Consider the following 106,949-nt stretch of genomic DNA (forward strand, 5'->3'; position numbering starts at 1 on the left):
ATATGCAGAGCGGTGGTATGCAAGGACTAGAATTGAGAACCACTGTTCTAGATCTTTTACTTGGTTCAAATAATTGAAACAGTGTTTTTGAAGAGTGTGCATGTGCATAACTAGTACCATGAGGAACCCCAGAGTAACATAAGGAAACCTACAAAATAAAAAAGAACAAAAAAAAACAGACAGTCTTCAAATGTTTGTTGTCTACAGTAATAATCTAATATCTAATAATCTACAATAATAATTAATTTGATCTCAAACCATATAACAGAAGATATTGCTCCACCACCTGCCTGATGTTATTAGCTCCCACTTGTTTGGGAAATAGCGACTAGTTAGTTCCATTAATGCATCGTACTACAGTAGTTAAAGGGATAGTTCACCCAAAAATTATGTAATTAATGACTCACCCTCATGTCGTTCCAAACCTGTAAGACCTCCGTTCATCTTCTGAACACAGTTAAGATATTTTAGATTTAGTCTGAGAGCTCTCAGTCCCTCCATTGAAACTGTGTGTACGGTATACTGTCCATGTCCAGAAAAGTAAGAAAATCATCATCAAAGTAGTCCATGTGACATCAGAGGGTCAGTTAGAATTTACTGAAGCATCGAAAATACATTTTGGTCCAAAAATGACGACTTTATTCAGCATTGTGTTCTCTTCCGTGTCTGTTGTGAGCGAGTTCAAAAGACAACAGTTCAATGATATCCGGTTCGAGAGCGAATCATTTGATTTAACCGGATCTTCTTGAACTGGTTTAAGTGTTTAAGTGGCAAGTGTTTTTTTTTTTTTTTTTTTTTTACTGACCCTTTAAAACCCTTTTAAGTTAAACCAGAGACCACATTTCAAGTGTGTTGTTTAATATGGGTACATGGTAAATGTGTTGTAAAAGACACCATCAAGTTTCCTTGACAACACTACAATGATGCATAGTTGACATGATGGCATTATTAACAGCATTCAAATAAATGTTAAGATTATATTTGTCAAATACAAAGCAGACCAGAATTTTAAAAAATTATGAAAATTAAGTTAAGACATTTAAGATAGGTAGAGTGAGTATTTTAAATGCTAAAATATGCTTCATTTTTTTTTCATTCTTTTTTTTTTAAGAAATTTTATTCAGTAAGAACACATTAATTTAATCAAAAGTGACTAAAGATGATTTTTTTTTACTCATTATTCATCAAAGAATCCTAAAAAAAAAAGAAAAAAAAAAAAAACATGTTAAAGTTTACAAAATAATTATTGGCCAAAAAATCTGCATATTAGAATCATTTGTGATCATTATGATCATTTAACACTGAAAATTCAGCTTTGCATGATGGCATAGTGGTGCAGAAATAACATTTCAGTGATAATAATAAAAATCTATTACACTGTAATTTTACTATTACTTATTATAAAGGTCTGTAGATGTTTAGTTATTCTGTTTATTACAGCCATGCATGATATTGTTACTGCTCCTTGTGTATGTTTTGACTTACCATATTCATTTACTGCAAATGGTCACACTCAAATTTGATAATATCCGTTTTTGCAACTGCAGATGTTGTAAAGTGATCTGTCAGGTTGAAAACACTTTCTTTGAGCAGAGAGTGTGTGATTAGTGAATGTAGCCCTGAGAGAACATCTCCGCTGAGCTCTGTTGAGTGCAGCAGACTAGAAGACAGTGAGGTTAATGGTTATCTCATACATATTTCATGACCATATGAACTCCAGCTCAGTGGATGTGCAGTGCTGTTCTCTTTTACTCACTCTTTCTTTGTGCTTAGCATTCGTTATCATGTTTGATGTATAGTAGAGTAATGTATGTAAAGTAGTGAATTATCGGGTTTGGGCTCTGTTCTTAAAACCATTAAGACCGTACACAACAAGGATGATAACTATAATGATAATGTGCAAAAGTCTTAGGCCACTATTATTTTCACCAACAAAAATGGTTTTAAGTCTGTTATTTCTATCTTTTGCTAAAAATTAATTGCCTAAAACTATAAAAATACAGCTGAGCAATAATTGCCCCACCCCAAGTGATTTTGGCCTCTGCCCCTCAAAATGTCTGTGCATGGCCCTGCGTCCTGGTTTGTCTTGGCCTTTAGTCATACAAATGTAAAGAAAGTTTGAGATTTTGCACTCGTACATACATAGGCCCTCCTGCATCGAGCTTTGTAATTGTTCCTGTCCTTGCTAAATATATTATGCCAGTTATAAATTACTCACTACCTAAAATTGTTCTTTGCTATTTTAAAATGTTTCCTGTCTGGCTGCAAATGAAGTGTCCCTATAGCACACAACTCGTCAGTCATTTGGAGGTTGTCAGAGGAGAAGGCACTGCAGTTCTTTAACTGACCCAGGCAAAATGAGAAATGACATGGTGCTTATTAAAAACATGCTCTGCTTGCAACCACTGGTTGTTGTAGTGAGGAAAGAGCTTCACAGAGAGATGTGCTCTCTTGGGTGTTTCATCATTCAGCGTTTTTAGCTTTCAGTTCTATGGGCTTCGTGAGGCAACACCGCATTGATGTTGTTCCTCAAACATTCTGCTCAGGGTTTGTACTAAACCTCTGACAAGTATTAAACCTTGGCAAATAATTAAGCCTGAACAAGTCAACAAACAGACTGAACCTCACTGATTTGCATTTATCAACATTCCAAATATTCATGACAAGCTAAAAAATTGAATATATAAGTGTGTTTGGACTTTGCACAATATCTATTGCACAATATCTAATATAGGGGGAGTCGTGGCCTAGTGGTTGGAGAGTTTGAGTCCTAACCCTAGGGTTGTGGGTGCGAATCTCGGGCCAGCAATACCATGACCTAGATGCCCCCAACTGCTCCCTGGGCGCCGCAGCATAAATGATTGTAAGGGAAACAGGTCAATTTAGCTCAAAGGGAATCATTTAAGATTTTAAAGGGAATTTGAACAGAATCACTGTTTCACGGCTGATCACTGAGACGCCCTGCGATTCACTGAACGAGCCGTTTAACATCAAATCTGCGCTGGATACTAATATCCAAACTATAGTGAAACACTATCAATTAGCACAGTAACAAGATCGGGAGTTTAAGACATTAACTTGTAAGCACAAAACACAAGATACTTCTCTTTTCAATATGAATAAGGCTTTATTAGATAAACCTAAGACATATAAACTAATCTAACACATTAGCACACACATTTACACAAGTTGCAGGAAGATAGAAAGTTAGGGAAGAACAAGTTTAAGAGAATGGAAATATGGAATCCCAAGTTTACAGCAATACGTGAAATTGCATAGACATGAATAGCCATCAATCACTTAATTAACCCTCATGTTGAGTTCGTCAATGAGGTTAAAATGATATTAGATACACCAGTACAATGTCTACTATTTGCGTCTCCTGTGTAAAGTTGTCGTTGGAAGGGGGTTTTCCGATGTCGCTGATTGGCTGGAAGTTCAGCAGTCGCTGAAGTGACGTCTTGGGAAGCCCATGGTTTGGCGTTGCCTGAAGACGCAGAGTTGTGTGGCTGGTTGAAGTTGAACGGGCACTCGAGGTCAGACTCGGAGACATGGCATTACAAAACTTAACTCAGAACAGGAAACTCTCAAACAGAAAAGAATAGAAATTAAGTTTGACGAGCTCCAAATTTTCCCGCTCTTGCAGGGTCTAATTTTGGACATGATTCATATAAAAAGAATATGATACATTTGACATATAACTGATGGTCATGACTGTTTCAAGCTAACAGATTCAAACACGTACACACTAAACATGAATATGTATCCTTAAGCGATCCAATAATTATTAAAAGACATACACAATAAGTGATTTTACATGATAGTCAAATGTGTGGGTTACATATAAGTGAATATGGAGTGAAGCGATGGACTGATATTCATTTATAAGTCTTTTTGAGTTCATTTTGGTCCATATATATGTAGAAAAGACAGTTTCTGTGCCATTCTCTCAACAGAGATTTCTGTGGAGACCAGAGGTTAAAAGCCCCCCCTTAGGAATTTCAGTCTGGTTCTGCTAGGTGGGGGGTGTTTATTACTCTCATGGGTTTACATGTGATGCCCGGCGTTGCAGCTCAATTACTTGCCCCAAATTTGACAATCTCTTCTCCGAATTGAAATTGTCAATAATTGTTCTAGTGGTGTTAACGTTGAAAGCTGTTCTGTGAAAGAGTTGGTGGGTTGGTTATCTTGATTCTGACTTGTGGCACTAGGACTGATTTATGACCTCCTGTTGCCTTCCTGCGGAATTTGGCTCATGTTTCAACCACAGTCCTGATCGGCTCTTTAATTTGTCTGGTTCGGGTCAGATACGCTACATGATGAACACTGCTCCGGGTGTGTGTTCACAGTGTGTGTGTGTGTGTGTGTTCACTGCTCTTTGGATGGGTTAAATGCAGAGCACGAAATGCACCATACTTGGCTGAATGTCACGTCACTTTCCTTTAATACATTCTTTAAACCTGCACTGATGAAGACTGGCTGTATTTCTGTGTGTGTAACCATAGCCTGTTGTAGATAATTACCTCATAAATGCTTACCAGCCACTCAAAACAGATGTGTGCGGTGGCTCCTTAACACAGGGGCAGGGGTGGGAGAAACATGAAAAAAAAGTCAAAATAGAAATACTGAGGTTATCTCAGGCCAGTTTCAGTGGAAGTGCTGTATGAAGGGAAATATGCAGAAAATACCTCAACGCTTCCCTGCGTGATGCACAAAATGAGCATTAACAAAGCAGGCTACAAGTCTGAGAGTGTCCAGGTTGCCATTCCATGCAGTTCATGTCATGCTGGATGAATCTATATGCCAAGATGAGTGTTTGGGACCATGTGGCACAAATTTCAGATTGCAGGATTATTCACTTCCCCTTCCTCCAATTCCACTCAAGGCATGACTTTCATGTTGGACCAACACACATAATGCACACAGTCATGTCCGTCACTGCATTTGTTGCCATGGTAACAACCTAGTTCCCGCCAGTTAAGGGGAGAGAGTGCGAGCTTGACTCATCTAATCACTGAGAAAACAGACAGTCAAAAGAGTCTAAGGATGGGAGGTGTTACACTAGAACATTTCCCACCTCCTCTAACTACTTACAGTAGCAGCCTATATGGATAAACTAATCAGGAGCTAAAGTTACTAATTTATGAAAGGCAAATCATCCTGATAAACTTTTTTTCTGCTTCCACAAACATGCTGAGGAGCTTTGCATACTGTATAACAGAAATGATCCACTAGAGATATGAAAGAAAAAAAAAACTGTTGGAAAAACTGCAAACAGATGTGAGCTGGGTAAAAATACCAGAAGGCATTAGCATGATGTTAACACTGAAGATAAGATTTCTTTCAAAGCCCATTAGTTAGGAGTAGTTAATCTGGCAGTGCTGATTTGATAATGAACACATTATCATAGACCAAGCTGATAAGTAAATGAGCCCGATATGAAACACTGGGCATTCAGAAAGAGAGAGATGCTGAGACAAGAAGATCGTGAGGGAGCTGTGTATCAACATGATTATAATGATCTGATAAGATAAAACATTATCTCCTAGACATTAGGATCAAACTGCATTACGTCTCTCTTAAGAATCTCCACTAAATATTTTGGCGGGGATTCCTTCAGCCTATTTCAGGCTATTTCAATTCCATCTAAATTATGACATCAGAGTAAATGTGCTGTGATGTAAATACCCAGTGAAATGCAAATGAAGGAACATTTAAGGACAGTTCAAAGTTGTTTTGTTATTAGGTACAGTATGACATAAAAGAATCATATTGGTATCGGATACGGCTGGTACAGAGAATTTACTGTCGAATATGCCCTTGCATTTGGTTACATACTAGGTTTTTGAATGTGACAGAGCTACCTGAGTTAATAAAATATATTTTTTAATTATATATAAAAAATAAAATAAAAAATGGAATAGGATTTTGATGTCAGATATGTATCAATTATTAGTCATTACATACAAATAATTACTGACTATATAGTGACCAGGATTTTTATATTGTCGCATCCCTATTTATTATTATTATGCCCCATATTTTTTGATAATAGTAAGCATTAAATCTCTGAAATGGATGTATTAAAACTGAACAGAAATGATGGTTTATTGTCTGGATTATGGACCTGTCTGTGCATGTTTTTATTGACCCAGTTTCTGTCTCCTGTTAATTTGATTCCAGGTGTGTTTCCTTCGTTACTCGTCATCCTGTGTTTAAAACCCCAAGTCTGTTCAGTCTTCGGGTCTACCAGTGTTAACCCTCTCACCCGAGTCCTCATTGAGGCTCCTTGAACTCGCTCCGAGCGGGGCTCGAACCCGGGTCTTCGGCATGGGAGGCGGACGCACTAACAAGGAGGCTAAATGGCTATAGCCACTAGCGTCTGTCGCTAGTGCGTCTCTTGAGATCGGGGAGTGAGGTTTACCTGCACAGCACTACTCGCTGGCCTCCGTTACACTCACCCCCCTAAACCTCACTCCCATCCGGGTCACGGCACCAATGTAACCCCTCTCACCTGGGTCCTCTCTGACGCTCCTCGCACTCGCTCAGAGCGGGGCTCGAACCCGGGTCTTCGGCATGGGAGGCAGACGCACTAACAAGGAGGCTAAATGGCTACTGCCACTAGCGTCTGTCGCTAGTGCGTCTCTTGAGATCGGGAAGTGAGGTTTACCTGCACAGCACTACTCGCTGGCCTCCGTTACACCAGCTCAGTTTGTGTGTCATTCCGTGGCCCCTGTGTGGATGTACCCTGTCTGTTGGATTCATTAAAGACTATTTTGTGTTATCCTTAGCTCTGTGTTCCTTATATTTTTACATAATGACTTAAGATTAAATATACTGTGATGTGTAAATGAAGGAATAATTAAGGTAAGCTTAAATTTGCTTTATTATTAGGGATGCATGACATGTCATTATTATATCAGTAATGGATATAAATCTATCAATAAAGGATTTATCGGTAGCAGTTGATATTGGAAGTTACATGACTCTGTGGAATACTGGATTCTGATTGGTCAGTAACGACATTCCGAGGTATGTTATCTGTGGAAAACAACAACCGGTAAAAGCCAATAACACAGAATCATCCGGTAACTTTGAATCTTGATTCATTATTATGTGTACAAGCCTGGTATTGTGGAATCGGTCTCTCGTTTCAAACAAATGCAGCACGGAGCACAGGAGGTAAAACACACACAAAGGGCAAGGGCATGAGAGAGGAAAGTAGCCATGTAATAAGTGGGATAATGTATATCCAGCCAGTTGTTATAACAGAATTAGCCCCGACAGGGTGATCAGGGACCTAACATCTATGATATTTTTACATTTATATTAAGTTTTTAAAAAAATGCTAATATTGAACAATTTCATATTTCAATATGTATTTTTACTGAGTATTCCTTCCATTTAAAATAAAAATAAAAATGTAAACGCATGCTATGATGAACTGTCAAGAGCATGCCAAACCAACAGGTGGCGATATAATCTCAACCGTAAAGACATGTTAGCCAATCAGAAGCCTTAAAAAGTTTAAAGTAGGTGGAGATAACCGCACAGGCTCAGACGTCAAATGCCAAAAACTCTGGTTTTGCTTTCTACATAAAAACACTGCAACCGGAATTTTTGAAAATCCTCAGCCTGGCAGGAGTTTTCATGTTTGGTTTCAGTGAGGCGCTGCATTTACATGTGGACAAACGGACAAACGGTGTCGAAAAAGTTGTTTTTTTCTCAACCCGATATGTCCAGCCTATCAAACATGAGCTAGTCTAATCACAGACTGTCTGAATTTTAGAGGAACTATGAATGGAATGTTCAGCTCACTTTTGCAGGTCCACCGTCTTAGCAGCAATGCCCTCTTTAATAAAGTAGCAAGAGGGTAGTTCAGTCTCAATATCACTATTAGTACACACCTCTGAAATCATTACTTCTTTGTCATACAAGACAGAATCCTCAGAAAAAAATGACAGATGATTCAAAAATGTCATGATTCATGTCATACCATGTGGGTCACCTTCAGTTTCCCCACCATCAGACTGATGCAATGGAACACAACCACTCTCATTCACATTCTCAGAAGGAAAGGGTAATATTTTACCCATGATGACCTCACCATCAGAATGTATCAAAACTTCAGACTGTCTGTCAGCTTTGAGTGGTTTTTGGGTCGGGTAACAGCAAGGAAAATCATGGTAAAGTTTTCTTGGCACTCTGTAAGGCTATTGTTGTCTGTTTTCACTGATGCTGCCTTTTTCTCATTCAGTTAAGTAGACACTGTTCTGGGTACACAGTTTCTGAGTCTTACACCACCTTGTAAACATAATCTCTTTTTCCTGAGCAAACTCCATACAAGTTTGTTTTTCAGATTTTTAGTAACCTTGGAATCGTTGGTGATAAGCATCAGGTACAGGCTTATACACTCGTAAAATAGTGTTCTTATAAATAAATAGATAATGAAATATTTTTATCGTGTTAATTAGGAGTGTTGCAACATATATTGGCGATATTTAAAAATTAATAGTGCACATACAATAATATCATCATCATAACCCAGCATCATTAATCCATTATGAAGTGTTAAAATCTCACGTGTTATTTGATTCATTCATTCTTGACAATGGAGGGCACCCTTGAGCAGAAAGTCCACAAGCAAGACTCAAAGGAGTAATAAAACAAATTACCTTCCTGGAAATCCCTTATATGGCAAAGGCATCCAACTGTTGCTGAATAAAATGCAGTCATAAGAGTTTTATATGATGAAATATGACCCAAGAAGCAATGTTTTAAGTTGCTTAATTATGCCTTAATGATGGTCTTATGATATGCTCTTGTAAACACATATTTTTGCTTCACAAGATGTTAATTGATGGACTGGAGTCTGGTCTATTACTTGAGTATTATTGTGATGTTTTTATCACCACTCATTCTGACGGCACCCAGTCACTGCAGTGGATCCTTTGTTGAGCAAGTTATGTAATGCTAAATTTGTTCAAATCACTTCTGCTGGAGAAGCAAACTCACTTACATCTTGGATGGCCTAAGGTAGAATTAATTTTCAACAATTCAAATTTTGGGTTGTACTATGTATATTACTTTAAAAACATAAAAAGTCAACCTACTTTGTGAGATGCATTCACATATACAAAATTCACACAGTTTAAAAATGATCATATGACTGTAAAAAAAATTTTTTTTTGTAAATTAATGTAAAATGTTGCCACCATTTCATAAAAGCTGCTGTTATTTTACGTTTTCCTTTTTTTTTTTTTTTTTTTTTTTTTTTAACAGTCCAAATAACTGTCAAGCCATGAAACACAAGCCTTTTGATTAGATACATATTTTTTAAGATTATAATTATTTGAAATGCCATCAGTTGTGTCCTGACAGAGCACAAGGTAGTTCAGTTTAAATTATCGTGTTTTTTTTTTTTTTTCAAGTTATTCTCATCCAATCCCTTCACATCCCATCGGACCATGTGTTGGATGAAGAAACAAATGATTGTGTAAGCACTTTGTAGGCTGACAAAGCCACACCACATAAAAAGCAGTTATTCAGCACTGAGAACTCCTATCAGTGGCATGTGTAACACTTCCTGTTCCCGGCATTGTGTGTTTACGTTAGGAGAGCTGTCTGCACCAGTTTGTGCTGGTTCTGCCAAATCGCTTCATCTTAAGACAGCAGGAAGAGGCTGTAAAGGATGGGTGAGCTCAGCTAGGGTACTGCTAACTGTAGGAGAACTTTCTACGGTAATGCACAGCACCATAAACACAATTTGGCTCAGTATGAACCACCTTTACAGCCTATAGTAATAAGGGACAAAAAATAGACTAAAAGCAAGAGGTTTCCATCTCTTGGAAGCTACAATAACCTTTGTAAGCTGCCTTTAAATTCACATACTGTATATGCTTCAGTGACTGGAACACAGTTTGAGAAATAAACCATTTCATTCAGCTTTTCAGATTCCACACAAGAGGAAGGCTTGAAAGTGCATGTTAAGAGGACTGAAGAAGGGGTTAAAATGGGCCTCTTAGAAATTAACTGACCCACATTACATTCAATCAGAAGTCTCTGATTAGAGCAGATGGGTCTCAATGGCTAAATTATCTTTTTTTGTGTGTCTTGCCAAAAAAGCCTGAATGAGAATCTTTCTGTCCCTACGGTTACAACAAACAGAAATAAATCAGGGCACCAGGCAAATATTAGGAAAACATTAGATAAAAATCTGATTACTTTTCTTCCTGTGAGTCACTGGAATGAATGGAAATATTAAACAGATGCAGAGAATACTATTTGTGGATGATGATTATAAAGCTGATCGGAGGATTGCTGGTGGTTGAGATGATAATGAAGTGATTTTGATCACAAGAATGCTGGTATTCATAAGAAGGAACATGAGAAAGTATTCCTGCTTGATGTTTAATCTTTGATTCAATTTGGAGTCTAACCATACAGTAAGCCATTAGACTACAGGACCACTTACCACAGCAGTGAACAGATGGCTTGTGTTGATAAATCACTGTTGGTCATCCAGTGGAAAAGTCTCATTACTGTAGGTCCTCACTACATAATGTGCTGTCTCTAAAAGTGCTGAGACTTCAAAGCGCCTCATCTTTGATGAGAGCACAGAGTAAGAAAATAGCTAGAGCAGTAACATTTCAAAGCTACAGGATGCAGGAGCTTAATAGATTCTAAAGGTAATGAAGTGGAAAATACAGAGATAGCAGATATTCTGCTACCAACAAGTTGGTCCAGTGAGAGGCAAGGAAAGTGTGAGCTAATGAGGGATTACCAGGGTGGGATAAAAGGTGGAGAGATGCCTTTTAAGGGGGCTGAAAGTTCAGCCTGAGAGTCTTGACCTGGTTTTAATCCAGAAAACTGAAACTTAACATATTGAACCTGAGGGTTTGATGTGTAAACAGGTATAGTTCTGACAAAAATTATTCAAATTTGAAGGATCACAAAAGAAAATATTTTGAAGAATGTTTCAGATGTTTTTTGACCATACAATGGATGCCATTGGTTCAAAAATGTTAAGCAACAAGAAAAAACATAAAGAACATTTTACATAATGATCTGTCACATCAGGTGAGGCAAAATCAGAGGACAAGGAGAAGTGAATCTATAACAGCTGTTTACAAAACTGAAAACAAAAGTAATCTTTGACAGAAGCAACAAATGCTACAACCTTGCAGCTAACACAAGGACATCACTGGACAATAAACACAACCAAACTCAGGGCTTAAATACACATTAGACGAGGAACTAAACAAGACACAGCCAGGGCCGCTGAAGCCCTGGGGCCAGAGCAATTGGGGGCCTGTGACTGGATGTTCGGTTAGAGATACCATTAGAGATTGAAATGTAGTTTATATTTGGTTAACCAATCAAATGCTTTTATTTTGAATTTCCTTTGCACGTTGATGTCTGCATTCATCTCCACTCTTCAATCTTCAATAAGTAAAAATGTCAGCTATTCTAATTGAAAATGTGAGAGAGGGGCTCAAAAAATGAAAAACTTCAAAGACAAACAGCAGAGAAAACATGAGTTCGTCAGAAAAATCACCAGCTGTCAGGTTATTTTAGGCTGATGATGGAGAGGATGTTGTGGAACAGCAAGTGCACACCGAGCAGACAAAAACACCGCATCATCGTACCTTTCAGATTTTAGGTTAGTTTGATTATTAACTTAGTGAATGTATTTTGATTATTTGTGTTTGAACGAATTGGCTTAAGGTTTGGGAGATAACCTTGTAGAAATAGGCCTATGTCAATCATTTTGCGTGCCATTGTGTAAGGTTATCATTTAAAGGAGTTTTAAGCATAAAAGAAGATATTCTGAAGAATAAGTTTTTCAAGTACTGTAGGTTGGTTTCTTATGTGTCTTTGTTTATTTGTCTTCACTAAGCTTGTTTTTACTTAAGCTAGTATTTGTGTGTGTGAGAGAATGTGTGTGTGTGTGTGTGCGTGTGTGTGTGCGTGTGTGACTGACAACAAGAATTATACAATTTCAGTGCATTAAAAATTTTGATAGCACAAAAATCCTATTTAAAGCTACATATATTATTATTGTAATGGGGACCATGCAGTAAGTTATAACCCCAGATCTTAATGTGGTCCTGGACACATGCAAGAACAATAGGTAATCATGACAACAAACTTTTTTGTCATTCATTTTTATGTAAGCTATAGTTAAAAAGCTTTTAGCTGTGCTTATTTAAGCAAAAACATTTTTGTATATGTATAAACATTTTTGGCCCGAGTTATACTTTAAATATGACATTTGAAGAATTTGATTAACATGCAACTCCACATGCATCAAATGCACCTGGTTTCTTTCTTTCTTTCTTTCTTTCTTTCTTTCTTTCTTTCTTTGTTCTTTTTTTAAAACAGATGTTCAATGACAATGTCAAACACATGGATCAATTTTCTCATCACCCTGGAGGAGCAATTGTACACTCTCTCGCCTCATCATCAGCACTACCAACATGGTGAGCATTGCCATCTAGGTCTCTCTCCGCCGATGACCTTTCCAATGAAACAACACATGCAGTCATAGCTGGAATTTCACTGCATCAATGTAATTGTGCTGCCAACCAAGCAATCACTTGTAATGGCACACAAATGACTGAATAACCACAGACTGGCAAGACATTTACTTATTGACATTTAATAATGAAACAATTAAGAGGCAGACTGTTTTCACTATAGGGGAGGTCAGAATGCGCTCCACCATAGCATATAATATACTACAGCAGAAGCGTCTTTCCATGTCATACTCAGCATTTTTTTTCTTTATATATACATATGTATATATATATATATATATATATATATATATATATATATATATATATATATATATATATATATATATATATATATATTTAAGTTCAGATGACACAGCGATTTTTGAACACATGCAATGCATGATTGCAGAATATTGCAAATTTCAAGGCTTTGCAAAAGGGTATGGCCTAATAAAAAAAGATTGAAGCTATGAAGTATAATATGAAAAAGCAGTACACTTTAGAATATATTTAAAAAGTGTCGTTACTGTTACGGTATTAATTATGTTCTGGTTGGGTGGTATTGTTGGAAGTTTTAGACAGTTAGTTGAACTTTAGAGTGCTTCTCTGAGCTGCTTATTACATCTTCATATTTGCAGAATTACTTTTATTGTCTTTTAAATATGGTTTAAGTATTCTTCATAGTCGCTCTTTTGAAATGTGTATGTCAATTTGAATATATCTGTAATTGTATACTTCTAATGAAAGAGTTGCAGTTTAGCACATTTAAAATATTTACTTTAAATTATATCAAAATGTCAATATATTAAATGATGAATAAAAGCACCTTGTGCTTTAGGTTAGTAAACACATCAAATTAAGTATTTAAAGCATTAAAACAGTATTAAAACATAATTCTTTTGAAATGTTTAGCCCACTATAAGACTCTCTTCAAGTACACATAAGTGGCCTTTTATTTCAATATCATTTGCAAGGGGATTATATACATACATATATATATATATATATATATATATATATATATATATATATATATATATATATATATATATATATATATATACATACATAAATATATACATATGATTTAAAATATTTTAAAAAACCTGCTCATAGATTAAAAACCTGCTATTAGTTATGGCAGCTCTAGATCAATCATAGAGCCCTCTATGCGTTTGCAAGATTGTTCTGTATATCATCCTGAATCCTAGCTAATCCAATAGAGAAGGCTGAGATGGTTAGAGCGCCGCTAACTGTCAATCAAGAGCTCTGTTTAAAGAAGCAAATCCGAGGCTCCTCCCCCTCCACAAAACTCATCTGATGAAACACAACACACCGAGAGCCGGGGAATCAAAGACATCGACCACACTGGAGTAACACCACCAATCCCTCAGCACACCTCCAGCTCGCTCTTTTTCAAAGCACGCAAACAACAGCGACTGGAGCGGATCGAGAGGAATATATTACCCTCGCCACAGAACAATGAACGCGGGCTGATTTCTCAGGTAAGCCGTGCTCCCCACTCCGTGATGTTAGGAAGAATTTGTGATTCCAAGAGATCATGAGCCTGAAATCACTGCGGTTAGTAGGTATATTATGGACGTGTTATTAGGATGTTTATTTATTTACATGATTGTTTTAATTAAGCTATATTCAGTCTCGCCGTAATTTACTCCACGTTGTTCTGTCGCCTCTGTGGACACGATGTATCTATCCTAAAGAAAGAGACGAGATCTGTAATGATTTGAGCGTGTGATTTTGCAGCGATGGCTGCACAACACCTGGATGCTTTTGCTTGTAAACCCTTTGCTAGGGTTCAAAACTCAGACAGTGTTGAGTTCAGTGTACTTCAAAACCCTTTTCCTCTGTGTTCACTGGCACTTCGTTTGCAAATGCATGCTGAAGTTCAGTTCAATCCCTCACACAGCAGACCTGAAGTCCAGTCTGATGGTATCTACAGGATATGCAGGACCCGTTTATCTGCCAGGTGAGCAGACTGGGGAGAACATGTGCTGTTTGGGTGGTAGGGGTGGAAGTTTTAAATGAATGGATTTTTCCGTGCTTTTTTTCTTCTTCTTTTTTTTTTTTCTAAATGACTTCCAGATTTCAGATGTTGTTAGGTGCACACATGGATGCTTGTGTTTGTGTGTAGGTGCTTGCTGAAAATGTCCTTTATTGGGATTACCATATTTGGGGCCCTTATTAAAATCTTTAAAGGAGTGTATTTAGAAGGTCTTCTGAAATAGACATAATGTCAGGTGTTTGATGTTTCTTAGTTCAGTAGAAATTGGCTACATGAAGACTTCAAATGCTAAAGCTGCTATATGTGCCTTCTGAAATTTCTTCTAAAATTAGGATTTCTATTAGACTCATATGGTTGGGTTCAGTGATTTCACTTTATTGTCAGTGAATAGGTCCTTTTCGTTGCTATTGAAGTGAAACAACTGAACATAAACATTGGAGCCTGACAAAAATGCTAATTTTAGAAGAACATTTCAGACGGCACTTTGAGGCTTTTACATTTGAAGTCTTCACAGAATTTCTTTGTGAAGAGATCAAATCAATATCAGTCTGTCTGTCTATAGATATATTTATATGTTGATTTAAATAATAGTAATAAAAGCCAAAAATTCCTTGATGAAATTGCTTTTTAAAATTTTATATAAAGTGTGTGCGTTTAAATTATATAATTGTCCCTTTTGTGGATTATTATTTAAAACACAGATATTATGTCTTTATGTTTGTACCAAGAGCTCAGCAGCAAATTCCTTGTTGTTTGCACACACTTACTGAATAAAAGCACATTATGATTCTGTTCTGCACATCATAGGTTGGCGATAAGATGTGCTTATCTTTTGATGATAACTGTTTTTAATAAATTACATCAAGAACAGGAGAATACTATGTAAGGTTTCTGCAAGTAGGTGTCTAATTTTGTGTGTACATCTGCTGAATCTAGACATGGCAAGGACAAGCAGTGTGGCAGACTCAATTCAGATGAAGTCACAAGAACAATGGGACATTTTTGGAGCAGGAAAAAATGCCTATAATGGGAAATGGTGTCTAGAGACTATGGATGCTGGTTTTAAACTAGCTGTAACAGAGCAACAAGACCAGATACAAAGCCTACATTGTGCTCAAAACACAATCACTTTTACACACTGCAGAACTATAAGAGACTAAATGAGGTGATGTATTTAAAATAAATCTATCCGAGGGTTGTCTCCCCTAAAAATATGATTTAAAAAACAGTCATGTGTTGGGTAGAGTTGCATGTTAATATTTAATACGCATGTTGTAAATCACCTGCACGCTTTCACATGGAGCAGCATTTACTACACAGAGCCGCTGTTCACTGCCAAGCTGCGCAAAATATGATCGTGGTTTATGTAGTTAATGTGTGTAAAAGCGTGCAGGGGATGCTGATTACAGAACCGGCTTTAGTGGCAAGATGCGCATTAAATATTGCATGCAATTTATTGTGCAGCCCTAGTATATTGTAGATAACTGCATATAACTTTAGATTAATAATTGTGTAAGTAGTCAAACAACTCAAACGGGGCCCCTAAGCATTGGAAAAGCTTGCCTTTAAACCTCAGACTATTACCAAAAAAAAAAAAAAGTAAGGCTGTCAAGGCTATTTTATTCACTTAAACATTGGATGGAGTGGTTTTCTCTTTAAGAACAGATGATGGCAATTTTCGATGAGTCTGCTATGTTAGCAATAATGACATGACCTATTTTTTTTTTTTTAAACAACAAAACACTCCCAATTGTTACCCAAAACTTTGCCAAACTAACCGTGTTTGGAGGGGTCCCCCGTTAAAAATTGGGTTAAGGGTGCAAAATTACATGTTATTGGGGTTGCTTCGACACACGGCAACAGTGATAAAGTAGCCCAATTCCACGGGGAAAACACTGTGACCGATAGTAATGTCTACAATGGACACGAGCGCTGTCACGGCACAACCACAAGCTTGAAGTTTTCTAATTTGGTATGATCTTTCTAATTTGGCCGTTCCTCTGTATACCTACATATCCTTACAACTACTATTTAAGCTGTATTATTTGTGTCCCCTTTAAAAATCTGTCTTGAGAAATGTTGTTTATTCCACCACCCCCAATGAAATGTACACCCCAGAATACTGTAGTTAAAATCACCAGTGATCTGTTAAAAGTAGTTAACTGTGATGATCCATTTTAAAATACCATTTTCAAAACTACAAAACCACACTTGCATTAACGTTGCTCCTGAGATATCCCGATTCTGGACCGGCTCTCAGAGGAGAGACCGTATGATCTGGATATGAAAACAGTGGCTGGAGATGCTGTAGGATTGCTGTTGGAGTTCATTCTTCAAAAGAAATATGAACCATGCAGGCTGTATCGTCTACCATGTCAGATGACCGTTTCAGACGTGTGGCTGCATCTTGCACTTCCTGATCAATGATCATGTGGGTTTTATGTTGTATAGATTGTAAGTGGAACACTGTTGTCTTTTAATAGTTTTCAGGTCGGAGCTCTTTGCTTCCCTATATGTTCAATATGCATTTGCACCCAGTCATGTTACATGTTATATCATATAGGATTCTACAAAAAGTTTTCTTTTGGTCATTTAATAGATGTAAAGTACCCATTTTAACTGATATTTCCAAAATAATCCACATCCAAATTTTGCAGGTCCAACGAAGACCTATGATGGCTAGCTGTAGTTAACAGTACATTGGTAATATATTGGTGGTGACTGTTTCTTCAATTAGACTGAAACTATATTACATTCCATTGTGTTGTATCATATTTTGGTGACAATTTCTTTAGTTGGACTTAAAATTATTGTATTATATTGACTTATATTATATTGAATTATGTATTAGTGTGTTGAATGAAAACTATGCTTTGACCCCCTCTCCCCCATCCTAAACACCTCTTACTCATCGTTTTCCCCCTCTTTAACCTTTGCTGTTTTCATATGGCCATAGGGGTATTGTTTTGCATGTTGAATGTGACATTGCCACATGGCAGACTTGCATTTAAAAAAATAAATAAATAAATGTTTGAAGCAGTGGAGCAGCCTATGTAGGTGTTTTTCACAATCCAAAAAGGAGAACTGTGGAGCTGCAAGGTAATCCGAAGAGGCAGCAGGGTGAGGAACCTCAGCACAGCTAATTTGCAGATTTAATCAGTCATAACTCATTACATCCCAATGTACACAAAGAATATCAGGCAAATGTAATTACCACACAACAACTGCTGTAACCTTAACCCATCAGACAGTAAAATCACTTAAATGGTACAAGGTCATTTCAGAAGGACAGCGCAAACAGACAGTTTAATGGATGTTATTACACCCTAGCCAAAAACTCAGTTCTTAAGTGTTAAGGTGCCAAAGATTTTTTTTTTTGTCCTTCCATTTAGTGAAATAGCCAGCGTTAACCGCTAGGCTAGGCGGGGCTGAAGCCCCAAGGCCCGAGTAAGGAGGGGGCCTGTGATTGGCTTGAAGGACACCGGTATTGCCGAAGCCCCACCACGCCCCTCAATTTTAGTGCTATTATTTATCAGTAAATTAACTTGATAGATGCCATTTGCTTTTTGGTTTGAAAAAACTCTATATGACTAGTAGCATATTTGCTTATGGGTTGAAAAATGCATTTTTTCACGTCATGTAAGCTTTTCATTTAAACACATTTTGGTAAAAAAACAAAAACAAATTAACTGTTCAGGGACATTTAAGAACTGGGGCAGAATTAATTTTGGCAAATGTGCACGTTAAGATGGTTTCTGATACACGTGGAGCTCACTTGTTCGTACAACGCCTGACTAAATTTTCGCGCCTTGTGCGTTTGAATACACATAGTTATGTGTCAAAATGCCTGTCTCCTCATCAACACAATCATTTTTGTCCTAAATGAACAGTTAAAGCATGCGCACTAATTGGCTATTATGAGATCCTGGCATTATATGATGAGATTTTAAAGAGACATAGTTCAACTAAAAATTTTGGGGGCCTATGGGGGCACAGAAACTGTTTGTTTATCAGTATTGTTCCAAATATATACATCTGCATTCAACAGCAGAAGGAACAACAGAGTGGTCTTGCGCAGTCTGATGCTCACTGATGACAGTTTTATGTTTTTGACTGACTGGGTGTTTTAAAAAGGATAGTTCACCCAAAAATGAAAATTGTCATTTGCTCACCCTTGTGTCTTTCCAAACTCATAAGATGTCTGGGTTTTTTTTTTGGAACACAAATGAAGATTTTTAATATTCTTTCATCATCCCACACAACCAAAACTTTAATGGATCAAAAAGTACAAGACATTATAAAAGAAATCCATATGAATCTGGTCATTTATTGGTTTCATGGACTTTAAATTGAGAAAAGGAAATCTAGGTTCTTTAAAAAATATCTTCATTTGTGTTTCAAAGAGGAATGGAAATCATATATCTTTGGAATGAGACAAGGACAAGAAACTGATGTTTGGAAGAAGGCTGTTAAAATGAAAATGCCTGTGATTTGTTTTTGTGAGCTTCATGGCATTTTATCTTAAAAGAACATTTAAAGTACCGCACATGTTCGTACTGGTGTCTTATATTTTGCCAACAAATTCCTCAAACGCAACTATAGCTTTGTTTTTTGCTTTAGTTTTTTTGTCTCTGAAATATTCAGTGCTTATTCATTATGCATGAAGAAGAAGCAAAAGTCAAAACATTTTTCCCTAGTTGTGTGCAGAGGAAAACACTGAGATTTAATTACAAACCTTCCCTTTACTGCAAAATAAGCTACAGGCATCTAGCTGGGGTAAAAAGATGCACATGAAACAATTCAAAATTATAATACATATTTTAATATTAATATAATGTCTTTTGGTAATTTGTAGGCTTTGTAGGACATGCCTTTTTAAATGGGATTCTGATACCCCTTGTTGTGTATATCCCTTTAGGTGTCTGCTTCAGCTCCCTCTGTATGGTATTGTACTGATTTCACAGCCTGTATTATATAACGTGGCAGCCACATTTATCAACATACGTTTATGTCTTCTGATAAATGGAGTGTCAATGTTTGTCTGGCCTGTTGAGTTTGAGTCTGGCAGCTCAGTTGATGAAAATTGAGTTTTATGCTCCGCAGCTCTGCCATTGTAGTCTTTGTTTATTAAGACTCGTGTTTTAGTTCTCTTTGTTGTCTTGGTCAGGACCAAAAGAGAAATTGCTAAATTTGGTCCTGGCTTGCTTAGCATTAACACTAAAGCTGCATGATTAATCATTAAAAACTTCTGCATTTCTATGATTTGGCAATTAACATTTCGGCGAGAGTAGCGTAACTCGCATCTGATCTCTGGATAGCAGGTTCAATGCCGCCTTGATGTCACATCAGATATTGTGAAAGAAATATGTGCCAGTTGCATAGCAAGCACAGTGCACATGACAGTCGAGAAACGTGAAATTTGAACAGAAAAGAGGCAGAACAGAAGAATGAGTGAGCAGATCATAATCCAATGTGGAGGCTGTGTTTATTGGTCATTTCTGCACCAAACATTAACACCACCAATCTGTTCAATCACCTGAAACATCATCGCATATTACATTGAGACCGTGGCTTATAAACAAAACCTCTCAATCATATACCAGTGGTAAGACCACACAATCATCAATCAAAGCAACACTATGCAATGCAACACCATTCCCATCAAACTCCCACTAGCAGAAAGAAAGAACTGATGCAATTGCATTTCACCTGGCCAAAAATGTGGCTCCAGTGATCAAATATGGATCCAAACCTTGATAAGCACTATTGCATGGCATGCCCTCTCGTAATTATTTTTCACATGCATTACTTGCTATGTACAATACATGTCATGGAACAATCTTGAAGTTCCGCTTCAATGTACAGAATTTCACAGCAACTTAAAAGTTATGGTCCAGCAGAGCAATGGAAGCGTACGTGAGCATCCATGTCATTAATGGGGATTTTTTGAGTTTTCTGTCTCTGAGGACCACACTGTTGAACCATTAGCACACGGATTAAGGGGTGCTCTTATAAATTTGAAACTGGAAAATCGTCTGTGCATAATGATGATAATGGAGCCAACATTGTAAAGGCCACATCCGTAAATGACTCCACACGATTGCAGTGTTTTGGCCACAGACTTCTTCTCACAACAAGTTTTTAACAAAATAAATATGGTCCTGTGTGTTCACTTTAAAAACTGCTGGGTAAAATATGGGTTGTTTTAACTCAGTGGTTGGGTTAAACATTTTACCCAACCATTGGGTCAAAACAACCCAATTGCTGAGTTTGTCCATATTTTACCCAGCAATGGTTTGTATTTAACCAAGCAATGAGTGTTATTGTTTTGAATAAGTTGTTGAAACATTATTACAGCATTACTGCTTTAACAGTCAGAGAACAATGGACTTTAAGCACATGATTCTGAACTTTTGATTCCTTTGTAGTTTGCTTGCGGCTGGTGAGGCATTATGTTTGTATGAGCATGTCTGAACAATTTTAGGAGCTGAGCCATCTAAAATCCCAGAAAGGAAATGACAAGTTCCTGCTGTTCACTCGAGAAAGACTTCTAAGGACTTCTAAGAACTGAAAAAGAATAATTCTATGTTAACAAAGTTTTCTTTCTCTTGGGGTTGTGTGCTATAGTTTTATTAGAATGGGATTGATTCATTGACAACCTTATTCAAGTCTCACACTTGGAATTATGATAAAGGAGTCTCTGTTTGAACTCAACGTCGTGCTGTTTGTGTGGCAGTGAGTCATAGTCTCGCTGGTCTTAATGCAGGACATGTGAGTGGAAATCATTTCCGAGCTTTATGACATCTCCATCTGTTCTTGGAGATTATCTCTATTCTATGCCTTGTATTAATTCATAACACAGTTTAGTCAAATTTATTGATTCTCTAAAGCCAAGCATATTACTTTTGGAATGAGGCCAAAATATCAGTTCTAAGTAAGTGTCATCATAAGTGTCATCATGTGTTTAGCCAAACTTTTTTTTTTTCTTTAAATGAATAAGCTCTTTGCACTACAATCACTATATCTGCACTGTTTGTTTACTTCACTGGTTTGCACCCTATCTGCCATGTGCCTTGTGCTGCTTTACTTATCTTTCCTTTTATATGACCTGTTTGTATAGTTGTACTTTATATTTTTATCTGTGTTTAATGTTCTACTGTAAGTGTTATCTGTATGCACCAAGGGTCTGAGAGTAAAGCAATTTCAATTCTCTGAATGTATGTACTGTACTGTGGAAGAATAGACAATAAAGCAGGCTTGACTACTGTACATTCAGCAGTTTTTCGTGCAACACTTCCAAAATAATAGAAGCCTCAATTAAATTAAAGTTTGTTGTGTTGAGAATAAGAGTGAAAGGCATGATTTAGTGTAATATTCGCAGTGTGAGTGGAAAGTGGGTAAAAAAAAGTGCCGTTATTTTATGTCCATTTAAATATTTTCCTTAACATTATATTCTTGTGCAATGCATCATACAGCATACATTTCTAAAGCTTAAAAGGAACACTCCACTATTTTTGAAAATGGTTTCATTTTCCAACTCCCCTAAAGTTTTACAGTTTTTGAATCCATTCACCCGATCTCCAGGTCTGGCCGTAGCACTTTAGCTGTAGCTTAGCATAGATCATTGAATCTAATTAAACTGTTAGCATCTCAATCATCAATCTTCTGCACAATCTGACTTTGCTGCAGCCTGGAATTGAACTACTGGTTTCGTCTGGTCAGAGGAGAACTGGCCCCCCAACTGAGCCTGGTTTCTCCCAAGGTTTTTTTCTCCATTCTGTCACCGATGGAGTTTCGGTTCCTTGCCGCTGTCGCCTCTGGCTTGCTTAGTTGGGGTCACTTCATCTACAGCGATATCATTGACTTGATTGCAAATTAAAACAGACACTATTTCAACTGAACAGAGATGACATAACTGAATTCAATGATGAACTGCCTTTAACTATCATTTTGCATTATTGAGACACTGTTTTCCAAATGAATGTTGTTCAGTGCTTTGGCGCAATGTATTTTGTTTAAAGCACTATATAAATAAAGGTGATTGATTGATTGATTGAAAAATGACCAAAGGGTTTCTATATTTTTCGTATTTAAAACTTGACTCTTCTGTAGTTACATCATGTACTAAGACTGATGGAAAATGAAAAGTTGTGATTTTCTAAGCTAAAATGACTAGGAACTATACTCTCATTCTGGCGTAATAATCAAGGAACTTTGCTCCCATACCATCATGTGCTGCGTAATATCACCCATGGTACGGCAGAAAAGTTCCTTGATAATTACGCTGGAATGAGAGTATCTTTTTGGCTGGTACTCACCTATTATCGCTCCCGTTTTGATTTCAGCAAATCAGTTCAAGCGAACGCACAAAACCTGATTAATATTCATGAATCCAGCAGCTCATTAATCCTTAGTAATGCTGCTTAGTGAGTTTTATAGTTCTTATTATTGACTAATGACTTATATGCATTCAAACATGGTTATCAAATTTACTTCTAATTACTTAAGTTATATTAAATAATACTTGATTATTATAAAGCTTGAATGACTGATGTTAAAAGCTTACTGATGTGTATTTTAAAAATCTGCAAATAATATTTTACTATCTATCTATCTCTCAAGCAGTCTGGCAAGTAAACTAAAATATTTACTAGCCAATGGCGATTCATTTGCCAAAGTGTCCGTAGAGGGTTGGTGTTGTTATCAATGTTTTTTTTTATTTGTTGATTTTAGTTTTGCTTTATTGAAGTATAGGCTTGTTGTGATAGTCGGTGTTACCGGTGATACACGGTGTTTAACCCACCTACCGGTCATAGCACTTGACCACCGGCACCGTCCCCATCGTGTTGAAGTTTTAACCTATAGCAATAAAGCACTTAATTCAGTTAGTGACTACGTGCCTTCGTAATTTAGCGTGAGCGGAACGAGCGCCGCAGTAAAGCAGCAGGTGTCCGATTTCATTTATCATTTGAGGAGAGTGAGGCGAGCTAAAGGATGGCGGAAGATATGGTTTCAAAGCGAAATGCAAAAGCACCTATTTGGAAATATTTTGGATTCAAACCAAATGCCAACAGGAATGTGTTTGATTTTCGTTCGTTGCATATTCGATGGTTGTGCGTTTTTTTTCTTTTTTTTTTTTTTTGCTGAAAAAGCCAAGGCAGGCACTTTATTTAACGAATAGTGAATTTTATATAATTTATATAATATAGTAATATTTTATATAATTTCTTGTTTGATACTTCCACGATGTGTGCAGTTTATTTTGTTAATAAATGCACTTTAAAGGCGTTTCATAAGTGCTTTTGTTTAGTTTTTGCACGGTGTGTTAAGTTATTATTCATTTTGCAATATGTAATACAAGCGAGTGTCTTATTGTTTTGTGTATTTTTATTAAGAAAAAAATAAATTAACCCATGGTTAATTCAAACAAATGCTACTGAATTGCAGCTAATTAAAGTTAAAGTAAATTGAGACGTGTGCACGTCTGCACGACCGCATTTTCGGCCACCCGAAATCCCCGACACGCAACCCCGGTGACACCGGGATCACCGGTTTTTTCACAAGTCGATTAACCGGTGGAAAAAATCTGTCACCGCAACATCCCTATTGAAGTATTGGCACTTGTAACATCCCTACAAATTGTACTTGTTTTGGTGTAGTTCATATTTCTTGTTTCGGTGGCTGGTTGAGTGTAAAGCCACCATGAAGACGTCGATTACGGTGACCGAGAGATGGATTGCTTGCCCACAGGCCTGTGTGTCGCTGCTTTACACTGCTCTCTGGGGAGCTGTCTAATGGGCTGTCAGGTGTCAGGGCAAGCCACTGCATAACACCAGCCAGACTCTGGCCCAGGGGAGACAGGGGTGTAATTTCAGATGACAGGCAAACGCTGAGGTTCTTGGCAAGTCCTCCAAGCGCCAAGATGGTAAATTTATCTGGGGTGGGCTGTAGACCTCAATGAAATTGAATGAACTTTAATTAGAAGTACACACAGCAAGTGTAATGGAGTCTAAAGGAAAGCTTGTAAACCTCTGAGCTCGATGTGAGCAGGTCACTGTGGTGACAGGTTCAGGTAATTGCTAATTCTGCAGTGTAGAAAATACTATACGCAGATGACTTATCCTGCAGACGTAGCAATTTTGTTATCAAAGACATAATACCTATACTGCTTGTAGACTGTAGTGTGTGTGAAGTATGTTTTTATGACTGTTTACATTCAGGCTCTCATTTCAGCATAGCAATTTAATGACTGATCTTTTGCTTTTTTTAAAATAGTGCTTTATTTTGACCATTTTATACATGCCTTTAATATGCATAAATACATGAATGAGTAAAAGACGAATTTAGGTTTCTGCATTAAATTAAATTTACAAAAGTATTTTTTTTTTAAATACATGGAATGCTCATTAAATGCAAGTAAATCATCTACTTTAACATTACTAATAGTCTTTACTATAGCCACTTGTTCACAAAGTGTTTTGCCTCTGAGAAAATCTGGATTCAAGTATTTGTAAATGTTCTAGTTCTACACCACTCCCTCCAATCCGATTGAAATTTTATTTGGATCGCGCCTAGTCAAATTGATTGAGGTCCTTACATGAAGGCTTTATATTGATTGAGCCATCAGTCCAGTTCGAAACAATTATTTGGGTGCATGCAAACATATATTATTATTCTTATGAACCGTAGTTCTCGCATAGCCGCACAACCACACTACAGTATAGAAGAATCTATTTTTAAAAAATAGGTTGTGATGTTTCTACATTTGCACAGTAGCTTTGCATGTTTTGTGGCCCAGGAGCTATCAGAGCAGTTGGTTTTCAGCTTGCTGCTTCCAAATGCCCTTTCAGAGAGGATGTTTTGTTAAAGCATTTTTTCCCATGTATCTGCTGTGAGTCTTATGTAATTTTTCTTGCACATTAGTCACTTTCATGAAGTGTTATATATTTGATATGGCAACCCTGTTTGATTGAAGCTGATATTTGAAATCCAATAGGCTTTATTTATTGTGCCTGTGCCAACCAACCTGTTGTTAAGATGGGAATGTTGATGGATTTTTCCGATTACAGTAGAAGGAATGTTAGATATTTCACTTAGAAATATCTTGGGGAACTTGTCGTATGTCGGCTGGTTGACAGTCTGTGCTGTGTGAAGACCTTTGATGCTTCCAGGAATCTATTGAGAAGCGATCATCCTGCTGTTAGCAGAGGTAGAACGCTGTCTTTGTGATGCAGAGCTCTCAGTAATTTGTCAAAGATGACTGCTGGGAAGTGCAGTTTGTACTGTACCTCCTGGGAACTTTTCTTCAGCTCTGTGTTTTTGGCAATTATTTCATTTAGCGCTTTTGCTTCTGGAAATACCCATCTTCTCCAGTTCCCAGTTTGTCACACCTAAATATCGTAAACTGAGATGGTGTCATTTACCACTGTGTTAAGGTGTTTTTTTTTTTCTTGTGGTCTGGGTAAATTCATTTGTTTTAAAGCATTTTGTTAAAATGTATTATTTAATTTTTTTTATTATAAAATGTATTTCCGTGAAGCCATAATTATTAAAATGTGTCTGCAGCTGTCTTAACACTGTTGCAGTATACTTTATATACCTTGAAAATGTTTTACAGCACAAGTACATGGTAGGTATTCATTAAGGATGCATTAAATTAATTAAAATCGAGAGAAAAGACACTTCATGTTGTAAAAGCTTTCTTTGTCAAATGCTCTTCTCTTGAATCCTGGAAAAAAGGAAATGGATCACTGTTTTCAAATAAATAAAACAAGCAGCTGTTTTCATGATTTAATAGTAATAAGAAATGTTTCTTGAGCAGCATAGAGCATATTATGATTTCTGAAGCATCTAACTGATGGACTAGTCTGTTGTAGCTGGTGCCATCATCTTTTCCATGGTATGTTTGATCAGCATCATGAAAGAGTCCTAAAACTTTAACAGAGTCCACAGGAAGCTTGGCTCAGTTATCAGACACTGCCTTCGCACGGTGAAGTGATTGCTGAAGGAGAGCTCTCACTGTACTCCATTGTGTAGCATGAATATCACCATTAGCCTGGCACACAGCTGAGACAAAAGAGCACATTCAGCAACAAACTGATTGCACCATGATGCATGAAAAGAGACCAGTATTTTTTTGTTTTTGTTTTTTTGCAAGAAGTCTCTTAACGGACTGTCACACTACACATTTTGTTCCATTGACTTCCTTTCACAATCATGTTAATATGTTTTAAAATAATCAAATAATAATAAAATATATATATTTTTTTTCATTAAGTCTCACCCTCGTGTTGCTAGACTATATTAATTTCTTTTGTGGGAGACAAAATAACACATTTTGAAGAACTTTGGAGTCTAAATGACATTGAACAACATTGGCTTGCACTGCCTGAAAAAAAAGAAAAACACATTTCAAAATATATTTTGTGTCCTGCAGAAGTCAGTCAGTCATACAGGTCTGGAAAGTCATGAGGGTGAGTAAATTTATAATTTTTGGGTGAACTATCCGTTTAGTTATATCAGGTGGCGGCTATAATAAGCCTCCAATCTGCCCTACATGTGGATTCATGTTAGTGTGTATTCATATACACTTCCTGTTTCATGGTAGTGGACTCTTGTGTATTTGTGTGTGGCAATTTGTGTGTGATTGCCAATAGTCATGTATGTGAGAATTGGCTTCAGTTCATCAGAACAGTTGGGAGACTGTCTGCCTCCTCCCAGCTGAATACGAGACGTCATCCTGTGCCCAGGTACACAACATCTTTCTAATCTGCCGCTTTCAGGGTCGGAGTTCATCCGCGTTTCCTGTGGAACAGATGGAGCCTGGTGTGCAGACCTTGTGATTCTTCTCTTCACCTGAACAACCTTTACTTTAGAAACAGTTTTTCTCTCTTATTTGTACTATATAGATTGTATTGTCATACAAGTTGTAACATTTAACACTCTGTAGGTCAGTATTTGGGGTCACAGAAATGATAAATGTCCAGCTATATTGCCAAAACAAGGCTGTATTGGAGACACTGTAGCACTATATATATTTTTCTGAGATCCCAGAAGTCCCAAAGAGGGAGACATTTTTTTTCTTTTTCTCAGCTCTGACATGATCAAAAGATGTTTGCTTTCTTTCCTCTGAGATAGTTGCTGTGCTTGTGCATGACTCTTAGGAGAGCCCTTATGGAGGACTTGGTTTAAAACCAGGCAGGGAGCTTGCCGTGTGTGTGTGTGTGCGTTTGTGTGTGTGTGCGTGCGTTTGTGTGTGTGTGTGAGTGTGTGTGTGTGTGTGTGTGTGTTTGACTGACAGTCTGCAAGATGCCTGGAATGAGGGCCGAAACGGTTGCCTGCAGGGTGAGTGCAATACCTCATGTTGAGCGCCAGCTTGGCGCACACACAGATACTAGCTCTGTTCCAAAACCTAATGGGCTGCCTATATGGTTAGCTACCTTCAAAGGCACCATCTTATTTCTAACTGAAAGATCTGCATCAGGGCTCATCATCTCCAGTCTATAGGCGGCCGGTGTCCTTTGGACTTTCAATCTAACTTTAATTAAATAAAACTGTCTGCAACGTGAAAGTAATTCTGAACACCTGATTACCTTGTTCAGGGGATTCATGCTAGACAGAGCAGGACACTGGAACTCCAGATCTGAATTATTTTCAGTGTGGAGTGAACTTATCAACATTTCACTCAAAATGTTTCTGTATAATAGGTATAACAATGTTTTACCTGTATATCGTGCATCCCTGTGTTTCTGTGTTGCCCAGGTGGGTAAATTTTTTATTTGTTCGTTTGTTTCCAGGAAAATCACAATTCAAAGTTTTATAAAAAATTTTGTCATGTTGGTTTTATTATTTTTGGAAGTTGTCTGAGCAGTGTAGCCAAACGAATTCCCCTATTTTAAAACTAAAGCCTTTCAAGGTAACAAAATTTAAAGGTCCTGTTCTTCGTGATTCCAGGTTTTAAACATTAGTTAATGTATAATGTAGTTGTTAGAGTATAAATAATATCTGTAGAAATTCTAAAGCTCAAAGTTCAATGCCAAGCAAGATATTTTATTTAACAGAATTCGCCTACATCTAATGACCAGTTTTGACTACACCCCTCTAGTTCCTGCAGTAATGACGTCACTAAAAAAGCGGGCGTGGCCTTGTTGCCCTCACACGGAGGATGAGGAAGAGTTGCGTTTGAAGAGTGTGTTTGTCGCCATGTTGTCGAAACGCTGTTATTTTCATCTCTGAGTCCAATCATCTTTGTTTGGGCTTCCCAGGGACGCTGTACTTAGAGATCAATGGTTACAATTTGTTTAACTCTGTGCCCGAAAATTATAATCCACATGTGAAACTATGTGCAGCACATTTAGCTGAGGACAGCTTCGTCAATCTCAATCAGTTTAATGCCGGATTCGCACAAAGATTATTCTTGAAAGATGGAGCAGTTCCCTTTTTGTCTGGAGAAGGCATTGTTTATGGTCCACAACCAGTAAGTAGACTTGTGCCGGTACTCGGTAATGCGATATATTGCGGTGATTAGTATGCACAATATTGTTATCGTGGGCACTTCTAAATACCGTGAATAAATATACATTACAAATTATTCAGAATTTGGAATGCATTTTAAGAATAGTATTCCCATCAGTTGCTTAAAATGCACAACACCACTGTGTGCTGCTTGAAAGAGCGCATGCGCTCTGATGTGAACAAGCACGCATGAGAAGCACATTGTTAGTTCATGGTAATTCACAGTGCATTAACTAATGTTAACAAGCACAACTTTTGATTTAAATAATACATTAGTAAATGTTGAAATTAACATGAACTAAGACTTATAAATGCTGTAGAAGGATCTTTCTTGCTTAGTTCATGTTAACGAAAGTAGTTAACTAACATTAACTAATGAAACCTTATTCTAAAGTGTTACCAAATAATCTTAAATAACCATTCAGATTAGTGTTTTCCCTATGGTGTTTACTACAGAACCAACTACTGAAATATTTAGACTTAATAGGTTATTTATCTTCAAACATTCATTTTTTATTTTATCTGGACTACAAATGCCCTAGATGTGTTTTGGTCTTTTATTGTTCATTGACACTTTACATTATGGCTTCATTGATTAACATAGACTGCCAATGAAAAAAATATTCTGAACATTCATTCATATTAGGTATTCCAATATTTAATAACACATTGTTAAAATTGAAAGTTGCAACTGTGTTATTTAATGAGCTAACATGAAGTAAGACTTGTATTTTTTTAACAAAGATTAATAACTTCTATAGTAAATGTAGCTATTGCACATTGTTTAGCTGTGCATTTATTGAATGGGCACTATGCGATGTCCGTATTGTTTACACTGTATTACACTGTATTTCATGTAAAACAATTTTCTATTTTTTATAAATAAACTTGCCTTGCCTTGAATGCATTAACTAAGGTTAACTAATGAGGTCTTACTGTAAAGTGATAACTATTGGTTTTATAGTTCTTTTGCACTTTAATGTGTAAAACATTTAACTTTGATATATTTTTCTGTATTGCTTTGTTTTAAATGAAAAAGATTTTTAATTTTTAAAAGAAAAAAAGTTATTTAACCTGTCATACTGTATTATGACCACTTTTTTAAAAACATACCGTGATAATACCATATACCGTGATAAAAGCATTATCAATTAAACACAACACAAAAAATTTGAAACTGGCATATCCCTACCGGTAAGTGTATTTTATAATTTAAAGTTGGTACACTTATTACACAAAGGGCAACGCTGTTTAGCTTTGTTAACTAGATGGTAGCTCTCTGCAAAAAAAATCAAATGCGATTTTCATGAGCATCTAGTCAGTAAAAGTGTTCTGTGATTAGAAGTATATCTCCAGCACGTGCGTTCAGATCAGGATTGCCAGATTTTCAAAACAAATCCTGCCCACTTGCTTCTCAAAACTAGCCCAATCATGTTTCCAGGAGGGCAGCGTGCGCTAAGTTGGTGTCGAATCGCAACACAGGAACCGCTGGCACAACCAGAACTCGTCACGTTTTTCTGAAGGAGGGACTTCATAGAACAAGGAAGTCATCAGCCCGTTTTTATGACCGTGAAAACAGCGGTATACAGATAAGTGAATTGTGTGAAAAATGCTGTGGTTTTTTTTTACACGCGAAACATGAAAATGAATTGTTTAAGTTATTCAGTGAAGAGCAGTGAGAGATTTTTCTGCGTTTTGCTGTTCTATTAATATTTAAAGCAATAGTTCACCAGAAATATTTAAATATGTCATTTACGCTCTCTTAAAGGGGACCTATTATGCAATATTCACTTTTGTATGGTGTTTGGACATAAATGTGTGTTGGAAGTTTGTGTTACTGATACCACCCTGTAATGATAAAAATCCACCCACTCCTTTAAAAAAAAAAAATCCCCTTAGATAACAAGCAGTGTCTCCTCCCAACTTGCACGCAACTGTTTACTTTCACTTTATAAATAACAAACTGTATTTACAGGTGCTGGTCATATAATTAGAATATCATCAAAAAGTTGATTTCAGAAATTCCATTCAATAAAAAGTGAAACTTGTATATAACATTCATCCATTACACACAGACTGATATATTTCAAATGTTTATTTCTTTTAATTTTAAAGATTATAACTGACAACTAAGGAACATCCCAAATTCAGTATCTCAGAAAATTTGTATATTACTTAAGACCAATACAAAAAGGATTTTTAGAAATCTTGGCCAACTGAAAAGTATGAGCCTCTACAGCACTCAGTACTTAGTTGGGACTACTTTATCCTGAATGACTGCAGCAATGTGGCATGGCATGGAGTCGATCAGTCTGTGGCACTGCTCAGGTGTTATGAGAGACCAGGTTGCTCTGATAGTGGCCTTCAGCTCTTCTGCATTGCTGGGTCTGGCATATCACATCTTCCTCTTCACAATACCCCATAGATTTTCTGTGGGGTTAAGGTCAGGCGAGTTTGCTGGCCAATTAAGAACAGGGATACCACGGTCCTTAAACCAGGTACTGGTAACTTTGGCGCTGTGTGCAGGTGCAGAGTCCTGTTGGAAAATGAAATCTGCATCTCCATAAAGTTGGTCAGCAGCAGGAAGCATGAAGTGCTCTAAGACTTCCTGGTATACGGCTGTGTTGACCTTGGACCTCAGAAACACAGTGAAACAACACCAGCAGATGACATGGAACCCAAAACCATCACTGACTGTGTAAACTGTTCAAACTTTCAAGCAACGTGGATTGTGTGCCTCTCCTGTCTTCCTCTAGACTCTGGGACCCTGATTTCCAAAGGAAATGCTAAATTTACTTTCATCAGAGAACTTAACTGTGGAGCACTCAGCAGCAGTCCAGTCCTTTCTGAAGCGAGACGCTTCTGGTTCTGTCTGTTGTTCAAGAGTGGCTTGACACAAGGAATGCGAAGCTGAAACCCATGCCTTGCATACGTCTGCGTGTAGTGGTTCTTGAAGCACTGGCTCCAGCTGCAGTCCACTCTTTGTGAATCTCCCCCACATTTTTGAATGGGTTTGGTTTTGCAATCCTCTCCAGTGTGCGGTTATCCCTATTGCTTGTACACTTTTTCCTACCACATCTTTTCCTTCCCTTTTCCTCTCTATTAATGTGCTTGGACACAGAGCTCTGTGAACAGCCAGCCTCTTTTGCAATGACCTTTTGTGTCTTGTCCTCCTTGTGCAAGGTGTCAATGTTCGTCTTTTGGACAACTGTCGAGTCAGCAGTCTTCCCCATGATTGTGTGTCCTACAGAACTAGACTGAGAGACCATTTAAAGGCCTTTGCAGGTGTTTTGAGTTAATTAACTGATTATAGTGTGGCACCCGGTGTCTTCAATATTGAACCTCTTCACAATATTCAAATTTTCTGAGATACTGAATTTGGGACTTTCCTTAGTTGTCAGTTATAATCATCAAAATTAAAAGAAATAAACATTTGAAATATATCAGTCTCTGTGTGATGAATGAATATAATATACAAGTTTCACTTTTTGAATGGAATTAGTGAAATTAACTTTTTGGTGATATTCTTATTAAATAATAAGCACCTGTATATGTAAACCTTGTGTTTTTGACTGTATTGGTGCACTCAGATAGTATTAGCACAAACAAACATGAAAGATAACAATAATCAGGTGCGGTTTAACATGCTTTTTAGTGTGCGCACGCTTCAGGTGTACGAGCTCAGAGAAGGCACATGTCAGCACGCAAAATAAATGTTTAACCAGCATGGAGCACACAAATAATATATTTTTGTGATTGTGAAGTGCAGTGTCCTATGAGTGTAGCTGTACCACAGTTCAAGTTCAATATGAGGATTAGAAGCAAAGAGCTGAGCCAGACTTATTTAAATGCAATAATTTAGTCTAGCACTAAGAGTGGGAGTGGACCTCTTCACAGCTGTGCTTCCATGTGCAGTGTTTAAAGCCCCTTTGACTCCACTTCGTAGGGGTCCTGTCCTGCCCTCTTTTCCCAGGGCCTTTAAGAAGAGGTTAGGAGCAGTGTGCATGTATAAGCAAATTTGTTGGGAGGCATTAGTGGTATGGCAACTTAAATGTTCCACTCCATGGCACTAACATAACTGCAAGACGCACATTGAAAACCATTACCGGTGTTGAGTGGTGCTTTTTGTTATCAAGTTGTTGGTTTTTTCCCTTTCTCTTTTTATGGTGTTAAATTACGCATGAACATGAATCTTGCCTCATTCGAGGGTTCTTGAGTGACACTGGGTGCAATTATGAGTTGGCTCTCATGTTCCACAGGGCCTCGGGAAAGAGGAGAGCATGTGGTGGGAAATTCAATGGCAGTGTTATTGTGCTCCTCCTCCTCCACAAAAGAAAAGATGAACTCTTTTCTTGCCTCATAGGAGTATTTGACCTAAAATCCTCTCTGCATGACTATCAAGCAGTGTGGCAACCAGTATTAGGTCTTTCCTTCCATGGAACAATCTTTTCCATGTAATGAAAGCGAATGGTGACATGGGTAATAAATCTTGCTTAAGAGCTCTGGTTCCCATTCAGATTCATTATATGAAAAAGCAACAAGAAGTCTTGCAGGTTTTGAAAGACATGAGTTGGGAGTACATTATGATACTTTTTGTTTGTGGCTGAACTTTTTTTTTTTTTTTTAACTAGGCATTTATTTCTGGATTGAGTTTCTTTTCACTTCTTCCTCTATTCCCTTTTTCCGCTGAGGTATTGAATCACTCATTTTGACTCTGATTTGAAGGCGCTTATGTTTCCGTCATCAGACTGCAGACGGATCAATATGGTGTACAACATGTCAAGCCAAGACCTCTGCATTGATGTCCTGAAAAATACATTTTCCCTCGTAACAGTGACTAGGGCTTTTGAGATTTTGATTTATTAAATGTCAGTTTACATAATTAACTTTTTTTTTTTTCTTTCTTTCTTCTAAGTAAATATTTGTAAACCAATATTGCAAAGGTTCAAATGACAAGTGGTAATTGTAAACATTATTTACATTTCTATTCACAGCTAAACTGAAAATAATTATAATTATAAGTAGTTCAAAGATGATTTATTTAATTCCTTTTGAATGTGGCACATACACTCTTATTTTGAAATGTCTTGCTGGCAGCTCTTTCAAACAGGTAAGGCATAGAAGAGATAAAATATGTACTCTTAACAACCTATACAACATATTAAAATTAAAAACACAAAGCAAACATCCATAATGCATTAACCGTAGAGCACAGTAACGACAGTAAGCCATAGCTTATCATAAATGAATGTTATTCATTGTTTGCAAACTTCTTTGAAACCACAAGCCTGCACATTTTTCATATTTATCTAATGAAACCATAGCTTTTGAAGTTTAACATCATTAGACGCTTCCCGCTCCCAAATTTTAGGTCCCCAAAATTAAGATGACCTCTAACACAAGACATCTGTTATTCAAAATGCATTAAATGTCATAATGACTTATTTGCACCTTTGCTCAAATAAATTTTACATTTCACATACAATCTTTTTTTCTTCTTTTTTTCGGGGAAATGCAGGTGAAATGCTTCCCAAGATAGATTTGAGGAAAAAAAGAAATGGATCAGTGCCTTCAAAGTTGTTACTATGACAACTAAAGTTTTTCTTAACCATTTGAAAGTGCAAATGTTGCTTTTGGGTTTCACAATATGAAAGTCAGCTGTATTTTATCAGACATCTGCACAAACAGTCACACTGTAAAAAAAAAATGCAACTGCACATTTTCCAGTTAACGAAACCTTTTGAGTCTCAAATGAAAAAAAATATATATTTTAAATAAATTCTTGAAACTACATAAAAACCCTTGTCAGACCAACAGAATTACCCCAAATGTTGCCCCAACTAGTCAAGCACGGCTGTCTGAACAAAGAAATTCATATTGTTTATTGGCTTTGTGAGTTTCCAGCATACATTGCAGCATGAATAAATTATGCAGTTACTGTTATAGGATTATTGTTTTGCTGTTTGCTGACTTAATAATAATTTTGTTGTTTTATCATTAATGTTAGTTATTTGTTGTACTTTGACGTAAAGAGCTAATCTTTTTAACATTTGTTGGTTGTCACCATTCTTGAGGTTAGTGCATCTAGTTTTGAAGCATGTTCAACCACTCATGTTTATTTCTGGATATCTTAGTCATGTTAGTTGTTTTACAGGCAAAGACAATGTGTTTACTTATTTTCTTAAGTTATACATTAACATTTTCCATTTGTAAACCGACATAAATTTGATAATGTGAAGTGATAATGCATGCACAGTTGGTGTGTTTGGAAACATCAGATTTGACTTTCTTTGGTTTTCTGAAGTTAACGTTTCATTTCCACAAGGACATCCGCAAAATAAATGTCAATCATGTTATAAATGCTGCTTTTGAAACAGTGTTTTCACAAAGTCTAGATTGATCAGACTCAGACACAAGTATGCATTAAAAAGCATTTTCTTTATCATAGAACCAAGTTGTTTTGTGCTTGTGCAGGAAGGATTGCCTCTCCGTAAATAAGTTTTCCATCTCATAAAGTGGTGCCGTCCAAATGAGCTCCATTACATAATAAATAAGCAAGGCATCTTGAAAAGATCCAAATGAGATCCAATACATTTCATCTTGATGTTCATTTCTCAAGGTCGACATCTTTCAAACCAAACATCCAGGTTTTGCTGTTATATAATCAGATTGCTTGTGGCCTCATACCTTCAGAGAGCGCTTTCTAATTACCTTATAATAGCAAATAGGATGTTTATGCCCCTGGCAGCCTATATCCTCCATCTCCTTCACTGATTCCATCTCTGAAGTGTCCTGTGATGTATACCAGCTCGGCTTGAACATTAGCTATTTAAATGGATGCTTCACAATCCTGTGACAAAATGGATGAAGGGGAATTTTCTCCTGAGCGTCCTCCAGCACGCAGCCTTTAAGCAGACATGTGAAGAAATTATTCTTTGTCTTACTTTAAAGTGCATGACAGGGTCTAAATTAAAGCATTTACAAAAGCCTACAAACAGCCCAGAAATGTATCTCCCCTTCAGAGTTTATAATATTCTGTTAGATTACTGTAGATTTTTCAGTTGAAGTGGCATCAGACCAAAATCTATGAATAATGGATGTGTGGGGACGAGGCTTGTTGCTAAGGGAGGTGTGAATTCAAGCAGAACTTTTACAAGCTGGTCTTTTCCCATTCACTTTTCCCATTTCCCATTTTCCTTTTCTACTTATGCTTTCAGTTTTGAGCCACCAGCGACTGTTTTTATGTGCGCCCACGATCTGAGCTGCAGCAAACAACTCTTTTAACAGTCCATTAATGTGCCTAATTAATGCATCTAGTTGAGTTTTTCTTCCTTTTTGTATATTATTGAAATAAATTCCAAACAGACAGAGTGTGTGTGTGTGTATCAGGGTTATTATATTTTAGTAAAAGAAAAAAAAAACTTTATTTGGTTGTCCCTTTTGGTCATTTTTTATTAAAATATCGCAAATGTATACAGCAGATATAATAAAAATATACAAAAAATATTTGTGAAAATTATTAAATAACACTGGTATGTTAATACTCTTCAGCAAGGATGCAGTAAATTGATAAAGTAACATTAAAAACGCTCGTAATGTTGCAATAGATTTCAGTTGAGTTTATGCTGGCCTTTGGAAAATAATGCAAATATGAACTGTTTTCCGCATTGATCATAACAAATGTTTCTTGAGCAGTAAATCAGCATGGTTTCTGAAGGATCTGGAGACTGTAATAAAGACTGGAGTAATGATGCTGAAAATTCAGTTTTACAATCAAAGAAATACACTTTTTTGACCATTTTTTTTTCTATGTTTGATCAAATATTACCAACTTCAAACATTTCAAAAGTCGTGCATGTGAATTTATAACTTAAAATAATGATAGAAATAAATGTATATGAAATCTTAATTCAAATCAATGTGGTAGTGGTGGTGGTGGTTTTGTTTTGCAGATTCACACTTCTCAAAGATTCCCTCCTTTCAACACGTGCTGCCGTCATTCATTTACTCTCATGGCATCCAACGACAAATATTTGATCAAAATCAATACTTTGTTGGAAATGGTCGTCCTGCTGACTCTGTCATTAGATCCTGTCTGTTGCGCTCAGTCTGCTGGATGTGCATGAACGCTTGCTCGCTCTGTCAAGACTGGTGTTTTTCTGTGACTTATGAGCTGCAGTTATGTGCTGAGGAAAATCATTTTTTACTCGAACGGTCTTGTCAATGCACCTGACAAAGGCAGCCCCCATGAAACTCTGCTTACGAGGGGCTTTGAAGCGTTTAATGCAAAATACTCTCTGTTTGTGCCATTTTTCTTTTATTATATAGTTTGTCTGATTATTTATTTCAATTAGTTGCCCACACAGCAGAGATTCAGAGGAACCTCTCTTCGTCTTTGTCCTTTCCTCTGCCCGTCTCTGTTTTTCTCAGGGACATGGTCCAGATGGTGGCTTTCCTTCTGGTTGCTGGTAAGATCTGTGTTGGATTATTCAAGACATTTTTCCAGCTGGGTGAAGGCAGCACATTTGTACAGCTCATGTAGCCTAGTCCTTTAACATAAACATTTATTAACTATACATTTAGCTTACAATGCTTAATAAATGACTAGATTAATATATTGATTAATTAATAGATTCATATATATCAATATATAAAATTTAATTAAACATGACCTAAATAAATAAAACTTTCATCCTGTAATAAAGTTTGTTTTAGTTAATGTATAACGAAATATTTCATTTCTGTGCTATTTGTGCTTAATTGACCCGCTGCTGTCATTTAAATTAAATTTATGCATTTAGCAGACGCTTTTATCCAAAACGACTTGCAGTGCATCCAGGCTATCAATTTTTACCCATCATGTGTTCCCGGGGAATCGAACCCCCAACCTTGCGCTTGTTGAGCAAAGCTCTACCACTTGAGCTACAGGAACATTTAATGCTAATGAAACAATATTGACCACAGCTCAGATTATTATTATTTTTTTCACCAGCATATTTAATAGAGCTTTGTGCAAACATACTCTGACATGCCCTTCTTTGAAATGTGTGTTTTTTGGCTTTAAAGTGCAAGTAAAAGCCTGTATTCCAGTGATGATGTGTTTAGTCCGACACCCATTTTCAAAGCTGTGAAATGAAACCTCTCTCACATATGAAATTTTGCAAAAGTGATTTTTTTTTTCTTCTGGCTAAAGTGCAGTGCAGGTCCTTGATGAGTGTTGTACTACTTCTACACATGATATTAATTTGTCTGAAGCCATTGCAGATGTTTCGAGGGAATGGGGTGTGTGTGAGTGTTCGTTGTTGTGTGTGTGTGTGTGTGTGTGTGTGTGTGTGTGTGTGTGTGTGTGTGTGAGAGTAACTTGCATAATGACCTGAAAGAGCTCTGGGAAGTCACCCGGTTTGATGGGTCTTGCGAGTCTAATGAATAATGTAACTGATGTGCCGTGTTACTCCCACGCTTCTCTGTTCTTTCACTGCCGTGGCCCCTTTTTATGTCTTTCTCTCTATTTCTGTCTATTTGCTTATTTTATCGTGTCCTGGCTCAGTCGTATCGACCTGCACTTGGGGTTTTATGCAGGTTTCTGCTGTTACAGTATATTTGTGTATGTCAGTTTCAACTAAGCTCAGGTTAAGACAAAAGGAAATGTGGTTAGTTTTTTTTTTCTCTCTATCAAAGGTCACATCAACCCAAACCATATCCTGTGCGCTATGGCTCTGAGAGAAGTGTTGTAATATGTCATGTAGTTCATTTAACAGCAGTGTTCTGCAGTGTGAAATGTTAAAGCATCTCAAAGCTGAAGCTGAAGGCCTAGAATTGCATATTTGCATTTTGCTGGAGTCCCACCATTTTTATTTTCATGTCTGTCCCTCTGTCATTAATTTTGCCCCCTACACTTCAACATTGAACTCTTAATGTATTTCCGCTTTTGTTTTTATCTCTTAGTACTTTTGCCACTTCACACTTTCACTGTTCACCGATGTGAAAATCCTTCCTGCCACTCTCTGTGCTCACCACACACACACACACACACACACACACACACACACATACACACACACACGCACACACACAAACACACACACACATTCTAAGAGGTTCATAAGAATTTTCCTAAGTGCAGTTCTTAAAAAAAAAAAATTCCTAATAAAAATAAGGTTCTTCAGAAAATATTGAGAACTTCAGACAGGCTTTGACGTTATCTGAAGAATTGTAGAGAGTATCTCAATCTGCATGTGAAATAAAGAGCAGCTTCATCCCTGACAAATGATAGATTTGTCAATACTGTCAATGAAAATGATTCTCCAGTCTGTATACACTGATCATCATCAGACATGGATTTATAGTAATCTATTACTCTGTCACTCCATTATTTCACTGGGTATAAATGGTCTAAAAGCATAAGATATTTAAAGAAAGTTGGAGGTCCAGTTATCCTTACCATTCCTTTTAAACACAAGTAGTATTTGTGGATTATATCAAGATGTTTTTTTAATTCAATACCAGGCTTCATGTTTGTCAAATTTTTGGATGTCTGAATGTATGATGTTGTCCCACAGCTGTGATTTGGTTTTTGGCTTTGCTGTAAACGTAAGACACCTTTTCTGCGTCTAAGTGTTCATGAATGGGTAAAAGAGAGAAGGAAGACTAAAGCATAAGAAGTGTGTCGTCATTGTTTCTAGCATGTCATACATGTCAGTTGGATGATTAGTTAGTTAGTCAGATGAATTTAGAGACCAAACTTAATTGCTGACTGAGTCTGTCAAAAGTATCCCACTTTAAAAGCACCATTGGTAAGGATTCCAGATTCCCTAATCCACTTATCTGTTTTTGGACGAATAGTCCAGATGTTCTTGTTTGAGAAGATAGCCTCTGAGGATTTATTTTCTTCCACCGCATCTCGACTGTCTCAGAAAATCCACTTCACTTTTTCTTTTCAAACCTTTCTGGCAAAATTGCACATAATCATGAAAACAACCAAAACCACATGTGCAGTGTGTGTGTGGGTTTGTTTGGAAGAAACTCGTACTCTTCTCTAATTGCTGCTCTCTTTTTTTCTTTCAGGGACAGATGAACTGTTTGAGGATTAATGGGTTCAAGGAAATAGGACTGCAGTGAGGTGTGTAAATTTGTACCTGTTTGTTTGTTTGTTTGTTTTAAAAAATGGCAAAGAAAAATTCTGAGAGGGTCATATTTAAGGGTCGGGTTAGGATATTGAAAATATGATCAGTTATGTATTAAAACCGGCCTAAATTGATTTATTTAAACTGTGTATTCCAATTGGATGGAAATTTTACATTCAGTTTTAACATTAGCATTTAACAAACCAATAAATTTAATGTGATGTATATATTTGTCAGTTATTCATTAATGAAATGGCAAGAAACAGGTAAGACTTGAAATGCAAAACATGCAAATCGTTAAAAAAACAAACTATGCCATGAAAAGTACATAATAATTTTTCAAAGTGCATTCGTTTAAACGGCTTAGAATCAGGATACATATTTTAACTGTGAAAATTACATTTAATAAAAAAAATATATATATATATATATATATATATATATATATATATATATAAGATGGTTAAAATAAGGCTACCTATGGAACAAGCACTATTAAATTAGTTAAAATGTGTTTGTGTATAAAGTTTTTTGTGTGTGTGTGTGTGTGTGTGTGTGCCTGGTTAATATGCATTTAAACAAACTTGACACATGCGATACAGTGGTTTCTGTTCCATAAAATGTTATGGTTTCCTTTTCTCCACAAATAGACTAAATGGAAAGTGAGTTATGCTGGCAGGTGTTCTCATGTCTAAATTGAGATCTGCAGTTAGAGAAAATTTGAATATGTATAGATCACAAGATGGTTTTTCAAACCGATCTTTAAAAAATAAGGTTGACAGCTGCTTGTTATCAGGTTGATGTTCTGGTGTTATTGTCTACTTGGAGTTACTTTTCAATTGTCTAACCAAACAATGTATCCAAATGAAGTCAAAAAATTGCTGAACCTCCCCACAGCTTGTGCGATATTGTTGAATTATATAAAATCGGTTAGGGTACAGACTTTGATGTAATCTGGTATAATAATAATAATAATAAGCACTATAGAGTCGTAACTGCAAAAACAGCATAAAGAGAATGCAACCTTTTGCGGTTTGGTCATGGTCCACATGGTACTTGAACCCACAACCTGCAAGGTTCAGGGCATGGTTATTTACATGTTGTGCAACTCAGCTGACATGAAATATCTACGCTGCTAAGGATATCTTGCATATCTGTGATAATGAACAACACAAAAGAGTAACATGTCACTATGATTTGCAAAATTGGACAAAGTCTGTAAGAGAAGCAAAAAAAAAAAAAAAATTAATTCACTTAAATATGGCAGACAGGCACATTGATGGAAAATGACAAAAGAGATTGGCATAAACCAAGAAATTTAGATTTTTGATAATGTTTTGGAAAGGAAAATTTTTGAAACATTTTTTGCAAAAAAAAACTCATATCTCTGGAACACTAGGTGGAGCAGTGTTCAAACTTCTCAGATCCCTTAGAGACATAATGACAATGAAGCCTACCAAATTTAGTGCCAATGTGTCAAATTGTTTAAAAGATATTGCAATTTATGTCAAAATTCAAAATAGCGGAAAGGTGGTTCGTCCAGTCATGACAAAATCAGCATCCATTGATTCAGCATGACAAAAAGGACACCAAGATCACTATTCTCTGACAAAACGTTCAAAAGTTATTAGAAAAAATGCCTTTTTTTAGCCATACAGCATCAGTCTTTTTATCACTTCATTTTACCGCAGATTTGTTTACAAACAAGACACAATGCAACGCAGGATTTTCTGAAAGATTGAAACTAAAAGACAATGCTGTGCCGACTATATTGGATCCGACAGTAATGTCGCATCACTCAAGTGTGAGTAACTGTTTTTATTACGTGCTCACTATTGCCTTGTCTGTTATTACAAACCGTTTGATATGTATGGAGTATTTATTCATTTTTAACCTTAATCAAAGCAGTGTCCATCTCCATCAAGGATGTAAACTGTTTGCCAATCGTAGCAGTGGGCAAGCAGTACAAAATAATAAAAAAGGCAGTTCATGACCCTTTAAGACAGGTCATTTTAGGATTAATGAGTGGTGACGTCTTAATTCTGTTGTAGGAAATCAACTGAAAATGTGGATTTGTGTTTAAGAATATCGTAGCGGTCAACTTTGATTTCTTTCCTTTAAAGCTAGTGATCTGTAGCTGAAATCATGGAGCATGGCATATTCGGAGAACAATTTGTTGGTTTGTTTTTCTTTCAGGTTATGAGGTTGACCAGTCCTGTCCTGTCGTAGGCGTCCTGCTGACCCTTCTCCAGTTGGGTCTGGAGTGCAGCGGCGTGTGGCCGAGAGGACTTCTGAAAAATGAAGTCCAGTCTGAAACAGTGGCGGCGGCTGACCCTCGGCCTCATGCTGGCCTGGGTGTTGCTGTTCCTGGCACTCTTCTCCTACTTCATGGAGTCACGAGTGGACGACCCACAGTCAGCCGCTGCTCTCTCCTACACAGACACGCGCCGCCTGACCTCGCTGCAGGGCAACCCCCGCACCATAATGACCACCCATTTGGGGCTTGCCACCACCGCCACCCCCTCCGCCTCCAGCAACACCCAACAGGAACAAAGCCAGGAGGAAAATCCCAGTGCCGATCCCCAGCCTAGTCCGCTCAGCCAGGAGGCCTACCCCTATCCCGACCCTCAGAGCCTGGCGGCCTGGTCTGCATTCGGCACCCAGGACGTGGGCTCCAGATCGGCCTCCGTGAGCCGCAGCCGTGAGAGACAAGAGTATAACCAGGATTCCCCTCGACAGGATGAAGAAGAGGAGGAAGAGGTGGTGGGAGGAGAAGAGGAGGAGGATGAGGAGGAGGCAGATGACGGCTGGAGGAGGAAGGCTAGGTATGACGACTCTGACCCGGATGAGTACTACGTTCCCAGGTCAAAATCCGTAGTGCACGGTTTGTGGAAAGGGAGTTTGTCAGTGGGCATGCTCAGTCCTCGCCTGCAGAGAGCTATGAAAGACTACCTGAATAATAATAAACACGGCGTGACCTACAGGGGGCGCCGGAGGACACAACAGAGTGGCCAGCAGGTGTTGTGTGAGCTGAAGAAGGGGGAGAAGGTTCGAACTTTGGATGGGGCTGAAATGCCTTTCTCCAGTTTAGGCTGGCAGAAGATTGTACCTGCTTTACCCTTAAGCCAGCTCTACGGGCCAGGCTTCAAGACCTGCGCTGTGGTCACCTCTGCCGGAGCCATGCTTCACTCAAGACTTGGCAAGGAGATTGGTGAGTTAAAGTTGAAAAATTAACGATTTTAATTTGGGAAACCCCTCTACAATATCCTTAATTTTATTATTATCTGAAAATAATTATCAGAAAAGATCTGAGTGGATAATTGGTTTGCATGCATAATATAATTATCATAATTTAGGATAGTTTTTACTTGATTTTATTTTGCATGTTTACTCTTGTTTTACAGTTTTTCTGAATTGCTAAAACACATTTGTTGAAACCATCACTCATTTTCTCAACCCTAAATACAAATTTAAATACTCAGGTAAAATTCACAAAACCTCTGTTTCTTCCATCAAAAAGCATTCATTATATTGGATTAATTAAACAATTTTGCAATTTAGAAAAAAACGTTATGTATGCACGAATGGTATTGTGCTGAATATTGAAAAGTGCATGAGATTTGCAAATAGAGAGTAACTGCCTGAATGTGTTTAAGGTTTAGCAGAAAGAGTGCTTTATTCGACAAATTGGTTTAAGATAGTGAGAGTTTGGCTCAGAGATTAGGTTTTCGTGTTTAAGCCGTTCAGAAAAACTGTTTGTGTGTAAACCACATTTGAAAAGCTTGCTTTTAAAGGCACTATAAAATAAAATTTAAGAAAACCAATATTGTATCCAGTATGATACAGCATAACAGTCCAAACTATAATAAATCTCTTTATTTTTTATAAAAAATATATTATTGGATAATGTGCATGTTTACATTTTCATTTGCCATTAATCCTTAAAAATATTAATTTAATTAACCTGTCAAATCTCATAATTGACACGCATTTTGCATATTATGTACTTTATGATGTTGTGATAAAAATTCACTATGAGCATTAAAAATTGATAACTTTATTTATATGTATTTTTTATATAGTATTGAAATCTGATGTCAGCCTTTTATAATATATTCCATAAAATAACAATGGAAATGATTAGCAGCTTGTCAGTATTGTAGAGATTTTAATAGTGGGTTGCACTTTATTTTACAGTATGTGTACTAACATGTACTTACAGTGTATTTATCAAAGAAAGTTCTGGTAACACAAGGTTACTACATGGGGTAGGGTTAGGTTTAGGGGTAAGTTCAGGGTTAGTACCTAGTTATTACATAGTTATTGTAATTACTATAATAAGTACATAGTATGTACATGAGGAACAGGACTGTAAAATAAAGTGCTACCTAATAGTGGTTTATCCCTGCCTATCTGTTTTCTAAAATGGACAAAAATGTAGTTCATTAGCCTGACTTCTGTTTCAGTCAGATTTCAGAGTCATAATTACTACTCATGCCTTAAGGCATGTTTTCTTTCTTTCTGTTTTTACTGATGCTTCAGATTTCTAATCTCTATTTCTGTTTCTTCAAACACCCGAATAGTCTTTTCAGAAGACTATCCTGAAAAAAAGAAGTGAAATTTGCTTGTGAAGTGAGGCCTTGTTTTGGCTTGGTTTAAGTCTCTATCATTCTCTTCACTTGTTTTTTTTTTTCTCTCTCTCTCTGTGGTGATGCCAGTTTCTCTGAAAGGGTCAGTGGGATACTGATGCTCTTTGCGGTTACATAATCACAAGCATCACAGGGCACACAAAGAGCCCAGATTCCTCCAGCTTTGGCATCTATGGTGGCACAGAGGAAGGGTTTCCAAGGTGACGGCACAGCTTTTGTTGTTTCTCAGGATAATGGTGACTCTGGCGTCTCATGAAGGCATGTGGTGATGATGAGACGGATGCTTTCACGTTCATTTACAAGCTAGATGCTTTCTAACGGTCTTTCTATCACCATTTTAATTACATCTCTCTCTCTCTCTCCATAATTGCACTAAATATCAGTGAATTTCCCTGTAGGGCAATTTACTTCCCACCAATATTTGTTATTGCTATTATTATGATAGAGCTAATAACAGTTGTGTATTATTAGTTTATTGCTGTTATTATGGTAAGACATAACTGTAGCTCCTATTGTTTTTATTCTGTCAGATTTTTTCTTCTTCTGGCAGAAGTCTATGAGAGATGCTTTATTGAATGCTTTAAGTTATTTTGAGTACAGGCATTTTTTTTTTTCTTTGTATTGTGATGTAATGGATTATCGGAAAAGGAGATAAAAATAGGTTGGTTTTCTCCATCAGTTGTTTATTAGATGGAGGCAGATCTTGTAGTAGACTGTAAGAACGGGGCTGATGAGAGCAGACTAGATTATTGAAGAAATCTTGTATTAACAGAGAGAAGTCTGTCGTTTCACTGAAAGATCGAGCATGATATTCTAAACTAAAATGGATTTAAAGTTGTGGAATTTGGGGAACTGATTGGGAGAATTTAAATTAGATGCCATTTTACTGAGATGGACAACAATTAAAGCAATAGTTCACCCCAAAATTGCTGAGAATTGTCTTGCGCTCAGGCCATCCAAGATTAAGATGAGTTTGTTTCTAAATGGTAACAGATTTGAAGAAATTTAGAGTTCGATCACTTGCTCACCAGTGGATCATCTGCAATGAATGGGTGCCGTCAGAATGCGAGTCCTCACAGTAATATACACAACTACAGTCCGACAATTAATGTCTTGCCGTATTTATACATAATGGTTTTCTTAATGGTTGCCGGTTTGAAACTCTGTTAAGGGAAGCCAGAAGTTGTACCTTTGTTGTTGATGACTTTACATCATGTTGACTGGTTAGTGGCTGAATGTTGCTGGGGCAAGGTCTTAAAGTCACATGACCAAATTAATGCTCACTCTTTTAAATCCACTAGTGCACTGAAATCACTATCATGTGTGAAATCATGAAAGTGGTGTCAGCATCTGTCTGTTACAGTTGTTGTAAAGCAGCAGTATTTACACACAGTATACAAGTATGGCTCGCATTGATCAGGTTGTATTTCTCCACAGCCCCTTTAACCTGTCTGTTAAATTCAGCTTGTCTTGTCTAAACATTTCCCATCAGCCGTGCCAACCTAGTGTGCCCTCCAAGTTTACTCAAGGACGAGCTAGAGAGCCAAGAGCAGAGCTGTCTCCGGCTTGGATGATATAAACCTTGTTTTTGAACATCTGTGCATTGAAATAACAATAATACAATTTCTGCCATCTTATATGTGTCATCATATATATATATATATATATATATATATATGTATATGTATATATGTATGTGTTTAGTTATGTTTTGTTTGGCAAAGCCACTCCGTTATTAACACTGTAGTTTATCATGTTAGTTATTTTCCAGAGAGATTCCAACTTTGATTCACATTACCAATGCAGTCATACGCAATGCTTGCAATCTCTCAGCTGTTTCTTTCATTTTTTGGTTCTAAGTGTGTCTACCATCCTAGTCTCAGACGAAACGCCTACAGAAGCCCACAGTGTCTGATGCATATTGCTTACCAAAATGGAAAGTACTTTCTCTTAACTGCAAAATCTAATCAGATTGATTTTCTTTACGTAATTTCTGGAAGTAAGAGAACGCAGGGTTTGTTTTTTTATCAGCATGCACAGTGTAATTTTTTTGTTAATTGATTGTGCACTTCTGCAAAACAAAACAAAAACCACATCACTGGGTTTGCCAAAGCTTGTCAGGGTGGTGGCATCAATTTAGTTTGAGGCACTTGAGGCTTCCTGACAAATCGAAATTTCCACTTGGCCTAGTGTGATTATCTGATCGCAAAGGCTATGATTTAATTAAATGTGCATAGCATGTTTTAGAGTGAAGCGTGACACTGTTTTACACGCGAGCAGCTCATCAATCCAGTGTTTTCAGTGTCTCGGAGCGATTTGGTTCAACAGTAAATGTTTTTCCACACAAAACCAATCTCTGCTTGGGCTCTGATTTTGGTCCACATAGCTCATTAAAAGAATGAATCTTGTGCCAAGCATCTTCCCAAACTTCTAATAAGGCGAGTGTAAACCAGCTGTTGTCAAAGAAGGTTTTCTGTATCCATATAAAAGCTTGATCGTTTAACATGTGAAAGTGTAGATGGCCATAAATACTACATCAGTCTAGCAATTTACAGTTGCAGTATAAAAGTAATTGTAATGGTCTTTTTACAGTGAAATATGGAAATTATCACCGATATGTTAAATTGTGTATTAAACTTAATATAAATGTGTGTATTAAATTGCACCCTGGAGCAACAAACCTGCAATACCTAGAAAAAACTTTAAACGAATCGATTTGTATTCCCAGTGACAGTTTGTTGACCATTATTTTGGACTATATTTGTGTTGTTGTTGTGTTTTTTTATCTGCAATACTTTTTCCAGTTTAAATGAAACTGTAGGCATTGTTATAACCTTGTTCTTAACTTTAGTGAGACTGCCATAAAGTAGACAAAGTTATAATGATGCTTCAATATGTTTTTTTTTTTTTTTTTTTTCTGCTCTATGGCATTTTCCCTGTTTGTCAGTATGGATTTCAGAACTGATTTTTTACCTCAAACGCTGTTTCTGTAAGGTCATAGCAGTACCTCAGCAATGCCTTGTGTGCTGTCTCTTGATGTATTTTGTTTATTCCTCTTGTTTATCCGCCCCCGAAAGATGCATAAAAAGTACTTGTGCTTGTATATCTGTCAAACAGTCTAAATAGTTGGTGCTTTACTAGAGAAAGCTGCAATGTGGACTAAACCTTGAGCGGTCAAAGGTCTGGTTCAATGGGACGGTTAGTACCATGTTAGTTGTTGGTCTTCATCTGCCATCTAGTGGTATTGCAATGTCTCTCCACAAAGCACATATATAAAACACGACATAATTGTTTGTTATTTAGTTTCTTTTTTTTTCCCATTCTGTGTCTATATAATTTTTCATAATTTTTCTTTCACACACGTGCGTGGGCTCTTTTTCCTCTCCTGATGTGACTTATATTCTCTCAGGAGATTGATGTCCCTGTCAAAATAGTGAGACATGCTCGATGTCAAGCTCAAATGTACTGTTTTGAAAATATTGCTAGTTGATGAAGGCCAATAAACGGCATATCGGCTGAACGGAGAGATGGATGAGGAGGAGAGGGGCTTCCTGAAGATCTGTCATTGTCCCGTCACATCCAGGAGAAAGAGCTATTCATCATTCACATTTATTCTCTCTCTCTCCCTCGCTCTCTCTCTCTCTCTCTCTCTCTCTCTCTCTCCTTGCTCTCTCTCTCTCTCTTTCTCTATTAAATTTTATATGTATGAATGTGTTTTGTATGAATATTATCTTGCTATAAGCAGTTCGTCCACTAGAGAGCAATGTTGTTTTAGAACAAGTTTTTTTTGTCTGTTTTTAGTTTGCAAGTTATATTTAAACATTTCTTAATTTTACTAAAATAGCATCCCTTTGTGTATAAATTGATTTACTTTTTAAATTTAAATTTAATTAAAATAGTTGTTTGATTTATTATATACATTTAATTATTTCTATAAATTATGGTTTTAATTAGGTTTATTCATTAAAGCTTATTTTTATTAATACAAAATTATTTTACTATGATGTGGTATTTTATTTTACAATGTTTCTTAAATATACATGTATGCACTATAGTAATAACAGCAAATTATGCATAATTACAAGCAGCTAACTATAAAAGAAATCTTAATCTTAACCCTAATAAGTCATACATTTTGTCAATAATTAATATCAATCAGTAGTTAACAAGGACACGTTAAAGTAGTGTCTCTTTTATATAATTAAAATGTAATTCTGTTTTGTCATTTACATCCCAACCTCATGCCTTATTCACAAATTTGGTGTTTAGTAACTGGAAAATCATGCAGTAAGCACTTCCCATAACTGTCATATCTAACTTTATTATTTATTTATTTGTTTATTTCTGTCTGCTACACCATAATGGAGTAAAAAAATGACTCGGTGTACATCAGATAGAGATCATTCACCCAAAAATGAAAATTGTCCTGAGATTGAATGAACTTAACATGACCTTTAAAGTCACTCAGTCTCACAGCAGATTAAATGGAAGATATTCATTCAATAAAAAGCCTATGGTGAACCCAGTAATAAAAATGGCATCTGTTTATTTTCTGCTCTACAAGCTGTTTGCTCAGTTCTTAACAGTTTACAGGGTTTAGCAGTGTGAGGAACATGTTTACTAGCGCTGTTTATTTTTAATTCCTGACCATTGCGCCCTCACATTTCCACCAATGCACTCCAATGTACATGATGTGTTTTCAGTGTGTGTTCTGGCTCTGTTGTTATTTTATAGTCCGTGCCTTTAATGGATTGAGGCCTTGCTCTCTCTTTCTCTTAGGACATATTGTTTCGTCACGTAATCTGAAGTTATGCAGGAGTGAAATGCCTTTGTTTTTCACTCTTTATTCCTTTAATCATGACTCCGTCGAAGGCACCATGTGATTAAAGCTCCCATTTTTGTAATTCCAGATTCCCATGATGCAGTGCTGCGTTTTAATACAGCGCCTACAAAGGGTTATGAAAGAGACGTTGGGAATAAAACCACCATGCGCATAATCAACTCTCAGGTGAGCGACGTTTGTTGTCTTCGGTTCATATCGGTAGTACTGTGACTTTCTGTGACTCATAATTGAAGCAGATCTCATTTGGACACCCTTTGGCTCGGCTGTGTGTGTTTTCAGCTAGATCTGAGTCATCATGTCCTAGTGGACACATGCTCAAACACACACGATGCAGAACGGAGACTGCTCTGTGGGATGCACGGTGTCCTTTGTCACATTTAATGTTTTGTTTAATGTGTTTTTGTGATGTGATGTGATATGTAAATTATGTTGAAGGGAAGCTATTCTAATTTCATTGTATGTGTGTATAATGATAATAAAAGGTATTCATTCATTTCAGAGTATCGTCTGAAAAGGACCTTTTACTCACCTGCATGCAATTGCAAACTGCATGACTGTCTTTGTTTCTGTGGACCACAAAAGTAGTTGTTCTGAAGATTGTGACCATGGGTGACCTTTAGCTCTTGAGTCAGGGAGGACAATGTTTATATGGTTTAAATGGTGGTCAAAATAAATGGTAGTTTAAATCACAATGCTGCGTGAACTTCAAGCCAATCAGCATGTTAGCGCTTAAGTCCCGCCCCTGAAAGTTCCCGAACTTTGAAAAAGTACCACCTCGCCAGCAGGGACTTTCTGAGGGGCATTTTGTTACCCTGAACTTTATTTGGATCCTGGTTCCTTGCCGTGGAAACGCACAGAGTACCAGCCCAAAGTCCCTAGTTCCTGCGGTGGAAACACTGCTTTTGATACCACAACAAAAACTACTAGCCTAAGGAAGTTCAGACATGATTAAAGATAAGTGAACAGCCAGTAAAAGAATAAGAACAAATAAACAAATTACATGCACGGAGAAATAGAATAGAACAAAGTTACAAATAAAATGAGGTCGTAGTATTCAGGTACAGAAATGTAGTAATTTATATGAAAAACTCAATGTGTGACTTCAGGAGATCGGTTGGCTATGAGAGGGCTAGAGTGTGCTGCTGCCCTCCTGAGCTCAACCATACTACAGCTGTTTCTAAAGTAAATCTGCAGTGACTAATGGAAATGCATCGAGCACTAATTGGGATTTAATTGCCTTTTAATTTTACATTATGTGAATAGTTCTGGTCAGTGCTATGTAAATGTATGATATGCAAAATATCCAGGCTACCTTCCAGAAAGAGAAGCAATTGCTACAAATAGCCAATAAAAAAGGTAGTAGTCATAGTCGTAGTATATTAAACAAACCAAAAATGAAGTGGTAGCCTGTATTGAAGTTAATATAATTAATGTAGCCTGTATATATTGTTTTGTTTTTAGCAGTTCCCCATTCACTGATGTTTACTCCCGAGTTGTTCTGAGAATCGATGTGGCTTTTTCAAAAACTTGTAACATTCTAATCAACATTCAAACAAAATAAATACTACATTAATGTCTATTCTTAGATGACGTTCTGTGTATGAATGTAGAACCTGCCAATCAACATTAGTGTGCCACCTCAAGCTGAATTATGCAAGGACACTAGATTTCTGCCAGAAGTACAGTAATTCCTACAGTCTACAGTGTGATCCAGAATCTGGAATTTATGTTCAGGAGTTGCTACTGTACGCAGCATGTTCACTTTCAGTGTGAACAGATTCTCTTCATGGAAAGCATTGTGCCTGGTTAGAAGGATGGTTCACCCAAACCTTTTAATTCTGTCATCTGTCGTTCCAAACCTGTCAGACCTTTGTTCTTCTTTGGAACACAAATTAAGATAATTTTGAGTAAATCCTAGAGCTTTCTGACCCTGCATAGATGGCAATGCAACTACCACATTCAAGGCCCAGAAAGGTGATAAGGACATCTTTAGAATTTGTGTTCCTAAGATGAACGAAGGACTTTTTTTGGGTGAACCATCCCTTTGTTAAAGTCCATGATGCTGTTGTATGTTTCTTGGCTAACCAAGGAGTTGTTTGCACTTGACTTGGAAGGACCTCCGTTTTGGGTTTTCCTTTTCCTTTTGTTTGTCTACTAAGTATAGCCCGTTATCTGTTTTGTTTGCAGATCCTAGTGAATCCCAAGCACCAGTTCAACACAAGCTCACTGTATAAGAATATAACACTAGTGGCGTGGGATCCTGCTCCATACACCCTCAACCTGCACAAAGTGAGTACTACAGTAACCATGCAAAACATATTAAACACACCTACAACAATGTTTATATGTATATACAAAAAAAAGTTCATTAGTTATGAACAACAATGTAACATTTAAAGTATATTCTGATGTCTTAAAAGCAATCACAACTCAAGAAATTCTCCTTGCACATTCAGAGAGCAGGTGACATTGTACTTTTGCAATTCAGATGAGAGCATACTTGTGAGTGTGTGAAGACGCCATGCACAAAGGTTACACTGATTTGTCTGGTCTGAGTGCGTCTGCTCAGACACCGCTGTGAATCGTAAACCACAACGGCAGGGGTTTGGAGAGCAGATTACTATAAATGCTTTCCACCTGTCCTTTTGTTTCTCTTGACAAGAAGGTCAATAAGTTGACAAGGAAGGTCAATAGGAACATTTCTGTGCAGATGCAAGGCCAGCAGTTAATCATGTACAGTCAATTTAAATGTCAGTTTTCATCCCGTCATCACACGTGTGCTCTTTTATTCTCCTTGTCAGCTCAAGAATACAACAGTATGTCTCAAAGCACATGAATGATGCTGTGGCGCATTTTGAGAACGATGTGCATACAGCGAACACGATGAACCTGTTGAATATTTGTGTACAACTGTTACGGGTCCCTGGCTTGGAACTTGTAAACAGATCAAAAGTGTGCAAACTTCTGTGGCTTTCCTCAAGCTGAACTTGGTAACATGTCTTTATTAACATCAGTGCAACAGCATAATGATGCAATCTCTTTCAATATTTTCACAGTTAGCCTATTAAGTCCAGTCCAGTGTTTCATGTGACTAAAAATAGATTTGTACCATTATTTTTTTATCATTTCACAACAATAAAGTTTTCAAATGCTTGTTTCTTGAGTGTCATGAATCTAATCATAGCTTCTGTGTACATACACTATCAACAGAGCTGAGTAGTAACTGATCATACAAATAATCTGGATCATGTAATCAGATTCCAAAAATTTAGTTTTTTGGAAGACTTTTTTTACATTCAAACACAAAAGCACAAATTAATGTTATTTATTATTTAGCATGTAATTCAGGCATTCCCAAACTTTTGTGTCGGCTAAACCTTTACCTAATACATTTACTTGAAGTGGCACTGAGATTTTTAGATAAATATTTTAATAATTCTCACATTTGCGTGTTCACGTTCTTTGAAGGTGGTTTAATGGTCACATGACATGCAGAAAAAAAAAATAATAATAATAATTTTGTACTAAGCATTTAGTTTTAATTTTAAAATGAATCATTTATTAAAATGTATGATATCTTAATGTATTCAAATGATTTATTTTAAGTTTGCATTAAGATTTCCTTGTTTTGTATTTTATATCATTGTGGTACTATATTATCTTATCCAAATCAAGTTAGGTTTAAAACAAGTTAGGTAAGAAGTAATCAAAAAAAAAAAAAATCTTATATTACCTAAAATGTGTATTGTAATGGATTGTTACTAACTACAATTTTTGTCGTGTAATTTGTCAATCAGTAACTGTTTACAATTTGTAAGTAATCTACCCCGCTCTGCTCATCAGTATGACACCAAGTACACTTTATAAAGTTCTTGGTTGTCCTTTTTTTTCTTCATTTTCTCTGTGAGCGCTTTAACCATTTACAATTGAACTATTAAACTAACAAATACTTTTTTCCCTAACCCTGACAGGAAACTTTGTGCATTTTTACTTTCTCAAAAAAACTCATTCTGTATGATTTATAAGCATTTTGAAAAATGGGGACATGGGTTATGTCCTCGTAAGTCACCCTCTCCTTGTAATGCCTGTGTCATTATACAGAGTTCTGTCCTGATATGTCACAAAAACATAAGCATATATATATATAAATAAATGCTCTCTATCTCACACACACACACACACACACAGTGGGTATGGAAAATAATCCCCACTTCATAATCCCCTGGTTGAAATGAAACCAGATTAGGAAGATCTTTGAGTCATTTTGCTCATGTAGTTGTTTTTTTGTTTTTGTAGTGGTACTCAAATCCAGACTACAACCTGTTTGCTCCATATGTGGAGTACAGGATGCTCTTCCCTGCTCAGCCTTTCTACATCCTGCACCCAAAATACATCTGGCAGTTATGGGACGTGATTCAGGGAAACCATCTGGAGAACATTCAGCCCAATCCACCCTCCTCAGGGTTCATTGGTAAGAGACACACTCTCTCACAGTCTATGCTACCGGTTCAAAACTCAAAGGTGCGATTTCTCTGGCACAAACAATAATATGTCAAATTGCAACAATGACTCTCTCCTTATTTATTTTATTTTTTTAAACCACTTTCACATCCCAATCCAAACTCTTATTAGTAGTTGAGGTGAAACTGTCAATCGATCAATCCCAGTCAGACAGCTCAAACAGATTGCAATTATTTTTGGTGATTACCCACTTGTTACTGTCTCCCAAGAAATTGGCTGTACTTTCAAGAGTCTGTTCTTGAAGACAGCACAAATGTTTTATTAGCCTCTCAATTGTTTCATGTTTGTCATCAAGTCAGCACCACTATTAATGTTAGTGGTTACTTGAGAAGAAGAAACCACAAATGGAAAGATTTTTTCACTTCAAATTTCTACTCCTGTATTTGTCCTTTTGGTTTCTGAACTAAAATATAAAGCTCACAAATTTGCTCTTGTGGCTTTTAGAAATGTGATTTAATGTGATTTAATGTTGATTATGATTGGAGAAGTCCAGGGGCCTGTTTCACTAAGGAGGTTCAACCAACCCTGAGTTTAAACTTGACTTACCCTGAGATGGGAAACTCTGAGTTTTCGGTTACAGAACAGCTGAAATGAGTTGGTTCCATCAACTCTAAATTAACTGACTGACTCTGAGTTAAGCACATGCACCACAACTGTAAAAAGCCATTATCAATGGAGCACCGATATTATGATTCACCATAGCAACAGTTCCCGCCAAAAAGCCGTCTGAATACTTCAGACTCAATACAAATGTAATTCTTCTCAGTATTGTAATATCACAACTACATGTATTCACTTTTCTCAAAAGACTTGAGCTTGGCTGATACAATTCAGCACGACACTGCCTCAGACTCACTAAGTAATTGCATGTAGCTACAGATCTTGTTGAACAATAGATATCCAGTCATATTGCAGACACATAAATACCCTCCTCATAGATATAGTCTGTTTCTATGGTGATGACTATGGAAGCGTCATGTGGCTGCTTCCTTTGTGCATTTTCTAGTTCTAAAGTTTTTTTTTTTTTTTTTTATTTATTGGAGGAAGAGCCATTGAACGGTCGCCCTATGCTTAGCCCAGGACACTGTTCATGCATTAAATCAGCCTTTCATTTTTATATGTGTTCCACATCCGCAAAGTGGTTGGAGTGAATAAATAATGGTGCTATTGAGAACACAAATCAACAAGATGACCACTCATATCACATCAAACTTGAAATGACTTGAAAACATCATCCAAACAGCACTAACACTGATATAACTGAATACTGTATGTATTGAAAAATGTATATTTCTGGCATCACATAATGCTGCCTAGGTTCTTTGGAACTAGTTGTAGTTACATTCGGGTTTAATATTGAAAATGTGACCCTGATCTTTTGTTATAAGACACTTTTCACAATCATTTAAGGCTGTTTATTCGATTCAATTCAAGTTTATTTGTATAGCGCTTTTTACAATACGAATCGTTACAAAGCAACTTTACAGAAAATTGTTTCTACAATATTTAGTAGTAGCTTAAGGTAGTGACTGTCAGTTTGTGCACGTTTAACAGGATTTTTTTTTTTTTTTTTTTGAAAAAATTAATACAAGATGTAGTCAGCTAGATGATGAACATTATTAATATATTGATTAATAAATGTTATATGATGCAGTCACACTTGTAGCAATAATTGTTAGTTCAGTTTGTTGATTCAGGGTCAGCATCATCTGGGGTCCTCTGAGGGTCAGCATCATCTCTTCTCAGGTGTTCTGGATCCAGACTGGAGCTTGTGTAAATCCTAGTTACATCCCGTGGCAAAACATAGAAACAAAATAGAGACATCATTAGCATAGCTGCTGTTCCAACAAACTAAAATTAGTTTAACCCAAGCTAATGAATAAAAAAGCACCTTTGATCAGATGCAACTACACTCACAATTTAAGAGATACATTATTTGAATGCTTGGTGAAAGAGATGTGTTTTTAATCTAGATTTAAACAGAGAGAGTGTGTCTGAACCCCGAACATTATCAGGAAGGCTATTCCAGAGTTTGGGAGCCAAATGTGAGAAGGCTCTACCTCCTTTAGTGGACTTTGCTATCCTAGGAACTACCAAAAGTCCAGTGTTTTGTGACCTTAGGGTGTGTGATGGGTTGTAACGTGGTAGAAGTCTAGTTAGGTACGCTGGAGCTAAACCATTTAGGGCCTTATAGGTAAGTAATGATAATTTGTAACTGATACAGAACTTAATAGGTAGCCAGTGCAGAGACTGTAAAATTGGGGTAATATGATCATATTTTCTTGACCTCGTAAGGACTCTAGCTGCTGCATTTTGGACGACCTGTAGCTTGTTTATTGACGAAGCAGGATAACCACCTACAAGTGCATTACAATAGTCCAGTCTAGAGGTCATGAATGCATGAACTAGCTTTTCTGCATCAGAAACAGATAACATGTTTCGTAGCTTGGCAATGTTTCTAAGGTGGAAGAATGCAGTTTTTGTAACATTGGAAATATGATTTTCAAAAGACAAATTGCTGTCTAATATAACACCCAGATTTCTGACTGTAGAGGAAGTAACAGTACATCCGTCTAGTTGCAGATTGTAATCTACAAGATTCTGTGTAGTGTTTTTTGGTCCAATAATTAATATCTCTGTCTCTAATCCGAATTTAATTGGAGAAAATTATTTGTCATCCAATCTTTTACATTTTTAACACACTCTGTTAGCTTAGATAATTTAGAAGTTTCATCTGGTCTCGTTGAGATATATAGCGGAGTATCATCAGCATAACAGTGGAAGCTAATTCCGTATTTTCTAATAATATTACCAAGGGGCAACATGTAAATTGAAAATAGAAGGGGACCTAGGACGGATCCTTGTGGCACTCCATATTTTACTGATGATAAATGAGATGACACCCCATTCAAGTAAACAAAATTTTTCCTCCCCCATTTATAAAAATCACAAACTTTGTTTTGTACTTGTGGTTCTCATTACTCGTTGCCTTCTGAGAGCAATCTGTGGTTCAATATTCAGAGATTGAGCTGCATTTATAATTGAACAACAAAATGGCACAACAAATCGACTGACAAATATCCAGTTTGTAATGTCATAACAATTACAGATCATTTCTGGGTAATATCTTTTTGACTATTACAAATAAGCAGATACTTTAATGCAGGAATGGTCTCATTGCCCTCTTAGGGTTTGGCACTTTATACACAGTTCTTTCAGTATCAGGGAGATGGGAGCGTGAGATGTTGAGGAGTTTACACAGTGTGATTGTGTCCTTAGATAAACTATTAAGGAATATACAACCCAAGGCATGCATTCAGCGCATTTCAAAAGCAGAAGTCAGTTCTCTGTGAATTCATCAGTTTGGATCGAAAGTGAAATGTTCATCTGTTTTATGTATAGGATGTCTGGTCTTTTGTGATGAAGGTTCCCACTGTGGAAGTTCTTTACTATATTGCGTAGTCGCTGAAACACTATCGTTGTCACAGATGTGAATTGATCTGGATCAGTGTGTCCTATACATCATTGATATGGGCCCAGACAGCAATATAATTTATCATATGAAACATAACTAATAGGAATGGAACAATTTGAGGTATGATGGAACAGATAATGGTGTTCTTTCTTTGGTATTGGTAAAAGGTATTTTTTTTTTCTCTGAAAAATGTTCCCATGTTTTTGAAACAAGTCTTTTATGCTCACCAAGGCTGTGGCTATTTGAACAGAAAATACAGAAAAACAGTAATGTTGTGAAATATTACTACAAACTCAATAACGGTTTTCTTTTTTAAAAATGTAATTTATTCACTTGATGGAAAAGTAGAATTTTTAGAGGATTTTTAGAGAATTCCATTAAAGAAAGTAAAATTGAAATATTTTGTAACCACATAAAATTGTCAATACTGTAATATTTGTTCAATTGAATGTGCCCTTCCTTACAGAATAAAAGCCTTAAACCTTACTGATCCCAAACTGTAGTATATGCTTGTGTACATCTTAAAGGGAATGCAATTTTTTTGATGTACTTTGTAAATATATTAGCAACATTTAACCATTTTAGGACAGTTTTTTAATAAAACAACAATTTCTATTTTATGGATGTGTTTGGCAGAAAATGAAATTAATCTGTGTTGATGCAGCCTTGTCACATGGAACGATGTGCTTACACTAATGTAATATCTCGCAGTGTACATTTAGGGTTCTTCTTGTTCAATCTTGTTTTGTAGTCTTGTTCAGTGTTTTTTTTTTTTTAACAGCAAAGTGAGAGCACTCAAGGTTCTTCATGCACAGCAAAAGACCTGACTACTTGGCAATGAAATGCTTTTTCATGTTTTGAAATGTTTTTGTTTTTGATTAACAATGAAGTATTACAGCTGTAAAAGAAGCCCAGGAAAATAAAAAGTTGAATGCGACTGAAAAGCTACATTCAGCACAACGAAGCAGGCTCGACATCACGGCTGCTGGGAGGGGTCAGTTTAGGTGGTGACCTCTGGAGGGTTGGTCCTCTCTGAGACAGGGGTGCTGCAGTCGTGTTTGTGGATGCCGGTGGAGATCGGAGCGGTGCAGGCAACCGTGTTACTGAGGACTCTACGGTTGAGCTGGATAACTGTGGTCTTGGAGGGCATGGAGGAGTGACCGTTCTGCATCAAGTGCCTCTGACAGCAGAACAGGACGCAGAAACACCTGTAGAACTTTTGGACACAAAGAAGAGAGAAGAGATCGTTGAGACCTGAGAAATATTTTCAGTACGGTCTCAAAAACATGAATGCTTTTCAAACTAAGCACTGCAGATTTGAACCACAACAAGATTAAAAAAGAAAACTATATTAATATATTACTATATTATATTACTATATTTAAAATTTGCAAGACCAACTTCAACACGAGCTAAATATGTGTATAGAACTTTCTTGCTCCTTTGAGAGGATTCCTTTCTCTCTAGTGTTGGTAGATGCCACTGTACCTTTACAAAGCAAAATATGACTTAAAATATTTCAGACTGACATCAACATCTGGGTCCATATATTCCTTTGCTGTAAACATACAGGTTATTCTGTTTAATCTGAATAATCTTGTAGGTTTTGTCGGAGTTAAATTGATTGCATGGTAATGACACTTTACAAGCCTCATTTTCTCATCTGTTTAATCACATCACAGGTGATTCTGTAATGGTCCTTTTGTCTGCTTGTTCTCACATTTTCTCATTCATTGACACTGAGTTTTTTCAGGGATTGACTGATATGACCTTTCCCTTGAGTTTAAGAGTCATTTGCTGTTGAATCAGACCACACAGCTCTCTCTATTATTGTATGCAACCTGCATGGTCATATCAGTTTTTTTTTTCTCAATATTTTAGGGCAAACAGTCTGTCTTTCTCCCATCACATTTATTTCAGACCATTTAATTCAGAGGTTTTATGCTATTGTGACCATTAATGGAATTGCACATGTTAAATTATTTTAATTCTAAATTAAGGTTGTCAATAGATTAACATTTTTAATTGGATTAATCACACCCTTATTATCACGAAATTAAACATGTACCATTTAGTTTTTTTTTTTTTTTTGATAATTTTTGTGATCATTTGCTATATCCCTTACAGTAAGAAGATTGAAGGGTGATTCTTACACAACTGTATTTTCTGACATCTTATTTTAAGATAAATTAAGAGGTCTTAAAAAAGGACACTTGGAGACTCCAGAAGGACACCAAAGATCTAAGTGATATAAGGAGCCCATTTAACTGATTCATTTGTGCACATCAAAACACACACACACACATATATATATATATATATATATATATATATATATATATATATATATATATATATATATATATATATATATATATAACTCATAAATTGTTTCCATGCTCACAAATCCATTAGTTGGAGCAACTTACAAATGTGTTTGTTACAAATTAAGTTCTTCTAACTCATTGTAGTTTGATGGTTGAACATCATTTGATTAAAAGTTGTCATAACTCAAAACAATTGATGCAAACTTGTTAATTTATTTATTGCACTAACAATTTATTTTTTTATTTTTTTGGACCAAATAGTGGCCTTTTTTTTTTTTCTCATCACTGTGATAAATCCTTTAAAGTGAACAGGATTTAGAACCGAACAGGACAGAAATATATAAATGGCCTATAAACCAAACAAATGTATAGTATCCTTCATTATAAACATTTATTGTCAATTCCAAGCCTAAAAAAAATATTTATAGCAAAGATGAAACTACAGCATGTGGGAAATGCGCTATAAAATCTACATTTGCATGACGTTGATTGCATTACTTTGCTTTGGCATTACACAGCATGGTCCAGATGATTACATGCAATTTATATTCTAGAAAATATGGTGTACATATTAGGATTATAATCGATATTAATTAATATTTAACAAATATTTAATTCAATTACGAGTATATAACTTATTTATTGAAATACTACTTTATTGAAACTTTTTTTTTCTTCTCCCCTGAACCCTAATCTGATGTACTCTTCTGTCACTGTGTGTGGGCTGCCTTGTTCATGTCATCTTCTGTGTGTGTTTCAGGCATCCTGCTGATGATGTCCTTGTGTGAAGAGGTTCACGTGTACGAGTACATTCCTTCGCTGCGACAGACGGACCTGTGCCACTATCACGAGCGTTACTACGATGCCGCCTGCACTCTGGGTGCATACCATCCCCTGCTCTATGAGAAAAAGCTCATCCAGCGAATGAACGTCGGCTCCGAGGACGATCTCAAACGGAAAGGCAGAGTCACGCTCCCCGGATTCAAGAACGTCCACTGCGAGCCCTGAACAGAAGGATGCAGTAACAGTCTTTGTGAAGCAGAAGTGATCTGCAGACTGATGCAGGAGCGCACCGAGACGGTTCAGAACGGACTATAGATGGTGCTCTGCGGGACACAACCTTCTGCTGTAGTTCACTCAGAAATGCATTTCCTGAGCCTAAGCTTAAAGATGGTCACAACAGCAATAGATACGTCATAAGAAAAGCTTTTTAGGTTTGTGGATGTTTGTGGTGGTAAAAGCCATCAAAAACTGTGTTTTTTATTTTATAATTTTTAACAGAACTCTGTTTTTCACAGGGTTTAAAGTATTAGCAGTCATAAACACTGAAAGTTACACTGTCGGGGGGGAAAAAGCAATCACATAAATACATTTTAGCACAAAGACTAGATTCATACTCGGTCTTAAAATGAGCTTTATTAATCTGTCTAAAGATTTTTTTTTCCTGCATACTGACAGATTTAAAGCTTATAACACCATAATGTTGTGATTTATATTTTATTTATTTTTTAGGTGTAATTTTCTGCTGTGATACATTATGCCACACTCATCTGCCTCTTCCAGAATGTCTCGGTGAACTAGTGGCAAATGAATCAATAGTTTTTTTCCTACTCTGTGTAGATGATCCTTCAAAAGCAGAGTGCTTACATGCACCTGTTATTGAATGTTGTTTATTTAATTCTCTTCTAGTAATTTTATACCTTGAAAAACTTGTCAAGACAGGTAGTTTACTGAAAAAAATAGGATTTTAATTGTGTGTACTATGGACTCATGCAGCACTGTAAATCTTATTCGGGACTTTAAGGCTGTTGGCAATATCACAAGTACAGTGGTGGTATATTATGTATTAAATATAAACCAAGGTTTTAATGTCTTGTCCGTAAAATCAAGAGTTTTCTTGACTCCAGCTGGAGTATTTAAAAGCGAATGAATTACCAGTGCATCTTTGCGTCATCTTCTCTTAAACGTAGAGTTGTTCGTTTAAAGCGATTTTCTACAGGAGGTAAAACTTGAAGGTTTGTTATTTAGCTGCGTGCATTGTTTCAATGTGTGCCGTCTGAATTAAGATACACTTTCGCAGGCTGATTTTTCTGTATATCTGGTGAGAAGAGATAACGTCTGTTTTAATCGCTGTTGTATATTGTAGAAGTAAAACTAGTAATTGATTTCACTCAGGAGCTCATGATACTCTGAAGCTGCGGCTCTCACCATGAAAGATTTCATCTTCCTTCTAGTACGATGATAAGCAGAGATTTGTCAAGCTAATATTCGACCTTTACTCTGTCCTATTTCCTCATGTTGGGGGATTGTAGATGTAGGAAAACCGAAGAATATTGTTGTTGTTGTTTTTTACAGTGGAATACAAAATGAGGTTTGGATGTAAACTCTTCTCAGTATGACTCATTGTTGGGCTGGCCGTGGTTGCCTCCAGTCTGTGACAGTTTGATTATTAAATAGTGTTTTTTAATCAACAGGGCAATGGTAATTAAATGACAGTGGGAGAGCATATAAACTTGCATACCACTGAAACGTTTGGGGTCATTCCCCTTTTTTGTTTTTAAAAATAATTTTCTCCTATGGTCACCAGGGCTGCATTTATTTGCTCAGAAATACAGTAATACTGTGAAACAGTATCACAAATTAAAATAAGTGTTTTTCGATTTTATTATATTTTAAAATGTAATTTTTTCCCCCTTCATTTGCACAGCTGAGTTTTAGCATTGTTGCCCCAAACATCAGTGTCACATGATCCTTCAGAAATCATTCTAACGTGCTGATTTGGGGTTCGAATAAACATTTCTTATCAGTATTTAAAACCGCTGTGCTGCTGAATATTTTTCGCAGAAACCATGATGGGATTCTTTGAATAGAATGTTCAAAAGAATGTCATTTATTTGAAATGGATTTATTCATGTTTTTACTGTGACTTGATCAACTGAATGCATCCTTGCTGATAATAAGTATTAGTTTCTAAAGAAAAATAAAATAAAAATTGAACGGCAATGTATGCCAACCTTCAGGCCATGGCTTTGCCTGACAGTTGTTTGTCATTGTGATGGCCAAATGTCATGTGAAACTATGGAGGGACTAAACCTGTCTGCTACTTTCTCTTTAGTCTTTTTCACGCTCTACGATCAGAGACGGAGTTGTGTGTCCTTCCTCTGTGAATGTCTCTTCCTAAGCCTTTAACACGAGGTGTTTTAGCAGCATAAACGCTTGTCCCTGTTTCTCACTGACGAGACATGGTGACTGGAGACATGGCTGTTTTAAGAGTATTATTTCAAGTGTTCACTGTAAAAAAACAATATATATGTATTAATGTGTTGGGTGATATGACTACTTTCAGGGATTGGGGGCGGGGGATGTACATTACAGTGCTTGTTAGTATTCATGGTGTTAACTTTACAGTTCTAGAAATGTTAGGATTTAGCCCAGGGTGTCAAACTCAGCTCCTGGATCGCCACAGTCCTGCCGAGCTTGGCTCCAACCTGCTCCAACACCCCAATCTTTAGTTTAAATGATTTTAAAGAACTTGATTAAATTACAGAGTCGGAGCTAAACTTAGGGCTATGACCCTCAGGGAACAGGTTTGACACTCCTGATTGAGCCTATAATGGGAAATGTGAGTGGAGTCTCTAGGTTTAGGTCTGTTTTGAGTATATGACCTTTGAAAAGAGGAAACCGAGGTGATTTCATTGGCGAACTTCAATGCTGTGTGGTGGATGTGCATGGTACAATTCAGACTGTGCCAAATGTGCTTATTTACTGTGTGTGTGTGTGTGAGAGAGAGAGTGAGATAATGTTTGTATGGTAGTCAATTTGTGTATCTGTGCCAATATTCCTTGCCACATCTTTTGAAAGTATTTTCCTTTCCCTTCTATACCTTACATTTTCTCATTACTGTATATACATTTAACAAATTTTCTTTAAATGTCAGTTATTTGTCCGTTGCTTACTGTATGTAAATTCTGCACCACACATCCCTTTATCTGTTTTTCCCCTGCTAATGTTATGTCTGTGAAAAAGTATTTATCTTTAGATTGTAAATATTTGCGATTGTCTATTACAGGCCAGTTCCCTTTCAAAAGCAATGGGATGCTTTAAAATGTTTATTTCTCCATATGCTAATATACATTTGTCATTGAATCAATTTTTCAAACCACTTCATGTTAAAATAGTCTTTTGACCATTGTTTGTATAATAAAACCTTCACCTTTACTTGATCCAGTAACCCTTAACCTGCCAAATTCTCTTTTTCAAGTCTCTTTTTTTGTTGTTGTTGTTGTTGTTTGATTAAAATGTATAATAATAATAATAATTTAGACATGTATCTGTAAGATACCAGAGAATTATATTTATATATATTTTTCATAGATTGGTTATCAGCTAAACCAGTGGTTCACTTTCAAGGGAACTTCAAACTGCGTCCTCTAAGCGGCGCGATGGGGAATGCCTCGTCGTGACCCGTGTCTGAAGCATACAATAAAAAAACACCAACGAGTTTGCTAGCGACAGCCTCTGACGTCACTACCGGCGACTAGAAACAGGCACGTCATTCTCTTCTTCATCTTCACTGACTGTTCTGTTTGAAGCATGCATCTGTGTTATTTGACAGCCGATGACACACAATCTTTGCATCATTTGTTTGGGTGAAGAGCACGCACGCAATGTCTTTGAGAAGGCAATCTCCGTGCATTGTGAGTGTTTTTTTTTTTTTATGAAAAAGCTCCACTCTCTTTCGTCTCTTTTTCCGAGGGGAAAAAGGCAGCCATCTGCTCTCCGTGGTTCAGGACCCACTGCTGCTGAGGCACGGAGGAGAATGAGCTCAGGAGAATACAGGTGGGTCTGTCTGAATGTTTTAGAGAGGGACTTTCCCTTTCGCACTCGTAATGGACGAGAGAGAGCATCGCTTCCCTCAACATGAGTGGCTATTTGGGCGATTCTCGTGGTAGTTTAGCAGCCCTCCCCTTTTCCAAAAAGGGTTGCCTATGAGGGCGGTACTCTGAATTCGGAGTTCTCCTCTTATATGAGACTGAGTTCTCTGTTTTTTTTCCCAGAGCGCTCCAGCATTATTTCCACAGATCGAGTTGATGACTCTCAATCATGCTGTTTTGAGATGCACTATTCCATCTATGAGCTGCTCTATCACAGTGTCACGAGAGTCCCTCCTTCAAGACCAGTACTTGATAATCCATGCTATGGTAAGTGTGCACATTAAGTCTTTGCACACTTTCTTAAATACACACTGTGGTAAGTTAGCATGCTAGTATTCTGCGTTCTTTCTAAAATCCTATATGGTGAAGGCTTCGCGCGGTTGCTTCGTACCCTTTCTTGAGTTGGTAAAAGCCCCAATCATCTTGGGCACCACTCCACCTATGTATCCCCAGATACCTTTCTAAACAGGGTGTTGCTACTAGAGAACTGTTGAGACAGCTCTTTCAGCAAGCTTATGCGTAAGCTAGCGGTAGCCCCCGTGTGACAGGCAAGGCTTGGTATAAAATGCTAGGTTCTAGGCTGTATCCCTTTAAAGGAATCTTTCCTGATTCCAAGCCTTCAGCTCTACCCCGGGCCGAAGCCCTAATGATTAAAGGGATACTCCACCGTGTTTTCATATTAAACTATGTTTTTTCCCTTACCTAAGACGAGTTGATACATACCTCTCTCGTCTCAGTGTGTGCACTCGATCGCTTTGGCGCGCGATGACACTTTGAAAGCACTTAGCTTAGCCCATTCATTCAATATGGGCCAAGCAGAGAAGCTACCAAACACCTCCACGTTTTCCCTATTTAAAAACAGTTACTCGCGTAGTGTAACTCGACCTAGGACGGTAACCCAAAACAAAACGTTGTGCTTTTCTAAGCGTGTAAAATGGATAACTATATTGTGTGGCGGAATACCATGGCAAGTGCTTGTAAGCACTTCGTCTTGGCGCAGTAATATCTTCACTAGAGGGAGCGGGGGCCGGTGAGAGGATTTTTCACGAGTGAAGATATTACTGCGCCAAGACTGTATTTAAATAGGGAAAACGTGGAGGTGTTTGGTAGCATCTCTGCTTGGCCCATATTGAATGAATGGGCTAAGCTAAGTGCTCACCGCGCGCCAAAGCGATCGAGTGCACGCACTGAGACGAGAGAGGTATGTATCAACTCGTCTTAGGTAAGGGAAAAACATAGTTTAATATGAAAACACGGTTGAGTATCCCTTTAAGTTGAAGTGAATAACGTGTTCTCCCTGTGCCTGTTTATAGTTGCGCCGATAGTGACGTCAGAGGCTGTCGCCGGCCAACTCGTTGGTGTTTTTCAATGTATGCTTCAGAGACTGGTCACAATGATGTGTTCCCCATAGCGCCCCCTAGAGGATGCAGTGTCTCGTTACCTACTCAAGGAACCATGGTTACATTCGTAACCGGAGATGTTCTCAACTAGGATGCCTCCCCAATTGCAGTGTTTTATTAATAAACTATTAATATTGTTTACACTTTGAGTGTGATTACACAAATACTTAGTAGTATTAACTACATTTACATATTTAGGGTGAGTATTGGGGCTTGGTTTATTAAAGTTGCTTGTATATTGAGCATAATCTGCTGTCATTATTATAGTAAATATCATCAAATAAACATTTAGATGTAAACTGACATTGCATTTCTTTTCCCATCTCAATAACTGTTGTTTTGGATAAAAGAACAGTTTTTGAAACTAAAAAAAATCAGAACGATTATTAATTACGTCGTTAATTGAATATAAAAAATACTCCAGATTTAAAGAAGTTTGAAAATGATGAGCTTGGTCATAATTATAGGAGAAAATGTTATACATGCACATCAACCTTAGTAAGCATATGAAATGTATATGGATTAGTTTGTGCCCTTACCTGTTTGTTCATCAGGATGTATATGAGTGGGTTGATGACCGTGCTGCTCTTGGCGAGGAGAGAGGGCACCACGCTGGCCACCGGTGAGATGATTCCTGGCCGCCCAAATGTAGCCATCATGGCCACGACCCCGTACGGCATCCAGCACAGAAGGTAACACACCACCGTGGTGATAACCATGAACAAAACATGGTATTCCCGTTTCCGCGCTGCTGTCTTGCGTATCTTCCCTACCTGAGACAGAGACACGGGGATGATTACTGCATGTGAGGTATCAAGAAAAATATGTCCATTGTACAAATGGTGTTTAAGCAATAACTTGTTTAAAAAGGCTATTGACTTCAGGATGATGGCCTACAAAAAGCCACAATTTCACAGTTTAGAATGTTCAACAACCAAGCATTTGAGAGCCCTGTGATATAAGACAAAAATTCTAAAGATAAACAGTTTATCTGCAATAATGTTCACAGATGAAATGACAAAAAAAGACAATTAAGCAACTATTAACATATGCTTTACCAATGATTTTTTTTTTTTTTTTTTTTTTGAGGTTGCACAGCATGGGAAAAAAATTTGTGAGCTATAACATTATTATTTGATTTGAGTTGCCAGACAGTATCATCATTGTGTTTTCATCCATCCGTAATGATAAGAAACTATAACCTTACGTTTATGAAGGCATGTGATTGTCCTTTTTGAATTGTGTGGATGCGAAGGTACGTGTTTATTTGTCTTTGACACTTTTACTTCATGAGGACCCTTCATGAAATGAGACCTGGTCCTGGTTCATATATAGGAGTATTTTTGAATGACATTTTATAATAATCAGTTGATTAATGCCTTTCAGAGAGGACAAAGTGACAGTCTGTAATTATCTCAGAGCTCAGTCATCAATGAATCTAGGCTAACTGCTCTCCTCCTCCTCTCATTGTTATTACCTGTCTTGTTTACACTCGCAGACACTCACACACCTATAGAAATCCTAGTACTGTCAACTGTAATTACACATGCTTTGTGTAATTGTGGAACTAGGACACATGACATGCAGGTAAATAAACATATATATAGTTTCAGGGTATAGACGGTTTCATCGAATGCACGCGCATTGCCATGGTCACGCCTCTGGCCCTAAGTTAACTTCCGGTCTGTGTTTGTTTATCGACTCACTGTATATAACCATTAGAATTATAATATATTATTGTAATTATATTATAATTATATAATATTATATAGTCATTATATATGGATCAGTGGTCTCACTAGTAATATGGTGCAGACTGCAAACGCAGTTAAAGTTAAGGTGATGATTAGACTGAAGTTGGGCTCAGCTTGTTGTGCTGTGGGATGCAACTTGACATCTGGAACAAACGCCTTGTCAAAAATAAAAATGTTTCGGTTTCCTAAGACCAGACGAGACGGCAAGAATAGATAACCGCTGTGCGAAGAGAGGCTTGGCTGCCAGGCAAGAATTCAAGGATCTGTAACACACATTTCGTTACAAGTAACAAACTCATGATAAGCGACAGATATTTTATTATTAGAAATCTACTCTAGAGGGAGTTCGCGGTTGTTGTAATTGATTATTTGCGGAAGTCTACCAGAAGTTAAGTCAAGGCCACAAAACCGTGCATGCTCAGTAACGTTTGTTTATGTTGCTGCCGTCGAAACTGTCTATATGCAGGTTTACAGAGTATATCTATTATGTTCTATTGAACTTTCTTTCCATCAAGGAATCTTGAAAAAGTAAATGCATCACAGTTTCCACAAAAATATTAAAGTAGTTTCATATTAAATAGATTTTTACAAAGCTCATCATTCTGAAAAATGAAGTGTATGCTGATTGGCCAGCTATCCGGTGCATTGTGATTGGCTGAATACCTCAAGCATGTGATGGAAATGCTACGCCCCTTACCATACAGTGATGCCATCTCCCAGCGCGACGAGACAAGGAACATGCAACTGTTCTGGAACAATGTTGTAAATACAACTTAACCACTGATTTCTATTCGCGTATTCTTCGTTGGAAGGCCAACGAACCACACAGTATCTCTGCGACATGGCGGCGGCAGCAGCAACAATTCTACAGCGAGAATAAAAGTTTTGCCTTCTTTCTTTGGGTGAACTTTTGGGCGGTGTTATGCAAATCTTCCCACACAGTGATGTAGACGTGGGGGCGTGTTTAAATGAGGCGTTTTAGGAGGGTGTGGATGAGTCTTAACTTTTATGAAGAGTTTGAGCATTTAGTCTTTGCAACTTTAGGGATTTTATCTATGCACAAGCAGCTTATAGCACTCCAAAGAGAAAGGAAATATTGAAATTTACCCTTTTAGATCTAAAACTTACGAACACATAAAAATTCATAAATAAGAATAAATAAGACTTGCTACATTTTCATCTGGATCAAACTCAGTGAGACAGCATTTGTTAAGCCTTTTCATTCTAACTGGGCTATGAGTTGAATTTTTAACAAATTACTAGGCTCTATGTAAATATAAATAATAAAACTGGCTCTCTAATTACAGTAAATAATTGTCATTTACAGAAAGTAAATTGATCTTCTTGTCCCTTTTATCTGTAACAAGCACACACCCTCCCCCTACAGAAATGACATTTATTTGCAGATGTAGGTTTCTTTGCATGTGAGTAGATGGGATCATGAATGTCTGAATGTCTCATAGTACTCAATTTATTGCATGCCCCCTTCACATTATACATGAAGCAGCATATATAAGCTTCATATTTTCACCCAACAAGTCACAGATGTGAGTGTATAGGAAAATGTCTGATTAATATTGCATCAGAAATTCAACATGATTAACTGAATATAGTGTATGGGGATCTGTCACATTGGCTTGGATGGATAAATTTGTCCCTCTCGAGCCAGAATGAAATATGGATGTTATCCTCCTCACAGCAGCCAACTGAAATCAATTACACTCCAGTGACTGGGACGCCCAGATAATACAGTATCCAAATCCAATCATACTGCCATAAACAATGAGATCTTGATGCACAAACAGGCACAAAGAACCAGACATGCACTCTTAACAGGTTGCACAAGGAACCAGACACCACAGAACATGCTGAAAGAATTATGTTTTCTCTTTGTGTATATATATATATATATATATATATATATATATATATATATATATATATATATATATATATATATATATATATATATATATATATATATATATATATAACCATGACAACATATAGCTTATTTCTTCCTTCAAAGCCCCTTTCAGTTCTCCTTTATTGCTTTCAGGACAGAGAATATATCCCAATACAAAAAACTTCAAGAGCTGGCATCTGACAAGGTCCAAATATGTGAGTCCTCCTGCAGCTACTACATCTGCTAAAAATGCAAACATCTTCACTGTTTGAGATTAAACAACATAACATAACATTTTTAGCTGGTTTCTTCTCCTGCGCATGATTTCTAAAATGGGTTTAAACAAACAATTAACAATGTCTGTTACCCAATTTTCTGCAACCAATTAAACAGTCTACTTCCTCTGAATTACCACTTCGGCTTTCTGAGTTTAGATGAGTCAGTGCACATCCACAGAACTGGCAGCATCTTCAAACATCTTGAGATCCTGTCAGAGCACTTGCAAATTCAGTAACGGATTCAAAAGGAGTTTTGAATCCCAAGCCAGGGCTGCATGATTATGACAAAAATCATAATTGTCAATTTATTCCCTAGAAATTTTAATTGTGATTATTAATTATGATGTTTATATCATTGTTTGAAGTAACTTCATGCCATATTTGCATATATATATTAGTATTAAGCCTCATATATATCAGTTGTCCATCCCTATTCCAAGCTATTTTTTATATGCACAACACAGAACCGCAGTTTACCTGTTTGACTGCGTACAGCAATCTCCAATAGCAGTAGACCATGATGAGCACTGGTATGACCAAGCAGAACAGAAACAGACAGATGATGTAGGCACGAGACTGGGCGGTACGCTCGGTCCATGATACAGAGCAGCTGGTTCCTGCACCCTCCAGGCCATAACTACTCCAGCCCAGAAGAGGGGGCACGGTCCAGATCAAAGAGTAAAGCCACGAACCCCCTACTGCCAGAAGAGGTTTGCGATAGTCTGGACCACGGTTGTGGTACACCGTCAATGTGCTGTAACGGTCGTAAGAAAGAACCACCAAGGATATCAGAGATACGATGCCTGAGAGAGAAGACAAAGAGGACAAAAACTTCAACATTGAGGTAAGCTGAAACTGGACAGTTTTTTGTGTTGACCCCAAAAGCTCTTTGGAAACTTTACATTTGTTAAATAAGTTTGACTAAAGTAGTTTGTGGTTTTCAAATAGTGGATCGTGTACAGGGTTAACATTTTTACTGTTAGTCACATGAGCCAAAATAAGACCAAGGATAAAGCTTTTCAACACAACTTCTGGCTTATTTCAAGGCTGCTACTGGATCATTGGGGATAAATGCCAAATTATGCGACTACGTTACTTTTAGGAGAGCTTGAACAAATGATGCAACCGAATAAAGTACAGAGTAAAGAGGGTGCAACCGTACACTCAAGACCAGCTCATTAAACTAAAAACTTAAAAATGTCTAAAAAAAGCGAAGTTATATAATTTCCAGCCACATCTGTTTGTAGGTTCCATGTGGTTTGATATTTTGCGGTGACATTCAGTGTGACTTAAGTGTCCAGTGAGTTTTTGGGGCCATTGTAGATTTGTCACTGGATATTGTCTGTAGTGCACCAGTGAAGGCCAAGTCCAAAAGGTTGTACGTGAATATGTATCTCTGAAAAATAAGCTTTGTTAGAGGTCTTCAATGAACAATGAAACTGTCATTTCATATTCGTCACTTCAAGTCTTTTGCCACAAAAAAAAAAAAAATCCCTTTTAGCTTTTTCAACTTAAGACCTTTCCAGTACACATAAAGAGACACACAAACTTTCTTTGGCATCTTCTTTATTGTTCTGCTGTTTAGTCACAGAGTCTGTGTCCTGTGTCTCAGCTCCAAATTTTCTGTTCTTCAGGACTCATGAACCATAAAGATTTATTGCTCAATAAGCCATATCACAATACATTAGCAATATAAGTTTGCTGTAAAATGTTTTCAAATATATTTTTTGAGACTTAATGAGATCAAGTCCCTCATGATCAGTTGAACTTGAGCTGACTTAAAGTGTTGTTCTCCAACTTGTACCGAAAATCAATCAATCAATCAATGCATTATTCTAAATATTTTATTTTGTGTTCAGCACAAAATTTTCATCATGTTATCCATGTTTTGGACTCATTGTAATTTCCAGGGACACTGCACATTTCTCTGTGAAATTGAAATATGTCAAATAAAAAAAAAAAAATTAAATTTTAAAACAAACCCCAAATCAAATAATTACATAATACAAAATAAATATCTTCATATAAACAAACTAAAGTTTTGCCTATGCTCTTTTCATTCAAAACAAGCCACTGCATTTGAATCACAATCCATACGAAGATGCTGAATACATGCAGCACAAGCCGTTTTGTATCATTTAAAATAATTAACAAAAAACAGAATGATCTGACTTTAGTCTTGTGAAATTATACTGCATAAAACATCCGCACAAATTAATACAGTAGAGCAGCAATACAGCGTCCTTGCGACCCCTGTAAACTAACCATCACAGTGCTTATAAACACTACTTTATTATGCATTATACAGGGGTGAGATGAAAAGATATCATCTTTTTTTTTTTCTAAAGACAGTCCCCTCAGAGATACATTCATATAAAGTCCCAACCCCAAATCTATCGTGATTCGTTTAACATCTCAAACGATTTTAATTGTCACATGTTTTTATCAGTGTTCAACCGGCTCAGGTACATCGCTACATGCCCACTTGTACAGCTGAATCTCAATAAATTTGAATGTTGTGGAAAAGTTCAGTAATTCAACTCAAATTGTTAAGCTTGTGTATTAAATAAATTCAATGCATACAGACTGAAGTAGTTTAAGTCTTTGGTTGTTTTAATTGTGATGGTTTTGGCTAAATGATGATTACTAAACAGAAATCATTTTAAATGTGCTCACTCACTTTTTGTCACTTTCATGCATGATGAATATATTTATAATTTTTTTTCTCTCTTTTTTTTTAAATCTTATACAAATGTTTGAGTGGTATCATTGTTTCCACAAAAAAAAAATATTTAGCAGCAAAACCGTTTCTAAAATTTATAATAATAAGAAATGTTTCCTGAGCAGCAAATTAGAATGATTTCTGAAGGATTATGTGACACCTGATTGACAATACCCTGAAATCAGGGGAGGCAGCCTAGCATTTCATATATAACCTCAGGGGGACTACTTAAAAGCCCTAGTAGTTGGGGAGGCAGCCCAACCTTACTACCAGATATATTAGATATAGAAAAGCTTTCGATTCAGAGGGAATCTTATTAAAGGAAATCAGCCTCAACCGCTAAATCTTTGACCAATAATTTCCTGAAAGGGAGACTGTATGGGAGCTCAATCCAAAGAACCTGTACATGCTCTCGTGAGGGACATCTTGCTCCACACAGGCAGCTAGTCAAAAGAGTTGATGATGTTACAGGTGCGCCACCGAAAATACACTGGAGGCAGCCCAACATGACAGACACAGCACGTTTGAGTGTAACAAATAACATCTATCAATACATATACATAAACACACACAAGCAAATCCATCAGTGTAGGAGCTCAACTCTCATCCCGAGAGAGAGAGAGTCAAGCCTGGGTGGAACCAAATATTTTGACCGCATCAAGCAACACACATTTAACTCCCTTTGAGAGCTAAGCGTGCCTAGTTCAAGCATTACTATAATCCCCTCGAAAACCGGACATGCTCATGCGAATGTGACTACTATCCCTCGGGAGAGAACATAAAGAAAGGAACTCTTGAAATGGAAAGCACTTGTCATCAGTTTTTTTCCATGGCTTGCCTACAATCCCCATGATCAGTCTGCCTAGATGCCTCGGCAGCCCTCAAACCAAGGGTGCTTGGCATTAAATTCTCATTCCTCAAAGTAAAACAAGCATACAAGGCAAGATTGCATCACGCAGCATTCATTTAGCTCCCCCGAGAGCCAAACACACTCTGTTCACTAAATTCCCTCAAGAATCAGGCGAGAACAGAAACTGCCGTGAATGCTCTGCATTGAGCCTGTTCAACTCCCTCGAGAGGTGAAAACACTTATACAAAAACTGTCTACAATCTCAAGTAAAAGGCGAAGCTTTACCTTTGCTCTCAGTAGCCCCGCAAATTTATCTCTCTGTCTCATGAGTAAAACACACATTCACGCTTATTCATAATAAGTGCAATAAGCTAGCACATGCACAAAACAAATGAAGGCATGCACTAAATTTAAAAAATTTGTAGAATGTTTCCTACATGTACACAAACAAACAGCTGCTGAAGACAAAATAATCTGTTGATGTGCATTACAGGTTCCCTCTAACACTTCTGGGCACTCCGCTAATGAGATTATGGGTAGTGCGGGCCAATGATTCAGAGTGTTTTCACACAAGCTTCAGACACCAGTCATGCTGATGACATTCCCCAAAGTGTCCCCTAGGGGGCGAAATGTGAAGTGACCATGAAGGAAAACTTTTTATTATGGGACATTCACTCCTAAAATGTACAGTTCACTCAGTCAGCATCAACAATTACTTACCCTCATGCCTTTCCAAACAAAAAATATATATTTTAAAATGTTTTTTAATATATATATATTAGGGATGTGCATCTCCATAACTGAGGCCGATGCGATACGCATCTCGATGCATAGCCAACGATACGATACATTAAAGATACATGAAGCAGCTAGCGATGCGATACGATACGATACACCTCTGTTACAATGCAGTGCGATCCGATTTCGATTCGATTCAACACGATTCGATGCGGTATGATGCAATGAAACAAATCATGATATGCATTTCATTATGTTACAGATACTTTTATTTCTTTGTTTCAGACAACAAATCATAAATTAACTTAAGTGCCTTCTGATTTGTAGTGCATGACCCTTATACAAATAGGCTTTGGTAGTGCAAAAAAACATTAAATAAAACCAAATGTTTTTTTCCTGTTTTGTCCCTACTAAAACTTTTAAAAGCTCAAACATTTAACAGTGAAACAAATTAAGGATGCTGCTCAGAGGTAAACTGAAGAAATGTTCCATAACATGCTAGCAGATGAATGTGCTTTCAGCAGACTATGGAGCCAGAAGAGTCTCAATAAAGATAAATGCACACACTACAGTCACATATGCACACACAGGATTCATAGATGCACACACATGATTCATAAATACACACACAAGATGCACAAATGCGCACAAAATTCACAAATGCACACACAAAATTTAAAAAGCACAGAAGATTCACAAATGCATACAAAATACAGAAATGCACACAAAAATCAGAAATACACACACAATTCAGAAATGCAAACAACATTTACAAATGCACTCAAGATTCACAAATGCACAGGACAAGATTCACAAATGCACAGGACAAGATTCAGAAATGTATTTCTGATGCACACACACATATATCTTGATTCACAAACTGCTTGCGGTCTGTGAACTTCACTGCATTTGTGTGTGAATTTTGAGACTCCCCTGACTTGGCTCGACACACAAATGCTTTTTTTTAAACAGGGAATGATCAGCAACCAATCAGATATCTCCCTTCTTTTAGCCAATCACAAGAATGCACCCCACGTGGGGGGATTGTTTACTTATAAGCCAATCACATGAACGTGTTCACACAGCAATTGTATTAAATTGTATGAAAATACAGATTATTTTTTACTAAATATAAATTTAAAAATGTCTCAATACATATAGCCCAGTGACTGCAGAAAAAAAGTTAACCATGGATTCATAAATTTGCAATAGGCAATTATTTCATTTTATTGAAATATTTTAATGAAAGTAAAAAAAAAAAAATGTTTAAACCTTTTTGAATATTTAAATATATCTAAATATTCTTTTGGATGCAATATAGAAGTCACTTTAATTATAATATTCAGTCCCTACATGAAGAGAGAGTCAGTGGTCCGCTGCGAGAGGAAAGTGGCTCTCTGGCTGCGAAAAGTGGGTCTGCGGCTGTCGTTCGCTTAGGAAAGTGAGTTGATCGCTGCGTGAGGAAAGTGAATCGTTCGCTCAACTTCGCTGCTTGAGGAAAGTGAATCGTTCGCTGAGGAAAGTGAGTCGCTCGCTGGGTGAGGAAAGTGAGTCGTTCGCTGCGTGACTCGTGAGGAAAGTGAATCGTTCGCTGAGGAAAGTGAGTCGTTCGCTGCGTGACTCGTGAGGAAAGTGAGTCGCTCGCTGGGTGAGGAAAGTGAGTCGTTCGCTGCGTGACTCGTGAGGAAAGTGAATCGTTCGCTGAGGAAAGTGAGTCGCTCGCTGGGTGAGGAAAGTGAGTCGTTCGCTGCGTGACTCGTGAGGAAAGTGAGTCGTTTCGCTGCGCAAAGTGGGTCGCTGGCTGCGCAAAGTGAGTCGCCGGCTGTGTGAGGTAAGTGAGTCGTTCGCTGAGGAAAGTGAGTCGTTCGCTGCTTGAGGAAAGTGAGTCGTTCGCTGATTGGCTTATAAGTAAACAATCCCCCACGTGGGGTGCATTCTTGTGATTGGCTAAAACAAGGGAGATATCTGATTGGTTGCAGATCATTCCCTGTTTAAAAAAAGGCATTTGTGTGTCGAGCTGAGTCAAGGGAGTCTCAAAATTCACACACAAATGCAGTGAAGTTCACAGACCGCAAGCAGTTTGTAAATCAAGATATATGTGTGTGTGCATCAGAAATACATTTCTGAATCTTGTCCTGTGCATTTGTGAATCTTGAGTGCATTTGTAAATGTTGTTTGCATTTCTAAATTGTGTGTGTATTTCTGAATTTTGTGTGCATTTCTGAATTTTGTATGCATTTGTGAATCTTCTGTGCTTTTTAAATTTTGTGTGTGCATTTGTGAATTTTGTGTGCATTTGTGTATCCTGTGTGTGTATTTATGAATTATGTGTGTGCATGTATGAATCCTATGTGTGCATATGTGACTGTAGTGTGTGCATTTATCTTTATTGAGACTCTTCTGGCTCCATAGCAGACAGGCTTACTCAGTGAACAGAAAACAGGTGCTATTTTGACATAACCAATAATAATATGAAGTACCAAAAAAAAAAAAATGTGTCAGTTATTTTATAACTGTATTCAAATGTAAAAAAAAAAATAATGAAAATAAAATAAACTAGTATAGGCAGTCACAGGCTGCTGTAAACCAGACTCATCAGATTAAATTTAACTTAAATATGCTCTTTTAAGGTTTTTCTTAAGAAATATCAGTTGATCCGAGCAGAACTGTTAGGCAACTTCGATTGAAAAAAAGTGTTGATCCTTTGCTCACCCGGCGTCCCGCTAGCAGTGGCAGGTTCAGCTAAATCCGAGTGAGAGGAGGAAGAGGAGGAGGAGGAGGCGGCCGGCGTCTCCAAACTCACACCGTGTCGGCGCTTCAGGTGTGTTGTCAGATTTGTCGTGCTGCCTGTATATTTTATAGCGGCACGACATATTTTACAAATTGCATGGGTTTTATCAAGATTTCCAGCTTTCTTATAAAAGCCAAAGTGTTTCCACACACTGGATTTGTAATTACTTGGTGGAGGATGCAACTGCTCTACCTCTGCCATGTTAATCTATGTGACTTTCTTGACACGCCCCGGTCTCTGTGGTGTTGTGAAAGGCTACGTCATCACGCAACAGTGAAGAGAGACGTGCTTGAAAAACAGTTTAGAAGGGTGAAAACAATCTAAAAACATTATTCCTTTTCTAAATAATGAAAGTATAGTTATCTACTAATAATTATAAAGAAGTAAATCTGGGTTTACCGATGCAGATATGTTAGAAACGATGCATTGCGATACAAAAGCCAATTTGAATCCGATGCACACTTTTTAAACCGATGCATCGCATCTTTAACTTTTTAAGCCGATGCACCGAGCGAATCGGGGAATCTTCCCATCCCTAATATATATATATATATATATATATATATATATATATATATATGAAAAAATGTGTTTATGTAGGTCAGTGATAACCAGTTCAACTTTTATGTTCTACAGATAATGACATAATTTTCATTTTCGGGTGAACTATTGCTTTAAATTATTTGTTGTCACAGTGGTTCCTTGTAACACCAGAAATGTACCACAAATGCAAATAGTCTTCCTGCACTACAAGAAAAAGTCCTCTGGTATTGTTAATGCAGCCCATAATTGACAACTGGGGGAATTTCTGCAGGTAGCATGAGCTTTGAAATGTGCACATGCCATTTCTTATGCACACCACTGTAAAAAATAAATCATGGGTATTGTAATTTTCATTAAAAAAAAATTAAGGTGATACTTAAAAATATTGTGTATATTTAATTAAATAAATTGTGATTCAATGTTGTATAGAAAATATTGAGGACTTTTTAGTAAAACCAAGAAATGTATTTTTCTCTTAAGAAAACACTTAAGCAGTTTCGGGAATTGAATTGAGGAATTGATTAAAGTTTATTTTATTATTATTTTTATTTTATTTTTAATAAGGAAAGAAAGCTACATATTTATTTTAAGAGAATTAGCTAAATTTTGCAGTTTTATTTTAGAAGTGATTTTTTTCCCCAGCATGCTTTGCTATTTTATGTGTTTTTGGTGAAGGGGAAAGTTAAATGTTCATTTATGTTTGACATTTGAAAGAGTTTCTGTTACATTGAAGTTTCCATTGCACAGTGCAATCATTACCATTGTGCAGAAGAGTAGAGCTTATGGTGATGGACACTACTCCTCTAAGGCTTTAATCCTTGATCAACGTGTAGTAGCTTTGCTAGTGCTAGTGGAGTATTTTCCAGTATTATCAACTATTTTCCTACTTGAGCTGTTTGTATGCAGTCTTTTAAATGTACAAAAAAACTCATGAAAAAATAACAGACTCAAATCAACTTAAAGATTTGTTTAAATCTAACACACGTCATTACTCTCGGTTGGTTATGTTAGCACATGCATGCTTTTTATTGTTACCTGGATATTATGCACTTAATTAACACCTACTTGGTATTTTTAAGGCTAATGGTCTGCATGGTTAGTTAAAGGGGGGGTGAAATGCTATTTCATGCATACTGAGTTTTTTACACTGTTAAAGAGTTGGATTCCCATGCTAAACATGGACAAAGTTTCAAAAATTAAGTTGTACGTTTGAAGGAGTATTTCTGTTCCAAAAATACTTCCGGTTTGTCACAAGTTTCGTAAAGTTTTTTTCGAGTATGGCTCTGTGTGACGTTAGATGGAGCAGAATTTCCTTATATGGGTCCTAAGGACACTTCTCCCGGAAGAGCGCGCTCCCGTAGAGAAGAGCACTGAGAGCACAACAGACTTCACTGATCAGAGCGAGAGCGTCGCCAAATGTCACAAAAGAAGTGTGTTTTTGGTTGCCAGGGCAAGACAACCCTGCACAGATTACCAAAAAAACAGCATTAAGGGACCAGTGGATGGAGTTTATTTTTACAGAGCATCAACGGAGTTGTGCAAGTGTTTGTGTTTGTTCCCTACATTTGGAAGATGCTTGTTTTACAAACAAGGCCCAGTTTGACGACGGATTTGCACATCATTTATTTCTTAAGGATAATGCAGTCCCAACGAGAAAGGGTCACGATCGTGTGTTGGAACCACATGTGGTGAGTAAAACTGCTTCAAATATCTCTGTGTTGTTAACTTAGCTATCTGCGTGTAAGCACAACAAGTAAACAACATGCGATGTTGTCATCAAACTGCACTTTCCACATGTACAGCTTAAAAAAAAAAAAGACGACATAAAGTAGAAACTTAGTAATTTTCCAAAACTGCTAAGCAAATATATACAGTTTCAATACATACTACTTAGAGACGTCCTACTGTAGTCGTTGATGCTGCTGCTCTTGTTAAATTTCAGCCTCGGGATCTGATTCTGGATCATAAATAAACGGCTGAATCTGACTGTTAGCCATGGTTTGTTTTGGATGATGGTTTTTTTTTTCCTCACGGTAATGTCACAGCTTCCACATGCTCTCAACGCAAAAGCTTACTCGCGTTCGTGATTCTTTAGCTCCGCCCACACGTCACGCCTCCAGCCACTCGTGTTTTTCCGGGAAAAAACGGTACAGACTATCTTTCTTTTATAAATATAATAAAACTAAAGACTTTTTGGTGAAAAGTGAAGGATGCAGTACTACTCTATAGGTACTCAAGATTAACAGGATATTGAGTGAAAACGAGCATCCCCCCCCCCACCCCTTAACAAGTAAATTAGATTGCTGTTCAAGTAAATACAACTGACAAATTCCAAGTTGCAGTAAATGTTAGCTCAACTTAAATAAATTAGTCATTTGGAAAACACCTACCAGTACCTTCTTAAGAGGCTCAAAGCAGTCCTTGCTATTTCAAATGTGAGATTACCAAATTAGTAACAGTCTTCGAACAAATCTTTTGAACTACAGTAGCAGCAGTAGAATTCCTAACATAAGAAAGTATGTACATAGTTGTTTGGGACACATTTTCATCCTTATTTCATTTTTTACTTGTCTGATGAAATATTGTTTTAACAAGTCTTCTCTTTTTTATTAAATAAGCTATATTTATTCAATGGACACAACCTGCTACAAAACTATTAGGCTTCAGTGGAAACATTATAGCTGGAGCTAAAACCCAGGTCTAAAAAGAGGTCGGTGATTCTGGCTATTAAAATTGGCCTTGTGTCGTTTTCTCTTCCATTTAATCAATGGTTGAGCTAGCTCAGCACACCAAAAACCATCAGCAGTAAAATAGTTAATTTAGACAGCAAGGCAGCTCTGAGTTTTAGATTGAGAAGTGGAAAAGTCAGACTGACAAAAAAGGATGAGAAGCTCAGATAATAACAGCAAAGATAGAGGATGACTGAAAGCTAAATAATTTGCTGTCTGATTTATATATTCCACCTGCTCCTAAACCGCTCCAGTGAGATAACATGGCATTTTACAGCAGGCCATTCATGTTACAATCCTATCAGTTTTGTGTCTGTTTATGCATGCAGACACTTGTGTTTAAAGTCATGTACTGAAACCTTCAAGCATGCCTTTTATAAAGTGATATTCTTATCACAAACATTGTGATAGAAAACAATCTTATGTTATATAAATATTCATGCATCATGTTTTTAATGCAACCTACATTTCAGATGGGAATCTATTGTTTAAAACGCATAGCTAAAGCTTCAGGCATAAACCACTGTGTAACAAAACACATCATTTTTCTTTTTGAACTAAGTCTGTGCACCTAGAGCTAGAAAAGCATGAAATAATATTTACTAAATATTCATGCCTGTATATATTAAATACTGGTTACCTGTTTCCTAAACACTGGGGAAACAAATGATAGTGGTAAACATGAAAAATAAAGAAAAAACGGGTGACTGATCTAAAACAACTGGTAAAGAAAGACTGCCGAAGAAAGAAAAATTGATCGGCTAAAAGATTATGTGTACATTACATATCTGGGATACATTTTTTCCACCACTAAAGAGCAAACAGTATTAAAACCTGCACAAGTTCTCCTCTTAATGTTACAAACCCACACACATGCCTGCTGTGCAGTCAAGGATGTGCGAGTTTCTTGTTTCAGGGTTATTCGTTTTGTAAAACATATCACCAGCTGTTGAAATCAGATCATCAAATATTCATTTCTTCACCTCTAACAATAACGTCAGCAGCATAATATCCATCAATGCCCTCCAGACCAAATAAACAAATATATTGTGTGTTCACATAGGGAAGGTTTGTTTTTTCTTAAAACAAATCCTGCTGTGATTGCTGTGATTGTAAGTGTGGTTGTTTTGAATAAATGTGAACGCTGCTCATCAAACATAAAGACAAAGACTTCCTGAAAATGTGGGTCTCTCTGTCTGCTTTTTTAAACAAACTCTGCAGTTTGACTGATATATACAGTTGTATCTCAATAAATTAGAATGTCATGGAAAAGTTAATTAATTTCAGTAATTCAACTCAAATTGTGAAACTCTTGTATTAAATTCAGTTTAACAAAAACCAACAAACTATAATATGGTGAGATGCCAATCAGCTAATCAACTCAAAACACCTGCAAAAGTTTTCCTGAGCCTTCACAATGGTCTGTCAGTTTGGTTCACTAGGCTACACAATCATGGGGAAGACTGCTGATCTGACAGTTGCCCAGAAAACAATCATTGACACCCTTCACAGGGAGGGTAAGCCACAAACATTCATTACCAAAGAAGCTGGCTGTTCACAGAGTGCTGTATCCAAGCATGTTAACAGAAAGTTGAGTGGAAGGAAAAAGTGTGGAAGAAAAAGATGCATAACCAACTGAGAGAACCACAGTCTTATGAGGATTGTCAAGCAAAATTTATTCAAGAATTTGAGTGAACTTCACAAGGAATGGACTTAGTATGGGGTCAAGGCATCAAGAGCCACCACACACAGACGTGTCAAGGGATTTGCTGAACCACGGAAAACGTCCGAGGTGTCTTACCTGGGCTAAAGGGGAAGAAGAACTGGACTGTTCCCCAGTGGTCCAAAGTCCTCTTTTCAGATGAGAGCAAGTTTTGTACACTGTAAAAAATGACTGTGATTTTAACGGTAAAGAACTGTAAAAAACCTGTTTACTGGTTAATGGTAATTTCCTGTAAACTTTACAGGGAAAAAACGTTAACTTACATCTGTTATGTTTATTAGGTTTGTATGTTACATAAAATGTTGTTAAATTAATTTTTATTGCATATTTCAGTTTAATGAGTCTCACCATGATGGTGTTTAGTGCTTGTGTGAATGACTCCGTGCACCTTCTATGTATCTTATTATTTAAAAGCTGCTTGTGATGGGCTTTGTTTCACCACATGATTCTCTCACAGCGTTTGGAATAACAGCATTTAAAAATAGCAGAAATCACTATATCTATGTTTTATATATTTTTTAGTTGTGTACTTACATCATCCCGACAGTTTCCACGAACTTTCAAATCCGGAGAAAATTATAGTTTAATTAGAAGACACGGCACGTTTCTTTATTTCCGTTTTGTCGCCCGTCAATGGCGTCATATAAACTTTGACCCCTCTAGTTTATCTAACTTCCTGCGGAACCGCCAAATACAAAGGTGAACAGAAACAAAGACGAGACGAAGAAGAAAAAGTAGTAGCCTTGATCGAGACTATTATATTTTAAATTTTATATTTATATTGTTATAAATATAAAATATAACACCCACAATTCCTGCCGGCCCGAGACTAGAACTCACAACCATTCGATTGGGAGTCCAACCCTCTAACCATTAGGCCACGACTTCCCTCTAACTACAGATAGATGCCAAACTCGCTTGCATTCTGATAAACAGGTATGCATCCATTCAGCTAACTTTATCTACCCGTATATTTTGTGAAATGATGATATCTTGTGTATAGGGAAGTCGTGGCCTAATGGTTAGAGTGTCGGACTCCCAATCGAAGGGTTGTGAGTTCGAGTCTCGGGCCGGACGGAATTGTGGGTGGGGGGTAGTGCATGAACAGCTCTATCTCCACCTTCAATACCACGACTTAGGTGCCCTTGAGCAAGGCATCGAACCCCAAACTGCTCCCCGGGCGCCGCAGCATAAATGATGAACACTGCTCCGGGTGTGTGCTCACAGTTTGTGTGTGTGTGTTCACTGCTCTGTGTGTGTGCATTTCGGATGGGTTAAATGCAGAGCACAAATTCTGAGTATGGGTCACCATACTTGGCTGAATGTCACTTTCACTTCACTTCACTAAAACACAGACAGACTAGCTCTCTTGTAAATCTACATTTGTTCTATATCTAGCTGGATAAAGTAGCTTCAAATGCAGTTCACTAAATTGTTAGATATCATAGTATAACGTAATTATAATTATTAACGAAAGGCGACCGTGTTTTTTAACATATATAACTACTAGCTAGATGGAATATTGATTTGATAGGGGTCTCATAATTCATATATCTCTCTTTTCGAAAAGATGTGATTGTCAAAATACTAAGTTAGAATGAGTAAGGAATGTGGGAAGCAACAGAGCGCGTGTTCCAATGAACAACAACTCCCATGAGCCTTACAATCTTTCCCGACGTCATCAAAGTACATCAAAGTAATGTTATTTTTTTGATTAGTGACCCCTAGTGGCCAAAAATCCCATACTGTACGTTTAAAAGAACGGTGTTAGGTAACGACATTATTTTTTCAGTTACGGGGTAATCTTACTAATTACTTTTCCCGTCGCTACAACGCCATTACCATTACTGAAAGTTAAATGTGGTGCGTTACTATGCATTTATTTAATAAACTATGTTATCCACAAGTGTGGAGGTGGGTTAAAAACGAGATAAGCGATTTATGATTGGCTAAGGCAGAGTCATGTGTTTAATGGTAGCCAATCAGAGCCAGTGTTTTTACACACATGCCGGCACATGCGCCAGCACCAGCAGCGCCAAACACACACACACGCAACAGCTACACAGAGAGATTCGCTGCAGCAGCAGAGATGGTGAGTCAGGAGCAATCCGTTGAAAAGTTGGCATTTTCAAGGTGGAGATATAAGTGCTACTTCAAATTTTTTGTGGTCAAAGGCAAGAACGTGCATGTAATGTGTACATGTAATGTGTGACACGCATCTACAAAGCTAGTGGCCCCAATCCCTTCTTACAAAGATAATACTTGAAGTGCAGGATAAAACTCTTGCTGTCTTTTGACTTGCAATAAATATCGAAAGTTATGTACGAACACCTGTCTGTTCTATCCATTTCAACTGACTTGTGAAAACTGCTAAAAAAAATATTTGACATATAGCAACTTTTTTTTTTTTTTTTTACAGTAACGCAAATAGTTACTTTCCCTGGTAACGAGTTACTTTTATTATAGAGTAATTCAGTTACTAACTCAGTTACTTTTTGGAACAAGTAGTGAGTAACTATAACTAATTACTTTTTTTAAGTAACGTTCCCAACAGTGCTCTCTCATCACCACCTGCTTTTGGTGGTTACCAGTGTAATACAAAGGTACAAAACAGATTTCAGTGCTTCAATAAGTTTGTATATTAATATTATATACAACTGTGTCCATTGTGTTTTTTGAAAACCAAAGTCACTGAAGCCGTTTACCAACAAATTTTGGAGCACTTCATGCCTCCTTCTGCTGACCAGCTTTTTGAAGATGCTGATTTCATTTGGCACCTGCCCACACTGCCAAAAGCACCAAAGGTTTGTTAAATGACAATGGTGTTGGTGTGCTTGACTGGCAAGCAAACTCACCAGACCTGAACCCCATAGATAATCTATGGGCTATTGTCAAGAGGAAAATAAGAAACAAGAGACCAAAAAATGAAGATAAGCTGAAGGCCACTGTGAAAGAAACCTGGGCTTCCAGACCACCTCAGCAGTCCCACAAACTGATCACCTCCATACCACGCTGAATTGAGGCAGTAATTAAAGCAAAAGGAGCCCCCTACCAACTATTGAGTGCATGTACAGTAAATGAACATACTTTCCTGTAGGCCAACAATTCACAAAAAAATTATAATAATAATTATTGGTCTTATGAAGTATTCTAATTTGTTGACATTGAATTGGTGTTTTTTTTTTTTTTTGTTTTTGTTAAATGTGAGCCAAAATCATCACAATTAAAAGAAACAAAGACTTTAACTACTTCAGTCCCCTTTAGGCTTGCCTTTTATGATGTAGCTACCATCCCTCCTGCTTGTTCATCCCCAGTACATTTGGCCTATACACAATAAAAATTGTGATGAAAATGCAAATCGATACATTTACATTTGGGAGAGATTTTTATCCAAAGAACCTACATACATTGCATTCAAAATACACATTTTATAAGTTCGTGCATTCTATGCATGCATCCTTATAATTAGACTCATGACCTTGATGATGCTACTGTATAGGAATGCAGAATAGAAAATAATCTGAAGGACAAAATTAAAAGTACTTTGCAATCACACTCATCAGCTGTACCATTACACTCCCAATTTGAGTACAAATAATGGGGTGGGGTGAGCTGGTAACTTCAATGTTTATTCATATTTCAAATAAAATAAACTCAACTTTCTTATTGGTAAAGCGACTCTAATTGTCCATCCCAGTTTCTAGATAGTTTTAAGAGATAAGATGATGTTTGGAGGTTTTAGATTTTTTCGTATCCATCAAACTGGGTATATCACATCATCCCAACATCTTGAGGTGTAAGACTCTCAGTTGACAACACTTAATAGATAATACAGACATTATGGATTTAAGTGTAATTAAGTGATTTAAGTAAGTGTATTTAGATTGTGACAAGGGTGATTTTGTCATTTACACACTTTATTTAAACATGGTTCCATTATTAACATTTATCATTCATGGAAATTTCCATTGCACAAAAGTTTATTTACGGTGGAAAAAGGGTTTTTCAGATTATTAAAATGGTCTTCACACACACAGCAGGGGATTCCATTAGCACCACTATTAGATATTTCCATTTGCTGAATATCACCCAGTATAATACTACAAATTCCTTTTACAGTAAATAACTAATTCCATTTGAATCATGGGAATTTTCTGGAATGTCAAACACCACATACAGAGACTTTAAAATTGCTGTAATACTACTCTATTTGCCGTAATGGCCTCTTTGGCATCATTCTATTGAGGTTTTGTATTTTCCTAATTTCTTACATTTGGATTAACAGGATTTGCCATACACCATGTCTACAATGGCACAACTCTTCGAGACTGGACTGTCTACACTGGACATGTTAAATCGTTTGCAACAACTGACAAATTAAGAAGAGGAAAATGCTGCTAAACTATACTAACTTTTGAGGGTCTGCTATTCAAAAGAGTAGTTTTAATAATCCACGGGAGAGAATAGGCACAACCAAACACAAATCCAAGTGAATGAACATCAATAGCAGACAAAGAAACAAGGGAGAACACAGGCTTTAAATACTGGGAATGTAATCAAGTAGAACAGAAACAGGTGTGGAGCTAATTCATCAAAAACCACGGAAACTAACTAGGCAGAGTAACGGAGACAGGAAACTAAACTAAAACAGATAATACATGTGACATTATACTACTGTATGCCAGAAATATACCGGGACATCAGTTTACTGTCCGGCATCCATAGATATTATCACTAATGCAATCTATTAAAAAAAGACATCAAAAAGACCAAACAAGGTCCTACATATATATATATATTTTTTTTTTTTTTTTTTTGTACACCAGTTTAACATAGTAATATTTACTCGTAAATACGGCAGTAACATAAACTTTACCACTGTAATATGCACTGTTGTTTCAATTAATAAATGACTTTGTCCGCTTACTGAATTACCTAATTTAAAAAAATTGGTAGGCAAAGCTTGTATTATATTAACATAAAGTGGAGTTATGTGAAATTTTGTTCAGGTTTTGTTCAGATTGTTCAGTAGCCTATTAAGAAAATAAATGTGTGTGTGTGTGTGTGTGTGTGTGTGTGTGTGTGTGTGTGTGTGTGTGTTTTAATGAAGGCAATGAAGCATCAAGAAAGTCATGAGCAGGTCAGCCACACTGAGACTGATAATTTATGGTAAGAGAAGAACTCCACTATGATTTTGAGAGGTTTGTATATTATATATTGGGCTTGACTTCTAAAATTTGTTATTTTCTTCTTGTTTTTCAGGGAATACGTTTCTCTCTGTAACAAAGTTGATGTTGAGCAAATGTGGCCTACGTTTTGGAGCAGCATACGGTTTTTTGAAAATGCCTTCATATCCATTATTTGACAGCTTATAATTTTCCCCATTATTTTTCTGTTGCCTGAATATTCCTTGTGAAGATAAATCCAGAGAATACAATATAGTGCACTGCAGAAAGACACGAGAAATGGTGAAGATACACTTTTCCAGCATTGGAAGACTTTGTTATATTTGTGTTTTAATTAAATATTTAGATTTTTTTTTTATAATTGTGTCTGGTTGAATTGAATTTCAGTAGTACCTATGTAGGATAAAAATACAATTAATTCTATATAAAATTTTTATATCTACTGAAATCTATATTCAAATGAATGAATTACAGTGGTAAACTGATGTATTACATAATAACAGTACTATCTAGTTACTGAAATACAGTTATGGTACTGTAAATCTCAATTACAGTATCTTAAAAAAATCATAAATCTTAATTGCTTAATTACAGTTACAGTAAATCTTAACCTTACAACCCTTTGAAATGTATAACAGGGATCATTGGTTCGATTTCAAGAATGCATTAAATGAAAAAAATGTGTGTGTGTGTGTGTGTGTGTGTGTGTGTATATATATACATATACAGTGGGGCTCGAAAGTTTGGGCACCCCTTGCAGAATCTGTGAAAATGCGAGTAATTTTCAAAAAATAAGAGAGATCATACTAAATGCATGTTATTTTTTATTTAGTACTGTCCTGAGTAAGATATTGTACATAAAAGATATTAACATTTAGTCCACAAGACAAAAAATTGCTGAAATTATTAAAATAACCCACTCAAAAGTTTGGGAACCCTTGGTTCTTAATACTGTGTTCTGTTCCCTGATGATCCTCGACTGTCTTTCTGTTTTGTGATGGTTGTGCATGAGTCCCTTGTTTGTTCTGAACAGTTAAACTGAGCAGCGTTCTTCAGAAACATCTTTAAGCTCCTGCAGATTCTTCAGTTTTCCAGCATCTTTGCATATTTGAACCATTTCCAGCAGTGACTTTATGATTTTGAGATGCACCTTCAGCCAAATGTATATAGTACATGTAAATGTGTTTGGAAACACCTTGAATTGTCTGCATTGAATTACCTGTTGATATTAAATGATCATCAAATGATAATTGACATTACCAACTTGAAAGGAGATAATTTGTTGTGTTCTTGTGATGAAATAAAACATTCTCAGAACATGTTACAATGATGAAATCAAACATTCTCTATATGTTACAATAATTTTGTGTTTGAAACAATAGTTTTCATTAAAGAAATCAAATCAAACATCGTTATAGGTTTAAAATGTATTGGAAATGTTATCCATTTTTTAATTTTAAGTTTTGAAAATGTACCACTATAGCCTACAACTTGTAAAAAAAGTAATAATAATAATAAACTTCCGAAACGGCGCTAGTTAATAATGTATTGTGTTTACGTACCGAAGCAGGAGTTGATAAAGCCGTACCACATGCAGCCGTGCCGTCCGAGCAGCCACCGTCCCCGCACACTGGACGCGAAGCTCAGGGTCGTCCCGAACATACACACCAGCATGTCACTGACGCTAATGTTAAGAAGCAGCACGTTAACCGGCGTCCTGAGCGTCTTAAACTTACAGAAGAGGACTAATACGATAAAGTTATTGAAAAAACCGAAAGTCATGATGAATCCCAGGAACACTGAGAGGGCGATGAAGCCCGCGCGTGAGAGCGTCTCCACTGGTGAGTCGCTCCAGTCCTCATCCAGAAGAGTTAACCGGTCCTCCTCGCTCATGTTAAAGCTGAAATTTAAATCAGCCTGCTCGGAAAACATCGTTAGGAATACTTAGAACATTTATTTTGAGTCAGTGCTGGATTTCTTGAGGTAAAAGCCTTTCATTTATCCGTTAGTCTCTATTTGGCGAACACCTCAGCGCAGCCCGGCGCACCAGCATCATCATTAGGAACAGATGATGATGATGATGATGATGATGATTGACAGCGCGCTTCACCTTTCAGAGCACTATAGACTGTTGACAGAAGCTTTTCACTTGACGCTCAAAAGAAACACACAAGTCGACTATCCAGGTAGAAACCAGACTGTTCTGCTCATTAATTTTCGCAGGATCCATCAGTTTTTAAACTTGTATTAGTTTTTCATGTTAATGCTGACCGTTGGGTGTTCGTCCATGTGCTACTTCATCTGTCTGAACATTGTTGCATTCTTGAGGCAATACGTTCCCTTCTTAGTCCCAGGCGTGAACCCGTCGTTCAGTATTTCAGCTGCGTGCGCGAGCTTTGACGCGCAACAGGCGTGTAATACAAAGGCATCTTGACGTCATGAGAGAGAGCGTTATGAGCTTTTTGTAGTTGACCGGCAGGAGACGACCTAATACTGTAGGTACATAATAAAACTTGCAATTTTGATCTGGTCAGTCTGCTGCCAAAAGGCTCTTTCTTTTAGTTTCATCTGACAATAGAAGCCAGAAGTTTCAGGCGTTTCTGACAGCTGCATATACTGTAGTTGTTTTTGAGCAAGGAGGATATTTCTTGAAACTCTCCAGAACAAGATGTATAGGCTGTTTAAATGTTTTTCTTGTTGTTTTACGCAAATGGGGTATGCATTGTATCATGCATTATATCATCCATTGAATCTAATAAACATTTACATTAGGTAATTTACAGTTACTATAACATTTGTACAGTCTTCTTCTGTTGAAATATTTTTTTTCTTTCAAGAACATTAATCCTATCATTAAAATTAGCAAGAAGCAAAACAAACAAACAAACATTATCCTAAGACTGGTTAGAATTATACTAATGTGTAAATGTGTTTCCTCTTCATATGTTCATATTCAAAGATATATTGATTTATTAATCCCTAAGGAAATAAAGTAAAGCTACAATACTGTACTATAGTTTTTTACAGTTAAATTTGTTGCGTACTTGAAGAAGGTTTTGGGATGTTGTGTCTTGATATTTAAACAAAAAAGCAGTGGTTTTGAATATATAAAGATTTTTTTCTTGTTTTGTTTATTTGCATCCCAACATCCTTCTTTGTCCATTCTCACTTTCATGAAATCTAAATCGGTTCATATCTTTCATCCCCCAGGGTGCTCACATTGCAAAGGATCAGAAGTACAGGTTTTAATGCCTATAGCTGACTGTTGACTAAAACCTGCAAAGATTACTTCCAGATGGATATGCTTTCACCTACTTATCCATTCAGCATTTTGCATAGCTGTAAGTGTAAAAAGGCAACCTCATGTCATTTGTCTAGTGATGTGTGAGGTTGTTTTGTTTTGTCTAGCAGTCTTGTCTGAATCTTTAAAATATAAAGAATATTCCTCTATAAGCAGAAAGATGCATTTTTGCCCCCTAACTCTATCTTTAAGGGTAAGTTCACCCAAAAAATGTAAATTAGCTCATGAATTACTCACCTTCGGGCATCCTAGGAGTATTTGTTATTCTTCTTTAATATGAATACAATCAGAGTTATATTAAAAATGGTCTTTGATCTTCCAAGCTGTTTAATGGCAGTTATTGGGTGTTGCAGTTCATCACTCCAAAAGAAGTGAAATAAAGCGCATCCATCCATTATAAAAAAACGTATAGAGCGGAGTGATGCTGTCTGGTTTATTAACAAACTGGTGTCCTCAAAAGCATCAAACAGATGGGTTTATCACTAAACAGTGATTAATGTCCTCAAGCAAGTGTTATTGGATCACAAAGAAAACCAAGCCCTGTAGTACATGATTAGAGTTAGTCTTCATTCCACAGCGACATATATTGTTCCAAAAGAGTATTCGTTTCTAAACTTTTGAGTCTGTATTTTTTAATTTAAGAAGATCAAATGGGAAAGAAGTTGAGTTAAGTGATAAAAGCTAATGAGACAGTCAAACAGTTGTCTTTGAGCATTTACAGTAGTGTCACACCATGGTCTGTCCAGCGGAGGGAAACAGAGAGCACAAGACCTTCCACAACATCCTCATGATTTCCTGTTCATTATTAGATCAATGATTAAACCGGTTCCTGGCCATCTGGGTGTGCTTGTTGTGTATAAGACCTGCATTTGTTGTTATCTTTGCTCAGTCTTTGCTCAGTCGGGGGCAGATGTGGCTCTCTTCCACCTTCAGTGCCAAAACTAAGGTGAGACCCTTGAGCAAGCCACTACCAACTGGTTATGTGGTCACGTTGTGAGTGTGTGTGTGTGTGTGTGTGTGTGTGTGTGTGAGAGAGAGAGTGTGAGTGTTCACTACTCATTTCTGCGTGTGAGTACTTAGATGGGTTAAATGCAGAGCACAAATTCTGAGTATGGAACACCACACTTGTCACTTTTACTTTCTCTTCACTTGTGAACCTTGCTTGGATTACTTAGACTTTTTTTCCCAGATCAAATAGCCCCGTTCACTCCGACAGCAGCAACTGCATTAATCTTGCAATAATGATTTTTATACCACATACACCAATTATTATTGGTATAATTAAACTGTATTATACAAGCAGACATTCATATGAGGAGTTTAACAGCAAATTAGTCATTCAGAGAACACATTTTATTTTTGAACAGTTATTTTTGAGGTTTGGACCTCAGTGACTTCATAGCTGGCTACTTGGCTGCTGACAGATGCTGTGAACCAGATTGGGAAGTCTCTGCAACAACTCCAAGCTCATGCCTCGAGAACCTGTGTTAGCACCAGCCCCAGACCCTCCACCATAAGCAGTAACCCAGCCCCTCAGCATTACGATGGTAAGCCTGGTACCTGCATGGCTTTCCTGACTCAAGTTTCTTTCATCTTTGTACTTCAACCTTCCACCTCTGCTTCTGAGAAGGCTAAAAGTGCTTGCATAATCTCCTTGTTCTGTGATTGTGCACTAGATTGGGCCTTAGATGCAACAGTCTATCATTTGCTTAGATCTACTGGTGTTCACAAACACTCTTCAGCAAGTGTTTGACCATTCAGACAGTGGCCGTAAAAACAGTAAGAATACTACTGTAGTAATAATAATAATAATAATAATAAATATTTAAACAGTGCCTTTCAAATACCCAAGGACACCCGAGGTAAATAACATATAGTATACAACAAATGAACAGCCAAACAGCAGACAGAACTGAAATAATATGCAATATACAAGATAAGTTAAAAAACAAGCATGGAACATACAATTAAGGCAAACAATCAATTAAGAAAAAGGATAAGGTCAATAGCCCAATTGTATGATCTATGAGGTGTAGCTTGGTAGCACATTTTTTGCTAAATACTTCTCTCAAATCTAAGTATTCATGGGTATAGGTGTCAAATCTAGTTGATTGTTCAAGGAACAAGCACTCATCTCTTCAGCCGCTGCCAGAATTTCTTTACTCCCAGCCATGAAGGAAGCAGGAGGGGTGCACTAAAGACTAAAATCTAGTTAAAAGAGCAAAACTTTACAAAAACCTTTTTATTTTTGTTGAAAAGAGTGGAGCCAAACCATTTCAGACTGCTGTACAAGACTATTATGCAAGCATTAAAATTTGAGGTTGCCAGATAACAAGAGCTTACTTCCCCTAATCTGAGCTTTTCTGTACAATATGTACTCCGGCTTTTTGCTTTATTACTAAAACTAAAACAAGTTGACTAAATATGATTTAAATAAAATATACATTTGACGCAGTACTAAGACTATATAAAAAAAATAGTTGACATGATTAACACTAATGGAAGACAGCCTTCAGTACCCCAACTGTCCACTAGGAATACCAATCCATGCCCTTCGGGTTAGCTAATGCCCCAGCATTGTTTCAGGCATTCATCCATTTATGAGGGAGATGTTCAATCATTTTGTGTTTGTCTATCAAGACGACATTAACTATTATTGAGAGATAATCATTTTCTCAAACTCTCTACAGGAACACATTCACCATGTCCAACAGGTTCTGATGAAACTTCTTGAGAAACATATTTTTGTTTCTTGTGTCCCAAGTTTCATTCCTAGGTTACGCTGTCTCTCAAGAAAGCATCCAGATGGAACCAAAGAAGGTATCTGCCATATCCAGTTGGCCCCAACCCAAAAAACTAAAGAAGGTACAGAGATTTCTTGGCTTTGCCAAGTTCAATAGGAGGTTTGTTTGCAACTTCAGCAAAATTGCTGCACCCATTTCTGCTCTTATTAAGAGTTCACCCACTCATATTCACTGGACTGCTGAAACTTTGAAGTCTTTAGACAGATTAAAGAAATGGTTCTCTTTTGCCCCAATCTTGGTACATCCAGACCCTGAATGGTTGAGGTGGATGCATCTGAAGTGGGAGTAGGAGCATTTCTCTAAGAGATGAATCATTGATAAAGCTCATTTGTGCTCCTCCTTTTACATAAGCCTGTCTTCAGATGAAGGAAAATAAATATGTGGGTAAACAAGAATTTCTAGCTTTAAAATTTTCACTAGAAGAGTGGCACCACTGACTGGAGGTGTCCAAGTATTATTTTATTTTGTGGACAGACCACAAGAACTTGTGCTACTGTATCTACAGCAGGCAAAGTGGCATAACTCTCGGCATGCTAGGTGTGCCCTCTTTTTTGGTTTCGGTTAGCTGATTTTAATGTTTCTTATGCAACCTCTGTGCAGCAATACATTTTTGTTTTTTGCCATTGCTTTAAAAAAATAAACATTAATGCATTTTGGAATTATTGTAATTACTAGGAATTTCTCTGGTATAATATTTGAGATTGGTGTTTTGTTTTTTTTTTTGGTACCGAAAGTCTTTGGTGTTTATTTAGCCTCTAATTGATATCCTGTTATAAATCTGTACACTAGATTAGGTAAAATAAACAGTGAGCGTGATTTCACCAAGTACAACATCCTTGTTGATCCTGAAGCAAAATTCCAATCAACCAATCAGAAATGAGATTTTAAAAAAAAAAAATCTATTTTAGGTTTACAACAAGAAATGTTTCACTCTTTGTTATATTGCAGCCATTTGCTAAAATTAATTAAATTCTCTTTTTTTCTCATTAATGTACACACAGCACCCCATATTGAAAGAAAAACACAGAATTGTTGACATTTTGCACATTTATTAAAAAAGAAAAACTGAAATATCACATGGTCCTAAGTATTCAGACCCTTAGCTCAGTATTTAGTAGAAGCACCCTTTAGATCTAATACAGCCATGAGTCTTTTTGGGAAAGATGCAACAAGTTTTTCACACCTGGATTTGGGGATCCTCTGCCATTCCTCCTTGCAGATCCTCTCCAGTTCTGTCAGGTTGGATGGTAAACGTTGGTGGACAGCCATTTTCAGGTCTCTCCAGAGATGCTCAATTGGGTTTAAGTCAGGGCTCTGGCTGGGCCTTTCAAGAACAGTCACGGAGTTGTTATGAAGCCACTCCATTATTTAAGTGTTGTGCTTAGGGTCATTGTCTTGTTGGGAGGTGAACCTTCAGCCCAGTTTGAGGTCCTGAGCAGTCTGGAGAAGGTTTTTGTCCAGGATATCCCACTTGGCCGCATTCGTCTTTGCCTGGAGCTCAGCCGGTGATCTTTGGGTTCTTCTTTACCTCTATCACCAAGGCTCTTCTCCCCCGATAGCTCAGTTTGACCAGACAGCCAGCTCTAGAAATGGTTCTGGTCATCCTAAACGTCTTCCATTTAAGGATTATGGAGGCCACTGTGCTCTTAGGAACCTTAAGTGCAGCAGAATTTTTTTTGTAACCTTAGCCAGATCTGTGCCTCGCCACGATTCGGTCTCTGAGCTCTTCAGTCAGTTCCTTTGACCTCATGTTTCTCATCTGCTCTGACATGCACTGTGAGCGGTAAGGTCTTGTATAGACGGTGTGTGGCTTTCCTAATCAAGTCCAATCAGTATAATCAAACACAGCTGGACTCAAATGAAGGTGTAGGACCATCTCAAGGATGATCAGAAGAAATGGACAGCACCTGAGTTCAGTATAAGAGTGTCACAGCGAAGGGTCTGAATACTTAGGACCATGTGATATTTCAGTTTTTCTTTTTTAATAAATCTGCAGAAATGTCAACAATTCTGTGTTTTTCTTTCAATATGGGGTGCTGTGTGTACATTAATGAGAAAAAAAGAAAATAACTTGCTAAATGGTTTTAGCAAATGGCTGCCATATAACAAAGAGTGAAAAATTTAAGGGTGTCTGAGTGCTTTCCATACCCACTGTACATACATGCATATATATATATATATATATTATATTTATGTTTCCACTGACTAAAACTAGACAAAAACAGGACAAGTTGACTAAATTTGATAATAACTAAAAGTAACATTTTATACAAGACTAAGACTAAATAAAAAATAGCTGACAAAATTAACACTAATGTTCGACCAAGCCGCTTCGCTTCCTCCACCCGGAGCACCCTCAGTCGTACTTCCAGCACCTAAAACCTTGCAAATTTTCACAATCCATCTGGACCGTGTTTAGTGTAAATGGAGAATAGTCGATCAAAACTTGACCTACTATTTATTTGTTTCTATTTACAGTGTGTTTTCACATTTACGTTTATTACTCAAAGTTTCAGCTCCCTCCACAGATTTTCTATAGGACTGAGCTCTGGAGACTGGCTAGGCCACTCCACGACCTTAATGTGCTTCTTCTTGAGCCACTCCTTTGTTGCCTCAGCGGTATGTTTCAGGTCATTGTCATGCTGAAAGACCCATCCATGACCCATCTTCTGTGTTCTGGTTGAGGGAAGGAGGTTCTTTTCCAAAACTGTACATTATATGGCCCAATCCATTTGCCCCTCAATGCGGCAAAGTCGTCCTGTACCTGTGCTGCAGGATTTCAGTCCATTGCAGAGAAGTGTGTTAGCAAATAGAAATACATATTTTTCAAAATATTTTTTTATACAATTGGACATTGTCTATTATTTCTATACAGCATAAAGCCTTATGGGCAAAAGGTGCGGAGTGAATCATTGTCCCGACAGAACCAGAATAAGGTGAAACGGTGTGTCTTACTCTCAATCAAGGTGAAGCAAACACTAATTTATTGATTTTGAAAAAAGTCATACCCTAAGACTGGTATTATTGAGCTTGGAGAGCTTAAACTCTCACTGGTGAGAAATAACCCCTTAACCCCAATATGGTGTTTGGTTCTGTGGACCGTTTCAATTTTTTATCAAAAGAAATCTCTCTCTCTCTCTCTCTCTCTCTCTCTCTCTCTCTCTCTATATATATATATATATATATATATATATATTAGGGGTGTAACGGTTCACAAAATTCACGGTTCGGTTCGATACGATACACTGATGTCACGGTTCGGTTCGATACGTTTTAGATACAGCAAAATGTAAAAACATCTCAACTTTTCAGAATGCCGCAAGCGCACTGCGGGTCATGTGACAAGAACCAACCAATCAGCTTCATCCTTTCCCGTAACAACGTTGAGAGCTCAGCCAAGATGAAGGAACAGCTGATCATAGTTGTATAAGGATTGCAATTTTGAAATAAATTCAGTAGCAGAGCTACTGCAAGCGATTTTTAGAGCTGCAAATCCATTTATCCTTCGCTGAAATTTCCGCGTCTCATGGAGAGAGCACGTCATTGTTGCTTAGCAAAGACAGACGCCTCATGAGCGCTTCTGCCCGAGCGCTTTGGAAAGGAGGAGAAAGACGCGCTTAGCGTTTTCCATGCGTTTTTAGGCGCGATATGTGAACGGCCCCTAAGGCGCTCGCTCACTCAGCACGCGCTGAAGGCTCGTTGCAAAATGTCTAATGCATTTAACAGACCAGAAATATAAGATCCTAAAATAACCAACAGGTCTGGTGTTTGGGTTGGATTCCCTGTAAGCTATAGTGTCTAAATGCTGCAGGGATAGTTTGCTGCGTGCATGTTTCTCCTTTTTTTCGTCTTTTCCCAGATAGTACTAACGCATATATCCCAGATATTCCCGCTGTTTTTTTTTTGTTTTTTTTTGTAATCCCGCTGGTGTACCCTGTCATGTTGCAGATGCGACATACCGTTGTTTTTTTATCCACCACTCTCTTGCCATCACCATTATAGCTTAAAGGGAATCCAAAGTGCACCCAAACACCAGACCTGTTGGTTATTGGAGGATCTTCTCATTTCTAGTCTGTTAAACGCATTGGCTATTTTGCAACGAGCCTTCAGCGCGTACTGAGTGAGCGAGCGCCTGCTGAGTAGCCTAACATAAACATATAAGATGGTGTTTTTTTCTTCTTCGGGAGTGTCAGGGGCGTTGCCTGTTACGTTGTTTGGGTTATTGGGCTACCTTGTTGAACGCATATCATTATATTTCTTTCTCTCTCTTTTTTTTTTTTTTTCAAATATAATTAATTACTCCAACGAACCGTTCGGTATACATAATGCGTACCGCGTACCGAACCGAAAGCGTCGTACCGAACGGTTCAATACGAATACGCGTATCGTTACACCCCTAATATATATATATATATATATATATATATATATATATATATATATATATATATATATATGAGATGGAATGAAGTTAACATCTGTTGAGTATTTTAACACAACATATTTGATTGTGTTGAATTAAAAGCCCAAAAATGCAGCGGGTCCACCAGAGCCACGAACACTGGCTGAATAACAAAAATATGAACACCACACAAGGGTTCAGATTCTCGATAGTTGTTGTAGTAATCTATAGCATTGTTTGGGAGGCAGACACACTCTGTCAGTTTAAATCTAGATTAAAGATTCATCACTTTAACCTGGCATACACATTGCATTTCTATAACTCAAATCCATTAAAAGACTGTAAGATTGTTAGGTCAACCAGGAACACTTCCCATAACACCTGATGCACTAATTACATTGTAAGAAAAATAACAACAGTGCTAACATTAGTCTTTTTAATCCGTCACTAGCCATACGGATCCAGTCCATGTCCAGTCCAGATAGTGGAACAGCACCAAGAGATGACTCTGAATGTTAGCAGAGACCACGTCAACTAGATGCGCCCCAGAGACAGATCCTCTGCGAAGACCTTGTCAACTAGACAGGCATTGGGACAAGACCACTGGAACCAGACCTCTGCACAATCTGACCTGTGTTGACACCTGGAATAAAACTATGCTATGCTTGTCCTGTCTGGACAGAGAAGAACGGCCCAAACCCCAAAATTAGCAGTCACATCAGACACAGAAACAAAAAATGAAATTTAAAATGTAATTTATTCCTGTGATGCCAAAGCTGAATTTCCAGCATCTAAAATTCAGATAGATCCTCCAGAAATCATTCTAATATGCAGATTTGCATCTGTCTGTCAGTCAGTAAATAAAATCTCTGGCAGCTGTTCTGTGGAAACCCATAACCCACACCAACCCCAGACCACTTCGCACATTTCTGAATATTATCCGAATATTTTTCATTCCTGCAAAATGTAGTTACTCACCCAAAACCTTTACAGTTTTTCGCTTTGGTGCATTTCTCGAATAATTCTTAATATTTTCAAAGAAGTATGTGCATTTCTCAAAAAAAATTTTACAAACCGCACCACAAAATGGATAACCTGCAAAAGCCTGTAACTTACTCCAAATCTTTAGTTCATCTCTCAAAAGTAAGTACAGTATGTATGCCAGTGAACATACCAGTGCCATCAGAATGAAAAGTCCTTGTGTCATTGTTCACAAACAAAACAGTAAAAAGCTAAGTAATGTTGTCAATTTAACAGTTATATGATATAAACAACAGAAACAGTTTGGATGACAGTTACTGGTATGCAGAAGGCTGCACTTCTTATGTATGCTATCCATTTCAAAAGTACAAATTTACACACTGCTGTAAGTAGTGTATTGATTGAAAGAGACAGGATAGGATCCACAGTTTCCCTTTTCCTACAGTTTTTTTTTTCAATTGCTAACAAGCGTTTACCAGTACTTAAGTACTTCATCTAAACTCTCAACACAGCAACACAACTGCATCACACATAGCCAAATATTAAATTTTCTGGCCAAAACCACATTTTGTTAAATAAATACTCTACATTTCAAAATGCTGAATGTGTTTTTCTACATAAACTATCATAACGCAGCAAAGCCAATTCAAAATCGAGTCATTCGGACAAAACATTAGGCCTGCTTTTCTATCCAATAGGAAATAGTCAATCATAGCATAGTGACTGTCAGAATACCAACAGTTCATGGCTTAATAAAAACTGTGTTACTTTCTTCTACATGTTCGACATAGATGTTTCAGTTTTACTTGAATAGACAATATAAAAGTTGTTAAAAAAATTTCATTGTTTTTTGTAATTTAGTTACCTTAAACTGAAACCTTTTTAAAATGTTGTACAGTTTTTCTCAATTGCTTAAACGCAGGCTTTTGAGCTAAAATTTCAAGACCATAATTCCATTTTTTCAGAAAGCACACCCATTTCGCTGAACTATAAACACTATTCCCCTGCTTTAACACATGAGTCAGATTTGGTGAACCCTTTCCTGCAAAACTCTTAACACAAATCCCTACATTTCTCTATGCTTACACCATGTGGACATTTAGAAAGCTCTAGCATTCAATATTGTTCACTCAAGTCAGCATAGCTTGAGCTCAATTAGCAAACAGAAACCCACGTGGAAAAACTAGGAGTCAAAATAGATAGATAAACCTTCAATAGAGGGGAAGGAGGAGGAAGAGGATGAGCAAGAACAGTAAGGAGTGAAAGAAGAGGTGAAGGAAGAGAAAGAGCAGGAGGATGATGGGCAAGGAGGCAAGGAGTCTCAGATGAAATTTGTGGCACTAGTTGACCATGTCCTTGTCCATGGTATGACTATGAGGGAGGCTGGGCAATGAGTCCAGCCAAGCTTGAGTTGCTTCACCGTCCCCTTGATCATAGAAACATTCAGGGAGGAAAATAGGTAGGTGTACGAAGCTTTCCCCTGTTACAACACATTCATCAAATGCCTTACATGGAGACAGTTTCTGTCTGATACCATTTTGTAAAAAGGAGTGTTCCAGTTATAGTAATCAATACCTTTTTTTAGGACACAGAGACGATGGAATGGAAGAAACATGACTAGACATTACAGTTGATGTGTGACAGGGGTGGATCAGTCATGCAAAAGGATTTTACCCCCAACATCACAAAGCATGTGATGTTGACCAGATTCTCTGGTCTGTCCCAGACCAAAGGTGTGATGCTGGGGCAGAATTTCTTGTTGTTGTTGTTGTTTGGTGTATTGTACTGTACAGTACATTACATAATGAATAGAAAACGTGCAAATGTTGTTTATCATGGCAGAACCACAAGAAACACAACTTATTACTGGTTTTTGTTTTTTGTAGTATTGTTTTGAATTTATCTCACCAGTGTGTAAGACTGTGTTGTAGTGTTTGTGTTTTTGAGGGCCTGTGCGTGATGGGAAAAGTTTGGTTTTTCAGCAAGAGTGAATGGTTTTGAGTGTAGAGCTTCATTTTGACCTGAAAATAGGTTGTTTGGGGAATTGGGTGAGAACTTATGGATTTGTGTTTACTGTTTTGAGAATATGAGGCATAGTTTCAAGAAATATGTTTAAGCAATCGAGAAAAACTGTAAGTGTTGAATGTGTTCATTCTTGGCAACATATTGCCTACAACTGAATGCAGAAATTCAAAGTCAAAGTGACCCTTTACATTCAATGGCAGAAATAAGCTTTCATAGGATCCATATGTTTAATAGGGAAAAACAAACAAACATAAAAATATACAGTCCAGCACACATTCTTACACCCTCCCTTACAAAACCAATTCAAAGGGGTATGTTTTACTCTATGCTGATGTAATGTAAAGAGCATCAACACCTGACTATTCCTCCAACTGAGATCAGATATTTCTAAATATTGTAGTAATATGTTACTTACAGTTTTTTTTTTTTTTTTTTTCGCTTTGGTACTATTTTCACAAGCAAGGTGTACATTTTCACAACTCATAGTACTAATATCACAACAGATCATCAAAAGTGCACTTTTTTTCAAACATTTCAGCATATTTTCAACTGTGTTAGTGCAATACACAAAACCACAAAGTATCCTTTGCACTACACAAAATAAGTGTTTCATCTTTATAAATGCTTCATTCACAGTAACCACCTTTCATAAACCTCTTACTATCAAACTTTTGATTTGCATCTCTTCTCGTTCAGTTTAATACATTTGTCTATTATTTAATCCAACTGATCTTAATGGTTAATCACTGAACCGTTTGGTAAACCTATAGATTTTAAATTGGTTTGTCAGCAATATACAGTATATGGATTTTGAGAACTACAGAAATAAAATTGCGTGTTTGTACGAACATATAAATTATGTGTAACCACACATGATGAATACTCGTTATTGCTAATTGATTTCAGATAGTGGTAACCACAATTGGGCATTATATAAAAGTGGGGGTGTAAACACTGGCACTTTCTTTCAACATGGAGCAGGATAGACAGCAAGGAATAGAAAGAGATTTTGGACAAGGGAGAGTGCACCCCAACAGAGAGGTCAAAGAGGTGGGCATGGGCCCCAAAAGAGAGGCTAGAGAGGTGGGCATGGGGCCCGTCAAAGGGTTGGTCATCAGAGAGAGGGAGACAGAACTGTTCTCTTTAATGAAGTCCGGGCCATCATCGTTGACCATGTGGTGAACCGAGGCCTTACTATGGCGGAGGCTGCCAGATTAGTTGATCCAAATCTAAAAAGATCAACTGTCAGTTCTATCATCCGAACTTTTCGCCAAGAAAACCCGGTAAGTGTGGAGGATGTATACTATTACATTTAAGTAAATTGCAATGCATGTAAATTCATCAGACATTTTGCAGTATTCGTACAGTATGATCTATTGACAGGATAGTCTGTTCAATGCTTAGAATTGACAGAAAACCCCATAGCCGTGGCCATGTGCTGACCGACCAGCAAGAGTGGAACTGGTCAGTGCCAGGAATGATATACGGCTGTCAGAAATAAAGCAGGCAATTGAGGAGAACAATGACACCTTTGCCGATGTGGCATCCATCAGCAAAGTTTAAATGAAACCAATTTACCTGGTGCCTTTTGAGAGAAATAATGACCGGGTGAAACAACTAAGGGCTGAGTATGTCCAGGTACAGCACTATATATTGTATTACTGTTGTATTTGATGCATCACTTACGTCATCTGTATATTGGAATAACACGGTAAAAAGAACTAACCAAAATATATATTTTTAGAGGGTTATGGTGCTTGATGCTGATATGAACCATCACAAGTACATTTTTGTTGATGAAGCAGGCTTTAACCTGGCCAAAACTCATCGCCGTGGACTGAACATCATTGGCCAATGGGCCACTGTCCAAGTGCCAGGACAACGTGGAGGAAACATCTCGATGTGCGCAGCTATCTCTGAAGAATGTGTTGTAGGACGTAGGCCATTACTTGGCTCCTATAATGCTGCTCATCTTATTGAGTAACTCAATGAAGTTGAGCCAGCCTGTCAAGGTGAAGGGGTCACCTATGTAACTGTGTGGGACAATGTCAGGTTCCACCACGCAGATGTAGTTCAAGCATGGTTTCAGGCCCATCCCCGATTCATGACCCTCTACCTGCCTCAATACTCTCCCTTCCTCAACCCTATTGAGGAATTTTTTTCAGCATGGAGGTGGAAGGTCTATGATCGCCAACCCCTTGAGCCTGCTACCCTCCTTCAGGCCATGGTGCATGTGATGACATCAGTGTAGACCAATGTCAAGCATGGATTCCCCACGCCAAAAGGTGTTTTCCAAGGTGCTTGAACAATGATAACATTCATTGTGATGTGGATGAGAATCTATGGCCAAATGCTCAAGACAGGCTTGATCCAAATTACAGTTTTTTTCAGTCGCTAACAAGCATTTGTCCAAGAGGCGTGGGAACGAGGAGTGGGGCGCAGGTGTAGCTCATCTCCAATCACTACACCTGGCCTCACTCCTCGTTCCCACGCCTTTCGGCCCCGCCCCACTCGCCACACCGTGTTTCTACTGTACCTCCTGCAGTAAACAGTAAAGGAAAAACATAGCTTTTTACTGAAATGCTTTTGAATGTGAACATTACTGTACATTTGGACATACAGTTCCTAACCAAGAAATTTAGTGTAAAACTGAGACTGAAAAGTCTATACAGTTTTTGTAATGTCAACAATAGCCAGTATTTTGAAACCTGGTGTACCTTGATTGACTGCATGTACCTTTTGAGGTGAAAACAAGTGTTATTCTTTGACAGAATAATTTAATTTGAGTCAGATTTCCAGTGTTTTGGTAAAGTTGGTGTGTGCAGAGAAAGATGTGTTCTATTTTGCAATGAAGATTTAGTATATATTTAACAAAATGTGTTTTTGAGAAGAAAATGATCCATTTGGCCAATTGTGTTTTGTAGGTGTGAGTCTGTGTTAAGAGTTTAGAAAAAGTATCTGAAGTATGGTTAAGCGCTTGTTAGTGATTGAAAAAAACTGTAATGTAATGTGTGCACTAAATGTTATGTTTCCTTCTCATTTAGTTAAGTTTCATTATAGAAAGTATACCTATGTTACAATTATATCTGAAAAATGCCCAAATGAAATAATTTGCCCAAATTATTGTAGAGGATGTCTTCATTGATCCTTTACTTGATTACACATTGGATGGATATTTTGGAAATTATAGATTATGTAAATGTTGGATAATGTATTAAATATGTTGGTATATAAAAGTGTATTGCCTAATGTGAAAACTGTAATCTGTCTTTTATAGTACTGTAGCATATTAATTTCAGCACTTTTTTGAAACCGATTTGAAACCAGTATCTTGCATTGTTTGCTGTTGGATGAACTGAATGTTAAAAGTACTAAACTGAAAGAAGATCATACTGTTGTGTTTCGGTGATTAAACCAAATGTTCTCATTACATATTACAACAATCTTGTGTTTGAAACCATGATTATATGGAATGAAAACCTGTGCAACTGAATTAAAGCATGAGATCAGGTTTTGAAAGAATGAATAGCTCTGTTACAAGTGTGATCAGTTTGGATTTTTGTACTAAGAGCTTTGAAAATGTACACCTTAATTGTGAAAATAGTACCAAAGCGAATAAAAAAAACCTGTAAAAATGCATATTAGTTGTTACAATATTTTATATAGAGATATTTTTTAATGCTTTTGAGTTGCTGTTGTTGCAGAAGTAGAGGTTTTACACTATATTTAAAGGATGGAACATTATGTCTTCAGTTCTATCATGATGTGTTTTAAGCATTTGTAAAAAAAAAAAAAAAAATGAGAAAGATCTATGATTTTGTTGTGGGGTAAACATGAAAAAATGTAAATGTCATTTTAGAAATGTGTTAATTGAATATTGTGTAAAAACGACATGAATTGTGTTCAAGGTATGATCACAACAGACTGATGTTGTGCTAATTGTGTTTAGTGTTTTGAAATGTGATTAGAGATTGGACAAAAGGATGTTAGCAATTGAAAAAAAAACTGTAATAAAAAACAAACATTGCAATGTTACTGTGATTTAGAAAAGAAAAGAAATATGGGCACAAATGCAAAAATACAAAATTACAAAGGCAAACACAGGAAACCCACCTAGTGGCCCTTATTTCATCTAATATGCATATATCCTTGGCCTCTTCTGTCTTTTGCTCTGTTTTGCCTCTAAGCTGTTGATCCTGATAATTTCCTGGATGTTCATCGAATGTCAGAATTTGTAACTAGTGTGTTGTCCTCTATATGCCCTCTATATGCTTTCCAGCTGAAGGTTCATGAGCTATTTCAGAGGACTGGTTTATAATTGGCATGATCTACATTTCTCTTCATTAGATAAAGTTAAGATTCACCTCCACAATTCATGGCAAATTTACAAAAAGGCTAATAGAAATGTGTAGAAAATATGCTTTGACAGTTTATGACAACTAGATCAACCAATTTGCATTTAATACCCACTAGGTGGGTTTACTGTGTTTGCCTTTGTAATTTTGCATTCATGACCTCTAGACTGGACTGTTGTAATGCCCTTCTAGGTGGTTGTCCTGCTTCTTCAATAAACAAGCTACAGGTCGTCCAAAATGCAGCAGCTAGAGTCCTTACCAGGTCAAGAAAATATGATCATATTACCCCAATTTTACAGTCTCTGCACTGGCTACCTATTAAGTTCTGTATCAGTTACAAATTATCATTACTTACCAATAAGGCCCTAAATGGTTTAGCTCCAGCGTACCTAACTAGCCTTCTACCACGTTACAACCCATCACGTACCCTAAGGTCACAAAACGCTGGACTTTTGGTCGTTCCTAGGATAGCAAAGTCCACTAAAGGAGGTAGAGCTTTCTCACATTTGGCTCCCAAACTCTGGAATAGCCTTCCTGATAATGTTCGGGGTTCAGAAACACTCTCTGTTTAAATCTAGATTAAAAACGCATCTCTTTCGCCAAGCATTCAAATAATGTTTCTTTTTAATTGTGAGTGTAGTTGCATCTGTTCAAATGTGCATTTTTATTCATTAGCTTGGGTTAAACTAATTTTAGTTTGTTGGATCAGCAGCTATGCTAATGATGTCTGTATTTTGTTTCTATGTTTTTGAATTGAATTGAATTGAATTGAATGACTTGAATGACGATGAACTCTAGATGTTTTTGGGGGAGAACCACATAATACTTTTTGAGCAACATTACATTAGCATCTGATCATTTTGGAAACCACAAATAAATGTACATAATCATTTGCATGAATGTAACAAAGCAATCGCAACTTGTTCAAAAGAATGAGAAACTGCTTTTAAGATGTACACAAGTGACAAGATGATGTGGAGGTTGAACATTTCTGATCTGAGAAATGCACCAAAACGACTAAGAAAAACTGTAAATCATGTTTCAAAAGCTATAGTTATTGTGTCAGAAAACTGGCCAATAGAATGTGTTTTTTTCATCGTGTGAGCCACACTAATTAAAATGTTTAGATGTTTTCTCACCGTGACAGTCAACCTTGGAAATTATTGTCATATGTTACTGTTTCATGCATGTTCTACTTTTTTGATGAGACTGACTGCATACTTTACCAAATTAGACCAAGCTTATAGTAGGTAAAGATTTACTGGAAGAGTTAGTACTACACAGAAAATGATTTATACAGATACCTCGTACTGATGCTACAGTTTAACTATTCCTCTTAAAAAGCAACTTGTGGAACTGTTTCATAGTCAGTTGATGTCTTCTTAAAACTCTGTCTATAAAATACTGACAACATTTTTATTTGTGAACACATAATTGTTATTTACGGCTTTACTTTAGATCTCTCCTATTGGTTCGATGGAATTGTTGGCAATGACCATTTAGCATAGGCCTATTTCTTGTTCATTGTGCA

At 37.1% G+C, this 106,949-nt stretch overlaps 2 protein-coding genes across 3 annotated transcripts; one reads left to right on the plus strand and one right to left on the minus strand.

Moving 5' to 3' along the window:
- The first annotated feature begins 13,795 nt into the window (after positions 1 to 13,795).
- Positions 13,796 to 64,219, plus strand: LOC113053649 (beta-galactoside alpha-2,6-sialyltransferase 2-like). 2 transcript variants are annotated; one of them, XM_026218824.1, is made up of 8 exons: positions 13,796 to 14,026; positions 40,123 to 40,177; positions 41,873 to 41,985; positions 42,378 to 43,392; positions 49,741 to 49,838; positions 51,861 to 51,962; positions 53,970 to 54,144; positions 60,757 to 64,219. In XM_026218824.1, the coding sequence occupies exons 4-8, from the start codon at positions 42,480 to 42,482 to the stop codon at positions 61,002 to 61,004; spliced, it is 1,536 nt and encodes a 511-aa protein (XP_026074609.1). In that variant the 5' UTR covers positions 13,796 to 14,026; positions 40,123 to 40,177; positions 41,873 to 41,985; positions 42,378 to 42,479; the 3' UTR covers positions 61,005 to 64,219. The 2 variants fall into 2 exon arrangements, with proteins under 2 accessions (XP_026074609.1, XP_026074608.1); XM_026218823.1 differs by lacking the exon at positions 41,873 to 41,985.
- On the minus strand, positions 57,035 to 89,593 carry LOC113053650 (opsin-3-like). Its single transcript, XM_026218825.1, has 4 exons — positions 89,113 to 89,593; positions 70,746 to 71,071; positions 66,870 to 67,103; positions 57,035 to 58,885 (listed from the first exon to the last, which is right to left on the minus strand). The coding sequence occupies exons 1-4, from the start codon at positions 89,480 to 89,482 to the stop codon at positions 58,670 to 58,672; spliced, it is 1,146 nt and encodes a 381-aa protein (XP_026074610.1). The 5' UTR covers positions 89,483 to 89,593; the 3' UTR covers positions 57,035 to 58,669.
- Positions 89,594 to 106,949: the final 17,356 nt, after the last annotated feature.

This window comes from Carassius auratus, chromosome 34 (genome assembly GCF_003368295.1).
Source record: "Carassius auratus strain Wakin chromosome 34, ASM336829v1, whole genome shotgun sequence".
NCBI lineage: Eukaryota > Metazoa > Chordata > Actinopteri > Cypriniformes > Cyprinidae > Carassius > Carassius auratus.

Bases quoted from the DNA above. Each gene is read 5' to 3' on its own strand.
- LOC113053649 (XM_026218824.1), top strand. From the start codon at position 42,480: ATGAAGTCCAGTCTGAAACAGTGGCGGCGGCTGACCCTCGGCCTCATG. The intron at 49,839-51,860 runs GTGAGCGACGTT...TTTTGTTTGCAG, and splicing joins TGCGCATAATCAACTCTCAG to ATCCTAGTGAATCCCAAGCA. The intron at 51,963-53,969 runs GTGAGTACTACA...TTGTTTTTGTAG, and splicing joins ACACCCTCAACCTGCACAAA to TGGTACTCAAATCCAGACTA.
- LOC113053650 (XM_026218825.1), bottom strand. From the start codon at position 89,482: ATGTTTTCCGAGCAGGCTGATTTAAATTTCAGCTTTAACATGAGCGAG. The intron at 67,104-70,745 runs GTAAACTGCGGT...TCTCTGTCTCAG, and splicing joins TGCTGTACGCAGTCAAACAG to GTAGGGAAGATACGCAAGAC. The intron at 58,886-66,869 runs GTAAGGGCACAA...TGTGTCCAAAAG, and splicing joins ACATCCTGATGAACAAACAG to TTCTACAGGTGTTTCTGCGT.